The sequence below is a fragment of the Salvelinus alpinus genome, chromosome 19 (genome assembly GCF_045679555.1).
Source record: "Salvelinus alpinus chromosome 19, SLU_Salpinus.1, whole genome shotgun sequence".
Taxonomy (NCBI): domain Eukaryota; kingdom Metazoa; phylum Chordata; class Actinopteri; order Salmoniformes; family Salmonidae; genus Salvelinus; species Salvelinus alpinus.
This window is the reverse complement of record NC_092104.1, coordinates 15400927-15522301: the sequence shown is the minus strand read 5'-3', so window position 1 is coordinate 15522301 and position 121375 is coordinate 15400927. Positions and strand designations below refer to the sequence as shown.

The window sequence follows — 121375 nt, the reverse complement described above, 5'->3', positions numbered from 1 at the left end:
TAACCAGGTAGGCTAGTTGAGAACAAGTTTTAATTTGCAACTCACTGGCCAAGATAAAGCAAAGCAGTTCGACACAACAACACAGAGTTACACATGGAATAAACAAACATACAATCAATAATACAGTAGGAAAATCTATATACAGCATGTGCAAATGAGGTAGGATAAGAGAGGTAAGGCAATAAATAGGCCATGGTGGCAAAGTAATTACAATATAGCAATTAAACACTGGAATGGTTGGATGTGCAGAGGATGAATGTGCAAGTTGAGATACTGAGGTGCAAAGGAGCAAGATAAATACATAAATACAGTATGGGGATGAGGTAGATTGGATGGGCTATTTACAGATGAGCTATGTACAGGTGCAGTGATCTGTGAGCTGCTCTGACAGCTGGTGCTTAAAGCTAGTGAGGGAGGTAAGAGTCTCCAGCTTCAGAGAGTTTTGCAGTTCGTTCCAGTCATTGGCAGCAGAGAACTGGAAGGAGAGGCGGCCAAAGGAAGAATTGGCTTTGGGGGTGACCAATGAGATATACCTGCTGGAGCGTGTGCTACGGTTGGGTGTTGCTATGGTGACCAGTGAGCTGAGACAAGGAGGGGCTTTACCTAGCAGAGACTTGTAGATGACCTGGAGCCAGTGGGTTTGGCGACGAGTATGAAGCGAGGGCCAGCCAACAAGAGCATACAGGTCGCAGTGGTGGGTAGTATATGGGGCTTTGGTGACAAAACGGATGGCACTGTGATAGACTGCATCCAATTTGTTGAGTAGAGTGTTGGAGGCTATTTTGTGAATGACATCGCCGAAGTCGAGAATCGGTAGGATGGTCAGTTTTACGAGGGTATGTTTGGCAGCATGAGTGAAGGATGCTTTGTTACGAAATAGGAAGTTGATTCTAGATTTAATTTTGGATTGGAGATGTTTAATGTGAGTCTGGAAGGAGAGTTTACAGTCTAACCAGACACCTAGGTATTTGTAGTTGTCCACATATTCTAAGTCAGAACCGTCCAGAGTAGTGATGCTGGACGGGCGGGCAGGTGCGGGCAGCGATCGGTTGAAGAGCATGCATTTAGTTTTACTTGCAATAATATGCAATAATATGCCAGGGAGATGTGTATACTGTAGCTTAAAATGTATACTAAGTGTATGTTGTGTAGTAAGCTGTTAGTAGTCCATGTGCCTCACCCTAATAATGTGGTCCCTTTCCCCCTCATAATTTAGCCTACTGTTCTGACTTGGTCATGCACATGTAGCCTATAGCCTGTTTTAGAGAAATGTAAACATGGAATATTGTAAGAGCTTTCATTGTCTGCTTCTATGCCCCCTTTATTTATCCTACGGTTCTGACTTGGTGTACAGAGAGAATACTGTAAGAACGGCCCATGTTCTGAATTCTGTCACTGTACATTTCAAAAGTGCTGAACCAATTGACTACGTCCGTCGCAGCTCGCTCATTAATGTCTTAATTGAAAATCTGTGCGTCGTCCCCTTATGCCTTAGTTTGTACATCTCATTTGTCAGTAGAAACCACATTTGTTTAAGCAAGTCAGCCATAGCAGCTATTTCTTTTTAAAGGCAGTAAATGAGGCTGAATGAACTGTTTCGCTGCCAGACAATAGCCAGGTGTAGCAGTGGTAAGGATTCACTTCATGGTGCTGGGGCACCGTTTGTCAACATTATAGTGCAATTAATGTATTTTTTTGTGTTGTGTTGTGTTGTGTCGTGGCTTTGCTGGCATGCATATGAAATGTATTATTCTTTTTTTGCCCCACTAACATTTAAAATCGCCACTGGATAAAACAATACGCAAAATATTTCACCGGATGTATAAGTGTGAAGCATCCAATTGGCATTTCCACTCACTACCAAATATGGGGATGAGAGGAAGCCCAGTGGCCGGCAGCAGGAGAAGATGGATTTTGACCGATATTATGCACATTTTCACATCAAGGAAACATTTGATCTCAACACAGTTTTCTGTTCTCAAAACTAGAATCTGTTACGAACAGAGTGGACTAAGTTTTGTAGATTTTACCCTTTGCTAAATTAAATAAAAAATTGCATTTAAAATGTTTTGTTCATGAGCATGGCCTTATTTCTATTACAACATATTGGATGATTGTCATTCATATTCCATTCACCCAGCTCAATGTAAAAGCAATAAAAAAAAGTTTGTTACTAATACAGGGGCAGAACAACAGGTCAAGGGCAGGCAGAGGTCAGTAATCCAGATTCAGAACGGCAGGCAGTCTCAGGGTCAGAGCAGGCAGGGGTCAAAACCGGGAAAAACTAGAAAACAGTAACTAGAACAGACAGGAGCAAGGGGAAAACCGCTGGTAGGTAACACAAAACAAAATGAACTGGCAACAGACAAACAGAGAACACAGGTATAAATACACTGGGGGATAAGGTATTGGGGGATAAATGTATTGGGTGTTTGAGTAGGCTAAACTTGCTAGCTGCATAATGCTTCAGTAAATGTATATTATCCCAGGGGTGCTGGAAGATACAATGTAAGAAACCTCATTTATGTCCCTCTTACTACCCTGAATGCCTCTGCTGATCCTACAGCTATTGTATGCTATGAACCAGAGTTATACTGTTAGCACTGAGGCTGTAATAGGTCTGGGTGTAGCTGGTGCAGAGGAGTCAGGTGCAGGACAACAGAGATGAGTAATACACGTAAATTTACTCAAGACTTGTGGTAGTGTCACGTTCCTGACCTGTTTTCCTTGTTTTTGTATGTGTTTAGTTGGTCAGGGCGTGAGTTGGGGTGGGCATTCTATGTTATGTGTTTCTATGTTGGGTTAAATGTGTTGCCTGATATGGTTCTCAATTAGAGGCAGGTGTTTGACGTTTCCTCTGATTGAGAACCATATTAAGGTAGGCTGTTCTCACTGTTTGTTTGTGGGTGATTGTTGCTGTGTCTGTGTTTGTTGCACCACACGGTACTGTCTCGTCTCGTACGTTCGTTCGTTCGTTCGTTCGTTCGTTCGTTCTTTCCTGTTTGTGCGTTCATTGTTTTTTATGTTCACAAGTTCAGGTCTGTTTAACGTCGTTTGTTGTTTTGTAGTTTATTCAAGTGTTCTTCGTGTTTTGTCTTCATTTAATAAATCATTATGTCTACATACCTCGCTGCGTGTTGGTCCGATCCATGCTCCTCCTCGTCTGAGGAGGAGAACGAATATGACAGCCGTTACAGGTAGATTCATTTCTGTATTACCAAAGAGAGAGAGAGAGAGAGACAAACTTCACACACCAGTCAGAGTTATACTTAATCTACACCTTTAATAATAATTAAGCGTTGCAATAGCATTTGACTTTCAACAATTCACTATCTCTAATGAATAGTTGAGAGTGTCAACATAATGGCAACTGAGATCTTTTATAGCAAAGATCCACCCCCCTAGTTGACATGACAAACCACAGATAATAGGAACTGCACACAGTGAACTTACTTCTAGGGCACACCGCCTCTGTCACGACTTCCGCCGAAGTCGGTCCCTCTCCTTGTTCGGGCGGCATTCGGCGGTCGACGTCACCGGCCTTCTAGCCATCGCCGATCCACTTTTCATTTTCCATTTGTTTTGTCTTTGTTTTGCACACCTGGTTTCAATTCCCCAATTACATGTTCATTATTTAACCCTCTGTTTTCCCCATGTTTTTTGTGCGTGTTTGTTTGTTGTATTTACGGTCCGTATTGTGGGCTCGGTATTATCGACTTGTATTTTTAAGTCTGTGGCGGATTAATCAGAATTAGTTGGGTAACATAGATAAGATGTTTTATTTGCATAATATGCTTATGTGAGATACTTGTCATTAGAATGTTTCCCTTTGGACTATAGGGTTGGCAGTTGCACTTATCCCTTCTCAGCTAGGGCTCAGTCACTTGGGCCCAGAGAGGGGAGAGGTCAGGCTTGTCTTCATATGTGAATGTATCTGTTAAACCATCTGGTGCTATGCAGAATATCAGAAGGGGAGGAGGACAGAATGGAACATTGTCTTCTTATGTGAATGTGTCTTTACCTATTCTTAAACCATGTGAAGGGATGGCGTGATTAATGGGGAACCAATTAAGTGTCTCCACAATGTCTGTACGCCAGTCACTCCCTCCTTTTCCCATTGGGGGGATGAGTATGGCAGTGTCTGGAACCATTGTATGTCCCCTCTGATGTTGCACTTATCTTGAAAGCTCCTGTAGGAACATTAAAATGTCCCCCAGAGAACTCTGAAAAGGAACAATTTATTTTGGCACCATAGCCAGGGTCAAAGCCTTGGCCGAGGGTGCCAAACCCACCCATGCGCCTGGGACAACAGATCCCTGCGCAGTGGGACTTGCCATGTGTCCCCGGCCAACAGGCAAATGATCCTCGCAAACCAAGGTTGCTTGGGCCAAAGGGGAGCCACACGAATGGACAACAAGCCCTCCAGGCGCCCCCTTTACAATGTGGGCTGAATCAGCTCCACAGGGAAAAATCCGTAGAGGAGGGTTCGAGGCCACTGGGGTGCCAGAGCATCCGTCGAGTCCCTTATAGAGAAAAACAGACGACATTGAGAGTTTTTTCTTGCAAAGCATCAAATGCTTACGTCTGCCCTGCCGAGCATTTCCCATATCTGGTAGACCACCCAGGGGTGTAGCCTCCACTCCTGAGAAAGAGGGTCCCACCTGGATAAAAGAGTTGAGGCAACCAGGGACATGCGTCGCCCGTAGCAATACCATGTGCACACTGATGCTCTGCAATAGGGAGCGAGGCAAGGTTAGGAGGGAGAGAGACAGGGGGCTTGTTTGTCATTGCAGCCGACAGTGCAGGCAACAGCCGACTGACTGATCGACAAAGAACATTGCATCATAAATAATTACTCATTATTATTTGTCGTCAGTCAGTCACAATTTACCCATAATACATTATGGTTTTAATCCTCTTGAACACAACCAGTTTCTCCCTGTCTGTTGATGCACGCCACTGACATATTGTCGCTCCGGGGGATGCTTCTGTCGCTTGCGGGATACAACTGACAATAGCAGAGGGTCCCACCACTGGGCCAGGGCCGGTCGGCATGACGGGGACACCCGAAGCGACTGGCTTAGCTGCAAGATGCGTCCAGGTGAGGGGCTAGCACAGGGGAATGACTTCCATCACAGAAGCCATCAACCACAGTAGGTGTAAGCACTGGCGAAAACACACTGTGTGACCCAGCCAAAATATGGGCTAAGCAGAGCCGGAACCCGGACACCCTCCGCGGGTATACAAAAGCGCGATATGCGTGTGAGTCTAGCTCAAGACCCAGAAACGGAATGTGCTGAGACGGAGTCAGACAGCTCTTTTTCTGGTTTCTTATGAAGCCTAGAGACCAGACATGGGACAGTACCATGGATGTGTGTAACACTGTTTGCTCCCTCAACTCTGCTGCCACCAGCCAATAGGCTGTCATTCTGAGGCGCTTGTTGTTGTTGTTGTTGTTGTTTTTCTTCTTCTTCTATGATATAATGGCGGTCTGTAAACCAACGTTAAAGGTGCATGCCGCCACCTACTGTGCTGGAGTGTGTGGTCAATCACGGTTAGCAACATTTCTATATCCTCCTACCTAACTCAGTACTTTTGAGAAAATAAAAAAGAGCCCTACTAACTTCTAATAGACCCTCCCCCATCCCCAAATTCCCTAACAACCCCCCCCCCCCCCCCCCCCGATCCTTACACTCTATGAGATGCTTGTTGAGGGCATGTAGGTCTAAAATGGGACACAAAGCCCCGTTCCTTTTTGAAACCAGGAAACACTGGATCTTCTACAAAGGAACCACTCGGATTGCCTGCTTCTGGAGACCGGAGGATATTTCCTTCCTCAAAACAGGCACTGAGGGGACTCACAACAAATTGTAGCCTGTAACCTGACCTCACTGTTAGTATCATCCATGGCGACTCTGCACATGCGCGCCATTGGTCGGAGCAGACAGCGAGCCTCCCATGAAGTGCCATCTGAAGGGGCCGGATGCTATCTTGTGGACTGGGAGAGATCGGTTATTTTTCCATTTCTACCATTCTTGACAACGGTGTGTCTGAACGTGGAGAATGGACACTTTTCATTAAACTTAAATGCGGGAAGCACAACACTTTGGACACCCGTGAACACGGTGGAACTTGCAATTGAAAAAAACAGTGCCCGTCCCACGCTGGGTTCCCGGCCCCCTCTGGGTACAAGGGCTCCGGCATTCAGTGACATCCCCTGATTGGCAGTGCCACCTGGGGGTACTGTTGTCACAACAAGCCTCACTCGGTTTAGGTGGTAAGATGCGTTCCGGTAACCATCTGGAACCCAGCAGTGGACCGCACACATAAAAAATAAACCCAGGGAAAATACGTTTATCATGGAGGCTATCCTACTGACCAGTCATATGTGCTGGCGACAAAGTGCCTTGTGACCTAACTGAGAACGGGACAGAATTTAATTCCTAGGAATGAAAAGCTTTGAGCTGTAGAAAGACAGCTCATTCCGGGGTTCATATGAACCACAAGGAGTGTGTGGGATAATAGCATGGTCGTGTTCAACCCTTCTTGTTCCCTCGACTCTGCTACCAACAAACAATTGCCACAGAGCCCATAACCTGTATCGCTAGACAGCTCATAGGGACTAGTGAGCTAGAGGCAAGAATAAGCAATCAATCCCAGTAATGCTCCACCTAAGGGGAGGGGTGCCTCCTTGTGGACAGAGAGTGATTCGTCCAATTTATTAATCTCATCTCATCGATATACCCCTTGAACCCCGTGAACACCATGGTACATAATGTTGCAGCTACTGTCTCTTATGACCGAAAATAACTTCTGGACATCCGAACAGCGACTACTCACCTCGAATTGGACAAATATTTTTTCTTTAATGAGTCCGACGCGAAGGATATACTGCTTTCTCGGGAACGGGCCCAAATCCACGTCATTTGTAGGCGAGTGAGTAAACTTCCACTACCATCCCTTCTATTGGCCAACGTGCAATCATTGGAAAACAAAATGGATGATACACGATCAAGACTATCCTACCAACGGGACATTAAGCACTGTAATATCCAATGTTTCACAGAGTCGTGGCTGAACGACGACACAGATAATATAGAGCTGGCGGGATTTTCTATGCATCGGCAGGATAGAGAAGCTACGTTTGGTAAGACAAGGTTTGTGCGCGATGTCTAATAGTCTTGGTTGTATCATAAGGTAGAGTACCTTTTGATAAGCTGTAGACCACACTATCTACCAAGAGAGTTCTCATTTATATTATTCGTAGCCATCTATTTTCGGGATAAGTGTCTCATCCATGGGACAGTTGAGCTAACGTAGGCTAATGTGATTAGCATGAGGTTATATGTAACAAGAAAATTTCCCAGGACATAGACATATCTGATATTGTCAGAAAGCTTAAATTCTTGTTAATCTAACCGCACTGTCCAATTTACAGTAGCTGTTACAACGGAAGAATACCATGCTATTGTTTGAGGAGAGTGCACAGTTTTGAACTTGAAAAGTTATCAATAAACAAATTAGTCAAATTTGGGCAGTCTTGATACAACATTTTGGCAGAAATGCAATGGTTCATTGGATCAGGCTAAAACTTTGCACATACACTGCTGCAATCTAGTGGCCAAAATCTGAATTGCACCTGGCCTGGAATAATACTGGAATAATAAATTATGGCCTTTCTCTTGCATTTCAAAGATGATGGTACAAAGAAATACAAAAAAAACGTTTTTTTCTTTGTATTATCTTTTACCAGATCTAATGTGTCATATTCTCCTACATTCCTTTCACATTTCCACAAACTTCAAAGTGTTTCCTTTCAAATGGTATCAAGCAAATGCATATCCTTGCTTCAGGGCCTGAGCTACAGGCAGTTACATTTGGGTATGTCATTTCAGGCGAAAAATGAAAAAAAAGGCGGATCCTTAAGAGGATCTTAAATCTGTTTTACCTCATTTCTACCAGCATGTCACATGTGCAACCACAGAGGAAAAAAACTCTACAGCACTTTTACTCCACATACAGAGATGCATACAAAGCTCTTCCTTACCCTCCATTTGGAAAATCTGACCATAATTATATTATCCTGATTCCTGCTTACAAGTAAAACCTAAAGCAGGAGGTACCAGTGACTCGCTCAATACGGAAGTGGCAAGTGTCTTCACTGACATTTTCAACCTCTCCCTGACCGAGTCTGTAATACCTACATGTTTCAAGCAGACCACCATTGTCCCTGTGCCCAAGAAAGCGACGGTAACCTGCCTAAGTGATTACCGCCCCATAGCACTCACGTTGATAGCCATGAAGCGCTTTGAAAGGCTGGTCATGGCTCACATCAACAGCATCATCATGGATACCCTAGACCCACTCCAATTCGCATACTGCCCCAACAGATCCACAGATGATGCAATCGCACTCCATATTGCCCTTTCCCACCTGGACAAAAGGAACACCCATATGAGAATACTATTCATTGACTAGAGCTCAGCCGTCAACACCATAGTGCCCACAAAGCTCATCAATAAGCTAAGGACCCTGGGACTAAACACCACCCTCTGCAACTGCATCCCGGACTTCCTGACGGGCCACCCCCAGGTGGTAAGGGTAGGCAACAACACATCTGCCATGTTGATCCTCAACACTGGGGCCCCTCAGGGGTACGTGCTTAGTCCCCTCCTGTGTTCCCTGTTCACCCACGACTGCGTGGCCAAACACGACTCCAACACCATCATTAAGTTTGCTGACGACACAGCAGTGGTAGGCCTGAATACCGACAACGATGAGACAGCCTATAGGGAGGAGGTCAGAGACCTGGCAGTGTGGTGCCAGGACAACAACCTCTGCCTCATTGTGAGCAAGACAAAGGAGCTGATTGTGGACAACAGGAAAAGGCTGGCCGAACAGGCCCCCATTAGCATCGACGGGGCTGTAGTGGAGCGGGTCGAGAGTTTCAAGTTCCTTGGTGTGTACATCACCAACAAACTACCATGGTCCAAACACACCAAGACAGTTGTGAAGAGGGCACGACAACACCTTTCCCCCCTGAGGGGGAAAAAAGTTCCACAGCTACACCATCTAGAATATTCTGACCGGCTGCATCACTGCCTGGTATGGCAACTGCTTGGCATCTGACCATAAGGCGCTATAGAGGGTAATGCATTCGGCCCAGTACATCACTGGGACCAAGCTTCCTACCATCCAGGACCTGTATACTAGGCAGTGTCAGAGGAAAGCCCAAAATATTGTCAAATACTCCAGCCACCCAAGTCATAGACTATTCTCTCTGCTACCGTACGGTAAGCAGTACCGGAGCGCCAAGTCAAGGGAAAAAAAGGCTACTTAACAGCTTCTACCCCCAAGCCACAAGACTGCTGAACAATGAATGAAATGGCCAATCGGACTATTTACATTGACACCCCCCCCCCATTTGTTTTTACACTACTGCTACTCGCTGTTAATTATCTGTGCATAGTCACGTTACCCATATCTACATGAACAAATTACCTCGACAAACCTGTAACCCCGCACATTGACTCGGTACCGGTACCGCCTGTATGTGGCCTCGTTATTGTTATTTCATTGTGTTACTTTTTATGATTTTTGACTTTAGTTTATTTGGTAAACTCTTTCTGGTAAACTTTGATTTGATTTGGTAAACACAGGCTAGGGAGATCTTATACGTTTTGTTCTATGAGATAATATTCATCAGCTAACGTCACATTTTGTGAATTTTGAAGGATAAATGTAATCACAAAAAGCACATAAAGCACATAAAGGCTTCATCATTCATTAAGGTCATGTTAACTGACTGATATTATCTCATAGAACAAAACGTATAAGATCTCCTATGCATGTGTTAACCTCAGACCTTATTTTCAGCGTTTATCCTGAAACCGTTTTCTTTCCCCATTCATTTTACCCATAGGAATGGCTGAACAAACCAGAGGTAAATCATTTCCAGTTTTTAGGACTATACGCTGGTGAGATCTTTAGAAATGACTAGAATCAACTAATCTCTCATGGGCAAATTCTGATAAGGAAGCTGACCAAATTTAGCAAGAAGGTACTTCTGGATAAACAAATCTAGTCTAGAAGAGAATAAAATAGAACTATTATCAATTTTGTGTGGTCTGCCTTTCTGCCTATTTCACATAGAATATATTAATTGTCTGCAATGGAATAACTTGTCTCAAAGGTTTTCAAATTAGCCTACACAGCATTTGTAATCTGCCGTTGTCAACATACACCTTTTGAATTTGCAGACAAGACAATTTTCTAAGTTAATCGTTTACGCTTAAGATAGTATCATTGAGTTCAGTTCAAGTTCAAGTTTTTTTGTCACATGCACAATTACAGTGAAATGCTTAACTTGCAAGCTCTACCCAAAAGTGCAGTGATCAATATCAAAATAGTAATTAATTAATACTGTATATATATATATCTACAGTACCAGTCAAAAGTTTGGACACACCTACTCATTCAAGGGTTTTTCTTTATTTTTACTATTTTCTACATTGTACAATAATAGTGAAGACATCAAAACTATGAAATAACACATATGGAATCATGTAGTTACCAAAAAGGTTTGAAACAAATCTAAATATATTTTATTTTTTACGTTCTTCAAAGTAGCTATCCTTTGCATTGATGACAGCTTTGCACACTCTTGGCATTCTCTCAACCAGCTTCACTTGGAATGCTTTTCCAACGGTCTTGAAGCAGATCCCACATATGCTGAGCACTTGTTGGCTGTTTATCCTTGACTCTGTGGTCCAACTCATCCCTAACCATCTCAATTGGGTTGAGGTCGGGTGATTGTGGAGGCCAGGTCATCTGATGTAGCACTCCATCACTCTCCTTCTTGGTCAAATAGCCCTTACACAGCCTGGAGGTGTGTTTTGGGTCATTGTCCTGTTGAAAAATAAATGATAGTCCCACTAAGCGCAAACCAGATGGGATGGTCTATCGCTGCAGAATGCTGTGGTAGCCATGCTGGTTAAGTGTGACTTGAATTCTAAATAAATCACAGACAGTGTCACCAGCAAAGCACTCCCACACCATCACACCTCCTCCTCCATGTTTCATGGTGGGAACCACACGTGCAGAGATCATCCATTCACCTACTCTGCGTCTCATAAAGACACAGCGGTTGGAATAAAACATCTCAAATTTGGACTCATCAGACCAAAGGACAGACTTCCACCGGTGTAATGTCCATTGCTCATATTTCTTGGCCCAAGCAAGTCTCTTCTTCTTCTTGGGTTCCTTTAGTAATGGTTTCTTTGCAGCAATTCGACCATAAAGGCCTCATTCACGCATTCTCTTCTGAACAGTTGATTTTGAGATGTGTCTGTCACTTGAACTCTGTGAAGCATTTATTTGGGCTGCAATTTCTGAGGCTGGTAACTCTAATGACCGTATCCTCTGCAGCAGAGGTAACTTTGGGGTTCCCTTTCCTGTGGCAGTCCTCATGAGAGCCAGTTTCTTTATAGCGCTTGGAGGTTTTTGCGACTGCACTTAGCCAATTAACTTGCCTAAATATTTTGAAATAACTTACATTTGTTTTGAAAAGATAAGCTTGAATAGGCATGGACTGATTGATCCAACAACCAAAAACACATATCTTAGTTAAGCTTTCCTAATGAACCAGAAAATCTGTAGTTATTTCTGTTTGTTTATCAAAGTTTGCTGACTAACCCATTGATCCTACTTTGTAGTAGGCCTATTTCCTATTTGTATTTGTTTTGGATCTCCATTAGTTGCTGCCAAGGCAGCAGATACTCTCCTAGGGTCCAGCAAAAAATAAGGCAGTAATTTATTTTATAATAACACTTTTAAACATTAAAATACATTTTACAACAGATTTCACAATACATTAAGTGTACCCCTCAGTTTTAAATGAAATCATTCAAATCACATTTTAATTGTCACAGTGTAAACTAATAGTGAAAATTACTGACTGAGCATTTTGTTGGATTAAGGTTAAAAGACAAAATGCTCTTACGTTGAGGAGGTTTTGCAAATCCAATTCATTTTCCACATTGATTTAACTTCAACACATTGATTTTTTGGGGTCGAAATGACGTGGAAAAATATTGATTCAACAATTTTTTGCCCAGTGGGCTGTTCTACAGATCTATGTGTGGACCAATTCAAATAAATACCATCATTGTGTAATCTAAATGGGCCAAAGATTGTTTTTTTGATACAATCTTGATTGTCTTTCAACTTATACCCAATTACACCTGTACTGTAATCTTACCTGTGGATAAACCTTGTCCTATGGTACCTACTGCCATAATAGGGAGAAGAGTTCAACCAAGTCTTATGTCATTGACTTGCTCTGGTCCTATCTTCTAGCTAGCTGACTTCTGCCCCTTAGTGATCACTGTTTCATAAGCTGACCTAGATTCATACGGAATGAGAAACACTTTGCTGCTTAAGGACTTAAGTTCTGTGTTTCCCAAGAGTTCATTGCATCCTTGTATTTTTTTATGATGTCTTTGGAACTTTGACTTTTATGTCTCTGCGCCCTTGAAATGGAACACCAGAGATAAGCCATTGGCAGTTAAATCCTCTTTGTAGAAGATTGGAATGTTCATACCATGCTCCAAGACAGTACATGGAACAACCGTGAGATGTTTTTGTGCATTTTTCTGTTCAACTTTACAACACAGTATAGCCTTCATGGGTTGCAGGTCCATACATGCACGCTCTCTCTCCTTTTTGTTAGATTTATCTGTTTTGTGTCAAATTGTTCAGTTAGGCGATCAGGTGATATACTGTACTTGTGCTGACTTGCATAACATGCTGGACACTGGCCAACCCCCACTTCCTCTCCTTCCCCTCACCCCGTTTCTTCACTACTCCTTTTTCTCTTCTCCCCTTCAGAGAAAAACAGGCTGTCAAAATGTTCTGTTCTTTAACCATTCTGTGGCAGGCTTCACTTTTTCAGGCAAAGGAATGAGACAGAGGTAGTCATATGATCTGCATGCAAATCAAGTGAGATATAGGGACATTTTGATTTACAAGCCTAGTGCGCACAGACATGACAAACAATTACAAAGCAAAAATGATGGTTAAAAGTTCACTGTTACTTTCCATGCTATTCTCAAGATATGTGTACTCCCCTTCTCTCTCTCTCTCTATCACACACACATGCAAGATGTGCAGTAGTGCATCTGCACAGAACCCCATCATGAACTTTGTCTTCCTTTCGGGTATACAGGAAAATAACAGTGCGAGTATAAAAGGGGGGAGCAGAGGGAGTTGTTGTTGTTCCAAAAGCTACTGCTAGACAGAGCTGAGCTGACTAAGGAGGGACATTTTAACAGAGGGTAAGTGACTGCAGAATTATTTTGTAACTTGTTGTGCATTCTGATAATACAGAGAACAGCCTACATCTCTCTCTCTTTTCTGTATATAACCTGTGATGCACGATATGAACAAATTGAGATAGTGTTTTGCAATTTTTAAAAAAAACTTTGTTTTTTGATGCTCCGTGCGGCATATATTTAATCATTTCCAGTTGGTTCACAATTAAGTGTTTCTATAGCATTAATATGCAGAGAAAGAGAGAGAACCTTCTGCATTTACCCACCCGTCTCCGAATCTTCATTTTTCTGTTGTTCATCAGTTTGCCTTTGGTTGTGCAATAGAATAAAAATAAAATAAATGAAACAACAAAATGATATCCCTATAATAAAAGGCAAGAAGTGTAAAACATCAGAAATAATTACCTTATATTCTAATCACTAATTTATTTCATATCAGCAGATAAATATATATTTTTTCAAAGTCAGTCAAAACTGGAGAAATGTAACCACTCTCAAATTCATAGACAGAGCTATGGATGCAAGAACTGACCCTCCATAATATGAAAATAATAGTTTTAACCATGTTTTGTGGCTATACAGCGTTTGTTTACATTTACTTTATTTACAAACATTGGTGTAAACATTTGGGTTCTGATGGGCTACGACAGTTGAACTAAGCTCACAAGGCATTTGGGTTCTGATGGGCTACGACAGTTGAACTAAGCTCACAAGGCATTTGGGTTCTGATGGGCTACGACAGTTGAACTAAGCTCACAAGGCATTTGGGTTCTGATGGGCTACGACAGTTGAACTAAGCTCACAAGGCATTTGGGTTCTGATGGGCTACGACAGTTGAACTAAGCTCACAAGGCATTTGGGTTCTGATGGGCTACGACAGTTGAACTAAGCTCACAAGGCATTTGGGTTCTGATGGGCTACGACAGTTGAACTAAGCTCACAAGGCATTTGGGTTCTGATGGGCTACGACAGTTGAACTAAGCTCACAAGGCATTTGGGTTCTGATGGGCTACGACAGTTGAACTAAGCTCACAAGGCATTTGGGTTCTGATGGGCTACGACAGTTGAACTAAGCTCACAAGGCATTTGGGTTCTGATGGGCTACGACAGTTGAACTAAGCTCACAAGGCATTTGGGTTCTGATGGGCTACGACAGTTGAACTAAGCTCACAAGGCATTTGGGTTCTGATGGGCTACGACAGTTGAACTAAGCTCACAAGGCATTTGTAAGGACCAGTACCAAATTATTGTGCACTCACAAATGTAAGTTGCTCTGGGTAAGAGCATCTGCTAAATTACAACAACAAAATATATATATATATATTCTTCAAGAATCAATGGGTACATATAATTAATTTATGAGTCCAAAAATGGATGCAGCAACTGCAGATTGCTCCTTTACCTACCATTGAAAAGACCTAATAAATCAGTTCCTTTCAGAGAAAGAGAAGTAATTTAGGAACATTTGGACACACCCAACGTTTGTACATAGGGAACATCCCCCTCATTCTCTGAGATTGTCAGCTTGAGCTTTCTCTTTAGTGTTGACACAGGAAAGGGACACTGTTCAAATCTTCATTGCCTGAGTTGACTCTAACCTTTGTCTTACTTCTTTCTCTCTCTCTGTCTCTCTCTTCTACTCACACACCCTCAGCAGATCGAGCCTGCTGCAAGGCACCGTGATGAAGGCGGGGCTCAGCCTGCTCCTGGCTCTCTGCCTGCTCCCTGGGGGCGGAGCAGAGGGGGAGGGGACCCACTGTAAGCCACCACCTGGTTGGAGCATTGGGGAGGTGGAGCCAATGAAGGGGGTTATGGGCCAGGTCACGGTGGTGGCCCTCCTCCAGGCCAGTTGATTGTTCTGCTTGGTGCAGGCATCCTTGTAAGTGGACCAGATAGGGCTCTGTTCCATTCCCTTAGCCACTTTCCTACCCCTAGTGGAGTGTGTGTTTTTTTTAAAGAATCTTTAAAATTGACACTTTTCCGGTTGTCAACAGCACATCTCTTTATAGAACGCCCGTTCTTTATTTTGTTATAACATTATTTATTTTGGCCATCTCTCCATATCCTCATTTTTCACTTCCTTGTTGTGTTCCTTTGAGCAGATTGGATGAGCTGCGCCTGAAGCTGGAGGGCCAGGGTCTGGACAATGTGACCTATATGGTGGTGAACCACCAGGCGGACCAGGCCCAGCACCTCCACACGTTGCTGAGCCAGAAACTGTCTGAGAACATCATATTGTACAAACAGGTGCCCAAACAGGATGACGTGTGGCAGGCCCTGGCTGGAAAGAAGGATGACTTCCTCATCTATGACAGGTCAGCTCCTTACTGCGGGCGGGCGGGCGGGCGGGTGGGCGGGCGGGCTCTGTCGGTCGGTCGGTCGGTCGGTCGGTCGGTCGGTCGGTCTGTCTCGTGTGTCTCGTGTGTCTCGTGTGTCTCGTGTGTCTCGTGTGTCGTCTGTCTCGTCTGTCTGTCTGTCTGTCTGTCTGTCTGTCTGTCTGTCTGTCTGTCTGTGTGTCGTCTGTCTCGTCTGTCTGTCTCATCTGTCTCGTCTGTCTGTCTCTTGCCTGCCTGCGCTTGGTCTGCTCAGAAATACAAAACAGTGCTCAGCATTCTGTCTGTTCCTCTCTCTCTTTCACACACAGTATCTTGTCTTATACAGTATCATATACATACCTCTTTTTCCTACAGCATGCTGCTGTGTAATCATTAAAGTATCCCTCTCTCTCACTCTCAATTAAATTCAAAGGGATTTATATGCATGGGAAACTGTATGTTTACATTGCCAAAGCAAGTGAAATACAGTGCCTTCAGAAAATGTTCATACCCCTTGACTTATTCCACATGTTGTTGTGCTACAGCCTGAATTCTAAATGTATTAAATTAATTGTTTTCTCTCACCCATCTACACGCAAAAGCCCATAACTACAAAGTGAAAACATGTTTTTAGAAATGTTTGCAAATTTATTGAATATGAAATATAAAATTCTCACCCTTGAGTCAATACTTTGTAGAAGCACCTTTGGCAGCGATTACAGCTGTGTCTTTCTGGGAAAGCCTCCAAGAGCTTTCCACACCTGGATTGTGCAACATTTGCCCATTATTCTTTTCAAATTGCTTCAAGCTTTGTCAAATTGGTTGTTGATTGTTGCTAGACAACCATTTTTAAGTCTTGCCATAGATTTTCAAGAAGATTTAAGTCAAACCGATTACTCGGCCACTCAGGAACATTCACTGTCTACTTGGTAAACAACTCCAGTCTAGATTTGGCCTTCTGTTTTAGGTTATTGTCCTGCTGAAAGGTAAATGTATCTCCTAGTGTTCTTTGGAAAGCAGACTAAACCAGGGTTTCCTCTAGGATTTTGCCTGTGCTTAGCTCCATTCCATTTATTTTTCATCCTGAAAAACTCCCCAGTCCTTAACAATTACAATAATACCCATAACATGATGCAGCACCCACTGTAATTGAAAATATGGAGAGTGGTACTCAGTTATGTATTAGATTAGTATTGTGGAGTAACTACAATGTTGTTGATCCATCCATCCATACTCTGTTACTATTTTAAAGTCACCATTGGCTTCATGGTGAAATTCCTTAGTGGTTTCCTTCCTCTCCGGCAACTGAGTTTTTGTAGTGACTGGGTGTATTGATACATCATCCAAAGTGTAATTAATAACTTCACCATGCTCAAAGGGATATTCAATGTCTTATTTTGTTTTGCATTTACCAATAGGCGCCCTTCTTTGCAAGGCATTGGAAAATCTCGCTGCTCTTTGTGGTTGAATCTGTGTTTGATATTCACTGCTCGACTGAGGGACCTTACAATTGTATATGTGGGGTACAGAGATTAGGTAGTCATTAAAAAATAATGTTAAACACTATTATTGCACACAGAGCCAGTCAATGCAATTTATTATGTGACTTGTTAACCACATTTATACTCCTGAACTTATTTAGGCTTGCCATAACAAATGGGCTGAATACTTTAACAATTTCTAAAAACATAATTCCACTTTGACATTATAGGGTAATGTGTGTAGGCCAGTGACACATTTAAATTTCATCTATTTTAAATTCAGTCTGAAACACAACAAACTGTGGAAAAAGTCAAGGGGTTTTACAAAAGTGAAATAAACAATCAGAAATGAACAGTAAACATTACACTCACAAAAGATTCAAAAGTATAGAGGCATTTCAGATGTTATATTATGGCCATATACAGTGTTGTAACACTGAAAATAGTTGACGTAAAAAGGGGAAAATACATAAACATAAATATGGGTTGTATTAACAGTAGTTTGCCCTTTTCTTGTGGCAACAGGTCACACAACTTGCTGATGTGATAGCACTCTATGGTATTTCACTTAATTTGTTTTCTAATTCTTTGTGGATCTGTGTAATCTGAGGGAAATATGTGTCTCTAATATGGCCATACATTTGGCAGGAGGTTAGGAAGTGCAGCTCAGTTTCCATCTCATTTTGTGGGCAGTGCCTGTCTTCTCTCGAGAGCCAGGTCTTCCTACGGTGGCATCTCTCAACAGCAAGGCTATGCTCACTGAGTCTGTACATAGTCAAAGCTTTCGTTAATTTTGGGTCAGTCACTCAGTTATTTTCCAACTGTGTACTCTCTGATTAGGGCCAAATAGCATTCCAGTTTGCTCAGTTTTTTAGTAAATTCTTTCCAATGTGTCAAATAATGATCTTTTAATTTTCAAATGATTTGGTTGGGTCTAATTGTGTTGCTGTCCTGGGGCTCTGTGGGGTCTGTTTGTGTTTGTGAACAGAGCCCCAGGACCAGCTTTCCTAGGGGACTCTTCTCCAGGTTCATCTCTCTGTAGGTGATGGCTTTGTTATGGAAGGTTTGGGAATTGCTTCCGTTAAGGTGGTTGTAGAATTAACAGCTAATTCCTGGATTTTGATAATTAGCGGGTATCCTCCTAATTCTGCTCTCCATGTGTTATTGGTGTTTTACATTGTACACGGAGGAGGTTTTTGTAGAATTATGCATGAAGTCTCAATTTGGTATTTGTCCAATTTTGTGAATTCTTGGTTGGTGAGCGGACACCAGAACTCACAACCATAAAGGACAATGGGTTCTATAACTGATTCAAGTATTTTTAGCCAGATTCTAACTGGAGTTTTATGATCCTTTTGATGTCATAGAATGCCCTTCTTGCCTTGTCTCTCAAATCGTTCACAGCTTTGTGGAAGTTACCTGTGGTGCTGATGTTTAGGCCAAGGTATGTATAGTTTTTTGTGTGCTCTAGGGCAACGGTGTCTAGATGGAATTTGTTTTTGTGGTCCTAGCATCTGGACCTTTTTTGGAACACCAATATTTTTGTCCTACTGAGATTCACTGTCAGGGCGCAGGTCTGTTAATGATAATCCAGAGGATTTTCCCAAGGTTGCTGTTGATGCATATGCCACGGTAGTTATTGGGGTCAAATTTGTCTCCACTTTTGTGGATTGGGGTGATCATTAGTTGGTTCCAAATATTAGGGAAGATGCCAGAGCTGAGGATCATGTTAAAGAGTTTAAGTATAGCCACTTAGAATTTGTGGTCTGCATATTTTATCATTTTATTTAGGATACCATAAACACCATAGACCTTTTTGGATTGGAGGTTTTGTATTTTGTCCTGTAGTTCATTCAATGTAATTGAAGAATCCAGTGTGTTCTGCTAGGCTGATTCTAAGATGTGTAATTGATCATGTATATGCTTTTGTCTCTCTCTCTCTCTCTCTCTCTCTCTCTCTCTCTCTCTCAGGTGTGGTCGTCTGACTCACCATATCTTCCTCCCCTTTTCCATCCTGGGTACTCCCTACGTAGAGAACGCCATTAAGGAGACCTACTGCCAACGCATCTGTGGGGACTGCACGTATGAGGTACACACTCTCACACACAATCGGTATGTCTGTGTTTGTATGTGGGAATTAGTTCTATGACAAACCATCCAACACCCATCCTCCTCTCTCACACACAGAGCACAGAGATCCCAGCAGAGTGCAACAGGATGGTAGAGGTAAAGCCTGAGGGAGAAGAGAAGCCAGTCACTGGAGGGGATACACCTCACGGTGGACGCGGCCATCATCACCATGGCAATGGGCACGGTCACCATGGCAAAAGCCATGGTCACGGTCACCATGGCGAGAGTGAGGTGGGGCGCGATCACGGTCGTGGCCATGGGGTGGAGCAGCAGCAACACCAACATGGTGCTGAGGGGCTCCACCATGGCCAGGCCCATGGCCAATTGCACGTTGGTCAGGAGCATATGGGTCAGCAGCCCAAGGAGGCGCAGGAAGGGCATACTATGCAGAGGCCCTGAGTGAAGGGGAGGGCCAGGTGAAAGGCGGAGCTCAGTTGACATTTGAAGGAGGGGTCTGATATAAGTCCCTCCTCCAAGGTCAGCTGATGCTGACACTGACGGGGGCTGTTTGGCAATGGGGTGAGCAACGAGCCAATTGGGCTCTGACACTGTGATGAGGCGCTGCCCGCCTCCTGACAGTGACAGGGACTGATGGGCGACTCCACCAATCACATCAGGGAGACCTGACAGTGACGCTCGCCCCCCGCTGACTGACAGCAGCCTCCGCCAGTGATGTCAGCCTGATCCCCGGGTGTTGAAACCTGAGGCTGAGAGCAGCTGTAAGCAGGGCCATGGCTCTGTGAAAGTTACCTTGCTTATAGGCCTCATATTAACATCTGTGAGACCAACACCGGGGCAAAGCGCTCATACCATCTTACCAACTAGTATTGCTCCGGTACTGTAAAGCCACACTTGATAGAGAGGGATGGAGGAATACATTGGGTCTGGTAGAAGAATGCTAAGCCAAAACCTATTACGATATGGGGAACAGGATGGTATTTGAGATGTACCCAAAGAGATAGTATGACATCAAGGAAGGTAGCCTCCACCCTCTCTCTCTCTATCAGTGCGTTGGTGTCACCCTCCCGGTAGTGTATGGGGTGACTATGTTGACGTTTCTCCCCCTCCGTTTTGCTCCCTCCATCCAAAATGAAGGCAGGCACAGAAACTACGCTTTAGTGGTGTCTGTCTGATGTCCGGCTGGGGAGAGGGGAGGGAGAGGGCCATACAATATGACCACCCCCTAAAGTTCAAAGTTCACAATATCGAGAGCTTTGGAAGGAGTATGAAGGAGTAGCGGCCAATGTTGAAATAAACTGACATCATGGCCAGAAATGAAAGATTTGAACCAAAGTTAGACATTGTTCTATTCAGCGTTAGTTAGACATTGTTATATTCAGCGTTAGCAAAACCAATTTGGTTAAAATACATTATTGATAGAGTAAGATTTTTCTATTATGACCCCATCAACCTTTTCAACTTTTTCTTCAACTAAAACTCTAATGTCACTCCTTTCAAGCAACCACATTTATTTTTACCTTTGAATTAACGCTGTTTATTAAAGCAGTAGTATGTTTTGTAGACAAAATTCAATATTCACAGTTGTAATAATGTGTGTTTAGTTTTCCATTTTTCTGTCACTGTTATTGCTGTTGGCAATATTACACACATATCTATAATGCACTGTTTGTGAACTAACAAAACAAAGTGACCACTTTTCAACTAACAAAACCAGCTGGAATGAAGGTGGGTAGAGAGAAATATTGAATATGCTGTACTTAATGAAGGTCTCTGGGGAAGACTACGGTCACCTAGAACACCCTATGCTTTGTACAGAGCAAATTCTTTCTGACTGTGGAGTGTAGGTGGTGGAACATGTAAGAAAATATCAATAAAGAATGGTTGATGCACTCATATTGCACTATGTGGTTTCTCTCTCTCTCTCTATATATATATATATATATATATATATATATATATATATATCTTCACTCTGTCTATTTCTCTCTCTCTCTATATATATATATATATATATATACATATATCTTCTCTCTCTCTACTCTCTATCTATTTTTCTCTCTCTATATATACATTTTTCTTTCTTTCATCACATTCCCAGTGGGTCAGAAGTTTACATACACTCAATTAGTATTTGGTAGCATTGCCTTTAAATTGTTTAACTTGGGTTAAACATTTCGGGTAGCCTTCCACAAGCTTCCCAAAATAAGTTGGGTGAATTTTGGCCCATTCCTCCTGACAGAGCTGGTGTAATTGAGTCAGGTTTGTAGGCCTCCTTGTTCGCACACGCTTTTTCAGTTCTGCCCACACATTTTCTATAGGATTGAGGTCAGGGCTTTCAAATCAAAGTTTATTTGTCACGTGCGCTGAATACAACAGGCTCTAACCAATAGTGCAAAAAAAGGTATTAGGTGAACAATAGGTAGGTAAAGAAATAAAACAACAGTAAAAAGACAGGCTATATTCAGTAGTGAGGCTATAGAAGTAGCGAGGCTACGTACAGACACCGGTTAGTCAGGCTGATTGAGGTAGTATGTACATGTAGATATGGTTAAAGTGACTATGCATATATGATGAACAGAGAGTAGCAGTAGCGTAAAAGAGGGGTTGGCGGATGGTGGGTGGTGGGACACAATGTAGATAGACCCGTTAGCCAATGTGCGGGAGCACTGGTTGGTAGGCCCAATTGAGGTAGTATGTACATGAATGTATAGTTAAAGTGACTATGCATATATGATAAACAGAGAGTACCAGCAGCGTAAAAAGAGGGGTTTCGGGGGTGGGGGGGGGGGGGGGGGGGGGGCACACAATGCAAATAGTCCAGGTAGCCATTTGATTACCTGTTCAGGAGTCTTATGGCTTGGGGGTAAAAACTGTTGAGAAGCATTTTTGTCCTAGACTTGGCACTTGCCATGCGGTAGTAGAGAGAACAGTCTATGACTGGGGTGGCTGGGGTCTTAGACAATTTTTAGGGCCTTCCTCTGATACCGCATGGTGTAGAGGTCCTGGATGGCAGGCATCTTAGCCCCAGTGATGTACTGAAAACCTGCTCCAGAGTGCTCAAGACCTCAGACTGGGGCGAAGGTTCACCTTCCAACAGGACAACGACCCTAAGCACACAGTCAAGACAAGGCAGGAGTGGCTTTGGGACAAGTCTCTGAATGTCCTTGAGTGGCCCAGCCAGAGCCTGGACTTGAACCCGATCAGAATCTCTGGAGAGACTTGATATTAGCTCTGCAGTGACGCTCCCCATCCAACCTGACAGAGCTTGAGAGGATCTGCAGAGAAGAATGGGAGTAACTCCTCAAATACAGGTGTGCCAAGTAGAAAGAGGAGGAAGGGAAGCGCTACTAAGGTACACTATAGTATATTTTGGTAGATAGAAGGTGCTCTTTGGTAAAAGGTGTAAATTGGTCATCAAAAAGAAAGGAGGACCAAGGCACTCTTCATATAATTAATTAAAATGCCTTTATTAGTATGGCATGTTCAATAGAAACAAAGTTGTTTAAAAACCGACGCGTTTCGGCTGCATGGCCTTCGTCAGGGAGTACAGAAAAAGGAGAATACAATGTCCTCTTTTGAAAGGCTTTTCCAATTAGCCCTAATTAGAAGAGGGAGTGTTTACCAAATTGGACACACCTAGTAAGCAATAATATACACATGAAAAGGTGAAATACTGTAGCTATGTTATCATGAGCATACAACTCCAAGCTAGAAGCATCAGAACACCCAGAGAGGCAGTTCCAACCCTAGCCATGACTGGGAGAAGTGTCCAGAACAAGAAAGCAATATATTCCACAGTACACCAGACCACAGCAAAACATGAACAACATTCCAAACATAGCTGAGGGCAATTGAGCAAAATGTCCACTAGATGACAGCAAATGGACCCATCACGACCCTACAGGAAGGGTGAGAAATCCATATCTTCATTTAAACCAGGGTACTTAGTGGCCTGTAGTTTGTAAATCCAAAAACTTTCCCTTTGGTTTAACTGTTTAAGACAGTCCCCTTTTCTAATAGAGGCCGGAACATGATCAATACCCATAGCTTGTAGGGAGGCAGGGTTACCATGGTGTAAGGACTTGTAGTGCCTTGCCATGGGGCCACAGGTGTGCCAAGCTTGCAGCATCATACCCAAGAAGACTCAATGCTGTGATCGCTGGTAAAGGTGCTTCAACAAAGTACGGAGTAAAGGGTCTGAATACTTATGTAAAAAATTGTATTTGTATAATTTTGCAAACAATTCTAAAAACCTGTTTTTGCTTGTCATTATGGGGTATTGTGTGTAGCTTGATGAGGGAAAAAAACGATTGAATCCATTTTAGAATAAGGCTGTAACGTAATGAAATGTGGAAAGAGTGAAGGGGTCTGAATACTTACCGAATCTTTAAAACTTGATTGCTGATAAACAAAACATTTAGGGACTATATCAACTATGGACTACTGAAATAAAATACAAGATAACATTTTCCTTTAAGTGTGTTAAGGGGTGTTGGCCGCGCCCAATAATTGGCAACACCTACTAATTGGCCACATCGATCTTAATGAGTGCTTGTTTCCTTTGAAACGGAGTCTGTTAAAATAGACTAAAATGAACAGTTTTGTATGAGTAAAAACATGGCATGCTAGCTCCATCCTGGTGACAGATAATGGACTAATTACATGGATAAAGATCAGAAGATTATAGGTCATGCTCTCACTGATGCTGTGTCACAAAAAAAAGAAATGTGTTTGTATGATAAATGCCTAAGGAAATTAATTTCCATGTGTCCTAACTGTGCTTGGAGTTTAAAAAAGTTAACCCAAAATAAGATAGCATTGTTATTAAAAGTTTTATTAAAACATTCAGTGAAAGTTAAAGTTTTAAGTAAGTTATTTAAAAACCTCTCAATAACCTTTAACTTCCATTCTTAAAGCGTTAATAAAACCTCCCATGGAAACGTTCAAGAGTAAAACATTCTCAGAACCTCCCTACAACCTAAAAATCAACATGCCCAGAAAAGGTGAAATTTTCACTTCTGTTCTCAGAACGTTTAAAAAACATTTTGTTTTACCGGTCAGGAAACGTATGGCTTCGCTCCCACAACCAATGTGAAACCAAAAACATACAGTACCAGTCAAACGTTTGGACACACCTACTCATTCAAGGGTTTTTCTTTATTTCTACATTGTGAAGCTGGTTGAGAGAATGCCAAGAGTGTACAAAGCTGTCGTCAAAGTAAAGGGTGGCTAATTTGAAGAATCTCAAATATAAAATCTATTTAGATTTGTTTAACACTTTTTTGGTTGCTACATGATTCCATGTGTGTTATTTCATAGTTTGATGTCTTCAATATTATTCTACTTCTAATAAACCAAATGTGCTAGCTGGGAAGTAATTTGAGAAGCCCTTCAGAGTGTTTTGACTGTCAAAGGAATTTGGCACGTCACCTACTGTACAAGTGTCTAGTTCTTTAACACCTGACTCACATGTTAGTCAAGTAGTGGAAGTCATATTACTACAAACATGTATCACGGTAATAATCATGTACAACTTTTTACAACTATTCAAACAAAACAGTAAACAGTAAAGCACTCCCAGAAACATTTTTTTTGTTGCCTGCAATTCAGAACCATTAACACCAGATGGCAAAGGAGATACGTTAAAGGTCCCAGAGCTCTCCCTTGCACAGGCCATCCTGCTCATTGCCAGAGCGTGTCTCTTTGTGTAAGCAGCCTGTAGACTAGTTATACCAGAAAACTGGGCAGTGTTCCTTTTCCTTTGCACAGACGACTGGGTTCACAAATTACATTCCTGGGAGGAACATTGCTTTCAAAGTGAGTCAACTCCGTCTGTCTCTACATAGTACAGGCCTAGCCATAATACTGCTGCAGTAGGCTAATAATCATTTAATTAATAAAAGTGATGTTCCTACTCTAATTATTTGTATAAAGAAACCCACTTTTCAAATATTTTTGCTGAGCTGAGCTTTCCTCATGTAAGACATTGGCCCTTCAATGTCATCCTCACTGAATTCTCATAGTTAACAAACCACACATCAATCAAAGCAGACTTTTCAACTGTGACCAGGAGGTTACCTTTGTGTGACCAGTGTGACCAGGAGGTTACCTTTGTGTGACCAGTGTGACCAGGAGGTTACCTTCGTGTGATCAGTGTGACCAACTGCAAACAGTGTTCTTTCTCTTTCTTTCCTCAAGTTAACACGGCAGCATGTATTACAATGCCTTACCTCTGAGGCCTAAACTGGGATTCTACACAGCACATAGTGTATAAAACATCCGGAACACCTTCCTAATATTGACCTGCATCCCCTTTTGCAATCAGAACAGCCTCAGTTCATCTGAGCATTGACTCTACAAGGTGTTGACTCCAAAGCTTCTGACAGTTCTGTCAAGTTGGCTGGTAGTGGATCTCTACTCTGAATAGCTTGTTCCATCTCATCCCACAGATGCTCAATTGGATTGAGATCTGGTGACTGGGCAGGCCACTGCAGTAAGCTGAATTCAATATCATGTTTGTGGAACCATTCCTGGACAATCCTAGCCTTGTGGCATGGGACATTATTCTGCTGAAAAAATGTGGAGATGGATACACTGCTGTCATGGAGGGATGCACCTGATTGGCGATGATGTTCAGACATCATGTGGCATTCAAACGTTGCTCCACTTTTATCAAGGGGCCCAATGTGTGCCATGAAAACACACCCCACACCATCACCCTGCAATGTTGACACCCGGCATGATGGCTGCATGTCCTCATATGGTTCTCCATACCCTAGTCCTCCCATCAGCGTGAAACAGCAAGAACCGGGATTCATCAGACCAGGCAATGTTTTTCCAATTGTCCAGTGTTTTCGTTCCTTAGCCCACTGCAACCCCAGTGTCTTGTTTTTTGTCAGAAAGAAGTGGAACTCCGTAAAGTCGTCGGCTATCAAACCCCATTCGTGTCAAAGTACGACGAGTTGTTTATCCTTGTTTGCGTCTTTGGGCACCAATGTTGTCCTGGACTGTCAGTTGACTAACTGTAGCCCGTCTGTTGCTCTGCACAATTCGTGTCAGCCTCCTTTGTCCTCTTTCGTCAATGACACATTTTCGACCACTGGCATGCCATTGGCAGGATGACCTTTGGGTGGTGGACCATTCTTGATACACATGGGAAACTGTTGAGCGTGAAAAAACGAGCAGTGTTGCAGTTCCTGACACACTCAAAACGGTGTGCCTGGCACCGACTACCATACCCCGTTCAAAGGCACTTAAATCTTGTCTTGCCCATTTACCATCTGAATGGCACACACATGCAATCAATGTTTCAATTGTCTCAAGGCTTAAAAATCCTTCTTAAACCTGTCTACTCCCCTTCATCTACACTGATTGAAGTGGGTTTAACAGGTGACATCAATAAGGGATCATAGATTTCACCTGGTCAGTCTGTCATTGAAAGAGCAGGTGTTCCTAATGTTTGTACACTCAGTGTACTTAGGAGTTTATGTAATGGGGTCAAGGCATCCTCTTCCACCTTTAAAAAGCATATTCCAGAAGCGTCTCTGCACAGCAACTCCTCACTGTAATGGAGCTGAATAACCATTGAGACTGCTCCTCTAAGAAGGTCAACAAGCAAGCAGAGGCAATAAACGAGTGCTGTGTGGGCAGATAGCGTGGGCGTAATAGGCCTGAAGATGCAATACAGGGGGAGCAGTGACTTATGGGTAATTACCTGCAATGTCCTGGGACGCAGACCTGTGAGTGGCTGGCTCTCTGATCCAATCAGCCCCACACTGAGCAGCTGGGTACACAGGCTCTGTCTAATTGGCCAATCTGTTGTCCTCTCGACACAGGGCTGCTTCCAGGATGCTTCCTGATCCACTTAGCGCCGGAGAGACCCACACAGATGCATGGACAAACGCGCGAGCACGCACACACTCTTTATTCCTTGCTGTGTAGAGCATTTACTGAATCAACACCCTCCACTGTCACAGCACATTGTGAACTCATCCTGAGTGACCTAAAATGTGGAATATCACGCTCCTATTTCATCTGCATCAGAAGGTTTAATGGCCCATGCATTCTGGCCTTTAAATCAGAGTATCTACACTCAGGCATGACCTTCTTAAGTAGTGTGAGAAATCAACAACAATGTACAAATACCTAACCGACAAAGATATGTATTTATTGTGCATCTTTTTGAAAGATTTTGAACAGAAAACAGGAAAGAAAACAATGCAGCAGAACTTCAGAAACCCGTGGAACGTCGAGGCCCTCGAACCAGACCCTGTCACATTTTGTCAAGCAGGGTGTATAGCCAATCAACTCCAAAATAAATCCCAGAACTCAACACTTTCAGCCTAAAAATAACAAACAAACAAACATAACCTGAGCCTGTAGCGTCGATGCTCTGGTCTGCTGATGCAAACGTTTCATGTCGATTTAAAAACCACTATAACTCATAGTAGTACCCTCCTGCTCATCTCACTCTTAATTGTCAACATATGAAACACTTACGATAACCCTTTGACACAGATGACATGGGATTGTACAAAAACAATATAGAGTTTAGTTACAGTACGATCAGACTAAGATATTGGCTTATATCTTGAAATAATACTTGTGCTACCATATCTATACTGTATCACCATATACAAAATACTCTGTAGGAAAGCTTCTTATTGGCTGATGGATCAAAACACACATTATCTTAGCTTTGTAGTGAATATGAAGGCAATATTTTAAACAATGTCATTGAAGCTTATTGATAGGTGTCTCCATCTTCAATTCTTATACAATTTTAAAACAGACTTTGCTATGCATTCATGATAGATAATTCACAGACTTGACTTAGTCTGAAATACAAAATATAACAGCCTAATTCATACAGTGTCTAATATTCCAAAGCACAAATAATTGAGCTAATATTGACACATTAGTATTCAATTTAACATAAGGTACATTGGCAAAATTACTGACACAAATGTTAAACAAATATCTGGTAACCTTGAATGGTAACACTTTACTTGACACCCAGAGTCATAACATGTTATGAGAGTCATAACCATGTCATAATGTCATAACCTGTTATATGGTCATAACGCTGTCATGACACATATATTTAGACCCATTGTGACATATATTGCGTTATTTTATGGCTGGTTATGACACCTACATAAGAATGTCAAAACCCACAAGGCAAAACATTCCATTTCACCATAGCCTACGAGTCCACAGTATTACCTACCCCCAATGCAGGAGGCGAACAAGACACTCAAGTACGAGGCTTATATGATGATGATGGTGATAATGCTTCTTGACAGTGTCATAAAGTGTACTTTCTTAGACCAAGTAAAGTGACACAGGATGGTCATAATGCTTCATGACAGTGTCAAAAAGTGTATTTTCTACAAGTTAATTAAAATATGATGAAAAAAACATTACTGTAAAAAATTCATTGCAACAACAAAAAAGGATTTAAGAAACAAACTTTCAAAGAAAGGAAACTATTTGGCAGGAAAAAACTCATTTGAATAAATGTGGGTTTTGACACTTATGTAGGAGTCATAACCAGCCACAAAATAATGCAATATGTCACAACAGGTGTAAATATATGGGTCATGACAGTGATATGACCATATTATGACAGGTTATGACAGACTCTGGGTGTAAGGTAAAGTGTTATACCTTGGGTATAGCAACCTTGGATGCTACAAACCACGTGCATGTCGCATAGTACATTCCACTATACAAACATTTACCAATGTCCAACAGACTAAACCTTAGCAGTACTTATCTAAATAATCTGATAGAGCTTTCCTTATAGTGTACATACACATAGGCACCTCTGGCTTATTCAGTTAATTGCAAAGTTTTAGAATGTTGCATATAGAAATGCAATGAATAGAGCTGACTCCAATGCTTTCATATTCTACTACACAACATAGAACCATGTCTGTTCCAAGATAATGCATTTCTATTTCAACCTTCTATGAAGTTACATCCGCCTGTGGCAAGGCTGAATGCAGACAGGAAACGTACCAAGCAGCAATATTTCTGACTAGTAACAAGACAAAATACAACATACATAATACAGTAGTTGTTACAGCACTAGTAGATATATTAAGACATTTATTTTTCAATGTTTACATGCTGGTAGCAGAAAGAGAGAAAGCGAGAGAAAGAGAGAGAGCGAGAGAAAGAGAGAGAGAGAAAGAGCGAGAGAAAGAGAGAATAAGCATGACAGAGAATGGCACATTTGCACAGGTTGTGAACGATATCATGTGTCTAAAAACAGTTATCATTCATTAATTGTTAAATAGATTAATCCACAAGTGAACATTCTTGCTGTGCCGGCATAATATATGTTATCATATTTACCTCAGAAACCTGGTCTTAAGGTTTGATTGGCAAGGGCTGTGTATCACAGCCTCGATCTAAAATAGCTTATTCTATGCTGTTGTATTTCTGAAAAAGCCATGCAAATCGTCAAGTCCAAGAGTTCCTGTAGTGAACAACACAAAATAATCACAGATTTCCTGCACTTATAGAGAGGCTTTTAGTCCGTATGATGCAGTTTGTACAGGCTGAATGGATCCCAGATATACACAGAAACTTTGCAAATCCAATCAGTTTTCCACATTGACTCAACGTAATCACATTGAATTTGTTTGTTGAAATGACGTGGAAACAATGTTGATGCAACCAGTTTTGGTTCAGTGGGACAGCTCCTCACATATCCTCTGGAGCTGATGGTTCTCTTGTGGATGAAGATAATCTTTCTGATGATGATAATAATTCATTTGTAGTGTGCATTTTCCACGCTCAATGCGCATAAGGTAGAAAACAAAAACAAAAAACGTTTAAAACAGCATGAGGTATAAACAACGATCACAATATATGGAAACATGACATACTAATGCAAAATACAGACTTTAAGCAAATGAAGTGATGATACATCTACACTGAGTTTACCAAACATTAGGAACACCTTCATAATATTGAGTTGCATCCCCCCTCTCCTTTTACCCTCAGAACAGCCTCAATTTGTCGGGGCATGGACTCTACAGGGTGTCAAAAGCATTCCAGCATGGGATGCTGGCCCATGTTGACTCCAATGCTTCCCACAGTTGTGTCAAGTTGGCTGGATGTCCTTTGGGTGGTGGACCATTGTTGATACACACGGGAAACTGTTGAGGGTGAAAAACCCAGCAGCGTTGCAGCTCTTGACACAAACCGGTGCGCCAGGCACCTACTACCATACCCCGTTCAAAGGCACCTAAATCTTTTGTCTTGCCCATTCACCCTCTGAATGGCACACATACACAATCCATGTCTGAATTGTCTCAAGGCTTACGAATCCTTCTTTAACCTGTTAACTCCCTTTCATCTACACTGATTGAAGTGGATGTAACAAGTGACATCATTAAGGGATCATAGCGTTCACCTGGAATTACTAATGCAGATTAATCAAATATGATAATGTGTTCTTTGTTTTAATGTTACATTTCCCGTTCACTGCCAGTTGTTGCCCTTTACGACAGTGTGTGTGTGTATGTCAGCTCAAAACAAGAGTGGATACTATCCTTTCCCCTTCTGTGTGTGTGCGTGCCTGGGTATGTTTGTAAGGTTGTGGGCGTATAGAAAGCTCTGAGCTTCTAAGTACATATTTCACTACATCAAAAGGAGCTAATTTTACTATCATTACAAAGTGCAAGCGAGAGCACATTAACATTGGCATTACATTTAGAAACAATAGAAACAGAGAAACAGAAAAATATTATAACTACCCCTTTTCACATTCCAGTCATAGAGTAGTACCACAGTATGAGTCATAATACCCATAACACCTAGTGGTCAAACAGGGAAATGATTCCAATCGTTTTCCCACCATAAATCTTTCCCTTAGGGGATTTTAGAAATAGGTCAACTAAGGGCTGTGTTTGATACGGTTTGATAACTGTGTAAATCTCTCACGGACAAGGTGTCTTATCAATATATTTGCCTGTATTTACCCGCACAAAAATGAAATGCTAATTCATGCTAATGTCACTATCATAAAGAACTACAAATGCCATGATGATCTGGACTAGACTGCCAAATCGAGGCAAAGGTGAGAATCTCTGGATGAACTATTGTTAGCTAAATGTAGTAATGAATAAATTGGCAACATTTATTTAAACAGAGAATTCTATGAACTGTCTTGTGCAAATTTTTAATTGACACAATATCTGTTATTAAGGTGTCAGCTAGAGATGACGTGCAGGAGCTTGCAGGGATTTTTAGTTTTGCATGTCTACTTTGACACTAATTTAAAAATGTAGATTCTGAGCGTAAATAGATCTGAATATATTGATAAAGTCACCTTGTCCGTGAGAGATTTACATGGTTATCAAAACGTCACGCCAGGGAAAGCCTACATGAAACACAACCCTTATTTTAAGTCTTTCTAAAATCCCCTATGGTGGAAAATGAATGATTGGAACCATTTCCCTGTTTGTCCGCTAGGTTTTATGGTTATTATGACACCTCCACTGTGGAGCTCTATTGTCCCTGCAATTACAATTAATGCAAAGTAAGAAAGTAGAACATATAAAAGCAGTCTTTCCTATATTGTGAGAATTAAGTCTATGCTGTAAGTGAAATCTGCTTGGTGTTACAGGTTTTCTTGTTCTCTGTTTATTATAGTGACCGGTGTCTGAGTTGTCACAGTGAGTGCAGACAGGTTGTCTAATGGCCGTGTTAAAAACTTACCTCAGTCTGGTAATAATTAGACGACTCTGCCGCAAAAAGGATGAAAGAGAAATATAGGCATAAAAATAGGCCATTAAGCAAAATAATGAGAGCGCGAAATGAACGACAGTAGTTACTAATAGTCACTGCTCGCTATAGCGCTAAGTTTGATAAACAGCACACTCAAGTGTTCTGTCAATTAATGAGGCCATAACGATGATGTTAAAGTTGGTGTGTTTGTATAAATGGCAAGTAGATGTGCTTGTTATTCTCCCAGACATTTTGTTATTGGATCCATCTACAGTCAAATTAAGACTTAAACCAACAAGCTAGAGTATTAAATATGTATATGTTAAACGTACATATATATATATACATTAAGGTGGGACTATGTGTGTCTGCAAGGCAAATGTTTACATTGCACCTCATCAGTCAAACAACAGATACATTGAAGTATCAGGTAACATAGAACTAGAACCATGTCTGAGCTTGTCTGTCTGCGTATGCATGGTGCATAAGTGTATCTGTGTGTATGTTAGAGAACCGTGCATTTCAAGGTTTCAGACTGTGGGTTTTTCGGTGTCTCAGTCTCAGTCAGAAAGAACACAGTAAGATTTGTTCACGTATTACTTTAAGCTCTATCAAACCAGAAAGGCCAATTTTACAGAAGCTCTTTCCTCAAGTTCCAGTCACTCATAAAAGCCAAACACAACAACTAAACATTTCTCTTTCTCAGCTTCCCTTCAAGCAAACTCTCAAACAAACGACCATGCTTGTTGTCGAGTCTGTCCTGTGACATATTTGGCTTCCAGCATTGATCAAGTAGAACAAGGCTGTCTGTAATGATTATTGACTTCATGACAAGTGGCCTCCAACCTCTACGCCCCAAGGCCTCCTGGGCGGTGTAGTTTTTCTTAAGGCGAGAGGTTGCCCAACAGGTCCGGGGTGAGGTACCCTATGGGCATGACGGGCAGGGGCTTGGAGGGGGGTTGTGGGGAACAGGTAGGGGACCTCTGGGGGGACGGGGGGTTGAGGAGAAGGCTGTGCTGGAAATCAACATCCTGAACCACAGTGTAGTCCGAAACAGGGGGGAGGAACTGAGCAGGGGGGGAGTCAGGAAGGATGTAAGGGGACTGGTAGTCCCCTAGGGGGGTGGTAGCAGGAAGATAGGCCTCCTGGTGGGGCTTGCTCTCGGCGGAAGGTGGGGGGAAGGTGTGGTAGACCTCCCCAGGTGAGGAGGGGTCAGGGGTGCTCATCTGCCGGCCACTGCTCTCTGTCGTGTAGCCCCCTGTCTCAGGAACAACCACCAGCAGCTGAAACTTCAGCTTGTTCGTTCTCCTCTCCTCCTCTTCCTCACTCTCCTCCTCTCCTCCCTCAATTTTTCCCTTCTTATCCTTCTCTGTTGTTGGAGTGTTCTCCGGGGCTCTGACCTGCTGGCCTGGCGAGAGCACCACCCCTCCGGTGGGCGTCACATCGCTGACCTGGGCATAGAAGTCCATGTTTACCCAGCTCTGAGGGCCTCCCAGCTGGGTCTGGACCAGGTGCCTCTCCCCTCCCCCTGGAGGTAAGCCTGGAGCCTGGAGCCGGGGGCATGGGACCTCCAGCACTTCTAGGGACGGGGTGCTTGAGTGGCTCCAGTTCCCCAAGCATGGCTCAACTTTGTCGGGTTGGCAGGACAGGAGGGCAGCCATTAACATCAGGGTCTCCTGGTCAGGCAGCTCTGGATCATAGGAGCTGGCCCGGCCAGAGTCATCATCAGGGATACTGAGAGAGGGAGGGAGAGAGAAAGAGAGAGGGGGACAGAGGGAGGGAAAGAGAGAGGGACAGAGGGAGGGGGAGAGAGATAGAGGAGGGAGGGAGGGAGGGGGAAAGAGAGAGAGAGGAGGAAAGAGATAGAGAGAGGAAGGGGTGGAAGGGGAGAGAGAGTTACCTGGAGGTACCATTCCAGATCCCGAAGCTAGCTACTTTAACGCTGCTTCATGCATCCAAAAAAGGCTCCTGTAGACTGACACTTTCCTAGTATAATTTCAGAAATGTTTCACTGAACAAAGCCTGCTCCATCCTATACCCGAGGCCATGAGAGCAGCCATGGTTTGCGTGGTGGTTGTTGTGACCGAGCAGTCTCTGTGAGTCTGAGCTCTGGTTGTCCTTCTCCCCAGGCTCGTCTGCGTCCAGCTCGATGAACTCCACCCAGGGCACGTCCTGGTACAGGTCCGGGGGGTAGGAGTGGAGAGCCCCCATACCAGCTCCACTCAGGATGAAGTTCAGCTCGTCCAGCTTTCCCTTCTGGATGGGGTGTGACAGAGAGAGAGACATGACATTTGAAATGTCGTTATTCTTTTGGAACTTCTGTGAGTGTAATGTTTACTGTACATTTTTATTATCTACTTGTCTTGCTATGGCAGTTAACATATGTTTCCCATGCCAATAAAGCCCTTGAATGGGAGAGAGCGAGAGAGAGAGCGAGAGAGAGAGCGAGAGAGAGAGCGAGAGAGAGAGCGAGAGAGAGAGCGAGAGAGCGAGAGAGAGAGAGCGAGAGAGAGAGAGCGAGAGAGAGAGAGCGAGAGAGAGAGAGAGAGAGAGAGAGAATGGGTTTGAGACAGAAGAAAGGGAAAGTGAGTGTGGGTGAGAGAATGAGTGTGAGAGACAGAGAAAGAGGGACAGTGAGTGTATGTATGTGTTAGAGGGAGTGAGGTAGGGAGAATGAAGCAGTGAGTGAGTGAGAGAGAGAGAGATGAAGTCAGAAGTTTAAATACACCAAAGTCAAGGAGTATGTAAACAATTCACAATTCCTGACATTTAATCCTAGTAAAAATTCCCTGCCTTAGGTCAGTTAGGATCACCACTTCATTTTAAGAATGTGAAATGTCAGAATAATAGTAGAGAGAATGATTATTTCAGCTTTTATTTCTTTCATCACATTCCCAGTGGGTCAGAAGTTTACATACACTCAATTAGTATTTGGTAGCATTGCCTTCAAATTGTTTAACTTGGGTCAAACGTTCTGGGTAGCCTTCCACAAGCTTCCCACAATAAGTTGGGTGAAATTTGGCCCATTCCTCCTGACAGAGCTGGTGTAACTGAGTCAGGTTTGTAGGCCTCCTTGCTCACACACGCTTTTTCAGCTCTGCTCACACATTTTCTATGAGATTGAGGTCAGGGCTTTGTGATGGCCACTCCAATACCTTGACTTCTTTGTCCTTAAGCCATTTTGCCACAACTTTGGAAGTATGCTTGGGGTTGTTGTCCATTTGGAAGAACCATTTGCGACCAAGCTTTAACTTCCTGACTGATGTCTTGAGATGTTGCTTCAATATATCCACGTAATTTTCCTTCCTCTTGATGCCAACTATTTAGTGACGTGCACCAGTCCCTCCTGCAGCGAAGCACCCTCACAACATGATGCTGCCACCCCCGTGCTTCACGGTTGGGATGGTGTTCTTCAGCTTGCAAGCCCCCCCTTTTTCCTCCAAACATAACGATGGTCATTATGGCCAAACAGTTCTATTTTTGTTTCATCAGACCAGAGGACATTTCTCCAAAAAGTACGATCTTGTGCCCATGTGCAGTTGCAAACCGTAGTCTGACTTTTCTTTATGGCAGTTTTGGAGCAGTGGCTTCTTCCTTGCTGAGCAGCCTTTCAGGTTATGTCGATATAGGACTCGTTGTACTGTGGATATAGATACTTTTGTGCCTGTTTCCTCCAGCATCTTCACAAGGTCCTTTGCTGTTGTTCTGGGATTGATTTGCACTTTTTGCACCAAAGTACATTCATCTCTAGGAGACATAACGCGTCTCCTTCCTGAGCGTTATGACGGCTGCGTGGTCCCATGGTGTTTATACTTGCGTACTATTGTTTGTACAGATGAACGTGGTACCTTCAGGCATTTGGAAATTGCTCCCAAGGAGGAACCAGACTTGTGAAGGTCTACAATTTTTTTTCCTGAGATCTTGGCTGATTTCTTTTGATTTTCCCATGATGTCAAGCAAAGAGGCACTGAGTTTGAAGGTAGGCCTTGAAATACATCCACAGATACACTTCCAATTGACTCAAATTATGTCAATTAGCCTATCAGAAGCTTCTAAAGCCATGACATCATTTTCAAAAATTTTCCCAGCAGTTTAAAGGCACAGTCAACTTAGTGTATGTAAACTTCTGACCCACTGGAATTGTGGTACAGTGAATTATAAGTGTAAATAATCTGTCTGTAAACAATTGTTGGAAAAATTACTTGTGTCATGCACTAACCGACTTGCCAAAACTATAGTTTCTTAACAATACATTTGTGGAGTGGTTGAAAAACGAATTTTAATGACTCTAACCTAAGTGTATGTAAACTTCCGACTTCAACAGTTTTTTTGTGTTGAAGCAGGTAGAAAAAAAAGAGAAGAGAATACGTATTTTAAGTAATGTTTCAATTGCAATTCTGGCTCTAGGTAAAACAAGTAAAATAAATACATAATGACGTATGTGAATGTACAGTGGGGAGAACAAGTATTTGATACACTGACGATTTTGCAGGTTTTCCTACTTACAAAGCATGTAGAGGTCTGTAATTTTTATCATAGGTACACTTCAACTGTGAGAGAAGGAATCTAAAACAAAAATCCAGAAAATCACATTGTATGATTTTTAAGTAATTTATTTGCATTTTATTGCATGACATAAGTATTTGATACATCAGAAAAGCAGAACTTAATATTTGGTACAGAAACCTTAGTTTGCAATTACAGAGATCATACGTTTCCTGTAGTTCTTGACCAGGTTTGCACACACTGCAGCAGGGATTTTGGCCCACTCCTCCATACAGACCTTCTCCAGATCCTTCAGGTTTCGGGGCTGTCGCTGGGCAATACGGACTTTCGGCTCCCTCCAAAGATTTTCTATTGGGTTCAGGTCTGGAGACTGGCAAGGCCACTCCAGGACCTTGAGATGCTTCTTACGGAGCCACTCCTTAGTTGCCCTGGCTGTGTGTTTCGGGTCGTTGTCATGCTGGAAGACCCAGCCACGACCCATCTTCAATGCTCTTACTGAGGGAAGGAGGTTGTTGGTCAAGATCTCGCGATACATGGCCCCATCCATCCTCCCCTCAATACGGTGCAGTCGTCCTGTCCCCTTTGCAGAAAAGCATCCCCAAAGAATGTTTCCACCTCCATGCTTCACGGTTGGGATGGTGTTCATGGGGTTGTACTCATCCTTCTTCTTCCTCCAAACACAGCGAGTGGAGTTTAGACCAAAAAGCTCTATTTTTGTCTCATCAGACCACATGACCTTCTCCCATTCCTCCTCTGGATCATCCAGATGGTCATTGGCAAACTTCAGACGGGCCTGGACATGCGCTGGCTTGAGCAGGGGGACCTTGCGTGCGCTGCAGGATTTTAATCCATGACGGCGTAGTGTGTTACTAATGGTTTTCTTTGAGACTGTGGTCCCAGCTCTCTTCAGGTCATTGACCAGGTCCTGCCGTGTAGTTCTGGGATGATCCCTCACATTCCTCATGATCATTGATGCCCCACGAGGTGAGATCTTGCATGGAGCCCCAGACCGAGGGTGATTGACCGTCATCTTGAACTTCTTCCATTTTCTAATAATTGTGCCAACAGTTGTTGCCTTCTCACCAAGCTGCTTGCCTATTGTCCTGTAGCCCATCCCAGCCTTGTACAGGTCTACAATTTATCCCTGATGTCCTTACACAGCTCTCTGGTCTTGGCCATTGTGGAGAGGTTGGAGTCTGTTTGATTGAGTGTGTGGACAGGTGTCTTTTATACAGGTAACGAGTTCAAACAGGTGCAGTTAATACAGGTAATGAGTGGAGAACAGGAGGGCTTCTTAAAGAAAAACTAACAGGTCTGTGAGAGCCGGAATTCTTACTGGTTGGTAGGTGATCAAATACTTATGTCATGCAATAAAATGCAAATTAATTACTTAAAAATCATACAATGTGATTTTCTGGATTTTTGTTTTAGATTCCGTCTCTCACAGTTGAAGTGTACCTATGATAAAAATGACAGACCTCTACATGCTTTGTAAGTAGGAAAACCTGCAAAATCGGCAGTGTATCAAATACTTGTTCTCCCCACTGTATGTGGCTATGAGAAGTGTAAAATCCTCCTATGCTGTCATTATCACTCTCCATTAGGGTTGCAAAGGGTCAGAAACTTTTCAGGAAATTTTCCATGGGAAGATAAGCCTGGGAATTTTGGGAATTTTGCTTAAATTCATCAAAAAAGTTATCTTATAACAGTGAACCTTTTTTAGTGGGATACACAAGTCAAATTTAGGTCTTGTGGCATATTTTGGTTAAACTATCCCCAATTCAATGGAATTGCAACCCTCTGCATGCACAGTGCATTCTTCCATCACATGTACAGCTGATTCTCAAGATCTTGCACACTAATGAGATGCTATTGAGCCGACACTACTACACTGTCTGAGCCAAGGACGACATGCTTTCTGGTAAGTTTTGATTACAATACTGGGTGTGGTGAAAATATTTTATATGACATACATTATTATTTGTTAACTAGTAAATAGTAGCCTACAGCAGTGTGTTTAAATAATTTCTAACTTGTTAACAATTTCTGCTAGTTAGTTTTTGCTACCATATGGGATTTAGCTTGCTTGAGCCTGCTAACTGAGGAGTGTAATTCACCTGTTTCCATACATGTTTCATTTTAAAACACATATCTTACAAAGCAGTTGTTTTTTCTAACTGCTTAACTATTTATCTGTACATGGAATTGTATTGGGTTTAAAAAAATAAAAAATAAACAAATCTTTACAGGAAAATGCCACGGGTACTATCTGATGTGTGGAGACATTAAACTGCAGCAAATGTAGAAGGAAAAGCTGTGTACATTTGCAAATACTGTGCCAAATCATATATGAAGAATGCAACACATCTGGCCAAGTGCATAAAGTTCCCTCAGCGCTCACAACAAGCAACCTCTGACAAAAGTCCCTTCTATTCGAGGTGAAAATGATGAATCAGACACCTTATCGATAGCAACAGCTCATGGTCCTCCTGGAATCAAATTTTTTTTTTGACTCAATGGAGGACCGTAGTCAGATAAATGCTGATGAATGTCTTGCTCGAGTTGTGTATGCAACTGGTTTACCTCTGATGCTCACAGACAATGTGTATTGGGAGAGATTTCTGAATGTTCTTCGCCTAGCACGCACCCCTCCAACCAGACATGCTTTATCTACTAATTTGCTGGATGCAGAGTTCAACAGAGTTTAAGTGAAGGTCAAGCAAATTATAGAGAAAGCAGACTGTATTGCAATCATCTCTGATGGGTAGTCAAATGTTCGTGGGCAAGGAATAATTAACTACATCATCTCCACCCCTCAACCAGTATTCTACAAGAGCAAGGGACCACAGACATAACGGTCTCTACATTGCAAATGAGCTGAAGCCAGTCATCAATGACCTTGGACCACAGGAGGTATTTGCACTGGTGACAGACAATGCTGCAAACATGAAGGCTGCTTGGTCTACCCTCACATCACACCCATTGGCTGTGCTGCTCATGCATTGAATCTGCTCCTCAAGGACATCATGGCACTGAAAACAATGGATACACTCTACAAGAGAACCAAGGAAATGGTTAGGTATGTGAAGGGTCATCAAGTTATAGCAGCAACCTACCTCATGAGGTAAAGTGAGAAGAATAAGAGCACCACATTGAAGCTGCCCAGCAACACCCGTTGGGGTGGTGTTGTCATGTTTGACAGTCTCCTGGTGAGGAAGGAGTCTCTCCAAGACATGGCCATATCACAGTCTGCCGATATGGACAGCCCATCAAGAGGATCCTCCTGGATTATGTATTTTGGGAGAGAGTGGTAAGCAGCCTGAAACTCCTGAAACCTGTAGCAGTAGTCATTGCACAGATTGTTGGAGACAATGCCATCCTGTCTGATGTTCAGACTCTGCTTGCAGATGTAAGAGAAGAAATATGTAATGCCCTGCCCATTTCACTGTTGCTCCAAGCAGAGGAAACTGCAGTTCTGAAATACATCAAAAAGCGTGAAGAGTTCTGCCTGAAGCCCATACACGCTGCAGCATACATGTTGGACCCCAAGTATGCTGGCAAGAGCAACCTGTCTTGTGCAGAGATCAACAAGGCCTATGGTGTCATCACTACCGTGTCTCACCACCTTGTCCTGGATGAGGGAAAGGTTCTTGGAGGTCTCACAAAATACACTTCCAAGCAAGGGCTTTGGGATGGAGATGCAATATGGCAGTCGTGCCAACATATCTCATCAGCCACCTGGTCGGGACTTTGTGGATCTGAGGCTCTTTCCCCTGTTGTCTCTATCATCCTCCAAATTCCACTAACATCAGCCATCTCAGAGCGCAACTGGTCCTTGTTTGGGAACACACACACCAAAGCATGCAACAGGCTGACCAATACAAGGGTTGAAAATTTGGTGGCAGTCCGGGCAAATTTTTGGCTTTTTGAGCCTGACAACGAGCCATCCTCAACAAGGTTGGATAGTGAGAGTGAAGATGAGGCCTTAGAGTCTGACGTTCAAGAGGTGGACATTGAGGAGGTCCAGGGAGAAGACATGGAAGCTTGAGAGGAAGACAACCGAAGCCTATGTTTCTAGACTATCATTTTAAAGATATATGTTGAAAACATTTTTGGGAGATGCGATGGATCATTGGGGATCATTCAATATTCCATTTCTTTTGTTGTTCAGTGAAATCATCCCATGTTTAGACGGGCGGGCGGGTACGGGCAACGAATGGTTGAAGAGCATGCACTTAGTTTTACTTGCATTTAAGAGCAGTTGGAGGCCACGGAAGGAGTGTTGTATGGCATTGAAGCTCGTCTGGAGGTTTGTTAACACAGTGTCCAAAGAAGGGCCAGAAGTATACAGAATGGTGTCGTCTGCGTAGAGGTGGATCAGACAATCACCAGCAGCAAGAGCGACATCATTGATGTATACAGAGAAGAGATTCGGCCCGAGAATAGAACCTTGTGGCACACCCATAGAGACTGCCAGAGGTCCGGACATCAGGTCCTCCGATTTGACAACCTGTACTCTATCTGAGAAGTAGTTGGTGAACCAGGCGAGGAAAAACCAAGGCTGTTGAGTCTGCCGATAAGAATACAGTGATTGACAGAGTCGAAAGCCTTGGCCAGGTCGATGAATACGGCTGCACAGTATTGTCTATTATTGATGGCGGTTATGATATCGTTTAGGACCTTGAGCGTGGCTGAGGTGCACCCGTGACCAGCTCGGAAACCAGATTGCATAGCGGAGAAGGTACGGTCAGATTCAAAATGGTCGGTGGTCTGTTTGTTAACTTGACTTTCAAAGACTTTAGAAAGGAAGGGTAGGATAGATATAGGTGTATAACAGTTTGGGTCTAGAGTGTCTCCCCCTTTGAAGACGGGGATGACCGCTGCAGCTTTCCAATCTTTAGGGATCTCAGACGATACGAAAGAGAGGTTGAACAGGCTAGTAATAGGGGTTGCAACAATTGCGACGGATAATTTTAGAAAGCGAGGGTCCAGATTGTCTAGCCCAGCTGATTTGTAGGGGTCCAGATTTTGCAGCTATTTCAGAACATCAGCTATCTGGATCTGGGTGAAGGAGAAATGGGGGAGGCTTGGGAAAGTTGCTGTGGGGGGTGCAGAGCTGTTGACCAGGGTAGGGGTTCATAGGGACACTGAGTGGTTTCCTGTTCATAGGGACACTGAGTGGTTTCCTGTTCATAGGGACACTGAGTGGTTTCCTGTTCATAGGGACACTGAGTGGTTTCCTGTTCATAGGGACACTGAGTGGTTTCCTGTTCATAGGGACACTGAGTGGTTTCCTGTTCATAGGGACACTGAGTGGTTTCCTGTTCATAGGGACACTGAGTGGTTTCCTGTTCATAGGGACACTGAGTGGTTTCCTGTTCATAGGGACACTGAGTGGTTTCCTGTTCATAGGGACACTGAGTGGTTTCCTGTTCATAGGGACACTGAGTGGTTTCCTGTTCATAGGGACACTGAGTGGTTTCCTGTTCATAGGGACACTGAGTGGTTTCCTGTTCATAGGGACACTGAGTGGTTTCCTGTTCATAGGGACACTGAGTGGTTTCCTGTTCATAGGGACACTGAGTGGTTTCCTGTTCATAGGGACACTGAGTGGTTTCCTGTTCATAGGGACACTGAGTGGTTTCCTGTTCATAGGGACACTGAGTGGTTTCCTGTTCATAGGGACACTGAGTGGTTTCCTGTTCATAGGGACACTGAGTGGTTTCCTGTTCATAGGGACACTGAGTGGTTTCCTGTTCATAGGGACACTGAGTGGTTTCCTGTTCATAGGGACACTGAGTGGTTTCCTGTTCATAGGGACACTGAGTGGTTTCCTGTTCATAGGGACACTGAGTGGTTTCCTGTTCATAGGGACACTGAGTGGTTTCCTGTTCATAGGGACACTGAGTGGTTTCCTGTTCATAGGGACACTGAGTGGTTTCCTGTTCATAGGGACACTGAGTGGTTTCCTGTTCATAGGGACACTGAGTGGTTTCCTGTTCATAGGGACACTGAGTGGTTTCCTGTTCATAGGGACACTGAGTGGTTTCCTGTTCATAGGGACACTGAGTGGTTTCCTGTTCATAGGGACACTGAGTGGTTTCCTGTTCATAGGGACACTGAGTGGTTTCCTGTTCATAGGGACACTGAGTGGTTTCCTGTTCATAGGGACACTGAGTGGTTTCCTGTTCATAGGGACACTGAGTGGTTTCCTGTTCATAGGGACACTGAGTGGTTTCCTGTTCATAGGGACACTGAGTGGTTTCCTGTTCATAGGGACACTGAGTGGTTTCCTGTTCATAGGGACACTGAGTGGTTTCCTGTTCATAGGGACACTGAGTGGTTTCCTGTTCATAGGGACACTGAGTGGTTTCCTGTTCATAGGGACACTGAGTGGTTTCCTGTTCATAGGGACACTGAGTGGTTTCCTGTTCATAGGGACACTGAGTGGTTTCCTGTTCATAGGGACACTGAGTGGTTTCCTGTTCATAGGGACACTGAGTGGTTTCCTGTTCATAGGGACACTGAGTGGTTTCCTGTTCATAGGGACACTGAGTGGTTTCCTGTTCATAGGGACACTGAGTGGTTTCCTGTTCATAGGGACACTGAGTGGTTTCCTGTTCATAGGGACACTGAGTGGTTTCCTGTTCATAGGGACACTGAGTGGTTTCCTGTTCATAGGGACACTGAGTGGTTTCCTGTTCATAGGGACACTGAGTGGTTTCCTGTTCATAGGGACACTGAGTGGTTTCCTGTTCATAGGGACACTGAGTGGTTTCCTGTTCATAGGGACACTGAGTGGTTTCCTGTTCATAGGGACACTGAGTGGTTTCCTGTTCATAGGGACACTGAGTGGTTTCCTGTTCATAGGGACACTGAGTGGTTTCCTGTTCATAGGGACACTGAGTGGTTTCCTGTTCATAGGGACACTGAGTGGTTTCCTGTTCATAGGGACACTGAGTGGTTTCCTGTTCATAGGGACACTGAGTGGTTTCCTGTTCATAGGGACACTGAGTGGTTTCCTGTTCATAGGGACACTGAGTGGTTTCCTGTTCATAGGGACACTGAGTGGTTTCCTGTTCATAGGGACACTGAGTGGTTTCCTGTTCATAGGGACACTGAGTGGTTTCCTGTTCATAGGGACACTGAGTGGTTTCCTGTTCATAGGGACACAGTGGTATACTTGAGCTACTGTACAAGTGGTGGGGTTGTTTGAAAAGTACATGTTCCTCATCAACAGCAGCCCACATCCCATTTCAACAGCACACCAACACAATGACACCTGGTCACACCTGGTCACAACCACACATCCTCCTCCCGTTAGCTAGTATCTCTAGAGCATATAAAATCAAATCTTCTTGGTCACATGCTTCGTAAAGAACAGGTGTAGACTAACAGTGAAATGCTTACTTCCCAATAATTGAGAGAGAGAGAAAATAGAGAACTAATATAAAAGTAATAATAAAAACACAACAAGTAATCTCTTATAGTATGTTATTGTTCAACTTTCTACTCAAACCATGTTTTTAATTAACATCAATGTGGATTATGTGTTTTCATCATATGTACTTGAACAGAAAAACTAGACTTGGATCATATAACACAAGTGTCTCCCTAGCCTACCTGTAGGAGATACACTACATGACCAAAATTATGTGGACACCTGCTCTTCGAAAATCTCATTCCAAAATCATGGGCAATAATATGGAGTTGGTCCCCCCTTTCCTGCTATAGCCCCCACTCTTCTGGGAAGGCTTTCCACTAAATGTTGAAACATTGCTGCGGGGACTTGCTTGCTTTTAGCCACAAGATCATTAGTGAGGTCGGGCACTTATGTTGGGCAATTAGGCCTGGCTCATTGTCGGCATTCCAATTCATCTTTAAGGTGTTTGATGGGGTTGTGGTCAGGGCTCTGTGCAAGCCAGTCAAGTTCTTCCACACCGATCGACAAACCATTTCTGTATGGATTTTGCTTTGCACGGGGGCATTGTCATGCTGAAACAGGAAATGGCCTTCCCCAATCTGTTGCCACAAAGTTGGAAGCACAGAATCGTCTAGAATGTCATTGTATGCTGTAGAGTAAATGTTTCCCTTCACTGGAACTAAAGGACCTAGCCTGAATCATTAAAAACAGCCTCCTCCACCAAACTTCACAGTTGGCACTATGCATTCGGGCAGGTCGTATTCTCCTGGCATCCGCCAAACCAAGATTTGTCCGTCGGACTGCCAGACGGTGAAGCGTGATTCATCACTCCAAAGAATGCGTTTCCACTGCTCCAGACTCCAATGGCGGCAAGCTTTACACCACTTCAGCCGACGCTTGGCATTGCGCATGGTGATCTTAGACTTGTGTGCAGCTGCTCGGCCATGGAAACCCATTTCATGAAGTTCCCGAAGAAACAGTTATTGTGCTGACTTAGCTTCCATAGGTTGTTTGGAACTCAGTAGTGAGTGTTGCAACCGAGGACAGACAATCTTTACGCGCTACGTGCTTCAGAATTCGGCGGTCCTGTTCTGTGAGCTTGTGTGGTCTATCACTTCGCGGCTGAGACGTTGTTGCTCCTAGATGTTTCCACTTCACAATAACAGCACTTACAGTTGACCCGGGCAGCTCTAGTAGGGCAAAAATTTGACAAACTGACTTGTTGGAAAGGTGGCATCCTATGAAAGTGCCACGTTGAAAGTCACTGAGCTCTTCAGTAAGGCCATTCTACTGCCAATGTTTGTCTATGGAGATTGCATGGCTGTGTGCTTGATTTTATACACCTGTCAGTAACGAGTGTGGCTGAAATAGCCAAATCCACTCATTTGAAGGGGTGTCCACATACTTTTGTATATATAGTGTACTTTCCATAATCAGTCAAGCCTGAGATCTTAATTAATAATATACTGAAGAAAAATATCAACGCAACATGTAAAGTGTTGGTCCCATCTTTCATAAACTGAAATAAAAGATATTCCATACAAATATTCCATACGTACCAAAAGCTTATTTCTTTCAAATGTTGTGCACAAATTTAATTACATCCCTGTCAGTGAGCATTTCTCCTTTGCCAAGATAATCCATCCACCTGACAGATGGGGCATATCAAGAAGTTGATCAAACGGCATGATCATTACACAGGTGCACACAGGTGCTGAGGACAATAAAAGGCCACTCTAAAATGTGCAGTTTTGTAACACAACACAATGCGACAGATGTCTCAAGTTTAAAGGGAACGTGCAATTGGCATTATGACTGCAGGAATGTCCACCAGAGCTGTTGCCAGATAATGTAATGTTCATTGCTCTACCATAAGCAATGTCGTTTTAGAGATTTTTGCAGTACGTCCAATTGGCCTTACAACCGCAGTCCACATGTAATCACGCCAGACCAGGACCACCACATCCGGCTGCGGGATAGTGGTGGGGTTATGGTATGGGTAGGCATAAACTACGGACAACAAACACAATTGCACTTAATTTGAATCCAGAGAGATACCGTGACAAGATCCTGAGGCCCATTGTCGTGCCAATCAACCGCCGCTATCACCTCATGTTTCAGCATGATAATACACGGCTCCATGTCGCAAGGATCTGAACACAATTCTTGGAAGCTGAAAATGTCCCAGTTCTTCCATGGCCTGCATACTCACCAGACATGTCATTCATTGAGAACGTTTGGGATGCTCTGGATTGACGTGTATGACAGTATGTTCCAGTTCCCGCCAACATCAGCAACTTCGCACAGCCATTGAAGAGGAGTGGGACAACATTCTACAGGTCACAATCAACAGCCTGATCAACTCTATGTGAAGGAGATGTGTCGCGCTGCATGAGGCAAATGGTGGTCACACCAGGTACTGAGTGGTTTTCTAATCCACGCCCCTACTTTTTTTTTTATAGGTATCTGTGACCAACAGATGCATATCTGTATTCCCAGTCATGTGAAATCCATAGATTAGGGCCTAATAAATGCATTTAAATTGACTGATTTCCTTATATGAACTCTAACTCGGTAAAATCTTTGAAATTGTTGCATGTATTTATAGTTTTGTTGAGTATAATAATCTGTAATGCACTCTGAGCCATAACAATTCACACTTGTTTTTACATCCTAAATACTTGATCACACCTACTCAAAAGACAAACTCACGCACACACGCAGTGTTTGTCGTCTTACCTTAAGCAGTGCTGGATCTATCCCTTTGATTTTGGGTGCAGGGACAGGAGGCAGCAGAATCACCATCAGTCTGAGAGGAAGAGGAAGAGATGAGATGAAGATGACTCTGTGTGTGTGTGTGTGTGTGTGTGTGTGTGTGTGTGTGTGTGTGTCCTCACCTCTGCTGCTGAGAGAAGATGATGAGCATGAGGAGAATGGCCACGCCCACAGCCCCGAAGATCAGGACCAGAGTCACAGGGAACGTTGACTCTAGAACAGGATCATCATCATCAACTTAATCATCATCATCGTCTTCATCACGGCCATCATCATCATCATGGACCATCATCATCATCATCATCATCACCACCAACATATATGTATCTTATAATGAAGAACACTTATTTAACCATTGTCATTATGCAGTGATACTATCTTATCCTTGCACAAGATGGCTGCCATGTTTGTTCCCAGGGACGGCAGTTGAGAAATTTGCCATCTGGCCTAAATGGGCACTTTTACAGTAATGTTGATTAATGTGCACTGTCTCTGTAAAACTACATTTAATAGTGTAAACAACACCGCCCCTCCTCTTCCCTCTGCCTCAACATGAGCCACCCTGTCTGACTCCACCCAGACCCCGCTCTACCGCGCCCTGCCTGACCCCAACCTGCCCTGCCCGACCCCGCCTGACCCCAACCGGACTCTGACCTCTCACCTTTATTGGGAATCTCTGGCACGTGGACAAAGATGACATCACTGAACTCCCCAAAGTTATTGAAGGCCCTCATTGCACAGTGCACACGCACCTCGTACGCCTCTCCTGTCTGAAGGCCGTAGATAGACTGCTGGGTGCCAAACTCATGCTCCAACTGAGAGAGAGACGGGGGAAGAGGGAGACACGGGAAAAAACATTTGTAAGAGAGGATGTAAAGCTATGAAATGTCCAAATAAAAAGTGATTATGTCTCAGAGTAAATTTGCTTCTATATACAGTCTTCTGTGCCACAAACAAACTTGGTACTGTCGCTGATTGAGGCAGTCGACAACAGAATCTCTCTACTTGTTTGTGTCTATGAGAGGTTGATCTGTCAGTGACCTTCCCTGGCCTTGCCCTCTACCTCCTCTGACCCCTGCCCCTCATCAAGACCCTGTTTTCCCAAAAGGCCCATCTCTGGCTTCCGCTACGGCCCCATCAAAGCTGCAGAGGCAGCTGGGTAATAGGCTGAAAGCGCCGTCAGGGTGTGTGTGTCCCTGTGACTCACCACTTTCCAGTGTGAGCTGTTCCTCCTCCTGTACTGGACTTCATACACCAGTGTCAACCATCCAACGGATACGTCAGCCGAGGGCGGGGGTTCCCAGCTCGCCATGATGTCATAGTTCAGGCCCGACCGGCTGATGTTCAGCAGCGTCCAATTCAGAGCCACTGGCGGGTCAGGGTGCACTGGCAGGGACGAAAGGGCATAGGTCAGTATATGAATGACTGGCCAATAAATGACCAATAGTGTAAAGTGGTTTCCTTCTCCATATGTATTATGCACTGATGAGACAAGTCAACCAATTTAGAATTGTCTTCAACATAGACCTCAATTGGTTTAATCATGTGTTTTAGAGCTGGACTGGGACAAAGCCTGTACCCCTTGGGGGTCCCAGGACCAGCATCTCACGTCCCCCTGCTAGTCTATAGACCAGGGGTCCCCAACTACATTTAGCCGCCGGCAGATTGTTTCTTGAGCGGAGGGTCGAGGTGCCAGAACATAATTATAAATAACTTGTACACTGCAAACTGACCGCAAGAAGCCCAAACAGATACAGTATTTGACAAAACATAATCATTTCAAACCTTGATTACATTGGGATACGTTCACATGTGTCTCTATGGGAAGACTTGGGAACAGATTTCTGGTGATTTCTGGTGATTTTTTTCCTGGTGTCTTTTATGTCCAACAATAAAATGTTTTAAATAAATTATTTATTTAAGAGTTAATTTATTTACTTTTACATGGGGTGCCAACAAGTGTACCTAGCCCCAGTTGGGGAACCCTGCTATAGAAAATGTCTATCACACTGTCCACCTCACATTAGAAGAGCATGTCTGAAACATGTCCCCGCAAGTGTACATGTATCCACTAGTCTAGTCGGTGTGAAACCCCCCTGAATAATAACAACAGCTGCTGCTATGATCAGTCATTATCATCAGTTCTATTCTGACTGAGGATTGTCCACCCCTCCTCCGTCTGTTCATCCCTGCTGTCATCTTTCCATTCACCTCTGAACACAGGGTTTCTGGTAGAAACGGCCTCCATCCCTCGGCTATCGTTAGTCTCACATGCTGATAGTCCTTCTCTGCTTTTGGAGGCGTGGGATGGAGAAGTTGCTTTACAATATTTCATTATTTTTCCTACGGTGTCCGTCTAATATGGATACTTGTCATTTCCACACATGTTCCCACTGTTAGGTAAAGGACCCACAGGTCCAAATTAGATATAGTATATTCAAACTGTGAGAGCATGGTCTGACATTGACCAACATGCAACAGGACAATGCTGTTGTCCTGGTATTTCTGATAACGTGTTGGCCCTCTAGGCCTTACTGCTCCTGGTCCTCCTGGGAACCCAGTGTGCTTATAGGTTTTCATTTCAACCTAATTACTTCTGTCAACATGATTTAACGAAACAGTAATCAACCCCTCGTCCCACTACACGTTTGGATGGCCCCTCAACCAATCATGTAGATGGACGCAACAAAGTGTTAAAGTCAACTGCCACTGATGATGTCAAGACTGAGACTTGATGACAATTATGTATTTCAAACAGTCAATTTCTGGATTTTTAAAAGACATCAGTGGCTTCCAGAAAATGAACAGGGATTTCATTGAGGACCCCACCCAGTAGGTAAGCCAGTCAGGCCCATTCAGATTCCTCACTTCTGCATCTGGGCATAAAGAAGTGTCTAGGGGCTATCAACTAAGTGTTGTTAACTACAACAGTCCATATTAGCATGTCTCTGTTGTGCCCTCACCAATGTCCTGCAATTCGAAGCACAAGGTATCGTAGGTTTTGTTCTGGCTTTCAGAGTGGAGCCGCACACAGTATTTGATCCAGATAACCGTGTTGTTCTTATTAAAGAAACATTCGTTCTTCACAGAGGAGGAGTAGTCAGGGCACTCCTTCCATTCCTTTGTCAAGTCATTCCTAAGGGAGAGAGAGAGGTATTTTAGAGGTCTATTATGCAAATATACATTTTAGAGGTATATGCAGGTATACTCTCAAGTAGGGGTGTGCCGAGTACCCGGACAAAACGAGTATCGAAACGGATATGGAGAATTTTCAGAATACTATTATGACACAATTACTATTTATTATTATCCGTGATCAGAAAAAAAAACACGTCCAAGTAAGTAAATCGCATTTAAATCACACTTCCTGGTTTTTCGATCACGAGTAAATCCGATTACGAGTATCAAGTGTAATAAAATGGATACGATTATGAGTATAACGAGATCGGCACACCTCTACTCTCAAGTCCGCATAGGTCATTGATAAAGAGAGAATAAAACTTAAATAAACAGCTCTCTCGCTCTGCTCACTTCTTCCAGTACTGGATTTGCAGTGCTCCGGGTTCCGTGAGATTCTGGAAGCTTCCGGGACTCCACCAACACCTAAACGTCTCCTGTTCACTGGACTTACACCCAGTCAAATGAGGAGCCTGGACGGAGGGATCTGAGAGAGAGATTTTTATATTGAAAAAATACCTTTATTTGCCCAGTAGTTTGATTTCAGCACAATCTTTAATTCTGAGAGAGAGAGAGAGACTTCAATGATCACAGAGAAGCAAACTAACAAATTGACATGGGCTACTGCATAAGACAAGACACAGTATGTGACTCCATCTGTGGTGTGGATCAAATCTTTCATTAGGAGAAATATGCAGGCCTCTGAGGTGTGGACTTGGAACAAACTTTGATATGGGGTGGAACTGAGTGTAATTGAGTTTGTGCTTTCCTCTGGGTTGAGACAGGGAGAAGCAAAGCATTTCATACAACAGTTAATCAATGGCTGTTCATACATACACATTCCAAACCCCTGCTAGCTGTGCGCTGTGCATTTCACTCAGGCAGAGCATTACTACTGTAGAAAACAGTGACATTTTGAGTCATCAAAACTTGGTTTGAGTGTAACCTAAAGTGTAACCTAAATATACAGTTTCCTACTCTGTTTTTCCATTGCCACTCCATTAATATGGAGTTGGTCCTCCCTTTGCTACCTCCACTCTTCTGGGAAGGCTTTCCATTAGATGTTGGAACATTGCTGCAGGGAATTTCTTCCATTCAGCCACAAGAGCATTAGTAAGGTTGGGCACTGATGTTGGGCGATTATGCCTGGCTCGCAGTTGGTGTTCCAATTCATCCCAAAGGTGTTCGATGGGGTTGAGTTCAGGGCTCCATGCAGGCCAGTCAAGTTCTTCCACACCGATCTCGACAAACCATTTTTGCATGGACCTCACTTTGTGCACGGGGGCATTGTCATACTGAAACAGGAAAGGGCCTTTCCCAAACTTTTGCCACAAAGTTGGAATCACAGGATCATCTAGAACGCCATCGTATGCTGTAGTGTTAAGATTTCCCTTCACTGGCACTAAGGGGCCTAGTCCGAACCATTAAAACAGCCCCAGACCATTATTCCTCCTCTACCAAACTTTACAGTTGTCAGATATGTATTCGGGCAGGTAGCGTTCTCCTGGCATCCGCCAAACCCAGATTTGTCCATCGGGACTGCCAGATGGTGAAGCGTGACTCATCACTCCAGATTAGTCAGCACTCGGCAGTCCCGTTCTGTGAGCTTGTGCGGCCTACCACTTCGCGGCTGAGCCGTTGTTGCTCCTAGACGTTTCCACTTCACAATACCAGCACTTACATTTGACCTGGGCAGCTCTAGAGGGCAGAAATTTGACGAACTAGACCTGTTGAAATGTGGTATCCTATGACGGTGCAACATCGAAAGTCACTGAGCTCTCCAGTAAGGCCATTCTACTGCCAATGTTTGTCTATGGAGATTGCATGGCTGTGTGCTCGATTTTATACACCTGTCAGCAACGGGCGTGGCTGAAATAGCCAAATCCACTAATTTGAAATGGTGTATTTGGATACTTGTGTGTATATAGTGTATTTCTCAGTTTCTTTGGGATGTTAAATACATGTACATACTGCATTCAGGTTCTATGTGAATATAGGCCTACAGCTCCTATTTCAGTGCATTCCTCTCTCTCGCCGTCTCTTCCTCTCTTTTTCTCTCTCTCACACCAAGGTCGATCTGTTGCTCCCTGCACTCTGTTATTTCAACCCTCCCTAACTCCCACCCCTCGAATTCCAGCTGCCACAATCAGAGTTACCGCAGACCTGGAAAGCCATGAGGCCACAACCTACAGCAAGGAGAATGGCCTACAAGTCAAGTCAAAGTTTATTTGTCATACCGTATTCACATGGCACAACACAGTAAAATAAAATGCTTACTTGCAGGTTCACTCTCACTCTCCACAGGGTGCATAACAAGAAAGAATAGTTATAATAAAATAAATATAAATACAGTGAGGCACTTAAACAATGTTTGTGTTTGTGTGTTCGTATGTTTGGGCATATGTGCTAAGGTCTGAGAGTCATATCTATATAAATTTGGTTTGGTCGGCCAAAAAGTTACATATTGAAGCTTTAAGATACTCGGAGTTCAATTTTAATTAAGAAAAATCGAACCCCTGCCAACTGAAAGATTTGATTAATGGTAGAGATTCATCGAAGAAAACACGTACAGATGTAGGATCTTAATTTGAGACAGTTTTCTATAGCAAGAATATAATCCTGCCGCAACAGGAAATGTGAATTATTATGTGGATTAAAAATGTATGGACATTTTTGTAGGGGTTGATACATTTTTCATTAGGGCAAATCAAGTCTGACATTTCTAAGTGGAAATTACAAACTTTAGAAGCCTTTTTATAAATTAAAAAACATGTTTGTATTTCCTGCTTTGCAGGATAATTCTCAGCAACAAAAGAGTGATCAAATTAAGATCCTCCATCTGTAGCTTAAAACAACTTGCCAAGGCAATTACTGTAAAGCTAAACTAATAGGCTAAGCATGAATGGAAATATTGCATTAAAGAACCTTTCCAAATAGATTTGATAAAACATACTACTGGTAGACTTCTGAACAGTAAATTGTTTACGAATGTCAAATCATGACTTTTTCTCTATACGTTTTAAAATGTTAGCAAAATGTATCAAAATAGACTAAGATCAAATAAATCTGAGTCATGGATACAATAATAATAATAATAATAGTAATAATAAGTGTACTCCATCGTAGCTTGTGTACTAGGCTAAGTAAGTGAAAGGATTGTGATGAATTAATGCTGAAGTTGTAAAGTTGTAGGTGGTTTTATATAAAAGAGTCTGCTAAATTACCATATATTCTCCACTAACCTATCACCAACGGGACACATCTATCCAGCCTCCCAGCCTAAAGTGTGTCAGATGTGAAAGGTCCGAGGTGAAACGGTCTCCTGCATGCTCATTCAAACCTTTGATCTGTACATTTTTGACAACTAAAGGTCCAGAGACCTTTGTCAGTAGCTTTTTGTGAAGTCATCTACAGTCAGGTACAAAATTATTGGCACACTTGATAAAGATAAGCAAAAAAGGACAAATAAATAATTATCTCTCTCTCTCAAATAGTGTTTGCCTGCATTTCTTCCTCCATACAGCGTAGCTAGGAAACGAGAGCCAGACTCACTGCCCAGATGTCAGCTTTGGTCATCGTGCATCATACAGACCCTCACCAGTCAAAATAAATCACTTTATGGGAGTACCAAAGCTGCCTGGTGACTAATGATAAATCCTGGTTTGAAAAGAGCAAAAGGCATGATAGGGATGAATCAGTGGGTATATTGCTAAACGGTAAGTTAATTACCCTGAAGAGGCTGACCCTGACTCATTTCCAACTCATTTGATAAATGCCCAGCTAATAAAAATGTTCCCTTAAAAGGGAAATGTTAACATGTTTCAACTCATATTCATCATCTCCAGCACCACCCCAACATCAACACACATGTATGTGAAAATGGAACATTTCTATGTTTAGCAGTAAAATAGATATGGCACCATCAACAAATGAGTTGATGTTGATGAGACGGGTTGGTTGTTTTAGCAACAAAAATTGTGTGTGCGCAACCATGGGGCAAAACAGATGATGTTGGCTTAGATTGTTGACAACTTGTAAGCTATATTTTTTTTGGGGGGTGGGCATATTATGGGGTGGCAGGTAGCCTAGTGGTTAGAGCGTTGGGCCAGTAACTGAAAAGTTGCTAGATCAAAACCCCGAGCTGACAAGACAAAAATCTGTCGTTCTGCACCTGAACAAGGCAGTTAACCCTGTAACGCTCGTCGTGGGTGGAAGAAGAGGAGGACCAAAGCGCAGCGTGTTAAGTGTCCACATTGTTTTAATACGAATAAATGAACACTTAACAAAAACAATAAACCGACAAACGAACACTCCTGTACGGTGAGATAAAAACCAGCACAGAAAATAATCACCCACCACACACAATGACAAACAGGCTACCTAAATATGGCTCCCAATCAGAGACAACGACTGACACCTGCCTCTGATTGAGAACCATACTAGGCCCAACACATAGAAATCTAACAACAGAACAAAACATAGAAAAACAACATAGAATGCCCACCCCAACTCACGCCCTGACCAGACTAAAATAAAGACATAACAAAGGAACTAAGGTCAGAACGTGACAAACTGAGCTCTGTTCCTAGGCCATCATTGTAAATAAGAATTTGTTCTTAACTGACTTGCCTAGTTAAATTTAAAAAATATTAGCCTTGACAGGAAATCAGTCAAGACATGGTATCAATAACAAGATGAAATGAGCCACTTACAATTCCCCACATAGCAGTTTCTTGTCATTCTTGCTAGCAATCTGGCCATCCAGAATTACAACGGGCTGACTTCTGCCACATGGAAGCACGTACATCGTTTTTGTGACGTTGTAAGCCAACCCATCCATTAGTAGGCAGTGCCTGCTCATAATTGGTTAAAATGACATGATGCACACCGATGATGCCATTGGAAACACATATCTTCCTCTATCTTTTTTTACTACAAAACATAGAAACACACCATTTTCACATATGTTGATGTTGTGGTGGTGCTGGAGAGGATGAATATGTCGTTGAAACATTTAGAAGAAATTTCCCTTTAAGAGTCTCATTAGGTCAATACCTAACATTTTCATAGGAATGTTCCACTAATGTGCAAGGACTGTTACCAAGAGACCATTTCTTTAATGTCAAACAGATCTTATCCAGAATGTGGTTACCATGTTCTCAGCATTTTCAATATTAATGTTCTAGACACTTTTCATTGGAACGTTCCAGTGTCCAGTTTTCTGAGGGATAGGAGAATATTCCATCAACGTCACACCTTCAACGTACACAGAACATGGCTACCATGTTCTCCGAAAATAAGATAATGTTCTAGGCATGTTTCATGGGAACGTTGCAAGAACATTCCGGTGTCCATAGAAGTTTAACCTAAGGCCAATGTCCGTGCCCCCCTACGGAAATACAATTAGCATAATACAAAAGTTCCCATAAAAATCTGTCAGTTAAAACTAGAGATATGTTTTTTGAATGCGTCTCAATCCACCACATCCGCCTATGTCGCACTACTGCATCTGCGGTGAAAGGTGACAAAGCTCGAGCGGTGTTTGTCAGAACATGCGACATCCCGAAAATCTTCTCTTCTCACAAATCGTCTGCAGCATCCGAACGATTTGGCCTACAACTATTATGACCCCTCAATGGAAAGATGACTCTCACGAACACAATGGTTTTGACCTCCACAAGTGTCAGGAGACTTTTCTGAAGTTGGTACAGCAGATCTGCCAACTTCTGTCTGTAGCATCCGGACAGTTTGGGCTACTCTGTGCAAAGGTGAGACTCTCATGAACACGTACATGTCGGTTGTCTTGCTCTAGGATGCCCACAGGCCTCACAAGACTTGTCTGAAGGTCCCTTGGTACCAGTTGAAAAAATGAATGGAAGTATATATGGAGACTGTTTAATGCCCAAAATATGGGGTTGAATATATAACAAAAAAATATGTATTCCTGGTATTTGTTATACATCTCTCAGATATAGGACAGACACTTCAGAGCAAACTTCCTTTTGACATTTTTGGGGGACTATCTTTTGTTCCATGTAGTGAATCTGTTATTCACTGCATTAGTATGGGCTAAGGCTAAATTCAAAATCAAATAGATAAATTATCCTTGATAGGACCTTCTTAAAACAATTCCATGTAGCTTAGTAGAACCCCCCCACACGGTTTAGACAAGACTTAAACTCTGATGGGTTAAATCGTTCTGTCATGGCCCCCTAGAGGCTTGTGTCTAGTTCCCAGCTTCTGGGAACAAAATACAATTTTAGGACGTCTCCTAATGGTCCCTGTAGGGGTGTTCGATGTTGGTCCTGGAGGTTCGAAACACTTCTGGTTTTCATCTTCTCTTTCTAATAAGGGACGAATTCAGACCTGGGACACCAGGTGAGTGCAATTAACTACCAAGTAGAAACAAAAAACAGAAGTGTTTCGGCCCTCCAGGACTGGATTTGAACAGCCCTGCTTTAAAGAAATGACCTTTCTGTCTCAGGTACTGCTTGTTATCTTGGCCATGAACTCGGTTTTATTTATCTGATAAACCACTGAGGCACAGTGTGTGTGTCAAAACAAATTGTATTGGTCACATACACATATTTAGCAGATGTTATCGAGGGTGTAGTGAAATTCTTGTGTTTCTAGCTCCAACAGTGCAGTAGTAGTTAAGGGATCCTGAGTGGCGCAGAGGTCTAAGGCACTGCATCACAGGGCTAGACGCATCACTACAGACCCGGGTTCGATCCCGGGCTGTATCACAACCGGCTGGAATTGGGAGTCCCATAGGGCGGCGCGCAAAGTGTCGTCTGGGTTAGGGGAGGGTTTGGCTGGGGTAGGCCGTCATTTTAAATAAGAATTGGTTCTTAACTGACTTGCCTAGTTAAACAAAAAAAGTAACTCACAACAATACACAAATCTAAAAGTAAAATAAAGCGTGTGTGCTGTCCGAGTTAGCGTGCATTTCTACATGCATGAAAAGGATGTTCACAATAATTAAAAACAGCCTTTTATTGTCATTCCATTCACAGGCTCATCAGAATGCCATGTTGGCCTTTACAGTTTCTTCTTCATCTAGACACACCAGCCAGCTGCAGTCTGATCCTTGCCTTAAATGTTTCCCATCATTAGATCCTTGCCTTAAATGTTTCCCATCATTAGATCCTTGCCTTAAATGTTTCCCATCATTAGATCCTTGCCTTAAATGTTTCCCATCATTAGATCCTTGCCTTAAATGTTTCCCATCATTAGATCCTTGCCTTAAATGTTTCCCATCATTAGATCCTTGCCTTAAATATTTCCCATCAATAGATCCATTGCTCCCTTGTAACTAATGTGCTTAAACCTGTAGCTCTGAATACAGATGTGATTAGCTAGTAAGTGCCCTATATCCGTGCCCTATATCCATCCCCATAGGCCCCATGTAATATCCCTCTGCTGTACAGGACATTCTGTCATTTTAAAAGCATGTCCTTTCACCAACCATGTTGCTCTCTCCACTTAAGTGTCCAAATCAGTGGGATTGAATGTGATTTCCGTGCAATTTGAGTTAGGCTACATCCATTCAGAGCATGACATTAGAAAGGCTACAGCTTTTTACACACACATTAACATGCACACAAACGCACACGCACGAACACACACAAAAACACTGAACACAGACTGAACACACAGAACAGAGGAAGCGGTTGTTTCTTACTAGTCTCTGAGGTACGCTGGCAATCTTTCTATCACCGGCACAATGCAAATTAAATGCTACTCAAGGCCATCTTACTGTGTATACACGTCTGCAGGACTGATCCATTAAAGCCAAACAGATGAGCAAGACAGACAGAGTGAGTGTTATAAAAACTGTGTTTACTGAACACTGGTTCTATTAAGTAGGATGATAATAGCTAATATTAAGTGCTACAGTAAATGTGTGTTGACGGGGAAGGTCTCCTCTGACTAGGGTGTTCATGCAGCGTTATTACATTAGTAACCATAGAAATAGGATTATAATCCCAATAGGATCTCTATGACATTAACCATATCCATCATTCACTCATCTGACTAATTAGCAAATGATGGAACACAGCATAGTTTGTCACCACACTGATAAGAGAGACGTGAGAACAAAACCCAACCCACAAGGCCTGGGTGTGTCTTACAATATGGGATAGATTGAGACATACACACCAACATAACCACAAACACACACACACACACAGAGCAGGTGGGACCTTTTGTCCTTGAGCGAAAAGAAAACGAGATACTGGCTAATGTTCTATCCTCATTTCAAAGTTATCCAATAGGTGAGGGCAATATGTGACCCATTTCAGGAAAATATGCGTATGTCGCGGGTCACTACTTCACAGGAGAGTCGTTTGAACGTAAAGTGCTAATTTTTTTATCAAAATGCATTTTTTGGCAGAAATGCCTTCTCGAACATGTGAACTTTTATGTGCCATAATAACAAAATTGTATGCCATCTGTAAATAAGAATAAAATTGATATATTACGAACCTAGTTGGTTTAGCAAAAGAAGACATCAACCTTCCCGCTAGCCATGATTGGCTGAGATAATGAGTGGGCTGGACATGCCGAGAGATGAGTTTGTATTGGTCTGCCATATAGCTCGCTTCTGTCTATTTGAGCTGGTCAGTATGTCTAGGTAATCATGTCTAACGTGGCTTTAAAAAAATGCAGCATGTATTACAACTGCATAAGTGTTGTTCTCCACTTTCTGGAGAACTGAGTTTTGAAATCAGTGGAATTTGAGTATGATAGCTAAGGAGATGGAGAAAACACCTGTCTCCAGATTACATCTTCAAACTAAGGGCAACCATGGCATCTGACAGGAGACGCGTCTAACCATGAATGATGTATACGGGTAAGATAGTCTAGCTAGCTACATTTTCAGATATTACACATTTCTAATTGACATAAAGAGCCATTTGCTTGGCTAGCTATAGCCTAATGTTAGCTAGCTAACGTTCAACCTGGTTGGTTAGCTACCTAATGTTAGCTAACATTAGATTACCAACCAGGTTCACTTGTAGATTCATGCAGGGTAGTAACATCATTATGTGATTATGGTTCATTAGGGTTCATTGTTTACCTAACTAGCTAGCTAACTACATGGCTTAACAAAAGACTCTACTATGCAAGTAACCATTTCGAGTGCGTTCGTAAATTCAGTCTGGCCATCTACACCAATTTCAGAGCACTCTCGTCTGAGTGTGCGAGACAGCGCAGAATAACTGCTGAATTTACGAATGCTCAACACCCGTTGAATATGGCCGGTGTCAGTAAACTAATCAGCCAGAGCGTCTGCTGTGCGCTCTGAACGCGAAGCACTCTGAATTTACGAACGGGCAATCTGAAAGCACAGTTGCAGTCACCAACGCTCTGGATAACAATGCTCTGCTAGGGCAAGTAACGCTGTTGTTGCTGTTCTCGCTCACTTAGATGTCTGGAAGTAGCTAGCAACTTAGCTTGGGTGCTTGACTGCTGTTAGTACATTCGGATCACCCCTTAAAGAGATGGGTGGGGCTAAAGCTTAAGAGGTTGTGAACTATGCTGTCACGTTCGTCATACGAATGAGACCAAGGCGCAGCGTTGTACGCATACATTCTATATTTATTTAAAAAATGAACACTGAACAAACGAACAAAACGAACCGTGAAGCTAATATGAATAGTGCAGACAGGCAACTAAACATAGAACAAGAACCCACGAACACAAAAGGGAAAATGGCTACCTAAATATGATTCCCAATGATAAACAGCTGCCTCTGATTGGGAACCATATCAGGTCACCATAGACATACAAATACCTAGACCTACAAAACCCCTAGAACTACAAAAACTAGCATACCCACCCTCGTCACACCCTGACCTAACCAAAATATAAAGAAAACATAGATAACTAAGGTCAGAGCGTGCCAGATGCTGAATGGGTGTAGACAAAGAAGAGCTCTCCAATAGTAGTACCAAAACATTCAAAGGACATTTTCTCAAAAGTGAGTTTACTTTCAAAGCAAAATTACTTTCCCACTGTTCCTCAACTGAAGTGTATGATATACCATTTTGTAGCTCTGAGTCTCTACTTTTATCCAATGTAAAAAACACAATTAAATATTTTGCTACATAAGACCGATTTGAGCCGGACGGTCACATACATTTTTTCTATTAGATAAATTTCAAGAAAGGAATAAAGGAAGGGACTATTCACACCAAGGCTGGTTGTTGAAATCGTCTTCTCCATCATGATCACTGATACGTTAACAGAATCTCGTGACCGATGGCGATGTTCCGGTGCCTTGGATTAGCATGACTTATTATCCTGAATTTGCAGAGCTGGTGCTTGAATTGGCGACCTGGATTTTAACCCAAAAGTTCTCTAGTAATCACTGCTTACCTGCAAAATTGTCGCATCAGATACCTCCATGTTGTCATTCAGCGCAGCCTGGATGGTAAACATAAGTGTACTTTTCAAAAGGGGAGGGCTTTGGTTGGAGGGGGGCTGAGTACAGATTTGAAAACCTTCCCCTGGAAACCAAATGGAGTGGCAGGACATTAAGATGCTAATTCTTAAGCAGAGTTTTGGCAAACTATGTATATCTACGGTTCTGCTGTGTCACCATGACCTGCTGGCCCATATATCTTCCTGGCACCAACCTGACACACACACAGCAGAACAGTCTCCATGACAGTCTCCATGATTTCAAATCATCGATGTAGGAAGTGCTCCAATAAAACGTTCCTCAAATCTAAACATATGTTTTTCAGAATATGAAAAATAAGTCTGAATGACAAATAAATGTTAATAAAGTACACAACCTTTTCAAAAGTTTGGGGTCACTTAGAAATGGCCTTCTTTTTGAAAGAAGTTTTTTTTTAAAATAACATCAAATTGATCATAAATACAGTGTAGACATTGTTAATATTGTAAATGACTATTGTAGCTGGAAACGGCAGATTTTTTAAATGGAATATCTACATAGGCGTACAGAGGCCCATTATCAGCAACCATCACTTATCAGCAACCATCACTAATACAACGTGCCACTGTGTTCCAGTGGCACGTTGTATTAGCTAATCCAAATTTATCATTTTAAAAGGCTAATTGATCATTAGAAAACCCTTTTGCAATTATGTTAGCACAGTTGCAAACTGTTGTTCTGATTAAAGAAGCAATACAACTGTCCTTCTTTAGACTAGTTGAGTATCTGGAGCATCAGCATTTGTGGGTTCGATTACAGGCTCAAAATGGCCAGAAACAAAGAACTTTCCTCTGAAACTCGTCAGGCTATTCTTGTTCTGAGAAATGAAGGCTTTTCCATGCGAGAAATTGCCAAGAAACTGAAGATCTCATACAACGCTGTCTACTATTCCCTTCACAGAACAGAGCAAACTGGCTCTAACCAGAATAGAAAGAGGAGTGGGAAACCCCGGTGCACAACTTAGCAAGAGGACAAGTACATTAGAGTGTCTAGTTTGAGAAACAGACTCCTCACAAATCCTCAACTGGCAGCTACATTAAATAGTACCAGCAAATCACCAGTCTCAATGTCAACAGTGAAGAGGCCACTCCAGGATGCTGGCCTTCTAGGCAGAGTTGTAAAGAAAAAGCCATATCTCAGACTGGTCAATCAAAAGAAAAGATGGGCAAAAGAACACAGACACTGGACAAAGGAAGATTGGAAAAAAGTGATATGTACAGACAAATCTAAGTTTGAGGTGTTCGGATCACAAGGAAAAACATTTGTGAGAAGCAGAAAAAATAAAAAGACGCTGGAGGAGTGCCTTGAAGAAGGGACCTTGAAAGGGACCTTGAAGAAGGAAGGCTATCACTCCATTTTGTAACGCCATGCCATACCCTGCGGACGGCGCTTAATTGGAGCCAATTTCCTCCTACAACAGGACAATGACCCAAATCAGAGCTCCAAACTATGCAATAACTATTTAGGGAAGAAGCAGTCAGCTGGTATTCTGTCTATAATGGAGTGGCCAGCACAGTCACCGGATCTCAACCCTATTGAGCTGTTGTGGGAGCAGCTTGACAATATGGTACATTAGAAGTGCCCATCAAGCCAATCCAACTTGTGGGAGGTGCTTCAGGAAGCATGTGGTGAAATCTCTTCAGGTGACCTCAACAAATTGACAATTAGAATGCCAAAGGACTGCAAGGCTGTAATTGCTACAAATGGAGGATTCTTTGATGAAAGCAAAGTTTGAAGGACACTATTATTTCAATTAAAAATCATTATTCATAACCTTGTCAACGTCTTGACTATATTTCCTATTCATTTTTTCAACTCATTTCATGTATGTTTTCATTGAAAACAAGTACATTTCTAAGTGACCACAAACATTTGAACGGTAGTGTATATTGGGTCACATCTTAAGCTGTAGGCCTGAATAACCTAATTTCCACAAGACTACAAACGTTGAGCTCAGCTGTAGGGTAAAAAACATATTTACACCATAAGCGGTTAAAAAGACACTTTAAAGCACATGTCAAACTCATTCCACTGAGTGTCTGCGGGTTTCCGCTCCTCCCTTGTACTTGATTGTTGAATTAAGGTCACTGATTAGTAAGGAACTCCCCTCACCTGGTTGACTAGGTCTTAATTGAAAGTAAAAAACTAAAACCTGCAGACACTCGGCCCTCCGTGGAATGAGTTTGACAACCCTGCTTTAAATAGTCTTTTTAACAGTTTTTAAGGGGGAAATATGCTTTTTACCATACAACTGAGCTTCACCGTTTGGAGTCTTGTAGAGTTTGACACCCCTGCTTTAGAGGTTCATGCTGAGGCATCATCCTGGTTTTGAAGTGAACAGATGAGGATGAGGTATTGGTTGTGTATGTAACATTTACATGTTTATAAAGGAAGCTTCAGTGAATTATGCCCCTATACTGTATATCATCAAGTTAAAGGTCAACTAACCATAAGGTGGACAGGCTGAGGGGCAGTGTTAGACTACACCCTGTTTTCATGGACAGAAACAAAGCACAGAGAGAGACACAGACGGACGGGACAGACACACTGAACACCAGATACACACAAGGGAATGTAAACAGGTTTTAAAAATAACTGCCAACACGCGCACTCACCTATGTCTTACTATACTTGTGAGGACTTTTTGGGGATCAACAATTGATTATTATTCAAAATCCTATTTTCCCTAACCGGTAAGCCATAACCTTAACCCCCTAATCCTAAAATAGGGTTAGGGTTAGGGTTATGTCCTCACTAACCTTAACCCCTGAGCCTAAAATAGCCTTTTTACAAGTGAGGACCGTCAATGTCCTCACTAACCTTAACCCCTGAGCCTAAAATAGCCTTTTTACAAGTGAGGACCGTCAAAATGTCCTCACTAACCTTAACCCCTGAGCTTAAAATAGCCTTTTTACAAGTGAGGACCGTCAAAATGTCCTCACTAACCTTAACCCCTGAGCCTAAAATAGCCTTTTTACAAGTGAGGACCGGCAAAATGTCCTCACTTCTCTGAATTGGTTTAGTATTCTAGTGAGGACTTCTGGTACTCTCAAGTACAGTAAAACGTACACACACACACACACACACACACACACACACACACACACACACACACACACACACACACACACACACACACACACACACACACACACACACACAGTCTGGGTTCGCGGCCAGGCTCTGTCGCAGCCGGCCGCGACCGGGAGGTCCGTGGGGCGACGCACAATTGGCCTAGCGTCGTCCGGGTTAGGGAGGGTTTGGCCGGTAGGGATATCCTTGTCTCATCGCGCTCCAGCGACTCCTGTGGCGGGCCGGGCACAGTGCGCGCTAACCAAGGGGGCCAGGTGCACGGTGTTTCCTCTGACACATTGGTGCGGCTGGCTTCCGGGTTGGAGGCGCGCTGTGTTAAGAAGCAGTGCGGCTTGGTTGGGTTGTGCTTCGGAGGACGCATGGCTTTAGACCTTCGTCTCTCCCGAGCCCGTATGGGAGTTGTAGCGATGAGACAAGATACCACGAAAATTGGGCAGAAAAGGGGGTAAAATTAAAATCAAATTTAAAAAAAGAAACAAAGAGAATCCCCTATAAAAGTTAACTGGAGCTCTATCTAAGGTTGAAAATCTATCCAACTTGTCAATGTTTACACCGTGCTAGTCCATATTCACAAACTACTGTCCGCACACCAAAACTTCTTATTCTGAAAACAAACCGGAAGCAAACCTGTGAAATGAAAGTAGCAGGAGTTGTTCGTTTTTGAAGTACATCAAACCATTTAGTGAATGTATATGGCCATAGGAAAAATAACTACTCAGTTAATAGCTTCCAATTGACTCATTCATCCCCCTCCTCTTCCCTGTAACTATCCCCCAGGTCATTGCTGTAAATGAGAATGTGTTGTCAGTCAATTTACCTTGTAAAATAAGAGTTAAAGAATATACCAACAATACTTCTATGTGGGTTGGATTGAGTTGATCGTTAAGACCATCATCCCATTCTACTTTGAAGTGTGATAACCAGTCTGCCGGGGTCCACTCACAGTCCCAGACAGATCAGCCAGGATCCAGTCATTTATTAGCCCAAGATAATGTTCATCTCCTGTAATAACCTCACAACCACAGCATTAGCTTCGTTATGTCATATTAAGAATGGCTGAGAGTAAATATAGATGAGTCGGTCGGGTTACAGCTACCCTTCTCAACAGACACGCACGCGCACACGCACACTGCTTTGGCATTGGATTGCTTTGTACAGATTAGTCGCTGGTCTCTCACACAGACTGACTGAGGTGGTTCTAGCCTAGTTTTCCCTGGGTGGTTTTAGTTGTCATGAGCCAACATAAAATATTCTCACATAATTTTGTTCTGTTACTGGCCTCCTTATAGATGTGTGTTTCTACCTGGAACATGGAATAAGGCCTGAGCATTGTATGGTTTCTCTAGGCTAATATCTGCCAGATGTTTGAATGTTGTGCCAGGAACACTACCAGAACTGAACAAAGCTGGGATCTCCTGGCAAGATGCCAAAGCCCTCATACAGAAGAGAGTGAGGTGGAGAGCCATGGTGGACGCCCAATGCTCCCAAGGGGACAGGATTAAGTCAAGTATGTCAATGTTGTGCCAGTGGCACCCTGAACTAGTAGCACAAATTGGAAATGTATCATCCTAACATCCCTCATACCCTCCATCCCTCACCCCTTGACATATCTTCCCTGGTTCTCCGTCCATTCTTTCCCATAAATGCTTGGCTGTATCGTTGGGCCCTGTCTCTCCTTAACGTGTCTGTATCGTTGGGCTCTGTCTCTCCTTAACTTGGCTGTATCGTTGGGCTCTGTCTCTCCTTAACTTGGCTGTATCGTTGGGCCCTGTCTCTCCTTAACTTGGCCAAGCCCTGCTACAAACCGTAAACACAACCCAGTACTGCTCTTTGTAGGGCTCAGACTGAGGGCTCTGAAATTGTAGTGTGTGTGTGTGTGTGTGTGTGTGTGTGTGTGTGTGTGTGTGTGTGTGTGTGTGTGTGTGTGTGAGGCGTACCAAACCCTGTGCGGTCACCGCTTGTTTCTGCCTGCATGGCTAAAGAGCAAGAGCCTCAAAATCAGCACAACAGGATCAATAGGTACACAGGGTCCAGACAGTCAGACGCACGCACATAGGCACACACTCACACACTAATCACCCTGGTCTGGCCCTAAACACAGGGAGCGTCTCCAAAAGCATATTTTCTGCTTGTTATGCGGTCTGCCCACTGGTGAAAAATTTAACAGGAAAAAAATTGTAGCTAAAGATTTCTAGGAAGACCCAACAGAGCTTGAATCTCAGAGGCACGTCTGGTAAATATATGTAAAGGGTAGAAAATACTAAAACAGGTTGGGGTAGAAACTATGACGGAACTAGAGACACACACGCTGTGTGACTTCAGGAGCGTTTAGATAGAAGCGTGGTAGAGGAAATAGTGTAGTGACTAAGAGAGGAGAGAGAATGAGAGAGGTGGAGAAAGGAGGGAGATGTTTCACCGTTGTTGAGGAAGACTGGGCCAGTTCCAAATCAAATCAAATGTTATTGGTTACATACACATGGTTAGCAGATGTTCATGTGAGTGTAGTGAAATGCTTGTGCTTCTAGTTCCGACAGTGGAGTAATATCTAAAAGTAATCTAACAATTCCCCAACAACTATCTAATACACACAAATCTAAAGGGGTGAATGAGAATATGTGCATATAAATATATGGATGAGTGATGGCCAAGCGGCATAGGCAAGGTGCAATAGATGGTATAAAATACAGTATGTACATATGATATGAGTAATGTAAGATATGTAAACATTATTAAAGTGGCATTATTTAAAGTGACTAGTGATCCATTTATTAAAGTGGCCAGTGATGTGGTATCAATGCAGGCAGCAGCCTCTCTGAGGTAGTGGTGGCTGTTTAGCAGTCTGATGGCCTTGAGGTAGAAGCTGTTTTTCAGTTTCTCCGTCCCAGCTTTGATGCACCTGTACTGACCTCGCCTCCTGGATGATAGCGGTATGAACAGACAGTGGCTCGGGTGGTTGTTGTCCTTGATGATCTTTTTGGTCTTCCTGTGACGTCGGGTGCTGTAGGTGTCCTGGAGGGCAGGTAGTTTGCCCCCGGTGATGCGTTGTGCAAACCGCACCACCCTCTGGAGAGCCTTGCGGTTGAGGGCGGTGCAGTTGCCGTACTAGGCTGTGATACAGCCCGACAGGATGCTCTCGATTGTGCATCTGTAAAAGTTTGTCAGGGTTTTGGGTGACAAGCCAAATTTCTTCAGCCTCCTGAGGTTGAAGAGGCGCTGTTGCACCTTCTTCACCACACTGTCTGTGTGGGTGGACCATTTCAGTTTGTCTGTGAGGTGTACGCCGAGGAACTTAAAACTTTCCACCTTCTCCACTGCTGTCCCTTCGATGTGGATGGGGGGGTGCTCCCTCTGCTGTTTCCTGAAGTCCACGATCATCTCCTTAGCACTGCCTTCATTGACAACCAATCAAATGAACACGGAACTCGGTGGTTCCCGGAGACTGCTCAGCATCTGACTACATCCCAAATGACACCCTATTCCCCATAGGGCTCTGTTCATAAGTAGTGCACTTCATAGGGAATACGATGGAATTTGGGACACATTATGATGGCCAGTCGTTATCTAAATAGTTATCAGAAGTTTATGTAAACTGGAAGCTATAAGTGTTTGCAGCAGGTTTTGGGAACAGCCTATTGCCAGGTGAACTAAAGACCCCCGGGGAAAGACAGACACTAGAATCAAACCATTTGTGTATCATTTTAGCTACCCACAGTTCAGTAACACATATCACAAACTCAAAACCAGAGAAAGCTCACTAATAAAAACGACTTTAGTAGGTATTATCTTTGTCATTGCTTTTTTATTTAGCCAACTTTTGAAATTGTTCAAATGACATGTTCTACATGCTTTTGTCACCTGTATGAACCTTATCCATACCCACTCTGACCTTCTAGAAGTACAGGAACAAAGTGAGGCTTAGTTTCAGAGAGGAGAGGCCACACCACCCAGATGTTAATGTGAGAGTGGAGCGAGGCCACACCACCCATGTATTCATGTGAGAGAGGAGAGAGGCCACACCACCCAGGTATTCATGTGAGAGAGGAGAGAGGCCACACCACCCAGGTATTCATGTGAGAGAGGGGAGAGGCCACACCACCCATGTATTCATGTGAGAGAGGGGAGAGGCCACACCACCCATGTATTCATGTGAGAGAGGGGAGAGGCCACACCACCCATGTGAGAAAGGGGAGAGGACACACCACCCATGTATTCATGTGAGAAAGGGGAGAGGACACACCACCCAGGTATTCATGTGAGAGAGCGGATAGGCCACACCACCCAGGTATTCATGTGAGAGAGGAGAGAGGCCACACCACCCAGGTATTCATGTGAGAGAGGAGAGAGGCCACACCACCCAGGTATTCATGTGAGAGAGGGGAGGCCACACCACCCAGGTATTCATGTGAGAGAGGGGAGGCCACACCACCCAGGTATTCATGTGAGAGAGGGGATAGGCCACACCACCCAGGTATTCAGGTGAGAGAGGAGAGAGGCCACACCACCCAGGTATTCATGTGAGAGAGGGGAGGCCATACCACCCAGGTATTCATGTGAGAGAGGGGAGAGGCCACACCACCCAGGTATTCATGTGAGAGGATCGAGGCCACACCACCCAGGTATTCAAGTGAGGAGAGAGGCCACACCACCCAGGTATTCATGTGAGAGAGGAGAGAGGCCACACCACCCAGATAATCATGTGAGAGGCCACACCACCCAGGTATTCATGTGAGAGAGGAGAGAGGCCACACCACCCAGGTATTCATGTGAGTGGATCGAGGCCACACCACCCAGGTATTCATGTGAGAGGATCGAGGCCACACCACCCAGGTATTCATGTGAGAGGATCGAGTCCACACCACCCATGTATTCATGTGAGAGGATCGAGGCCACACCACCCAGGTATTCATGTGAGAGGATCGAGGCCACACCACCCATGTATTCATGTGAGAGAGGGGAGAGAGATCCCTGTGTGATGAGTCAGGGGAGAGTTCTGAACTCCTGCCAAAGACGTGTTCCAACATTAAATCTTCACCAGCAGGCCAACAGCGACCCATTACTTTTACAGTTTAATCCATAAGGGAGTGCTCCAGGTTTATGCCCTTATAATCTATGGACCACTGAGCTCTGGGTAGAGGAGGAGGCGAGGAAGAGAGGATGAGGAGAGGATTGAGGACTCCCTATGGAGAGTGCTGTTAGACAGGGTCACAGAGAGATACATAATGTACTGGAGCCCTCTAGACCAAATTCAAAAACATTCTAGATTAGTGGAGACAGGCTCATGGTAAGTGACAAAACATTCTAGATCACTCCATACAGATTGACCAAACATCATGTGAGGGAACAGTTTCTACAATAGAGGTTGGCCCAGAGCTGTTCACTTTAACCCACTTACAATGGACAGAGTCCATTTGAGCAGCAGCCAGTGCATTGCAAGGACATCGCTCAACTCCGGGTCCAGCTATCTCTCTCTATAACGCCATGTTCTGAACTCAAAGACTCGGAGCATAGTTTCACAAATGATGTTGCAACAGAATATGGCCATGAATATGACATTCCTGAATTTTGGTCCCTTAGATTGCACCATTCAGGAGAGACACCATTTACATGGTTACTAGAGCAAAACAATTAGGGCTCCCTTCCCCATTTTGTTACTCATGATATCTATAGTTTATTACGTTTTACATATTATTTGTCCTTTGTAGTAGTGGTTAATAAACATACAGTATATAAAATGCATGTCTTCCTTGGCTGTATGGAGGGAGCTGTGTTAGGTCAACATGTAACCCATCCTGTCTGCCTGTCCCTGGACTTTGTCACAGCCCAGTCCAATCTATTTACCTTCACTATTGATCTGGTGCAGTCTGACTGGCTGAAAAAGGAAAGGCTGCCGTTTGCTCAACCAACAGCCTTTTCCCATGTGTGCAAATACAGGACTCTGCAACTGTTGTCTGATATAAGATTTGATAAGTGTAAATGCCCTGTACTGTGCAATATTAGATCAAACAAGAAAGGACATCGATTCACATGCTAAAGATTTGAAACTAAAAAGAGCAATAGATTCGATTTAGAAAAAAAGGAGTATTGTGTTATAAGATTGATGATTGTTGTCAGAGATAAATGCCAGTTACCGTAGGTGGAATCAGATACAGTACGAGTGTCATACAGTTCAACACATCACACTCTCTCTACAGCGCTGATAATCACATGACGAGACCAACAAGTGTGTGAAAAGGTACGGGGTGTAGCAGTCTACCTGATGACGTCATAGAGCCAGGGCCCATCAGCGAGGCTGATCTCACAGCAGACAGCAAACCCAGGGGGAAGAGGAGAAGGAAGGATGGAGCAGCCATGACAGGGGGAGCTTTCCTTTGCTGGAGAGAGAGAAACAGATAATTGTCAGCGATGTTACCCAATGACATCCCTGTGTGAAATACTGAGCCAATATCTTCTTTAACCTGCACTCTTCCTTTCCCTACCACCCCCCTCCTCTCTCAACCCTTATCTGCCCTGCTAGCACAAACTGTGGCTGACATTTATTTTCAGCTGGCCTATGTGAAACCTAACCCCGGACAGCACATAATTAACATCCAAGCAGCTACAGAGACGCTCCGCACTACTGTGCACAAGATACTGTATGTTGGCCAGAATGTTTGTAGTGTGTGTGCGTGCGTGTCCATAATATAAGAGGCACAGTATAACTTGTGTGCATATGAAATAGTTCCCTCAAAGGCTTTATGCATTGATTGTACGGCTGTCAGCCAGGTCATTGAGACATCAACAGAAATCTACAGAGGTGACAGTCTGGTGACTGGAACATTATGCTCCATTCTCTTACCCTGCCAGCTTGGGATATTTCATTTTATTTCTGCTGTAGCGACAAGCAAAAATGTAAATGCAATACATTTTGTATTTCAAACGCACACCAATGTATAATTAAGCTGACCTTCAATGGCATAGTAGACACTTAGGCCTATCCTTAGTGACTTAGCAAATGTCCATTCAATATGACAACAGTAGTTGCTGACTGTAACCTTTACAGTTACAGGTGGTCCCGTGCGGTGCCATCCTCCTAAAACTAAAATAGCGGCAGTGACACAGCAACACTGACAAACTGTTGTGGTTCACCAAGGGGAACAGATTCTACATGTGGCAAGTCCAGACCCTATATATAGGCCAACCTCTGTCTCTCTCCCTTTGTCTCCGTCTGTCTCCCCCTCTCCCCCCTCTCTTTCTGTCTCCCTGTCTCTATCGCTCTCTCTCTCTTTCAAACATCTATTTAGAGCACTGCTTCCCAAATCTGACTGGATTGGGGTCAACTAGAAGTCTTCAGAACCTTCTGGTAACCCCTATGTGGATATAACAGGGGTTTCTTGCCACAACCTTGTCCTCAGCGACCACCCAGAAGGGACTGACTGACTGACTGGTCAAGAAGCCTTAGGGGAGACACTAGAGACTAATATTCCTACCGATACTAAAATCGCAATTTATACAAGTGGGGTATTCATGACAGTATTCAATAACGACCTGGAGAAGACCTGGCTATGTTAGAAAAACGACCTGGCCAAGACGTGTTTTATGACAAAGCCACCTATGACAACAATGCAGAGGCCGGCAGAACAGGAAGGACTAGAAATTCGAGCCTATTGGACTGAAATAGACACTGTTGTGAAGACCTGAAGTACCAGCTTCAAGGCAGAGTAGGTTGAGAATGGGTTACATATATGCTACATTTTGTTTTGAAATGTTTTTATGTATTGTATGGCATTTGTGATAAGTATCAAATGTTATCCTACATATGATCTGTCCATTGAGAAGCATAGGAGCTCAATCATATATACACTGAGTGTACAAAACATTAGGAACAGTGTGTTCCTAATATTGAGTTGCACCCCCTTTTGCCCTCAGGACAGTCTCAATTCGTCGGGGCATGGAAGCTCACTCATATCTGTAATATAAACAAACCACTTCCTGAGAGTCAAAGCCCATCTGTTGCGTGTGTGTTTACAGGCCAGGAGGCCAAGATATACAAGGCAGGGATTCAAAAGTAAGGAATCTGGCAAGAGGGATGCTTGTTTGGCCATAGAAAATGGTTCAGTCCAAAATCTGTTGAATCTGCAGACGTGTTGCTGTGCGTTTTGTTGCTGTGCGTTTTGCTGCCAACTTTACTTTGCTAGCTGACAACTTTACGTTTTTTTGTTTTGTTTTTGTTTTTAATTACCGTTTATATTTTTAGTTTTTTTCCATCGCAACTTTTTTCCCTCATTCAACTTTTTCACTCCGGACGCTTTATCTGGACATGGTTCGTCAACACCTTCAACAGCCGAAGCTAAGTAGTAACATTAACATGATGTCTTCTAATTGCAGTCGCTGTACTCATAATATACAGGAGAACGATCGCCTTACGGCGAGAATAGCTGTGCTACAAGCCCAGCTTCAGACGCAATCGTTAGGCAAGGGTAATTTCAGTGTAGGAAAGGAAGAAACAGCGTCTGTGCCACCAGTAAGTACAGTATAGTATAAATCCCCCCACACAGTCCCCGCAGCCGGACAACTTTCTCATGGCTTCTGGAGGGAAATGCTGTTGGAATGCTCAACCGGTGTCGCTCATTCAGCCGACAGAAACTTTCAACCGGTTCTCCCCATTATGTAGCGAGTCGGAGTCTGAGTCTGAGTCTTCTCTTGTCTCTACTCCTCCCGTTACGGGGTCTGAGACGCCGAAGGCTCCCACCATTAGCTCTGACAAATTGAAAACCCTAGTCATTGGCGACTCCATTACCCGCAGTATTAGACTTAAAGCGAATCACCCAGCGATCATACACTGTTTACCAGGGGGCAGGGCTACCGACGTTAAGGCTAATCTAAAGATGGTGCTGGCTAAAGCTAAATCTGGCGAGTGTAGAGAGTATAGAGATATTGTTATCCACGTCGGCACCAACGATGTTAGGATGAAACAGTCAGAGGTCACCAAGTGCAACATAGCTTCAGCGTGTAAATCAGCTAGAAAGATGTGTCGGCATCGAGTAATTGTCTCTGGCCCCCTCCCAGTTAGGGGGAGTGACGAGCTCTACAGCAGAGTCTCAGCACTCAATCGCTGGTTGAAAACTGTTTTCTGCCCCTCCCAAAAGATAGAATTTGTAGATAATTGGCCCTCTTTCTGGGACTCACCCACAAACAGGACCAAGCCTGACCTGCTGAGGAGTGACGGACTCCATCCTAGCTGGAGGGGTGCTCTCATCTTATCTACCAACATAGACAGGGCTCTAACTCCTCTAGCCCCACAATGAAATAGGGTGCAGGCCAGGCAGCAGGCTGTTAGCCAACCTGCCAGCTTAGTGGAGTCTGCCAATAGCACAGTCAGTGTAGTCAGCTCAGCCATACCCATTGAGACTGTGTCTGTGCCTCGACCTAGGTTGGGCAAAACTAAACATGGCGGTGTTCGCCTTAGCAATCTTATTAGGATAAAGACCTCCTCCATTCCTGCCATCATTGAAAGAGATCGTGATACCTCACATCTCAAAATAGGGTTACTTAATGTTAGATCCCTCACTTCAAAGGCAGTCATAGTCAATGAACTAATCACTGATCATAATCTTGATGTGATTGGCCTGACTGAAACATGGCTTAAGCCTGATGAATTTACTGTGTTAAATGAGGCCTCACCTCCTGGTTACACTAGTGACCATATCCCCCGTGCATCCCGCAAAGGCGGAGGTGTTGCTAACATTTACGATAGCAAATTTCAATTTACAAAAAAAAAAATGGCGTTTTCGTCTTTTGAGCTTCTAGTCATGAAATCTATGCAGCCTACTCAATCACTTTTTATAGCTACTGTTTACAGGCCTCCTGGGCCATATACAGCGTTCCTCTCTGAGTTTCCTGAATTCCTATCAGACCTTGTAGTCATAGCAGATCATATTCTAATTTTTGGTGATTTTAATATTCACATGGAGAAGTCCACAGACCCACTCCAAAAGTCTTTCGGAGCCATTATCGACTCAGTGGGTTTTGTCCAACATGTCTCTGGACCTACTCACTGCCACAGTCATACTCTGGACCTAGTTTTGTCCCATGGAATAAATGTTGTAGATCTTAATGTTTTTCCACATAATCCTGGACTATCGGACCACCATTTTATTACGTTTGCAATCGCAACAAATAATCTGCTCAGACCCCAACCAAGGAGCATCAAAAGTCGTGCTATAAATTCTCAGACAACACAAAAATTCCTTGATGCCCTTCCAGACTCCTTCTGCCTACCCAAGGACGTCAGAGGACAAAAATCAGTTAACCACCTAACTGAGGAACTCAATTTAACCTTGCGCAATACCCTAGATGCAGTTGCACCCCTAAAAACGAAAAACATTTGTCATAAGAAACTAGCTCCCTGGTATACAGAAAATACCCGAGCTTTGAAGCAAGCTTCCAGGAAATTGGAACGGAAATGGCGCCACACCAAACTGGAAGTCTTCCGACTAGCTTGGAAAGACAGTACCGTGCAGTACCGAAGAGCCCTCACTGCTGCTCGCTCATCCTACTTTTCCAACTTAATCGAGGAAAATAAGAACAATCCAAAATTTCTTTTTGATACTGTTGCGAAACTAACTAAAAAGCAGCATTCCCCAAGAGAGGATGGCTTTCACTTCAGCAGTAATAAATTCATGAACTTCTTTGAGGAAAAGATCATGACCATTAGAAAGCAAATTACGGACTCCTCTTTGAATCTGCGTATTCCTCCAGGGCTTAGCTGTCCTGGATCTGCACAGCTCTGCGAGGGCCTGGGATCGGGAGAGACACTTAAGTGTTTTAGTACTATATCTCTTGACACAATGATGAAAATAATCATGGCCTCTAAACCTTCAAGCTGCATACTGGATCCTATTCCTACTAAACTGCTGAAGGAGCTGCTTCCTGTGCTTGGCCCTCCTATGTTGAACATAATAAACAGCTCTCTATCCACCGGATGTGTACCAAACTCACTAAAAGTGGCAGTGATAAAGCCTCTCTTGAAAAAGCCAAACCTTGACCCGGAAAATATAAAAAACTATCGGCCTATATCGAATCTTCCATTCCTCTCAAAGATTTTAGAAAAAGCTGTTGCGCAGCAACTCACTGCCTTTCTGAAGACAAATAATGTATACGAAATGCTTCAGTCTGGTTTTAGACCCCATCATAGCACTGAGACTGCACTTGTGAAGGTGGTAAATGACCTTTTAATGGCGTCAGACCGAGGCTCTGCATCTGTCCTCGTGCTACTAGACCTTAGTGCTGCCTTTGACACCATCGATCACCACATTCTTTTGGAGAGACTGGAAACCCAAATTGGTCTACACGGACAAGTTCTGGCCTGGTTTAGATCTTACCTGTCGGAAAGATATCAGTTTGTCTCTGTGAATGGTCTGTCCTCTGACAAATCAACTGTACATTTCGGTGTTCCTCAAGGTTCCGTTTTAGGACCACTATTGTTTTCACTATATATTTTACCTCTTGGGGATGTTATTCGAAAACATAATGTTAACTTTCACTGCTATGCGGATGACACACAGCTGTACATTTCAATGAAACATGGTGAAGCCCCAAAATTGCCCTCGCTAGAAGCCTGTGTTTCAGACATAAGGAAGTGGATGGCTGAAAACTTTCTACTTTTAAACTCGGACAAAACAGAGATGCTTGTTCTAGGTCCCAAGAAACAAAGAGATCTTCTGTTAAATCTGACAATTCATCTTGATGGTTGTAAAGTCGTCTCAAATAAAACTGTGAAGGACCTCGGCGTTACTCTTGACCCTGATCTCTCTTTTGACGAACATATCAAGACTGTTTCAAGGACAGCTTTTTTCCATCTACGTAACATTGCAAAAATCAGAAATTTTCTGTCCAAAAATTATGCAGAAAAATTAATCCATGCATTTGTTACTTCTAGGTTAGACTACTGCAATGCTCTACTTTCCGGCTACCCGGATAAAGCACTAAATAAACTTCAGTTAGTGCTAAATACGGCTGCTAGAATCCTGACTAGAACCAAGAAATTTGATCATATTACTCCAGTGCTAGCTTCCCTACACTGGCTTCCTGTTAAGGCAAGGGCTGATTTCAAGGTTTTACTGTTAACCTATAAAGCGTTACATGGGCTTGCTCCTACCTATCTTTCCGAGTTGGTCCTGCCGTACATACCAATACGTACGCTACGGTCACAAGACGCAGGCCTCCTAATTGTCCCTAGAATTTCTAAGCAAACAGCGGGAGGCAGGGCTTTCTCCTATAGATCTCCATTTTTATGGAACAGTCTGCCTACCCATGTGAGAGACGCAGACTCGGTCTCAACCTTTAAGTCTTTACTGAAGACTTATCTCTTCAGTAGGTCATATGATTGAGTGTAGCCTGGCCCAGGAGTGTGAAGGTGAACGGAAAGGCTCTGGAGCAACGAACCGCCCTTGCTGTCTCTGCCAGGCCGGTTCCCCTCTCTCCACTGGGATTCTCTGCCTCTAACCCTGTTACAGGGGCTGAGTCACTGGCTTGCTGGTGCTCTTTCATGCCGTCCCTAGGAGGGGTGCGTCACTTGAGTGGGTTGAGTTACTGACGTGATCTTCCTGTCTGGGTTGGCGCCCCCCCTTGGTTTGTGCTGTGGTGGAGACCTTTGTGGGCTATACTCGGCCTTGTCTCAGGATTGTAAGTTGGTGGTTGAGGATTTCCCTCTAGTGGTGCGGGGGCTGTGCTTTGGCAAAGTGGGTGGGGTTATATCCTTCCTATTTGGCCCTGTCCGGGGGTTTCTTCTGATGGGGCCACAGTGTCTCCTGACCGCTCCTGTCTCAGCCTCCAGTATTTATGCTGCAGTAGTTTGTGTCGGGGGGCTAGGGTCAGTTGGTTACCTGGAGTACTTCTCCTGTCTTATCCAGTGTCCTGTGTGAATTTAAGTATGCTCTCTCTAATTCTCTCGTTCTCTCTTTCTCTCTGAGAACCTGAGCCCTAGGACCATACGTCAGGACTACCGGGCATGATGACACCTTGCTGTCCCCAGTCCGCCTGGCCTTGCTGCTATTCCAGTTTCAACTGTTCTGCCTGTGGTTACGGAACCCCTACCTGTCCCAGACCTGCTGTTTTCAACTCTTAATGATCGGCTATGAAAAGCCAACTGAGATTTATTCCTGATTATTATTTGACCATGCTTGTCATTTATGAACATTTTGAAAATCTTGGCTCTCTCTAATTTTCTCCTTCTCTCTTTCTTTCTCTCGGAGGACCTGAGCCCTAGGACCATACGTCGGGACTACCGGCCGTGGTGACTCCTTGCTGTCCCCAGTCCGCCTGGCCTTGCTGCTATTCCAGTTTCAACTGTTCTGCCTGCGGTTATGGAACCCCTACCTGTCCCAGACCTGCTGTTTTCAACTCTTAATGATCGGCTATGAAAAGCCAACTGAGATTTATTCCTGATTATTATTTGACCATGCTTGTCATTTATGGAAATTTTGAAAATCTTGGCTCTCTCTAATTTTCTCCTTCTCTCTTTCTTTCTCTCGGAGGACCTGGGCCCTAGGACCATGCGTCGGGACTGCCGCCCGTGGTGACTCCTTGCTGTCCCCAGTCCGCCTGGCCTTGCTGCTATTCCAGTTTCAGCTGTTCTGCCTGCGGTTATGGAACCGCCACCTGTCCCAGACCTGTTGTTTTTCAACTCTTGATGATCGGCTATGAAAAGCCAACTGAAAATTATTCATGATTATTATTTGACCATGCTTGTCACTTATGAACATTTTTTAACATCTTGGCATAGTTCTGTTATAATCTCCACCCGGCACAGCCAGAAGAGGACTGGCCACCCCTCATAGCCTGGTTCCTCTCTAGGTTTCTTCCTAGGTTTTGGCCTTTCTAGGGAGTTTTTCCTAGCCACCGTGCTTCTACACCTGCATTACTAGCTGTTTGGGGTTTTAGGCTGGGTGTCTGTACAGCACTTCGAGATATTAGCTGATGTACGAAGGGCTATATAAAATAAAATTGATTGATTGATTGATTGAATTACTTCTTTCTTTCCACTTAGTTGTGCTCCCTCTTTCTCACAGTCTACATTTATCACCCTCTATTCCTTCTTCTCGCACCTCACACTCCTCGGGGAACGCACTCCTCGCAGTCTCTGAAAAAGTGTTCTACTGAAAAAGTTTGGCTACTAGCTAGCTACCTTCTGAGTTTGGATCCCGCGACGGGGCTGGCCACAGTTGCTGGGACCTCTGCCATCTGTCCAGGGATCCTGCCGATCAAGGGTATGATGTGCTGCTTGGTGTAGCAGCTAGCCTAGCTACCACTGTTAGCTGCCTATCAAGCTAGCTGGGTTTTCTTGAGGGTTTGAAAGTAGCCTGCGACGTGGTTAGCTCTTGTGGCTGGGAACCCAGATTGTCCCGGGCTTATGACTGTCTAGATCCCTGTTGTTTGTTGCCGTTTCAGGACTATCCTGAAGCTGTGCGCCAGAAGAGAAAATAACTTATCCCGGCCATGAAAGCAGCCAGAGCGCGTGGGGACATTGCTTACATTTGCTATGACAGGCTCATTGTCCACCCTCCCTCTCAAAATCCTGGAAGGGATTAGACAGCCAAGCCTATGGGTTCATAGTTTCAACCCCCCTGCACACACATCAACTGATTAATGATTTTTCTCTTGATTTGTTTGTTCTTTTCCATATTATGTCTATCTCTGAGAAGCTACCCAGGAAAGGGATGAAAATAGTCCATTTTAATATATGTATTCTTACATGCTGACCACACCCCTCGAGTGTGAGAGTGTTGCGAAATAAATGTACACATACATGTTATTTTATCATTGCACCCACACTGCACACGCGCGTCTGCGTGGCCAGGCGCTGAAATAGAACTGGATTCTATTTGTGACGCTCAACACGCTGCAAGTACGGCCTCTCCCATCTCCTCATTGGTTTTTAGGAGCATATACCCATGTGCCATCTCCTCATTGGTTTTTAGGAGCATATACCCATGTGCCATCTCCTCATTGGTTTTTAGGAGCATATACCCATGTGCCATCTCCTCATTGGTTTTTAGGAGCATATACCCATGTGCCATCTCCTCATTGGTTTTTAGGAGCATATACCCATGTGCCATCTCCTCATTGGTTTTTAGGAGCATATACCCATGTGCCATCTCCTCATTGGTTTTTAGGAGCATATACCCATGTGCCATATCCTCGAAGAATAAATACACAACGCAGAGGACTAAAGGTCAAGAGGGAATTAACCATCAATAGAAAGTGTTTTCTCTGTAATATGGAATTATGATCAACGGAAATAGTTGTTTTTAAGGATTAATGGGTCAGAGACATGGGACGAATTTCAGTCCACGACTCATAGCTACATGTGGCAAGATTTCATTGGTCTGAAAAGTCTATACATTGAGCCTGACTCATGATACTTGTTATTTGGCCATTGGCCCAATTTTATTGCCAGAAATTCTAATTGGTCAACCACAGGCTCGGGTTGGGGGTGATAAATTACATCCTGTCTTTTGTTCTGTGGAGAATCATTTAGGACAGTGAAGAATGAACATCTACTTCTCAGCATAACAACTATGATTTGTTCTCTTTGAATAAACCTATTTTTCTCCCCCTGATTTGCTTTGGGGTCGGTGTTATTGAAGAATAACAACAACTGCTAACAGTTTTTAGGAGCATATACCCAGGTGGGTGATTGAAAGATTAACTGAGGTCCACACTCCAGTCGGTGGTGGTAATCCACCTAAAGTTAGTTGCCAACCGCCATATAAAGTCCAAAATAAGAAGAAACCTGAAGGAAGGAGGAGAGATGACTAGAAACTAATTCAGATTACCATTTTATCTGTGGATTAATTGTCTGAGTAGAGGACCTTGTGCATTTCAGGTAAAATAACAACCCAATGTTTATATCCCAGGACAAATTAGCTACCAACAGCAAGCGAGCTAGCTAAATTGCCATAAATGCTTAATGCTTTTCGACCTGTCGCCAAATTAATATAATTGGTTCAGGGTTTGTTTTGATATTTCAACCTGCGTGTCCAGATAGCGTCTGGTGTGGGTGAACAAAATCAACGCACACAAGCGTGCGGCTTGGTCAGCATGTTAGATATAAGGTTCATGAAATCAATAACTTGCTATCAGATAACATTCACATATTAGCCCTTTCTGAGAGTCACTTAGATAATTCCTTTGATGATACAGCAGTAGCAATACAAGGACATAACATCTATAGAAGAGACATGAACACTTATGGGAGAGGTATGGATATATATATATAATATATAGATATATATACACACAGTATATACACAGTATATATATATACACACAGATATATACACACAGATATATACACACACATACATACATACATACATACTGTATATAAAGTCGGAAGTTTACATACACTAGGTTGGAGTCATTAAAACTCGTTCTTCAACCACTCCACAAATTTCTTGTTAACAAACTATAGTTTTGGCAAGTCAGTACTTTGTGCATGATACAAGTCATTTTTCCAACAATTGTTTACAGACAGTAGTACGCAAGTATAAACACCATGGGACCACACAGCCTTCATACCGCTCAGGAAGGAGACACGTTCTGTCTCCTAGAGATGAACGTACTTTGGTGCGAAAAGTGCAAATCAATCCCAGAACAACAGCAAAGGACCTTGTGGAGATGCTGGAGGAAACAGGTACAAAAGTATCTATATCCACAGTAAAACGAGTCCTATATCGACATAACCTGAAAGGCCGCTCAGCAAGGAAGAAGCCACTGCTCCAAAACTGCCATAAACTGCACATGGGGACAAAGATCATACTTTTTGGAGAAATGTCCTCTGGTCTGATGAAACAAAAACAGAATTGTTTGGCCGTAATGACCATCGTTATGTTTGGAGGAAAAAAGGGTGAGGCTTGCAAGCCGAAGAATACCATCCCAACCGTGAAGCACGGGGGTGGCAGCATCATGTTGTGGGGGTGCTTTGCTGCAGGAGGGACTGGTGTACTTCACAAAATAGTTGGCATCATGAGGATGAAAATTATGTGGATATATTGAAGCAACATCTCAAGACATCAGTCAGGAAGTTAAAGCTTGGTTGCAAATGGGTCTTCCAAATGGACAATGACCACAAGCATACTTCCAAAGTTGTGGCAAAATGGCTTAAGGACAACAAAGTCAAGGTATTGGAGTGGCCATCACAAAGCCCTGACCTCAATCCTTTAGAAAATGTGTGGGCAGAACTGAAAAAGCGTGTGCGAGCAAGAAGGCCTACAAACCTGACTCAGTACCTGACTCTGACTCTGCCCACACATTTTCTATTACACCAGCTCTGTCAGGAGTAAATGGGCCAAAAGGCTACCCGAAATATATGAACCACGTTAGACAATTTAAAGGCAATGCTACCAAATACTAATTGAGTGTATGTAAACTTTTGACCCACTGGGAATGTGATGAAAGAAATAAAAGCTGAAATAAATAATTCTCTCTACTATTATTCTGACATTTCACATTCTTAAAATAAACTGATGATCCTAACTGACCCAAGACAGGGAACTTTTACTCTGATTAAATGTCAGGAATTGTGAAAAACTGAGTTTAAATGTATTTGGCTAAGGTGTATGTAAACTTCCGACTTCAACTGTATATTCAGAGGTCGAGAGCTGTGCGTCCTCCGAAACACAACCCAACCAAGCCGCACTGCTTCTTGACACAATGCCCGCTTAAACCGGAAGTCAGCCAGACCAATGTGTCGGAGGAAACACTGTAGAAGCCACAGAAGTCGCTAGAGCAAGATTGGACAAGGACATCCCTGCCGGCCAAACCCTCCCCTAACCCAGACGACGCTTGGCCAATTGTGCACCTCCCCATGGGTCTCCCGGTCATGGCCGGCTGCGACAGAGCCTGGACTCGAACCAGGATCACTAGGACCACTGCACCACTCGGAAGGCCTGATTCAGGGAACTAAATCAACCTATCAGGGAATTTACAAATACTAGAGGAAAAAGATCATCCAAACGTATTGATAAAATTTGTACTCATATTGTAGCTTTGTCCTAAAGCTGTATCCATACCCAGTGGATGCAGTGATCAAAATAGTGGAGTTCCAAAAGCTGGGCCTAAAATAGTGTATAAGAGATTCTTATTTGGATAATGTTAAAAATATTTGTTGGTCTGAGGTGATAAATAAGGAGCATACAAACGCTGCACTTTATGAATGTATGCATTTGCTTCTTCCAATTATTAATAAACATGCACGTGTTAAGAAACTGACTGTTAGAACTGTTAAGGCTCCATGGATTGATGAGGAATTGAAAAACTGTATGGTTGAAAGAGATGGGGCAAAAGGAGTGGCTAATAAGTCTGGCTGCACATCTGACTGGCTTACTTACTGCAAATTGAGAAATGATGTGACGAAACTCAACAAAAAGGAAGAATAAACTGTATTATGAAGCCAAGATCAACGATATAAAGAATGATGGAAGTACTTTAAATTAAATTATGGAAAGAAAGACAAATTCAACTCCATCTTCATTCAAATCAGATGGCTTATTCATCACAAAACCATGATGTTGCCAATTCTTTTTATGATTACTTTTGGCATAGTTGGCATAGTGGACAAGCTTAGGCAGGAAAAGCCAACAATGAACAATCATATTCATGCATAAAAAAAACGAATAATGAAAGAACAGCATTGTAAGTTTGAATTTTAACTGTGGGAGAGGTGAAGTTAATGTCATCAATTACTAATGACAAACCTCCTGGCATTGACAAGTTAGATGGAAAGCTACTGAGGATGATAGCTGATTATGTCATGCATTTAATCTGAGTCTAGATGAAGGTGTTTGTCCTCAGGCCTGGAGGGAAGCCAACGTCATTCCGCTACCCAAGAGTGGTGAAGCAGCCTTTACTGGTTCTAACAGCAGAACTATCAGCTTGTTGCCATCTCTTAGCAAACTGTTGGGAAGGGCACTCAACATGTACTGCACTGACACAAATGACTGATGATTGGTTGAAAGAAAGTGATAATAAGAAGACTGTGGGAGCTGTACTGTCAGATTTAGTGCAGCCTTTGATATTATTGACCATGACCTGTTGTTGAGAAAATGCAACACTTCCGTTCAAAAGTTTGGGGTCACTTAGAAATGTCCTTGTTTTCCATGAAAACATACATGAAATGAGTTTAAAAATGAATAGGAAATATAGTCAAGACGTTGACAAGGTTATAAATAATGATTTTTAATTGAAATAATAGTGTCCTTCAAACTTTGCTTTTGTCAAAGAATCCTCCATTTGTAGCAATTACAGCCTTGCAGACCTTTGGCATTCTAGTTGTCAATTTGTTGAGGTCACCTGAAGAGATTTCACCACATGCTTCCTGAAGCACCTCCCACAAGTTGGATTGGCTTGATGGGCACTTCTAATGTACCATATGGTCAAGCTGCTCCCACAACAGCTCAATAGGGTTGAGATCCGGTGACTGTGCTGGCAACTCCATTATAGACAGAATACCAGCTGACTGTTTCTTCCCTAAATAGTTAATGCATAGTTTGGAGCTGTGATTTGGGTCATTGTCCTGTTGGAGGAAAAAAATCTGCCGTTCCCAGCAACAAAAGTAATTTACAACATTAACAACGTTTACACTGTATTTCTGATCAATTTGATGTTATTTTAACAATGGACAAAAAAAAAATGCTTTTCTTTCAAAAACAAGGACATTACTAAGTGACCCCAAACTTTTGAAAGGCTTTTCAACCTATCTAATATAACTCAGAGGGTTTCTTTAATGGAAGCCTCTCTAATGTCAAACAAATAGGGTGTGGTGTACCGCAGGGCAGCTCTCTAGACCCTCTACTCTTTTCTATTTTTACTAATGATCTGCCACTGGCATTAAATAAAGCCTGTGTGTCCATGTATGTTGATGATTCAACCATATAAACTGTCCTCTCACAGTCAACTGTGTTTATTTTCAGCAAACTTAACATGTGTAAATATTTGTTTGAACATAACAAGATTCAACAACAGACATAAACTGAACAAGTTTCACAGACATGTGACTAACATAAATGAAATAATGTTTCCCTGAACAAAGGGGGGGTCAAAAGTAACAGTATCTGGTGTGGCCACCAGCTGTATTAAGTACTGCTGTGCATCTCCTCCTCATGGACTACACAGATTTGCCAGTTCTTTCTGTGAGATGTTACCCCACTCTTCCACCAAGGCACCTGCAAATAACCGGACATTTCTGGGGGGAATGGCCCTAGCCCTCACCTTCCGATCCAACAGGTCCCAGACGTGCTCAATGGGTTTGAGAACTGGGCTCTTCGCTGGCCATGGCAGAACACTGACATTCCTGTCTTGCAGGAAATCACACACAGAACGAGCATTATGGCTGGTGGCATTGTCAAGCTGGACCATCACCCCTGGTAGGACAAAACTGCGACTCGTCAGAGAAGAGCACTTTTTGCCAGTCCTGTCTGGTCCAGCGCCGGTGGGTTTGTGCCCATAGGCAACATTGTTGCCAGTGATGTCTGGTGAGGACCTGCCTTACAACAGGCCTACAAGCCCCCAGTCCAGCCTCTCTCAGCCTATTGCGGACAGTCTGAGCACTGATGGAGGGATTGTGCATTCCTGGTGTAGCTCGGGCAGTTCTTGTTGCCATCCTGTACCTGTCCCGCAAGTGTAATGTTCAGATGTCCCGCAAGTGTAATGTCCCTGTAGTGCTGTCTTAGGCGTCTCACAGTACGGACATTGCAATTTATTGCCCTGGCCACATCTGTAGTCCTCATGCCTCCTTGCAGCATGCCTAAGGCACGTTCACGCAGATGAGCAGGGACCCTGGGAATCTTTTTCTTTTCAGAGTCAGTAGAAAGGCCTCTTTATTGTCCAACCTTTTCATAACTGTGACCTTAATTGCCTACCGTCTGTAAGCTGTTAGTGTCTTAACTACCGTTCCACAGGTGCATGTTCATTAATTGTTTATGGTTCAATGAACAAGCATGGGAAACAGTGTTTAAACTAGAGGTCGACCTATTATGATTTTTCAACACCGATACCGATTATTGGAGGACCAAAAAAAGCCGATTGTCACATATTGTTACGGGAGCGACGCAGGAGATGAGAAGCAGGTACGGGGAGTGAAGGTTTATTAGCTGATGGACATGAAACGGAACAGGAACAGCGTCTGGACAGGAACACATAACAAACACAATAGAAAACAATGTGGACACAGGGAACACAACCAAGGAACAGAGATAGATATACAACAAAGTGAAGGAGTCCAGGTGAGTCCAATGAGCGCAGCTGCGCGTAATGTTGGTAACAGGAGTGTATGATGACCGGTAGGTAGTCTGGCGCCCTCGAGCGCCAGGGAGGAGGAGCGGGAGCAGACATGACACTGATACCGATTAATTGAAATCGGCCCCAATTAATCGGCCATGTCGATTAATCGGTCGACCTCTAGTTTAAACCGTTTACAATGAAGATCTGTGAAGTTATTTGGATATTTAGGAATTATCTTTAAAAGACAGGATATCTTTTTGCTGAGTTAATGTGTCAGCAACCAAAGCTAATGAAGTCACTGAAACCCTTAACAAGGAGTTGCAGTCTGTTTTGGAATAAGTGGCCAGTAATAAACTGGTCCTGAACATCTCTAAAACTAAGAACATTGTATTTGGTACAAATCATTCCCTAAACTCTAGACCTAAGCTGAATGTGGAAATTAATAGTGTGGCTGTTGAACAAGTTGATGAGACTAAATTATTTTGTGTTACCTTAGACTGTAAACTTTCATGGTCAAAACATATAGATGAAATGGTTGTAAAGATGGGGAGAGGTCTGTCCATAACAAAGAGATGCTCTGATTTTTTGACACCACACTCCATAAAGCAAGTCCTACAGGCTCTAGTTTAGTCTTATGTTGATTATTGTACAGTCATGTGATCAAGCACTGCAAAGAAAGAAATACAGCTGAAGTCAGAAGTTTACATACACCTTAGCCAAATACATTTTAACTCAGTTTTTCACAATTCCTGATATTTAATACTAATAAAAATTAGTATTAAAAATCTGTCTTAGGTCAGTTAGGATCACCACTTTAATTTTAAGAATATGAAATGTCAGAATAATAGTATAGATAATTATTTATTTCAGCTTTTATTTATTTCTTCACATTCCCAATGAGTCAATTAGCATTTGGTAGCATTGCCTTTAAATTGTTTAACTTGGGTCAAACGTTCCGGGTAGCCTTCCACAAGCTTCCCACAATAAGTTGGATGAATTTTGGCCCATTACTCCTGACAGAGCTGGTGTAACTGAGTCAGGTTTGTAGGCCTCCTTGCTCGCACACGCTTTTTCAGTTCAGCCCACACATTTTCTATAGGATTGAGGTCAGGGTTTGTGATGGCCACTCCAATACCTTGACTTTGTTGTACTTAAGCCATTTTGCCACAACTTTGGAAGTATGCTTGGGGTCATTGTCCATTTGGAAGACCCATTTGCGACCAAGCTTTAACTTCCTGACTGATGTCTTGAGATGTTGCTTCAATATATCCACATAATTTTCACCCCCAATGATGCTGCCACTCCCGTGCTTTACGGTTGGGATGGTGTTCTTTGGCTTGCAAGCCTCCCTCTTTTTCCTCCAAACATAATGATGGTCATTATGGCCAAACAATTCTATTTTTGCTTCGTCAGACCAGAGGACATTTCTCCAAAAAGTATGATCTTTGTCCCCATGTGCAGTTGCAAACCGTAGTCTGGCTTTTTTATGGCGGTTTTGGAGCAGTGGCTTCTTCCTTGCTGAGCGGCCTTTCAGGTTATGTCGATATAGGACTCGTTTTACTGTGGATATAGATACTTTTGTACCTGTTTCCTCCAGCATCTTCACAAGGTCCTTTGCTGTTGTTCTGGGATTGCACTTTTTGCACCAAAGTACGTTCAACTCTAGGAGACAGAACGTGTCTCCTTCCTGAGCGCTATGACGGCTGCGTGGTCCCATGGTGTTTATACTTGCGTACTATTGTTTGTACAGATGAACATGGTACCTTCAGGCATTTGGAAATTGTTCCCAAGGATGAACCAGACTTGTGGAGGTCTACAATTTTTTGGCTGATTGCTTTAGATTTTCCAATGATGTCAAGCAAAGAGGCACTGAGTTTGAAGGTAGGCCTTGAAATACATCCACAGGTACACCTCCATTTGACTCAAATTATGTCAATTAGCCTATCAGAAGCTTCTAAAGCCATGACATCATTTTCTGGAATTTTCCAAGCTATTTAAAGGCACAGTCAACTTAGTGTATGTAAACTTCTGACCCACTGGAATTCTGGTACAGTGAATTATAAGTGAAATAATCTGTCTGTAAACAATTGTTGGGAAAATTTCTTGAGTCATGCACAAAGTAGATGTCCTAACCGACTTGCCAAAACTATAGTTTGTCAACATGAAATTTGTGGAGTGGTTGAAAAACAAGTTTTAATGTCTCCAACCTAAGTGTATGTAAACTTCCGACATCAACTGTAGTTAAGCTGCAGCTGGCCTTGGACAGAGCGGCACGTCTTGCTCTTCATTGTAATCAGAGGGATAATATAAATACTATGCATGCCAGTCTCTTGGCTAAGAGTTGAGGAGAGACTGACTGCATCACTGCTTCTTTTTATAGGAAACATTAATGTGCTGAAAATTCTCTCCCCCCCTCTCGCCCCAACCCCCCTATTCCAGCATGTGGCCCCATTCTAATTGACCATCAATCTTCACTTCTTTCCCTTTCCTCTAGATTCTGCTGTTTAACCTCTCGCTCAATTCTCTACCAAACAAGACCAGACAGCTTACTCTACTACATAATCTTTGAGTTTCTGCTCCACACTTTTAGAAAAAAGTCTGTCCCCATAGGAGAACCCTTTTTGTTCTCCTACAGGACTGCAGTCACACTCTGAACCCATCTAAAACACACTGCTACTGTTCTGAGGATCAACCCCTAACGCCCACTAAGAACCAACCAAACTCCTGCCAGAGATACATGACTACACCTTCCTGACTAAATATATGCTTTGGGTAGCCTAGGTATTGTACTGCGCAGCAATCATTCACCAATGTTACTGATAGTCACCTAGGAGGCAATGATGTCATAATGTACAACCTATTAGAATCTAAATCTATAACTTTATTAACACCATAATTGAATCAACCAAACAGCATCATACTTTGTTGTCCATAACATAGGCAAAGGGGTATGGATGGTTAGCCAACATCAAATCAGGCCGAAAGGTAGAATTGCGTAAAGGCCCTACCTGAACTGAAATCCCAATGGAAGTTTTTTTCCATTTATTGATTGGGGCTTTCATCCAGTCAGTTAGTCTAAGTGGAGAACTGTTTTCATGTTTTGCCTTTGTTGCAATGTCTTTAGTGTTGTGAGCAGAACGTGTAGAATTAGAGGGTTGTAAGTCTATGGATCTGAGGCCTCTCTAATCTCCTGTCTATCTTTGTTCTGTCCTGCTCAGGTTCTTGTTCTATGGAGACCATCAGTGAAGTGTTGTTATTCTTACCTGGGGTAACAGGGTTCGGCAGCTAGCACTCATCAGACTAGCCTCGAGCTAATTCCTCTCTCCCTTCCCCCCCCCCCTCTCTCTCGTTCTCTTCCCCCCCCCCCCTCTCTCTCGTTCTCACTCACCCCCACCTCTCTCTCTCTCTCCTTCTCCCTCAACCCCCTCTCTCTAGTTCTCTCCTCCAAAACGCTCTCGTCCCCACCTCTCTCCCCCTCCCTCTCTCTCTCGTTCTCTCTTCGCCACCTCTCGTTCTTCTTCCCCCCTCTTGTTCTCTCCACGCCACCTCTCTCGTTCTCTCCTCCCCACCTCTCGTCCCCCTCTCTCTTGTTCTCTCCCACCCCCCCCTCTCTCATTCTCTTCCACCCCCCTCTCTCATATTCTCTTCCACCCCCCTCTCTCTCATTCTCTTCCACCCCCCTCTCTCTCATTCTCTTCCACCCCCCTCTCTCTCGCTTGTTCTCTCCCACCCCCCTCTCTCGTTCTCTCCCACCCCCCTCTCTCTCATTCTCTCCCACCCCCCTCTCTCTCATTCTCTTCCACCCCCCTCTCTCTCATTCTCTTCCACCCCCCTCTCTCTCTCTCGTTCTCTCCCACCCCCTCTCTCTTGCTTGTTCTCTCCCACCCTCTCTCTTGTTCTCTCCCACCCCCCTCTCTCGTTCTCTCCCACCCCCCTCTCTCGTTCTCTCCCACCCCCCTCTCTCGTTCTCTCCCACCCCCCTCTCTCGTTCTCTCCCACCCCCCTCTCTCGTTCTCTCCCACCCCCCACTCTCGTTCTACTCGCCACCTATCTCCTCGCCAACTCTCTCGTTCTCCCTCAGCCCCCTCTCGTTCTCCCTCAGCCCCCTCTCGTTCTCCCTCAGCCCCCTCTCGTTCTCCCTCAGCCCCCTCTCGTTCTCCCTCAGCCCCCTCTCGTTCTCCCTCAGCCCCCTCTCGTTCTCCCTCAGCCCCCTCTCGTTTCCCCTCAGCCCCCTCTCGTTTCCCCTCAGCCCCCTCTCGTTTCCCCTCAACCCCCTCTCTCGTTCTCCCCCATCCCCCATCTCTCTCGTTCTCTCACCCCCCCTCTCGTTCTCTCACCCCCCCTCTCGTTCTCTCCACCTCCCTCTCTCCACCTCCCCTCTCTCTCGTTCTCCCTCACCCCTCCTCCCCCTCTCTCATTCTCTCGCATTCTCTCACCCCCCCTCGTTCTCTCACCCTCCCTCTCTCGTTCTCATTCTCTCTCCCTCTCGTTCTCTCACCCTCTCTCTCGTTCTCTCTTCGCCGCCCACTCTCGTTCTCTCTTCGCCGCCCAATCTCGTTCTCTCTTCGCCCCACCTCTCTCGTTCTCCCCTCCTCTCGCACCCCCTCTCTCATTCTCTCACCCCCCCTTTCTCGTTCTCTCTCGCCTCCCCCCTCTCTCGCCCCCCCTCTCTCGCCCCCCCTCTCTCGCTCGTTCTCTCCTCCCCTCATCTCTCATTCGCTCTCTCCTCCCCCCTCGTGTTCTCTCCTCCCCTTCTCGTTCTCTCCTCCCCCTTCTCGTTCTCTCCTCCCCCTTCTCGTTCTCCCCTCACCCCTCTCGTTCTCCCCACTCTCGTTTTCGCCTCTACCCCCTCACTCTCGTTCTCACCCACCCCATCTCGTTCTCTCCCACCCCCCACTCTCTCGTTCTTTCCTCTCCCCCATTGCTCTCGTTCTCTCCCCCCTCACTCTCGTTCTCTCCCCCCCTCGCTCTTCTCCCCCCTCGCTCTCGTCCTCTCCCCCCTCGCTCTCATTTGCTCCCCCCTCGCTCTCATTTGCTCCCCCCCTCTCGTTCACGCCCCCCCTCTCGTTCACGCCTCTCATTCTCCCCTCACCCCTTCACTCTCGTTTTCGCTTCTACCCCCTCACTCTTGTTTTCTCCTCGCCCCATCTCGTTCTCTCCCACCCCCCACTCTCTCGTTCTTTCCTCTCCCCCCTCGCTCTCGTCCTCTCCTCCCTCGCTCTCGTTTGCTCCCCCCTCTCCACCCCCCTCGCTCTCACCGCCCCCTCCCTATCATTCTCTCCTCTCCCCCCTCGCTCTCATTCTCTCCTCCCTCGCTCTCATTCTCTCCTCTCCCCCTCGCTCTCGTTCTCTCATCCCCCTCTCTCTCGTTCTCTCCTCCCGCTCGTTCTTCTTCCCCCTCCCGCTCGTTCTTCTTCCCCCTCCCGCTCGTTCTTCTTCCCCCTCCCTCTCGTTCTTCTTCCCCCTCCCTCTCGTTCTTCTTCCCCGTCCCTCTCGTTCTCTCCTCCCCACTTCTCCTTGCCAAATCTCTCGTCCTCTCTTCGCCCCCTCTCGTTCTCTCCTCGCCACCTCTCTCGTTCTCTCGTCCTCTCCACCTCGTTCTCTCCCACCCCTCCTCTCGTTCTCTCCCACCCCCTCTCTCATTCTTTCCCTCCCCCCACCTCTCGTTCTCCTCGCCACCTCTTCTCGCTCTCCACCCTCTTCTCGCGCCCTTCCCCTCTCCTCGCACCCTCCCCCTCTCCTCTTGCTCCCCCATCTCCTCCTCCCTCACCCCCCTTCCTCCTCTCACCCTCTTCCTGCTCTCTCGTTCCCCCTACCCACCTCTCCACCTCTCTCGTTCTCTCCCTCCCCCCACCTCTCCTCGCGCCCTCCCCCCTCCTTTCTCGTGTGCTCCCACCTCTTGTCGCGTCCTCCCCCTTCTCTCGCGCCCTTCCCCCTTCTCGAGCTCCCCTCTTCTCCTTGCACTCCCCCCTCTCCTCCTCTCCTTGCGCTCCCCCTCTCCTCCTCCCTCACCCCCCCTCCTCTCTCACCCCCTCCCCCTCTCTCCTCCTCATTCCTCCCTCCCCCTCTTCCTCCTCTCTCATTCATCCCTCCCTCACCCCCCCTTCCTCCTCTCGTTCCCCTCTTGCTTCCCCCCTCTCTCCTCTTCTCGTTCCTCCCTCACCCCCCTCTTCCTCCCTCTCACCCCTCTCTTCCTCCTCTCTCGTTCCTCCCTACTCCTCTCTCACCCCCCTCTTCCTCCTCTCTCGTTCCTCCCTCCTCCTCTCTCACCCCCCTCTTCCTCTTCTCTCGTTCCTCCTCCTCTCTCACCTCCCTCTTCCTCTTCTCTCGTTCCTCCTCCTCTCTCACCTCCCTCTTCCTCTTCTCTCCTCCTCTCTCACCTCCTCTCTCGTTCCTCCCTCCTCGTTCCTCTCTCACCTCCTCTCTCGTTCCTCCCTCCTCGTTCCTCTCTCACCTCCTCTCTCGTTCCTCCCTCCTCTCTCACCCCCTCTCTCCTCTCACCCCCCTCTTCCTCCCTCTCACCCCCCTCTCTCACCCCCCCCCCCTTCTCTCGGCCCCCGTCTCTCCTATCTTAGTGTAGTGTGTGTGTGCCCGCGCGTGTGTGGCCTGCTGGTTCTTCCTCTGTAGAATGATGTTGACACCTCACCAAGGGTCAAGAGTCCACTCAATCATCACAACATAGAGACATCCCTCCAAGAGTGTGTGAGGGTGATCTCATTCTCACCTAAATTTGTGTGCTACCTATAATCTGCATCCAACCGGCATAAATTCTCACCCCCAATTTCAAGACAAAGAGAGAGCTTTTGAAATTAAAGTAATACAGCATTTTTTTCCTTCACGTTGCCAAATGAAGCCCTCGGTTCTAGATTGAAGCGGTGCTATAACTTTGCCCCGAGTCAAAAGCTTAGTAACCCAGAACCTGTATATTCACATTGTCCACTTTAATCCTGAACAGCTCTCCGGCAAGCCTGTCTGTAAGCTCCTTCATAAATAGCAGATGAAACCCAGCTCACCACCAACATGTTTCTTTCCTCTGGAAGAAACTCTCGAGACCCAGTCACGTTTTATAGATTCCTACATTTCAAAATGTTCGTAACTTGCCTCAAGATACAGTTCCAAGTTCAGTTTTGTGTTACACCGACAAGCCTAATTGATAAGGTTAGAGGATAATAAACTGATCCTAGATATGTGACTACAAGCAATTTCAACCCACCTCTCAACCCACCAAACAAAAGTTTGGGGTCACTTAGAAATGTCCCTGTTTTTGAAAGAAAATTTAAAAAAATCCCCATTAATATCAAATTGATCAGAAATACAGTGTTGACATTGTTAATCCTGTAAATGACTATCGTAGCTGGATTTTTAATGGAATATCTACATAGGCGTACAGAGGCCCATTATCAGCAACCATCACTCCTGTGTTCCAATGGCACGTTGTGTTAGATAATCCAAGTTTATAATTTTTAAAAGGCTAATTGATCATTAGAAAACCATTTTACAATTTTGTTAGCTCAGCTGCAAACTGTTGTGCTGATTAAAGAAGCAATAAAACGTGCCTTCTTTAGACTAGTTGAGTATCTGGAGCATCAGCATTTGTGGGTTCGATTACAGGCTCAAAATGGAAACTCTTCAGTCTATTCTTCTTCTGAGAAATGAAGGCTATTCATGCGAGAAATTGTCAAGAAACTGAAGATCTCGTACAATGCTGTGTACTACTCCCTTCACAGAACAGCACAAACTGGCTCTAACCAGAATAGAAAGAGTGAGAGGCCCTGGTGCACAACTGAGCAAGAGGACTACATTAGTGTGTTTTTTGAACGGTAGTATATATATATATATATAACACACATACTGTTTCCTGTGTGTGTGTGTGTGTGTATACCTATATATATTATATACACACACACACAGGAAACACTGTGTGTGTATGTATGCATGCATGTACGTACGCACAGTACCAGTCAAAAGTTGACACACCTACTCATTCAAGGCTTTTCTTCATTTGTATTATTTTCTACATTGTAGAATAATAGTGAAGACATCAAAACTATGAAATAATACATATGGAACCATGTAGAAACCAAAAAAGGTTTGGCCAATAGGCTACCTGCCGACTAGACTTGGAGCCTCTTTGGATTGTGATGCGGCTAAAATTCTATGACAGTCAATCTAGAAGCTATTGAACCAAGATGCAAAGTTTAAGGTTCGCCATTGCCCCCACCAATTGCAAAAGTTTGCAAATAGCTTTTTTTCATCAGTAAGTTAAAAACTTGCGCAAACACCACACTGCCTACAACATGAGTGTGCATGTCCTACAGATGTGGCAATGGATAGAACACATTGGTGTGTGTGTGTGTGTGTGTGTGTGTGTGAGAACCACATAGGCAGGAATGTTCTCTTCAGTCTAGGGGTGTGAACGTTTAAACAAAGTTGGGATCCTTAACATTTTCTAGACGATAGGCTATAAAAGCCTGGGGAAAGTTGTGCCATTTAAATAAAACCAGAGAGGAAGAGGCATGCAAAACAAGACATTGCAAGATGCATATTACCAAGACATTGGCGCAAGGTCCTGCCCGCATGGTCCTGCCTGCCCGGTCCTCTCTCTCCCTCCCTCAGACTGTCCTGCCTGCCCCTCCTCTCCCTCCCTCCCTTCCTTCCTTGCGCTGGCCGGCCTGACCCTCCTCTCAAATCAATTTAAGGGGCTTTTATTGGCATGGGAAACACATTTTAACATTGCCAAGGCAAGTGAAGTAGACAATAAACAATAAAAATGAACAGTAAACATTACACACACAGAAGTTCCAAAATAATAAAGACATTTCAAATGTCTCTCTCTGTAAGGGCTGTCGCTCTCCTCATCCTCGGACGAGGAGAGGAGAGAAGGATCATCAGACCAATATGCAGCATTTGGGAAATAAGCCATCTTTTTATATGTAACGACGATGATGGCAACACGGAAAAACAAAACACTTTCAAAAATACAAAACAAGAAAACGAAGTAGACGAAACCTGAACATAAACTTACATAATAAAATGTAACACTTATGGACAGGAACAGACTACATCGAAACGACACGAACAACCGAACAGTCCCGTATGGTGCAAGACATAACACAGATACGGAAGACAATCACCCACAAACAAACAGTGAGAACACCCTACCTAAATATGACTCTTAATTAGAGGAGAACGCAAAACACCTGCCTCTAATTAAGAGCCATACCAGGCAACCACAACCAACATAGAAACAGATAACATAGACTGCCCACCCAAAACACATGCCCTGACCTAAACACATACAAAAACAACATAAAACAGGTCAGGACCGTTACAGAACCCCCCCCTCAAGGTGCGAACGCCGGGCGCACCAGCACAAAGTCCAGGGGAGGGTCCGGGTGGGCAGTTGACCACGGTGGTGGCTCCGGCTCTGGACGCTGTCCCCACACCACCATAGTCACTCCCCGCTTCTGTCTTCCCCTCCCAATGACCACCCTAAAACTAACATCCCCTAAATGAACGGCCAGCACCGGGAGAAGGGGCAGCACCGGGACAAGGGGCAGCACCGGGACAAGGGGCAGCACCGGGACAAGGGGCAGCACCGGGACAAGGGGCAGCACCGGGACAAGGGGCAGCACCGGGACAAGGGGCAGCACCGGGACAAGGGGCAGCACCGGGACAAGGGGCAGCACCGGGACAAGGGGCAGCACCGGGACAAGGGGCAGCACCGGGACAAGGGGCAGCACCGGGACAAGGGGCAGGTCCCGGCTGAGGGACTCTGGCAGATCCCGGCTGAGGGACTCTGGCAGATCCCGGCTGAGGGACTCTGGCAGATCCCGGCTGAGGGACTCTGGCAGATCCCGGCTGAGGGACTCTGGCAGATCCCGGCTGAGGGACTCTGGCAGGTCCCGGCTGAGGGACTCTGGCAGGTCCCGGCTGAGGGACTCTGGCAGGTCCCGGCTGAGGGACTCTGGCAGGTCCCGGCTGGACGGACTCTGGCAGGTCCCGGCTGGACGGCTCTGGCAGGTCCCGGCTGGACGGCTCTGGCAGGTCATAGCAGGACGGCTCTGGCAGGTCATGGCAGGACGGCTCTGGCAGGTCATGGCAGGACGGCTCTGGCTGGTCATGGCAGGACGGCTCTGGCTGATCATGGCAGGACGGCTCTGGCTGGTCATGGCAGGACGGCTCTGTAGGGAGGAGAAGGAGAGACAGCCTGGTGCGTGGTCTAGGCACTGGCTGCGCTGGAGAGGAGGAAACAGCTGGAGAGAGAACCCGGAGAGACAGCCTGGTACAGGGGGCTGCCACCGGAGGACTGGTACATGGAGGTGGCACCGGGTATACCGGACCGTGAAGGAGGACACGTGCTCTTGAGCACCGAGCCTCCCCAACCTTACCAGGTTGAATGGTCCCCGTAGCCCTGCCAGTGCGGCGAGGTGGAATAGCCCGCACTGGGCTATGCAGGCGAACCGGGGACACCACCTGCAAGGCTGGTGCCATGTACGCCGGCCCGAGGAGACGTACTGGAGACCAGATACGTTGGGCCGGCTTCATGGCACTCGGCTCGATGCCCAACTTAGCCCTCCCAGTGCGGCAAGGTGGAATAGCCCGCACTGGGCTAAGCACGCGTACTGGGGACACCGTGCGCTTTACCGCATAACACGGTGTCTTACCAGTACGACGCCTTCTACCTCCACGGTAAGCACGGGGAGTTGGCTCGGGTATCCTACCCGGCTTTGCCACACTCCTCGTGTGCCCCCCCCCAAGAAATTTTTGGGTCTGACTCACGGGCTCCCAACCGCGTCGACGCGCTGCCTCCTCATACCAGCGCCTCTCAGCCTTCGCTGCTTCCAACTCCTCCTTGGGACGGCGATATTCCCCTGGCTGAGCCCAAGGTCCTCTACCATCCAGGATCTCCTCCCAAGTCCAGGAGTCCTTGTTGCTCTGTTGAGCATTCCCTTGCCGCTTGGTCTTAGCGTGGTGGGTGATTCTGTAAGGGCTGTCGCTCTCCTCATCCTCGGACGAGGAGAGGAGAGAAGGATCATCAGACCAATATGCAGCATTTGGGAAATAAGCCATCTTTTTATATGTAACGACGATGATGGCAACACGGAAAAACAAAACACTTTCAAAAATACAAAACAAGAAAACGAAGTAGACGAAACCTGAACATAAACTTACATAATAAAACGTAACACTTATGGACAGGAACAGACTACATCGAAACGACACGAACAACCGAACAGTCCCGTATGGTGCAAGACATAACACAGATACGGAAGACAATCACCCACAAACAAACAGTGAGAACACCCTACCTAAATATGACTCTTAATTAGAGGAGAACGCAAAACACCTGCCTCTAATTAAGAGCCATACCAGGCAACCACAACCAACATAGAAACAGATAACATAGACTGCCCACCCAAAACACATGCCCTGACCTAAACACATACAAAAACAACATAAAACAGGTCAGGACCGTTACACTCTCACCAATGTGTCTTTATTGGCATGGGAAAATACTGCCAAAGCAAGTGAAAATCAAAAGTGAAATAAGCAATCAGAAATGAACAGTAAACACACACAAAGGTTTCAAAAGGATAAAGACATCTCAAGTGTTATATTATTAGCTATGTACAGTGTTGTAACAGTGTGCAAATAGTTGTAGTATGAATGGCAAGGGGAAATAAATAAACAGATAAATATGGGTTGTATTTACAATGTTGTTTGCGCTCCACTGGTTGCTTTTTCCTAGTGGCAACAGGTCACTGCAGCATTCTTGATTTTCCCCCTTCACCTGGTTTCTTTCTCCCTCCATCCATCCGTTCTCTCCCTCTCTCTACCTCCCTTCCATGCTCCTACTTCTCTCTCCCTCGCTCTGGCCTGCCTGCTCTTTGCTAATGATGCAAGTGTGTGTTCAGTCTGTTTGTAGAATATCCTAGCCTATTCATGGCACTGATGTTGCTGGGATACAGAGGTATCTTCGGGCCAGTCTTGCAAACACAGGGTACTTACTCTTTATTGCTGAGTGAGTGTTTTTCTGTTTTTGTATCAATATTCAAATTACAGTAGGCTACCTGTAGCTTGTATCGATTACCTTTTTCAGACAATGAAATGTGGCCCCTTGAAAGTATCTCGGCTACGACATGTTTGCTTGTCTGTTAGGTAGGTTACACTACGTATTTTTTAAATGCCAACACGAAACCTTCTCTGGAGACGAAACATTTTACTTGTCTGTAAAGGAATGCCGCTCCTGAAGTTCCATCACTAGGCGACCAGAACTGTCAATCAAATAAATCTTGAGCTGCTCCGTGCAGCCTGCCTACCTGTGCACAGACCAACCTCCTAAAAAAGTACTTTAAAGTTTGTTAAATACTGGGACTTACCAAGACATTTACACTGAACAAAAATATAAAACGCAACATGTAAAGTGTTGGACCCATGTTTCATGAGCTGAAATAAAAGATCACAGAAATGAACCACATGCACAAAAAGCTTATTTCTGTCAAATCTGTTTACATCCCAGTTGGTGAGCATTTTAGCCTGTCAAGATAATCCATCCACCTAACAGGTGTGGCATATCAAGAAGCTGATTAAACAGCATGATCATTACACAGGTGCACCTTGTGCTGGCGACAATAAAAGGCCACTCTAAAATGTGCAGTTTTGTAAAAAAAAAAACACAATGCCACAGATGTCTCAAGTTGAGGGAGCGTGCAATTGACATGCTGACTGCAGGAATGTCCACCAGAGCTGTTGCCAGAGAATTCAATGTTCATTTCTCTACCATAAACCACCTCCAACGTCATTTGAGAGAATTTGTCAGTACATCCAACCAGCCTCACAACCGTAGACCACGTGTAGCCACGCCAGCTCAGGATTCCACATCCGGCTTTTTGACCTGCGGGATCGTCTGAGGGGAGGGCGGGCGAGGCGCTGAGGAGTATTTCTGTCTGTAATAAAGCCCTTTTGTGGGGAAAAACTAATTCTGATTGGCTGGGCCTGGCTCCCAAGTGGGTAGGCCTATGCCGTCCCAGGCCCACTCATGGCTGGCCCCTGCCCAGTCATTTAAAATCCATAGATTAGGGCCTAATGAATTTATTTATATTGACGGATTTCCTTATATGAACTGTAACTCAGCAAAATCTTTGAAATTCTTGCATGTTGCGTTTATATTTTTGTTCAGTATAGTAGAAAGAAAACACATCTAGCTACCATACCATAAACTGCAGAAACAAATACAGCAGCACATCTATCAGAAATGTTTATTGTTGTCAGGGAAACAATCCAAGGCTTGCAGTTAACGTACGACACCTCCTGGGGGCCATGTTGGAAGACCACCGCATTAATTATTCCGTTAACAGCCGACAGGCTAACCCAAACTGCAGTGCCTAAAACTAGTTGATTCATCACCACGGTCATTTTCTGTGGATTATTTGGCTGCTCTAACAATGCAGGAAAGACAACAGGAAAAAAATGTATACAGATTCCCCGCACTCATGAAACACCGTTGGTGATACCAATGAGCTTAGACTCAAGAACTATCAAAAAAGTGAATAAACCTTTTTGCACGTTAAAACCTGAACCCAAGTTTAATTTAGATGTTATACTAACAAGGTGTTAACAACAACACTACAGTAAGTTAGCCAAAAATAGCTAGCTAGATAGCTTGCAGTCTTAGCATGTGTCACATGAGTTTCACAGTTTGGGGAAGCAATTTTTTCACCGTGATTGTTCAATAAAAACGACCTTGTCTTGAATGTAACCATGTAGCCTAGGCCAAAAACGGGTCCTGGCTAAAAGGGATCCAACTTCTGTCAAATTAACGTCAAGGTAATTTTTTGCACTTTAGTTTACCCTAACCCTATTCCTAACCTTAATCTAATGATCCTAACCTGCAACGTTCATTCTCGTAACCTGCTGCGTAAATTCTCCTAACTTGCTACGAAATGTAAAATATTAAGTTAATTTGACCAAAGCTGGATACCTTCCATGACCATGAAAAAGGGAGACGCAAGTTGTACGATATGACGTCCATATATCCTGGAGGACATTATTGTCAAAAAAAAACTGCGGTTATCATGTATTCGTATAACCCAATGATAATTTGTTGAGAACTTCATTCATAAGAGGGAAAATGTATGGACATAGAACAAAGGCTTCAATGGGATAGGACAACCTGCTGTGTTGACTATTGGTTGTTCTTTATACGACACTAAAACACCTGAATGAATTAAACACAGCCAAACAACACTTAAGAGATCTGATGGTATAGCTGACCTGAGAAAGTGATTCTAACATCAGGAGTGCTTTTCATTTGTTATGTACTACTGTAGGTTCAACCAGCTGACCTCTATCAAGACACCCATTCCCACTGTGAATGAGCAATGCTGCAGCAGCATCAGTTTCTACTTTGTCCTTTTCCAGATATGAAAGGAGACATCCCTCAGTTATATGAGATGGTTGTCATAGGCTGTGCTTCGGACAATCTGAATGATTCTGTTGTGCCATTTACGTAGAGAGCATCTTCAGGTGCGTTAGTGCTGGGCTGGAACAGAAGCATGCACACCCAGCAGGGTTGGCCTGCTCCAGTTGTAATAGGATTATACATTGTGTGTAACTTTTAAACTGTATTTTTGCTCACAAAATGTGCTATCATAGGTTCACATAATCCATGGTATACAAGGATGTACCCTTATTTTGTTGTGACATTCATTGGGACCTCTTCATCTGCAGACAGGGTTTTACGGCTCTGTATCTGAGGACAGAAAACATCAAAGAAACAGGCTTCATTATACTCAAATTAGACAGCACTGAATATTATGTTGCTATACAGTATCTCTCTGTCCTCAGTTTTTCCTTGCTAGGGACTGGAACAGGAGAATAGGTTCATAATGTCCTCCCACAAAGGTAATGGACCTGCCCTATCCAGAGTAGCCTACTCTGCCTTCTCGGACAGCTGGAACTGCTGGCTAATCCTTTCACCCTCTTCCATGGCTGTTAACTAGCTACCAAGCTACAAATTCATTTAGAGCTACAGTACAACGATAAATACATCAAGATAGGTAGCTAACTAGCTAATACAGTAGGAAGTTAGCAAGCTGGTTATATTTAATTCACTTAGCTAGCTACAGTATGTAAAGTTAGCTAACTAGTGAACATTACATTAGCAGCTTATTTGAGTACGCCTGCACACTAGGTTTCTTACATTGATCATTTTCAAAATATATTTACTTACTTGAGTAGGTTCTCCCACTGCCTCCATTTTCTAGGTCCTTAGAAAAATGAAGTTTCCAGTGGTTTCAAAAGGCAGCCAGCCATGTGGACGATTAGAGGACTTCCAACAGACTGACTTTGGTCGTCCAACATGGCGCCTGGTGCGGTTGCTAGGTGATTTGTGACACAACTGCAAGCCCTCTATAAAGAACAGTCTATGCCGGAGCGGAATTCTACTGTCTGATAAGGTACAGAAGCTTCTAATTGTCTGAAAAGTTATCAATTGTTGCGGTCGACGTGTTACTGTAGCTGTGTTCTATGTCTGTAAAAGGTCGTGGTAGATAGAGCTTCCTTGCCCGGCCCTAGAGGTCATACATATGTAATAGGACCATTATTCTGCATTGTGAATTGAGGTGGAATTGTATGGGTTTTTTCTTACTGTTTTAACAGAAAACTGATTTTTTTTTAAAACAGTTTAAACGTTAAGCAAAATTGTCCATTTGTCACATCCCTACTTCAGACCAGGGCAGGGATAGTTTGACTATAGGGTGTCCTCCTGCTTTCCAGTGTTGTGTACAAATATATTAACTTTCAAATCAGATGGCGGTGCTTGGATTATATACCAGTCTCTCTTTTGTGCCAGTAGGCAAGGCCTGAGTGGGAAGTGCTGTGGGTGTGCATGCGTGTGCGTAAAGGCATGCAGGCCTGCTCTTTGGATGGTGCTCATGTCTCCTGCTCTTATTTCAGAGGATTGGAAAACTCCCAGTCAGCACAGTGAGTCTGGAAGGGGATCAGTACAAACATCTGCAAGCCCTGCTATGGGAAGGCAAGTGGATGTATGTGTGTATGCGTGAGTGTGACAGACAGCAACTGGTAGAATATGGTGCTTGTGTATGTTTTCAGTTTTCATATGTGTGAGAGTGAGAATAGAGAGTAATCAATTTGATACTGAATCTCTGCACATCTTTTAATTGAGCCGCGCATGGAAAATTCCGTCCTTAGTTTTGTGTGTGAATAGCTGCTATGTTCATTCTTTTACCTGAAACACATCTTTATGACGTCTCACCGATCTTCGCATTGTTCTAGAAACCCTAGCCAAGGCAGCAGATTACTGAAAAAAATGTGTGGATTTTACATAACATAGTAGGCTGGGTCTAACTCATTTGTGTGAAAGTAAGACAGGGCCGGTTCCAGTCTGAGGGCCTTATGCATAATGTTTCTGTCATGTGTGCTGTGTGTATTACAATACAATCAAATCAGATATGAGCACGAGTGGCACAGCGGTGTAAGGCACTGCACTTCAGTGCTAGAGGTGTCACTACAGATCCTGGTTCGATCCCGGGCTGTATCACAACTGGCTGTGATTGGGAGTCCCTTAGGGCGGCGCACAATTGGCCCAGCTTCGTCCAGGTTAGGGGAGGGTTTGGCTGGGGTAGGCAGTCATTGTAAAATAAGAATTTGTTCTTAAGTCACTTGCCTAGCTAAATAAAGGTTAAATAAAAATAAATACAACACCCACCACCTACATAAAATTTGATTTTCAACTTATTTTTTTCACCTCTTCAAACCTCTCTAAATGGCATTGTTAGGTTAGAGATCTAACCAAGCCACATTTAAAGTGTTTATAACAGTGTCAAACAAATCTCCCCCGGGGGCCGCATTCGATCCACACGGTCCCGTGTGGCTCAGTTGGTAGAGCATGGCGCTTGCAACGCCAGGGTTGTGGGTTCATTCCCCACGGGGGGACCAGGATGAATATGTATGAACTTTCCAAATTGTAAGTCGCTCTGGATAAGAGCGTCAGCTAAATGACTTAAATGTAATGTAAATGTAAATGAGGTCCGGAGGGCTGCACTGAATATTCGTTATATTTCCTCACGGTTAAAATTTGTTTTAAAAAAGGCCTCTATCTATTGTTTTGGGAATTTCCGATGCTTCCTGACTGTCTAGCTTTCATTTTGTGATTATTCGCAAGCTGGACATGGTCAAGAAACTGTGAATGTAGGTCCATTCTAATTTATACACAGTTTCGATTTAATTTAAGTATATTGAATTTATCCCCACTCCCCACCTAAAAACATTTTTTATTATTCACTCAAACCACACACGTTCTGGATTGGATCCCCTCGCATGTTGGACACCACTAGATTATATAAATGAAAAGCCCTTTTCAACCCACTCTGTATCCTGAGGACCACTATCCTCTCCTCTCAATTCTTACTGCTGTTCCCACACCACACTGGGAGTGACTGGCCCATCACTGCAGCCTGAGATTTGAGCGTGTGTGTGTGTGTCTGCATGTGTGTGTCTGCACCTGTGTGTGTATTTAAGGGTTTTATAGAGCTTGACTTGTAGAAGGTAGATTAAACGGTCCACTTCTGTCCTCGTCTATAAAACTCTTGTTTTCAGCAACATAAGTTACATCACATACCGTATGCCAATCAGCCTGCATTACAGAGGTGGCCTCTAAAGTCCAATGCTGTTCACTATACTTATTTCTAAAGGGTCCCTATCACTGCCCGCTGCACTAAGCACAGACATGTTGATGAAGTATAATATACAGGGGGAAACAAAGTATGACGTCTGTAAAACTATATTCTCTTCAGCTCATCTCTGCTCACCCTGTACGTGATTTAGAATAGTGAATCACCATGTACTAGACCTACACTCCATAGAATAACAGAGATTCTCAGCTCTCCAAACAACCCATTTAAAATATCTGATGCACAGTATCTCTCAGCCAGTGGTCTGGTCTCACTTTAGTCATGTCAATTTTTCGTACCTTGAATCAGCATGGGGAATAATATAACGATGTGCACACACAGTCTATAACATTTTGATACAGCGCTAAATAAAATATAAATAAATTGGACTACTTCACAAAATTTCCACATAACACATTCATTTAGATAGCCACTCTATGTGGGTGCTAGCAAACTTGCAAGCAGGCTAAGTAACGCTAGGTATCAACTGCCAATCCAGTAGGGGCTTGACGCTAAAGTGAGCTTTGATTGATCAATAGCATTGTGATATCGTGGAGTATTTGCACAAAGTTCAGCTTTCCCCACCTTTGGTCCCGCCCTCCTCATGCTTCCTCGCCCATGGTCATGGCTAGAAGTCATACAGCTTTTGTCAAATTTGTCAAGATTTGACTTTTTGTAGCAGGTTAGAAGAACTTACACAGCAGGTTACTGTAGGATAATTAGGTTAAGGTTAGGAAAAGGGTTAGGGTTTGCTAAAATGCAAAAAACAACACTTTTAATGTTATTTTGACTAAAGCTGGATCCCTTCTAGCCATGACCCTCGCCCATGCGAGGGTCATGGCCAACTGTTTCCCAACTGCCTACTTCACTTCCCTCCATTGAAAATGAATGGGTCTCCATTTGTTTTATCGCTCCCCAAGTGTTATGTTGAAATAAACTGTCAGTTTTGTACCAATTTGGTTGAGTATAAAACAATCAGAATAGAGAAAGACATTAAAACAACTTATCATTAATTTACTGCCATCCTAGGGTCATGCACTACTCATAAAGCATATTTAGACTTTTATTATTCAGAAACATGAAATACCGTCAAATACCTCTATAGCAGCCTACTGTCAAAAACATTGAAAAATACCATATTGCCCAGCCCTTAATAGGGCAACAAGACAGGAATCAGGAGGATTGAGACATGATGTTACATCACCATTCCATTCCCAACCATTAGGAATAGATCAGACTAGGGCTGTGGCCGGCCTGTCACCGACTAAAAATAATCTGAGTCAACCAAGAGTCGTGTGTTCTTTCAACCAATCGATTGGTTGACATTTTAAAACGTGTATTTTTCCATATATAGACACAACCGGTTTGAATAAAATCAACTATATGTAGGCTACTGAGCTTGTCTGATGCTTTAAGCACTGTGATAAAAAATATCAATATAGCCTAACCAGAAGAAAAAACCTGTTCCCGACCCTCCTCCTCCCGCTGCTGCTGGCCTTCGCAGATTCTGCTATTAGGCTCCTGAAGTTGCCAGTAATAGGCTACACCATCGGTCGGCAACCTATTAAAATTTGGAGTGCCATGTTATCGTACCATTTCTACTGATCTGCTGATCGAGGCCAGTTATGGTTTTCATATACACATTTTCGTGGAACAGTTTAATTTATTTTATAATTAAGTCTGAAGTTTACATACACTTAGGTTAGAGTCATTAAAATTCGTTTTTCAACCACTCCACAAATGTATTGTTAAGAAACTATAGTTTTGGCAAGTCGGTTAGTGCATGACACAAGTAATTTTTCCAACAATTGTTTACAGACAGATTATTTACACTTATAATTCACTGTACCACAAATCCAGTGGGTCAGAAGTTTACATACACTAAGTTGACTGTGCCTTTAAACTGCTGGGAAAATTTTAGAAAATGATGTCATGGCTTTAGAAGCTTCTGATAGGCTAATTGACATAATTTGAGTCAATTGGAGGTGTATCTGTGGATGTATTTCAAGGCCTACCTTCAAACTCAGTGCCTCTTTGCTTGACATCATGGGAAAATCAAAAGAAATCAGCCAAGATCTCAGAAAAAAAATTGTAGACCTTCACAAGTCTGGTTCCTCCTTGGGAGCAATTTCCAAACGCCTGAAGGTACCACGTTCATCTGTACAAACAATAGTACGCAAGTATAAACACCATGGGACCACACAGCCGTCATACCGCTCAGGAAGGAGACGCGTTCTGACTCCTAGAGATTAACGTACTTTGGTGCAAAAAGTGCAAATCAATCCCAGAACAACAGCAAAGGACCTTGTGAAGATGCTGGAGGAAACAGGCACCATAGTATCTATATCCACAGTACAACGAGTCCTATATCGACATAACCTGAAAGGCTGCTCAGCAAGGAAGAAGCCACTGCTCCAAAACTGCCATAAAGAAAAGTCAGACTACGGTTTGCAACTGCACATGGGCACAAGATCGTACTTTTTGGAGAAATGTCCTCTGGTCTGATGAAACAAAAATAGAACTGTTTGGCCATAATGACCATCGTTATGTTTGGAGGAAAAAGGGGGGGCTTGCAAGCTGAAGAACACCATCCCAACCGTGAAGCAAGGGGGTGGCAGCATCATGTGGGGGTGCTTTGCTGCAGGAGGGACTGGTGCACGTCACAAAATAGATGGCATCATGAGAAGGGAAATTATGTGGCTATATTGAAGCAACATCTCAAGACATCAGTCAGTAAGTTAAAGCTTGGTCGCAAATGGGTCTTCCAAATGGACAATGAGCCCAAGCATACTTCCAAAGTTGTGGCAAAATGGCTTAAGGACAACAAAGTCAAGGTATTGGAGTGGCCATCACAAACCCTGACCTCAAGCCTATATACAATTTGTGGGCAGAACTGGAAAAGCGTGTGCGAGCAAGGAGGCCAACAAACCTGACTCAGTTACACCAGCTCTGTCAGGAGGAATGGGCCAAAATTCACCAAACTTATTGTGGGAAGCTTGTGGAGCGCTACCCGGAACGTTTGACCCAAGTTAAACAATTTAAAGGCAATGCTACCAAATATTAATTGGTGTATGTAAACTTCTGACCCACTGGGAATGTGATGAAAGAAATAAAAGCTGAAAGAAATAATTCTCTACTATTATTCTGACATTTCACATTCTTCAAATAAAGTGGTGATCCTAACTGAATTTTTACTCTGATTAAATGTCAAGAATTGTGAAAAACTGAGTTTAAATGTATTTGGCTAAGGTGTATGTAAACTTCCGACTTCAACTGTATTTGCCGCTGCTCGACTAAAAAAAATTATTGATGACCAAAAGCCTATCAACCAAACAATTGACCAGTCGACTAAATGTGGTCACCCCTAGATCAGACAATAGACCATTGATCACTTTCCTGTTGTAGATGCACCCACAACAGTGGGGTTTTGCACCCAAAAGGTTTATAAATAAAGACCAGGGAATATTGTATTCATTCATAATAACCATTGAATAGCCTTTAGCCTGTTTAATGTAAAATACTAAAAATGTTTGACTGAAATGCATTTAGTGGCCTATTGCATGGTTGGCTAACATGTATAACAGCACATATTTTTTTAAAGATCCTGCACAGTCATCCAATTTCTCATTTAAAAAAGCCTTCGAGTGACCAATACATAGGCAAATTAGGGTTTAAAAATACAATTATGACATGGATTTCAGTATGTATTGCATGCAATAGGTCACTCCATGCATTTCGAATGGTAATGCAGTTCTAGCTCAGTGCCATACTTCAGATTGGAGTTTTGGGTCATTGCAGGTTTACACTAGGGCTAGGCTATCATTCATTCACACACTGTCAACAGGAGTCGGAGCCCTGCGAAATCAATAGGGAACAAATGGAGCTATGAAGCATTGAATTCTGTCCTGAGAATCTTTAACTATTCAAGCATGCATGGTACACCATGTAATGATGCACTAAATCGTGTTTGAAAAGGGAATTCCGGAGGTGTGAACTTCTTACAACTACTGAAGTCCTTTGGAAACCGAAACACCTTAACCACCTCCATCAGAAGACATCTGCCACGCCGAAAACTACCAAATATTAACATCGCAGAAATGCTCACCACACCGCACGTAATACATCGCTTCAGATAGCAGATCATTCAAAAATAATAAAATAACTAGTTCCCTTGAGAGTTTCAGCTAAAGTAAAAACAGCTTTTATCAATAGGCTAATATTGAAACATAATAGAATAGAATAGAATTGCACACCAACAAATGTAGCAACACGATGGTTAATTATGTTGAATAGCGATTTATCAAAACTTTTTGCCAGTCCCAGTGTGCGAGATGCATCCACAAAAAGCATCGAGAGGACATCTCAAAATAAATCAAATACATTTGTATAATAGGCAGACAATTGAAAGAATCATTTTATTCTATAAACACACTCACCTAACACGAAGATGTCAGCTGGAAAAATACGCGAGTGGTATCGACTTCTTACGATTTGTTCATCTGACAGAACCAGGGCAAACACAAGTGGTCCGCCTTTTAACTCCACGAGTAGCCTACCCCCTCAACGGTCGATGTAAAGAAAAAAAAAAACAAGAATATCCCAATGTTCACTTTACCATACTTCAAGCTATGAGTAAGCACTACTAACAGCGATTATTTTTGATTGATTCCTCTATTTTACCAAGTTGACCCGTCCCTATCGTTAGATTATTTCGACTGGGATCAAGTGCGACAGAGGGATTCGGATAGGGACAGTGTCCCTTTCACTGCTCCGGGCTCTTGCAACAGTCAAGCACATAAATAAGCGCCCCCGTCCGGAAAATATTTCCAAACTCCTCACTGAAATCAAGAGGGTGAAATACATTTCCCACTGGGCACAGACGTCAATTCAACGTCTATTCTACGTGGCTTCAATTTAATTTAATTGAAATGAAGTGGAAACGGTCGTGATTGAGATTGTGATTGAGTCCCATAGGGTGGCGCACAATTGGCCCAGCGTCGTCCGGGGTAGGTCGTCATTGTAAATAAGAATTTGTTCTTAACTGACTTACCCAGTTAAATAAAGGTTCAATAAAATAAATAAATATGGAAGTGATTAACAAGCAGGTTGTTTTGTAAATTTGAAATGTTATGTTAATGCCTATGAATTGAATGTTAGCCTTTCAATTGCATCCAAAGGTCCTGTCATCAGACTTAATTCAAGCTGTTGTGGAAGAGTCGAGAGAACATTTATTTTTTATTTTTAGTGCAAGCTTCTATTTGCCTCTATCAGATTAGGCTATTCGCAATTAACAGATGTTTTTATTTAACCTTTATTTCACTAGGCAAGTCAGTAAACTTAAGGAGCCTTTCTTTAAATTTTCGCCTAAAATGACATACCCAAATCTAACTACCTGGAGCTCAGGACCTGAAGCAAGGATATGCATATTCTTGATACTATTTGAAGGAAACACTTTGAAGTTTGTGGAAATGTTAAATTCATGTAGAAGAATATAACACAATAGATCTGGTAAAAGATAATACAAAGAAAAAACATGCAAGAGAAAGGCCATAATATATTATGCCAGCCCAGGCGCAATTTAGATTTTGGCCACTAGATGGCAGCAGTGTGTACGCAACGTTTTAGAATGATCCAATTAACCATTGCATTTCTGTTCAAAATGTTGTATCAAGACTGCCCAAATGTGCCTAATTGGTTTATTAATACATTTTCAAGTTCACAACTGTGCACTCACTCAAACAATAGCATTTTCTTTCACTGTAATGCTATTGTAAATTGGACAGTGTAGTTATATTTACAATAATTGAAGCTTTCTGCCTATATCAGATATATCTATGTCCTGGGAAATGTTCTTGTTACTTACAACCTCATGCTAATCACATTAGCCTACGTTAGCTCAACCGTCCCACAGGGGACCCACCGATCCTGTAGAGGATTTATTAAGAACAAATTCTTATTTACAATGACAGCCTACCCCGGCCAAACCCTAACCCGGATGACGCAGGCCCAATTGTGTGCCACCCTATGGGACTCCCAATCACAGCCGGTTGTGATGCAGCCTGGAATCGAACCAGGGTCTGTAGTGACACCTCTAGTACTGAGATGCAGTGCCTTAGACACTGCGCCACTCAGGAGGGTATGATGTAGGCTGTATGTCATGATAGGCCTAATTAAAGGGGCAATAAGCTTGTTTTACTCCATTGTTTGTAAACAATGTAATAGCAAACAACAAACACTGTACAGTCTCAAAACATGGTTAAAACGGTCATTTTGAAGCTCTGTCTATGAGTTTGAGATTGGTTACATTTCTCCAGCCACATCCCTCAGCTGTTTACCAAAACAGTGGTGGGGTGACCGCTTTGTTGTTGGTTGAACTACAGATTGCCTCTTTTAGGTGATTGATATTTGCAATAGTGTGTGGGACATGTTTAGTAACTAGGCAGTTTTCATTTCTTACTTCTGAGTCTAAACCATGAATCAATCTCCAATTTGCCTAAATCTAACCACCAATTACCACTGGAGTGTAATGCTTTGGTGTATGTCATCTTTGCATGGTCTGTTGGTAGAAATCGTCCTTCAGAAAGATATCTGCTGAACTAAATGAGAAGGTAAAAATCATAGATCATCTCGAAATTGCAGATGAATGATGACATAGATCGCCTATGATGAATAATATGTGTGAGTTAGAGGTTTGAACGAATTCCAGAGGAAGCACTGACAAATTCTGTATTTTTGTTTCAGGTGTGGTTGAAATAAAAAAAAGTTGTCTGATTTGTAGCCTGATCTGTACGATTGCAGAATTGAATTAAAAGTTGTCAAAACGGTTGTTCAGGCTCACGTGGAGGTCCCACTGGAGGGCTGGCGTCTGAGCTGTTTGTGGTCCCTGACTTTCAGCTGTCAGTGAAGGTGACCTCTGACCTAACAGCCATCAAGTAGGGGCCCAGCCGCGCGGTCCCATGTGCGTACGCCACGCCTCTTCACTTCTTTGCACATAGACCCCATTGAAGAACTGATGTTTTTTAACCCTGCACATCACTGTAGATTGGTGTCACCTTAATTGTGGAGAATGGGATGTGGTAATGACTGGAGCGGAATAGGTGGAATGGTATCAAATATATCAAATACATGGTTTCCAGGTGTTTGATGCCATTACATTTGCTCCGGTCCGGCCATTATTATGAGCCGTATAAATTAGGCCTATCTACTGCACTGGCCTATATATCTATACCATGCAAAACAGTGAAATGTGCCAATTCAGTCATATAGTTAAACTTTATGGAAACTACAAATTATACTGCAGTCTTTATTGGAAGGGCAGCAGCTCAGTGTTTCTGTAATATCCAAGGTGCTCAGCAGCCGAGGGCAGCAGCTCAGTGTTTCTGTAATATCCAAGGTGCTCAGCAGCCGAGGGCAGCAGCTCAGTGTTTCTGTAATATCCAAGGTGCTCAGCAGCAGAGGGCAGCAGCTCAGTGTTTCTGTAATATCCAAGGTGCTCAGCAGCAGAGGGCAGCAGCTCAGTGTTTCTGTAATATCCAAGGTGCTCAGCAGCCGAGGGCAGCAGCTCAGTGTTTCTGTAATATCCAAGGTGCTCAGCAGCAGAGGGCAGCAGCTCAGTGTTTCTGTAATATCCAAGGTGCTCAGCAGCCGAGGGCAGCAGCTCAGTGTTTCTGTACTATCCAAGGTGCTCAGCAGCCGAGGGCAGCAGCTCAGTGTTTCTGGCCATGTGCCATTTCTATGCTCGCCTCCAGAATGCTCTGCTGATATAAATCGTGCTGCAGAAGGATAGATGGAATTGCCCTGTCTGTGTTGAGTTACCGACTCCTGTATTTATACCCCTTACCTTGTCCATTTATAGGGCTCAGAAGTTATGTCTTTCCCTGCTCCTCTCTCTGCGCCATGAATAAAACGCTGTGCAGACGAGCGGGATGGATCCTGTTGTGAACAAACTATAACTCCGGTCTGGAGGGATGAGAGTTAAAGGGGAAGGACTCCCCAGCTCATCTATAAATGTGTTTTTAGAGAGATGCATATTTCTGTTTGTGATTCAAAATGAGCTATATATGGAGTATTCACTATCAATTTTGCTTTGAGATCAGAGATTGGTAGCCTGGTCTCAGATCTGTTTGTGCTTTTGCCTACTTCATTGTCATTGTCAAGGACGATTCCATCAGGAGTTGGCTAGAGAGCAGAAAAAGACTGGCCCCCAGGCTAAGAGATTGGGGCTACATGTGACACTATTGCTTTGAGTTCAGGACAGTGTGTTATTTGGCAAAGACAATTCCCAGGTTTTCCAGGAAACCCTGTTGGAATTCCCAGAATCAGGAGGGAATAAGCAGGAACTCCAGAATCCTTCAATCGGGATTTCTCGAAAATCTGATAATTTGGGGAATTTTTGGAATCTTACACTGGTATTACACTTCCTAATCGTTCAATACATTTTTTCCACCTAAGGTGGAAAAAGAGGGCCTCCACCCACTACACCACTGATTGGTTATTTTGCAAACGCACAGTAAAACAGAGCTTTGTCTGGGTGGAGGCCCTCTCCATTTTATCCACTTAATAAGGAGTAAAAAAGAAGAAAGGATACATTGGTTTGTTGTTTTGTTCCCTTCTGGTTCCTCTCTAAATGATCACGTGAAGAAAAAACCTCAGAGTAAATTGGATATGACATGAGAACAATACAACCATATTGCTCTCCTTCTGAAGAGCCAGTCTGGAGCCAGGCTGTCCTCTGAACCCTGCTACAATAATTTATGGGATGTTTGGCCAACATTTTGTGTTGGTAATTAACATGACTGTGAAAAACGTAATTATGTTACGCAACACTGTTGTTGGTCTTGTTGGATGTCTCATATGCTACAGTGGGCAACCAAATATAGCACAGAGATACATCAAAAAATAGATTTTTAATCAGGCGTTTATCATAGTACAACTATCAACTAACAACTAACATTCCACCAGAGGTCTCTTCACAATCGCAAAGTCCAGAACAGACTATGGGAGGCGCACAGTACTACATAGAGCCATGACTACATGGAACTCTATTCCACATCAGGTAACTGATGCAAGCAGTGGAATCAGATAAAAAAAACAAATAAAAATACACATTATGGAACAGACACGCACTCCACACACACGTACACACAGATTTTGTATTGTAGATATTTGGTAGTAGAGTAATGGCCTGAGGGCAAACACTTCATGTGCTGTGAAAATTGTTTTGAAATATAATGTCATGTAATATTTTAAATTGTATATAACTGCCTTAATGTTGCTGGTCCCCAGGAAGAGTAGCTGCTGCCTTGGGGATCCTTAATAAATACAAATACAAATACTTGAACCTACCTGTCTCTGGTGCCATCTTTCACTACATAACCTGTAGCTGATCAAGTCTACGGATTACTGTAAATTCAAATAAAAAATGCCTGTCTGTATTGCTATGGCAAAGCTGTCCAGCTGTCCAGCTGTCCAGAAGATGAATGTCCTAAAGGCCCAGTGTTGAGGTGCTGTTGCTGTCCTCCCAGAGCAGCCAGGGACTATTGATTGTGAAGCCTCTGGGTACACATATCTAATGAAGGCTGGACAGCGGAGACTCAGAAGAGCGTTTACTAATCATCACTAGAGCCATATACGATATCTATTTACATGGGGAGGTTGAACCTAGCGGCACTTCTTTACCATCAGAAGATCAACTGGATCACAGCCTGGAGGTTTGGAATGCCTAGGATTCTTTGATGCGGTCAATCTATTCCTTGTCTTCTCTCAGTGATGTATCTGTGCTAATAATTCCATTTGATTGACTTCCCACAACATTGCATGATGTCTAAAAATTATATAGAAAACGATACGTTTTTAACTGAAGGCTTGGTGGCGATACTCATGTCAAATGGGACATTTTCTGCCACTATCTCCTCCTACTGAAATGGACTGTACCACAAAGGCCATGTTTAATTTAGTTAATTTAGTTAATTTGTTCCTCCTACTCTTCACTTAATGGAAGAGTGGCCTTTGTGATGTCCCCTGCCTTGTCACCCATAATGCATTTAGTAAGGGTTCACACCGAGAGAGTGGCCATTCACCAACGCTGTCAACAGCTTTCTCTATTGAATTAGGACGGCAGGAGCTGAGAGCGCCGCAGGCTTCACACACACGTATGCAGGTGGGCACAAACTCACACTACTGCCAGAAGATAGTGGCATTAATGGTTTCATTGGTGTGTGTGTGTGTGTGTGTGTGTGTGTGTGTGTGTGTGTGTGTGTGTGTGTGTGTGTGTGTGTGTGTGTGTGTGTGTGTGTGTGTGTGTGTGTGTGTGTGTGTGTGTGTGTGTGTGTGTGTGTGTGTGTGTGTTTGAAAATGACAATAATCAATGCATAACAAATCATATACACTCAGTGGCCGGTTCATCTCGTACTGGTTCGTAAGTACAAGATGGCGCCGGAGAAGAAGGCTGACGTTTTACGTATTCCTAACCAATTGTGTTTTTTGTTTGTTTCTTTGTGTTGTTTGTAACTTATTTTTTAACTTATTTTGTACGTAATGTTGCTGCTACCGTCTCTTATGACCGAAAATAACTTCTGGACATCAGAAATGCGATTACAGAAATGCGAGTCCTTTTTTCCCTTTTAACGAGTCCGACGAGCCCGACGTGAATGACATACTGCTTTCCCGGGAACAGGCCCAGATCCCCGTCATTTGCGTGAAGGGAAGGCCTTCTGCCTTCTGAGAATTCGTAGGCGATCGAATAAACCCCCACATCCTTCCATTCTGCTAGCAAACAAGCAATCTTTGGAAAATTAAATCGATGACCTACGCAGAAGATTAAACTACCAACGGGACATTCAAAACTGTAATATCTTATGCTTCACAGAGTTGTGGCTGAACAACGACATTATCAACATACGCTGGTTATACGCTGTATCAGCAGGATAGAACAGCGGCGTCTGGTAAGACAAGGGGTGGCGGACTATGTATTTTTGTAAATAACAGCTGGTGCACGATATCTAAGGAAGTCTCAAGGTTTTGCTCGCCTGAGGTAGAGTATCTCATGATAAACTGTAGACCCCACTATCTACCTATATCTATTTTTCGTAGCTGTCTACATACCACCACAGACTAATGCTGGCACTAAGACCGCACTCAATGAGCTGTATTCCGCCATAAGCAAACTGGAAAACGCTCACCCAGAGGCGGCGCTCCTGGTGGCCAGGGACTTTAATGCAGGGAAACTTAAATCCGTTTTACCAAACTTCTATCAGCATGTTAAATGTGCAACCAGAGGAAAAAAACTCTGGACCACATTTACGCCACACACAGACACACATACAAAGCTCTCCCTCACCCTCCATTTGTCAAATCTGACCATAATTCTATCCTCCTGATTCCTGCTTACAAGCAAAAATGAAAGCAGGACGCACCAGTGACTCGATCAATAAGAAAGTGGTCAGATGAAGCAGATGCTAAGCTACAGGACTGTTTTGCTAGCACAGACTGGAATATGTTCCTCCGATGGCATTGAGGAGTACACCACATCAATAAATGCAATAAATGCATCGATGACGTCATCCCCACAGTGACCATACGTACATACCCCAACCAGAAGCCATGGATTACAGGCAACATCCGCACTGAGCTAAAGGCTAGAGCTGCCGCTTTCAAGGAACGGGACTCTAACCCGGAAGCTTATAAGAAATCCCGCTATACTCTCCGACGAATCATCAAACAGGCAAAGCGTCAAAACAGGACTAAGATCAAATCGTACTACACCGCCTCTGACGCTTGACGGATGTGGCAGGGCTTGCAAACCATTACAGACTACAAAGGGAGGCACAGCCGAGAGCTGCCCTGTGACACTAGCATACCAGATAAGCTAAATCACTTCTAGGCTCGCTTCGAGGCAAATAACACGGAAACATGCATGAGATCACCAGCTGTTCCGGAAGACTGTGTGATCACGCTCTCTGCAGCCGATGTGAGTAAGACCTTTAAACAGGTCAACATTCACAAGGCCGCAGGGCCAGACGGATTACCAGGACGTGTACTGCCAGCATGCGCTAACCAACTGGCAAGTGTCTTCACTGACATTTTAAACCTCTCCCTGTCCGAGTCTGTAATACCAACATGTTTTAAGCAGACCCCCTTAGTCTCTGTGCCCAATAACACTAAGGTTACCTGCCTCAATGACTACTGACCAGTAGCACTCACGTCTGTAGTCATGAAGTGCTTTGAAAGGCTGGTCATGGCGCACATCAACACCATTATCCCAGAAACCCTAGACCCACTCCAATTTACATACTGCCCTAACAGATCCACAGATGATGCAATCTCTATTGCACTCCACACTGCCCTTTCCCACCTGGACAAATGTGAGAATGCTATGTGAGAATGCTATTCATTGACTATAGCTCAGCGTTCAACACCATAGTGCCCTCAAAACTCATCAATAAGTTAAGTTACCTCCCTCTGCAACTGAATCCTGGACTTCCTGACAGGCCCCCCAGGTGGTAAAGGAAGGCAACAACACATCCGCCATGCTGATCCTCAACACAGGGGGCCCTCAGGGGTGAGTGCTCAGTCCCCTCCTGTATTCCCTGTTCACTCATGACTGCACGGCCAGGTACGACTCCAACACCATCATTAAGTTTGCCGATGACACAACAGTGGTAGGCCTGATCAATGACGAGACAGTCTATAGGGAGGAGGTCAGAGACCTGGTCACATGGTGCCAGGACAACAACCTCTCCTTCAACGTGATCAAGACTAAGAAGATGATTGTGGACTACAGGAAAAAGAGGACAGAGCACACCCCCATTCTCATCGACAGGGCTGTAGTGGAGCAGGTTGAGAGCTTCAAGCTCCTTGGTGTCCACATCACCAACAAACTAACATGGTCCAAGCACACCAAGACAGTTGTGACAAAACCTATTCCCCCTCAGGAGACTGAAAAGATTTGACATGGGTCCTCAGATTCTCAAAAGGTTCTATAGCTGCACCTTTGAGAGCATCCTGACTGGTTGCATCACTTCCTGGTATGGCAACTGCTTGGCCTCCAACCGCAAGGCACTACAGAGGGTAATGCGTACGGCCCAGTACATCCCTGGGGCCAAGCTTCCTGCCATCCAGGACCTCTATACCAGGCGGTGTCAGAGGAAGGCCCTAAAAATTGCCAAGACTCCAGCCGCCCTAGTCATAGACTGTTCTCTCTGCTACCGCATGGCAAGCAGTACCGGACCGCCAAGTTTAGGTCCAAGAGGCTTCTAAACAGCTTCTACCCCAAAGCCAGAAGACTCCTGAACATCTTATCAAATGGCTACCTGGACTATTTGCATTGTACCGTTGGCACCAAGCAGATAAACTCATGCCATAAACTCATCCTGCTTACAACAAATCCTGTCTCTGCCATCAGCATGATGCAATAAGAACCGTGGCAGTGCTTTTCCTCTCCTCAATTGTCCAGTGTTGGTGATCGCATGCCCCCTTGAGCCACTTCTTCTTGTTTTTAGCTGATAGGAGTGCAACCTGGTGTGGTCGTCTGCTGCAATAGCCCATCCGTGACAAGGACCGACGAGTTGAGCGTTCCGAGATGCCGTTCTGCACACCACTGTTGTACTGTGCCGTTGCTTGTCTGTTTGTGGCCCCCCTGTTAGCTTGCACGATTCTTGCCATTCTCTTTCGACATCTCATCAACTAGCTATTTTTGCCCACAGGTGTGCTGCTGACTGGATGTTTTTTGTTTGTCACATCATTCTCTGTAAACCCTAGACACTGTTGTGCAATAAAAAGCCCAGGAGGCAGTCTGTTTCTGAGATACTGGAACTGGCGCCAGGGATCATAACACGCTCAAAGTTGTTTAGGTCACTCGTTTAGCCCATTCTAATGTTCAATCGAACAGTAACTGAATGCTTAGATGCCTTTCTGTCTGCTTTATATAGCAAACAAGGTGACTCACTATCTGTAGGAGCGAACCATTTTCGTGAACGGGATGGTGTACCTAATAAAATGGCCACTGACTGTATAGGGTTTAGAAATGAAGTAAATCATAAAGAAGTGACCCCTATACACAAGTCAATTTAATCTAATTTACTGAACTGGGACAGAGAAGATCTGAGAACACATGTCTATATCTGATAACCACTAATAGCCTCAGACACCGGTCTGACGCTGGCTCTCACCCTTCATTTACGCAAAGCACCATTCAAAGCATCATGACTCCTTACCTAGTCAAACACATAAAAAACAGACGTTGGAGGGATGGAGGGATGGACGGATGGAGGGGGAAATTGGAGTGAATGGGTGCTACTTGTGATTGGATGAGAAGGGTCCACAGAGGAGCAGCGTGAGAGCCCCAGTCAGGGGCAAAACAAGACAATTAAAACAGACGCCCACCCTAATCACTGAATGCATCATGCAAATGTTGTTTTATAAGAGGCTGCTTGTGTCTTAATACTGGCTGTTATCACAGAATACAAATCAGGGACTTAACACTGATGAAAAGAGGGAGGGGGGGATGGGGTGGAAAGTGAGCGTAGGAAGGAACCCACTCAGGCAGAAAGAGAGAAAGAAAAATACAGAACAAAGAAGGAGCGACTCCACAATCTACATTAACAGGTTCAAGAGTGAAACATTCTGAAAACAAAATCTAATTGCATTTACATTCTTGTTATTTATACTATTCTATTACTACATGAATAACCATCATCATTATTATTATTAAGCAATAAGGCCCGAGGGGCTGTGGTATATGGCCATTATACCATGGCTAAGGGCTGTTGGTTTGGCACAACGCAACGTGGAGTGCCTGGATATTGGCAATATACCACACACACCGAGGTGCCTTATTGCTATTATAAACTGGTTACCAATGTAATTAGAGCAGTAAAAATAAATGTTGTGTCATACCCGTGGTATACGGTCTGATATACCTCGGCTTTCAGCCAATCAGCATTCAGGGGTCGAACCACCCAGTTTATAATCTTGAATAGAGCTTGACATAATCTGCCTGTTTTCATGTCAGTGATGCAGGGATGGGATTTGGAGGGAACTGAATGCATGTGGAAGGGAGAAAGAGGGAGGGAAGATTGGGCATCTGTTTATGTTTTTCACATATAGTGGTTTTAGATCTGTCAAATCAGAAAATAGATGCATGGTATAAAAGAGAACTTGGGTGCTATTAAATCAAAACTGGACAACATGCACCTCACGTTTTCATAATAATAATGTTAAATTGTGGAGTGCATTTCCTACTCTCAATGTGCATATTTGTAAGGTAAATATGTTTGACCTTTGGATTCAATTAAATCAATGAAACCATGTCTGCCGTCTGTGTGGGATAAATAGTGACGCAACAACAAACAACATATTCAAACATTTTCCATGGTTAGAATGATTTATTCTGTTTGTCAGTTAGCAGTGTTGAAAAGTGAGCCTTACTCTAGAGGCTTAGACAAGTGCCTTTGGGAAATGTGTGTGTGCGCGTGCGTGTGTGCGTGTGTTTCAACGTGCATGTTGTTGTGTATGAGTGTTAGCCAAGGTGAAAGACACTTATTTCAACGTGCATGTATGAGTTGTGTATGAGTGTTAGCCAAGGTGAAAGACACTTGTTTAAAAAGCAGCTCATGCCAAACGCAACCTTGAGCTTCAAATGCTGTGTTTTGCCAATTTTGTGTTTTAAACCACTAACGTTTGACTTGTACTTATATTTATATTTATTCCATTTAATTTTAAACAAACTCTCATCAAACCATTGTTAACATATCACTATGTACTACAGTATCTTCATTCAACATTGAGAAAACATACTCAGAGAAAGCCAGCTAAAATAGGCAAGGGGTCAAATATGACTATTGAGAATGTACAGGAAATACTTCACTGTCCAATACATTTCCTACTTGACATAACACACCTGGTCTGGTCCCATTGACTCAGGGAAAAGAGACAGAGAGACGAGGCAAGAGTGGTTAACGTCTTATACTGTATAGTCACCATTTTGAACTGTCTGTTGCAATCATGGAAATGGCATCTTTCTATCTCAATATCATCTTTCTGTCTCAATATCATCTTTCTGTCTCAATGGCATCTTTCTGTCTCAGTGGCATCTTTCTGTCTCAATGTCATCTTTCTGTCTTAATGGCATCTTTCTGTCTCGATGGCATCTTTCTGTCTCGATGGCATCTTTCTGTCTCAATGGCATCTTTCTGTCTCAATGGCATCTTTCTGTCTCAATTGCATCTTTCTGTCTCGATGGCATCTTTCTGTCTTAATGGCATCTTTCTATCTCAATGGCATCTTTCTATCTCAATGGCATCTTTCTGTCTCAATGGCATCTTTCTGTCTCAGTGGCATCTTTCAATATCATCTTTCTGTCTCAATGGCATCTTTCTGTCTTAATGGCATCTTTCTGTCTCAATGGCATATTTCTGTCTCAATGGCATCTTTCAATGGCATCTTTCTATCTCAATGGCATCTTTCTATCTCAATGGCATCTTTCTATCTCAATGGCATCTTTCTTTTCTCAGTGGCATCTTTCTGTCTCAATGGCATCTTTCAATGGCATCTTTCTGTCTCAATGGCATCTTTCAATGGCATCTTTCTGTCTCAATGGCATCTTTCCGTCTCAGTGGCATCTTTCAATGGCATCTTTCCTTCTCAATGGCATCTTTCTATCTCAATGGCATCTTTCTATCTCAATGGCATCTTTCTATCTCAATGGCATCTTTCTATCTCAATGGCATCTTTCTATCTCAATGGCATCTTTCTATCTCAATGGCACCTTTCTGTCTCAATGGCATCTTTCTGTCTCAATGGCATCTTTCAATGGCATCTTTCTGTCTCAATGGCATCTTTCAATGGCATCTTTCTGTCTCAATGGCAACTTTCCGTCTCAGTGGCATCTTGCAATGGCATCTTTCCTTCTCAATGGCATCTTTCTATCTCAATGGCATCTTTCTGTCTCAATATCATCTTTCTGTCTCAATATCATCTTTCTGTCTCAATATCATCTTTCTGTCTCAATGGCATCTTTCTGTCTAAATGGCATTTTTCTGTCTCAATGGCATCTTTCTCTCAATGGTATCTTTCTGTCTCTCTGTTCTTTCCTTCATTGTCCTTTGCTCTTTCACGGTCCCCGTTCCCTCCCTTTCATTCACAGTCTCTCTTTTTTCTGTATTTTACTCATCCCACTCTCCTGGAACTGACCGAGGGATCCCTGGCTGTGTTTGGTTAAGCTGTGCAACACTGCTCAGATTGTGTCACCTCCAAATACAGCCCAAATGTTCCACCCGGTGATTCCGGCCTAGCACGGAACTTCAACTCAAGTAAAATCAAATCAAAGTTTATTGGTCAAGTACACAGATTTACAGATGTTATCGCAGGTGCATCGAAATGCTTGTGTTTATAGCTACAACAGTGCAGTAACACCCAGCAATAAAAATAAGACAAATACACACACAATCCAGAAAAATAAAAAACTAGGTTATTATAGGATGAGCCATGACTAGAATACAGTATATACATACAAAGTGGGTAAAACAGTATGTAAACATTATTAAAGTGACCAGTGTTCGATGACTGAGTACATAGGGCATCAGTTTCTAAGGTGCAGGGTAGAGTACCGGGTGGTAGCTGGCTTGTAACAGTGACTAAGTTCATCGCAGGGTACTGGGAGGAGGCCGGCTAGTGGTAACAGTTTAACAGTCTAATGGCCAGGAGATAGAAGCTGTTTCTCAGTCTCTTGGTCCCAGATTTGATGCACCTGTACTGTCTACACCTTCAGATGAACAGGCCATGGCTCGGGTGGCTGAGGTCCTTGATGAGCTTCTTGACCTTCCTGTGACACCGGGTGCTGTAGATGTCCTGGAGGGCAGGCAGTGTGCCCCCGGTGATGCGTTGGGCTGACTGCACCACACAATAGAGAGACCTGCGGTTGTGAACGGTGCAATTGCCGTGCCAGGCTGTGATACAGCCCGACAGGATGCTCTTAATGGTGCATCTGTAGATGTTTGTGAGGGTCTTAGGGGCCAATACAAATTTCTTTAGCCTCCTGAGGTTGAAGAGGCGCTGTTGCTCCTTCTTCACCACACTGTCTGTTTGAAGGGACCATTTCATGTATAGTTGCTGACGGTTGTGAGGCTCATCACGCCAGTCTTTAATAAACAGTGGACAAGATTCTCTGGGATGCCACACAAACCAAACCCTGGAGAGAAACATAATAAATCAATGAATCAGCATATCAGCATACTCACGTATACACTCTCACTCTCACACACACAAACACTCTCATCTATTCTCTTCTCACCTCTTCCACAAGAAGTCACACATCCTTGAGGCCCTTTTCCACTGGGAAGGACGCCAGAATAAGATGATCTGGAGCCCATCCCCCCTCCAGAACATGACCCTTGAACGAGCCCCACCCCCCAAGTGTACAGTCTCATGCTGCTCCAGCTCCACCCCCCAAGTGTACAGTCTCACGCTGCTCCAGCTCCACCCCCCAAGTGTACAGTCTCACGCTGCTCCAGCTCCACCCCCCAAGTGTACAGTCTCACTCTGCTCCAGCTCCACCCCCCAAGTGTACAGTCTCACGCTGCTCCAGGCCCAGCCCTAGTTTCAGCAAAGCAGTCTAACTAAATCCCCCATGCAGCCCCACCCCATCTACAGTTCCCTCTCTGTGGGTAGAGGCAGAGCAGATGTTCCTCTCCTACTGGGCCGCGGCAGACAGTCAGCGAGTAATACATAGTAGGGATTTGTCATTGTTATTCCCTGCATACCTGCTCTGATGGTAGGTTCCCACGCTAGAGGGAACACACACGCAGGAGGAGTTTGCACACACACGCTTTCACATCAGGGATCACTAATGAGTTTGCCAGTGTGAAATCAACCTCCTACAGAGGTTGTAAATATATAATTGGAGATGAACTGAAACTAAAGAAAAGACTGAGTGGGCGATTAGTAAAATGTTCTAGATTATTTTGAATGCAAATATGGTAGTATTTTGTGTTCGTTTGGTTTAACTTAATCATC

General features: G+C 43.7%; 1 protein-coding gene and 1 pseudogene across 1 annotated transcript; one reads left to right on the top strand and one right to left on the bottom strand.

Moving 5' to 3' along the window:
* Positions 1-12881: 12881 nt before the first annotated feature.
* LOC139545062 (selenoprotein Pa-like) lies at positions 12882-21111 on the top strand (annotated as a pseudogene).
* Positions 21112-27364: 6253 nt separating this feature from the next.
* LOC139545061 (growth hormone receptor-like) lies at positions 27365-110293 on the bottom strand. Its single transcript, XM_071352437.1, has 10 exons — positions 106801-110293; positions 69661-69778; positions 50198-50330; positions 49630-49802; positions 47874-48052; positions 47328-47481; positions 46789-46879; positions 46631-46700; positions 34001-34218; positions 27365-33696 (listed from the first exon to the last, which is right to left on the bottom strand). The coding sequence occupies exons 2-10, from the start codon at positions 69755-69757 to the stop codon at positions 32847-32849; spliced, it is 1965 nt and encodes a 654-aa protein (XP_071208538.1). The 5' UTR covers positions 69758-69778; positions 106801-110293; the 3' UTR covers positions 27365-32846.
* Between the last annotated feature and the right edge of the window lie 11082 nt (positions 110294-121375).

Bases quoted from the DNA above. Each gene is read 5' to 3' on its own strand.
- LOC139545061 (XM_071352437.1), bottom strand. From the start codon at position 69,757: ATGGCTGCTCCATCCTTCCTTCTCCTCTTCCCCCTGGGTTTGCTGTCT. The intron at 49,803-50,197 runs GTGAGCAGAGCG...TCTCTCCCTTAG, and splicing joins CAAATCCAGTACTGGAAGAA to GAATGACTTGACAAAGGAAT. The intron at 46,880-47,327 runs GTGAGAGGTCAG...ATCCTGTTCTAG, and splicing joins GCCAGAGATTCCCAATAAAG to AGTCAACGTTCCCTGTGACT.